The following is a 114,114-nucleotide window of genomic DNA, read 5'->3' on the forward strand; positions in this document are numbered from 1 at the left end:
TCTACTTTGTTAAATGCCTTGCTGAAATCTAAATATATTATGCCCACAGTATTTTGCTGGTCTACTAATTTAGTCACTGTGTTGAAGAATGAAATAAGATTGGTTTGGCATGATCTGTTTTTAACAAACCCGTGCTGACTGCTAGTTATTACTTTACTTGTTTCTAGATGTTGGCAGGTCTGTTTTTTTATTATCTTTTCCAGTATCTTCCCGGGTATTGATGTTAGGCTAACACACACACACACACACACACATACACAAACACATACATACAGTGTAAAATATAAAAATTCAATATCTATATAAACATGCTGTCTGAGTACCATTGATTTTGAGACAGTAATAATAATAATATTCTTAACATCAATAATAATCACATAATAACAATATCATTTTAATAAGTCTTCAATCCTTCTCTTATACTTTTAGGTTTCTAACTTCTGCTACTGCTAATTAGCCATTGATAAAACAAATCCCATGCTGAAAAATATATAAAAATAGGGAGTGGTTTCATGCAGTAGCATGATTCACACAACAGAACAAATGTTTGTCTCCCACAACGCAACAGGACGCTTCGCTGAACAACCAGTGGCAGAAACGGCAGAACTACTATAAGAAAAGGTGTTTACCCATTGAAAATATACAGAAGCTGTAGTAGATGAAGTAATAATGATGTGTTAACACAGACCTGTGATCAAATCCAATAAATAGATGAAAGCAATGCTCCAGTCCTGGAAAGAACAACATCCAGAATCAGAAATAACAGAACAGAGGTTAGCATGGATACATAGATTAACAGAGTTGGAAGGGACCTTGTAGGTCATCTAGTCCAACCCCCCCACCCAAGCAGGAGACCCTACGCCATCCCCAACAAATGGCAGTCCAATCTCATTTTGAAAGTCTCAAGTGATGAAGCTCCCACAACTTTCGAAGACAACTTCTGTTCCATGGGTTGATTGCTCTCCCTGTCAGAAATTTTTTCCTTATTTCCAGGTTGAACCTCTCTCCTTGTTCCATTTCCATCCATTATTCCTTGTCTGGCCTTCAGGTGCCTTGGACAATAGCTTGACCCCTTCCTCTCTGTGGCAGCCCCCTCAAATATTAGAGCACTGCTCTCCTGTCTCCCCTGGTCCTTCTCTTCACTAGACTAGCCAGGCCCAGTTCCTGCAACTGTTCTTCATATGTTAAGCACATCAGTGTCAATTTGTTACATTAAATAAAATATCCACTGACAAGTCAAGGAGAGAACCAACCTAAAACTTGTTCTGTCAGGAAATTTCTCTTGAGTCCTAGGTTGGTTTCCATCTGTTGCTTCTTATCCTGCCTTCAGGAGCTTTGCAGAATAACAGAATACCAGAGTTGGAAGGGAACTCGGAGATCTTCTAGACCAGCCCATCAAGCAGGAGAATCTATCCCATTTCAGACAAATGGTTGTCGATTCTCTTCTTGAAAACCTCCAGTGATGGAGCACCCACAACTTCTGGTGGCAAGCCGTTCCACTGGTTAATTGTTCTCACGGCCAGGAAATGATTCTGTCAGGAGAAAAACAACGCAAAATAGAAAGAAACCTGCATTTTCACGACTCTCGTGGCTGATTTTTTTTAAAAAAAATCTTTCTAACACTCTGCATAATTAAGGCACAGAGACTTTGCAAACTCTTTTATTAATTCTGCCCACATCCATTTTCCTGCTTCCTGGTCCAGGAGCACCCAAAACCATCACGGGAGCTGGAAAGGACAAGAGCATTTCAAGCTTTTCCAGAAGAATTTAATTTCCTTTCAACTCGAACTCCCAACTCCCAAATTAGCTATTCGCTCTTTTCCCTTTAACATGTTTTTCAGGGCCTGCAAACCTATAAAACCACCTTCTTGGCCCACAAGGCAAATTTGGGAAACATTTGCCGTTTTTCACTGCCCGTGTGCTCAGCATGGGCTTTCTGGATTGATGGGTCAGAGAGTAGCTTGCTAAAACTAGTGGGAATTTTGGCGAGGATTTATTTAGACTAACACTTGTAATGTGTGTGTGTGTGTGTGTGTGTGTGTGTGTGTGTTTTAATATTATTAAGATCAATTGTCTACTAGGTTTTATGGCAAGGGAACTCAGGATGGGCTATGACACTCTAAATCTCTAGCTTTATGGAAGATTAAATTCATCTCATCTTCGTCAACAAGACAATAAGAATCCTAGCTTAGAAGATTTGGAGCAAATTATGATGTTTATAATTATCGTTATTTGATTGCTTTGCATGGATCCTGCATTGGAGACAAACTCCTTACAACTCGACTTATTACAACAGTTTGTTTAAAAGTTCAAAGTTAAAACAGCACTGAAAAAAAGTGAATTATGACCGTTTTTCACACTTACGACCGTTGCAGCATCCCTACAGTTATATAATCAAAATTCAGACACTTATTGTGTTTCCCCGAAAATAAGACCGGGCCTTATATTAATTTTTGCTCCAAAAGACACATTAGGACTTATTTTGGTGGAAATACCGTACCAAAATGCGTCCATCTGGCTGACAATCTTAACTGGGGCTTATTTTGGGGGGTAGGGCTTATATTATGAGCATCCTGAAAAAAATCACACTAGGGCTTATTTTCCAGTTGGGTCTTATTTTGGGGAAATATGGTTACAAATGGATCCGTATGGCTGACACTCTTAACTGGGCCTTATTTTCAGGGTAGGGCTTATATTATAAGTGTTATATATATTTGCATACTTGTAATACTGCATTCTGATTGGTCCGCCAATGCTGCCTATTGATTGGTCCATCCTGAATACTTGAATACTGTTATGCGATTGGTCCGCCTGACGGCGGGAAGTTTAAGGAGCCGTCATTGGCTGCGAGCCGCGAGCAGCCGCTATAAAAGAGGCTGCTGCTGCTCCAGTTTTGTTGAAGTTACTGAGAACAAATAAAGAGTTGAATTCACACTGGTCTCGAGTCGGATCTTTTCCCGCGACAGAACAATAAGCATCCTGAAAAATCAGGCTAGGGCTTATTTTCCAGTTGAGTCTTATTTTCAGGCAAACACGGTAGCAACTGACTCGCTTTTATGACGGTCGCAGTGTCCGGGTGGGGGTCATGTGATCCCCTTTTGCGACCTTCTGACAAGCAAAGTCAATGGGGAAGCCAGATTCACTTAATAATCAGGTTACTAACTTATCAACTGATTCATTTAACAACGGCGGCAAGAAAGATTGTAAAACGGGACGAACCTCGCTTAATACATTTCTCACTGAACACCATATATTTTGGGCTCTATTGTAGTTGTAAGTCAAAGGCTACCTGTACAATCACATTTGGCCAAAGTATTCAAATTAGCCTTTTACGGGTAGTCCTCGACTTACAACTGCAATTGAGCCCAAAAGTCCTGCTCCTGAGTTTTGCTCTATTTTATGACCTCTCTTGAATGGATCACTGCAGTTGTTCAGCTAGTAACACAGTTGTTAGGTGAATCTGGCTTCCCCGTCGACTTTGCTTGTCAGAAGTTCTCAAAAGGTGATCACGTGACCTTGGGACACCATGACCGTCATAAATGTGAGTGAGTTGCTGAGCGCCTGAATTTTAATCATGTGGATGTGAGGATATCGCAACAGTCGTAAGCGGGAGAAACAGTCACAAGTCACTTTTTTTCAGGGCTGTCATAACTCCAAACGGTTACTAATCTTTTAACGACCCATAATCCCATGTGGGGCGGAGTCTGGGTGCTGTGGATCACCAGCAGCTGGTGCAGACAGCAGAGGTATTGGACAGTGAGGACAAAAGGGAACCATTCAGGGAGTCTGGCGAGGACTCAGATGAGGGTCCTGCATCTGATGCAGGGATGGGGCCAGGACTATCTGGGAGTGGGGTGCTGCCTTCGGAGCTTTTGGAGTCTGGCAGCAACGAAGCAGAGGACCCCCTGTTCCCAGTGTGCATATGCGCAGAACTGCTAGAAGGAGAGAGCAGCTGAAGCAGAGGGGGGTGACTCGGGAGTAAGACTGGAAAGTGATTGTCCCTCCCATAAGGGATAAAAGTCAGCCCTTGGTGACGTGCTCTTTGCAGGAAGCAAAGAAGTTCATGAGATTCTGAATCCTCAGTGAATCCCTGCGAACTCTGGTTTGTTTTTGCTGGAACTCCTGTCGGTTTATATTTTAAGTAATTGGACTTCTTCTTTCTTGGCAGCCTTCTACAACCCTGAAAGGCGTGACACACTTATCTCAGAGAATTGTGTATAATTAGTTCTGGTTGGGAATGCAAGAGATTCCCAGCGTTGCATTGAAATAGGTTTGATTTTACACTCAGTTTGTGTTTCCTTAATTTGGACAAAGCCTGGGTCAGAACATCGGGCAACTGAATGGAGCAGAGTGATTCCTGGCCGGATGCCCTTCCTGTTGCCAACGTGGAGTTTTGTTCAGCAGATATATTTTCAACGTGCCCAGAGAAATAGCTGCCTCTCCCTAGGATCAAACTCACAGCCTCCTGGTGGTGAGGCGAGAGTTCCCCTTTAGGCCACTGCACCATTCCCAGACGGTTACTAAATGAACTGTTGTAAATCGAGGACTGGCCGCATCTTACATAAAAATCTATTTATCTATCAATTCAATTGAATCAACGTCAGGGTCAATTTGGGGTACAAATTTCAGTACGAATTTCTTACATGGGCAAAACCAAGCCAGACAATCAAATCCTAAAATTTTAAAGTTGATTTTCTTTCTTAAAAGAAGAATTTTGTCTTTCTTTCCCTTAAATGTCCTGCTGTGGTTGGTTTTTTCCCCCAGCTCATTTCAGCATTTCATTCCAGCTCACTTCAGCATCAAACCTCTTCCGAAACTTGCACTTGTCTCCTATGACATTAGCCATTCCTCCAGTTGTATATCATCTGTAAATCAGATAAACATTTCCTAAACTACTTTGTCCAAGTTTTAATAAAAACGCTGACATCTTTTGGATTCAGGACCAAACCTCCTGGCTCTCGTTCGTTCACTCCAATACGGTAGGCAGCCATTGATCAACATCTCCTCCAGTTCCAGTTTCCAAGTAGATTTATATGATAGCTGAGTAATTATATCTAATCAGACTAATTTGGATGTCTGATTGAAGTTGGAAAAACCCTGGATTGTGTGTTTCTGCTTCTTTTCAAGCATGAACTTACACAGAACTGGTCTCTGTTTCTCTGGTATCTGAAGACACCAAGCTACCGAATTCCTTCCTAACTCTGGTCATGGAAGAACCTCCATAAACTTATGGATTCTTCTGCTCTTCATACATTATTAAGTGGTGGCTTTTGTCCTCTTAGACCAGAGGTGTTTGACCTTGGCAACTTCAAGACCTGGGGACTTCAACTCCCAGAATTCCTCAGCCAGCCAACGGGAATTCTGGGAGTTGAAATCCACGCATCTTCAAGTCGCCAAGGTTGGGAAACAGAGTAATTAGGGACCTTGGAGGTCTTCTAGTCCAACCCCCCTGAGGCATACCACAACAAAAAGGTTCGCCATCACTGGTGTAGCGTCTCCCGCTTGGGCGGGGGGTTGGACTAGATGACCTACAAGCTCCCTTCCAACTCTGATTATCTGTTATCTGTAGATAAATAAATACTTTAGCCCCCAGCCCCCCTGATCACGTTCATTGCTCTTCTCTGCACTCTTGCTAGAATCTCAACCTCTTTTTCTATATGCCTTGCAAACGAATGTCAAATTTGTCCCAGTTCTGCAAGGACTTTACTGATGCTTCCTAGTGCCGATTGGGGAATTCTGGGAGTTGAAGTCCATACATCTTCAAGCCGCCCAGCTGGAGAACCATTGCAGCCTCATTTTCCACCAAACCCGGCTTGGCACCAAAACAGCCCAGCTCGCCTTAATTTCCGAGCTTCGATCTGTGCCAGGAAAACCACGATTGTCTTCCCATCAAGAAATTCCAGACCGTCTGCCTGATTAATAGCAGAGATAGATATTTGAACGGTTGAGTCATGTCCAGCCCGTCAAGAAGCATTTCTCGTAAGCTCGCCGCAAGGAAGGCTGGACAGAAACGCGAGGCGTTGCCAAGTCTGAACCTCGAAGTGGGTCAAGAAGAAGAGCTTATTTGGACATCTCGTACCCCTGAGATGACGGGAACGTTTGTTAAAATGGGGGTTCTGAATTCAATTTGGGATTTAACTTCTCCTGCAATTGATTAGGGCTGGATTCTCTTCGCCTATTTCTGCATTTTTGCTGTTTGCAAGAAACCGAGCTCCCTTTAACAACGGATGGAAACTGATCGAGGAGAGAGATTCAACCTGGAAATAAGGAAAAACTTTCTGACAGTGAGAACAATCAACCAATGGAACAGAAGTTGCCCTCGGAAGTTGTGGGAGCTTCATCCCTGGAGGCTTTCAAGAAGAGATTGGACAGAAATGGTGTAGGGTCTCTCGCTTGGGCAGCAGGTGTGTGGACTAGATCAGGGGTCCCCAACCGCCGGTCCACAGACCGGTCCCGGTCCGCGGAACAAGTCTTACCGGGCCGCTGGTTGCTGGGCGCCGCCATCTTTTTTTGGTAAAAAAGTGCTTCCGTGAGCTTTTCCGGTAGAAAGCTCACCGGAAGCACTTTTCGTCAAAAAGATGGCGGCGCCCAGTTGATGCCGGCACTGGTCGCGGCGCCCAGCTGATGCCGGTACCGGGCCGCGGCGTCAAAAAGGTTGGGGATCACTGGACTAGATGACCTACAAGGTCTCTTCCGGCTCTGATTATCTGTTATTTAGATTAAATCCTTCCAGATTTGCTCCACGTTGAACAAACTTTCTAGCGTGAGGAGAATTCGTGAGACATCAGGGTTTTATTTGAATGGTCATATGACTCTTGGGAGGTCTCGGATTGGCTATTTGGAAGCACATGGCTTCCTTCATTTGCCAAGCAGAAGGCAGTCCTGAGTTTGGTCTCAGTTTGGAAGGGGCGTTGGTGGCATCCAACCCCTAAGCATGAGATAGAGGGAAGAAAACGCTTGACACCTTTTAAAAAGAAATATCAAATATTAATATTGAAGAGTAATATTAATAATAGGTAGTGCCTGAATTTGATCATGTCGCTGTGGGGATGCAAACGATGTTAATGGCTTTTTGGAACGCCGTTGTAGTTTTGCATAGCTGCTAAATAAATGGTTAGCCGAGGACTTATATGCCACTCCTTTTAGAGTTACATTTTAAATAATATTTTATACCTTTGATAAAGGATAGATGGATAGATAGAGATAGAGATAGAGATAGAGATAGAGATAGAGATAGAGATAGAGATAGAGATAGAGATAGAGATAGAGATAGATGGATGGATAGATAGATAGATAGATAGATAGATAGATAGATAGATAGATAGATAGATAGATAGATAGATAAAGATGAGAGAAAGATGATATAGATAGATGAGAGAAAGAGAGACACAGGTAGATAGGTAGGTAGGTAGATAAATAGATGATATAGATACTGTAGATGAGAGAGAGAAAGAAAGGAAGGTAGATAGATAGATGAGAGATGAGAGAGAGAGAAATGATATAGATAGATGAGAGAGAGACAGGAGATAGGTAGATGGGTAGGTAGGTAGATGGATGGATGGATGGATAGATAGATAGATAGATAGATAGATAGATAGATAGATAGATAGATAGATAGATAGATAGATAGATAAGATAGAGATGATATACTGTAGATGAGAGAAAGACAGGTAGATAGATGAGAGCTGAGAGAGAGAAATGATATAGATAGATGAGAGAGAGAGAGATAGGAAGGTAAATAGATGGTAGATGAGAGATATTTTTTTTTAGTATTTATTTGATTTGTCAATCGCTTACAAGATACAAGTATAAGAATAAATATAGTTTTGAATACCTGAGATAGATACATATAAGAAATATAAAAAACAATAGGACAGGGACGGTAGGCACGATTGATGCACTTATGCACCAATCATAAGAGATGATATAAATAGATGAGAAAGACTGGTAGGTAGGTAAATAGGTGGATGGATGGATGGAGAGAGAGAGAGAGAGAGAAGTAGATAGATGCATTTTCATACAGCTCCTTTATCTTTCTCTCTCACTCTCTCTGTTTTTGCCTAATTGGTTTCCTGCTTTAGCCAATTAATTGTTTATGATGTTTGCTAATATTTAACAAATAGACCTGAACCTCTGTTTTTTTTCCCCCACCTGAAGGGCATTTATGCTTGTTTTGATCTGAATACAGTGGTACACTTGGAGGAGATCAAACCAACCTGAAAATTAACCAGGATTATTCAGCCCTGGACTAGTCACCCTGTAAAAAGCAGATTCCTGCATTTCAACCAATGACGGAAGGAAGTTGACCCAATTTGTCATCTAGGTTTAGGGGAACATCTAATACATATCGATTTTACAGAAGACAATGTTGAAAAAGCACTATGCAATCTAAAACTATCTCTATCTATTGGACCGGATGGAATATGTGCCTACTTCTTAAAAAAGCTATCCACTGCCATAGCAGAACCTCTAAGCATAATCTTTGAAAAATCTTTCAGGACCAGCTCCTTGCCAAAACTATGGTCACAAGCCACAGTCATCCCCATCTTCAAAAAGGGAGACCCCAGCCTAGTTGAAAATTACAGACCAATCTCCTTATGCTGCGTCACCTGTAAAGTCATGGAATCAATTATTAACCAATCCATTATCCTCCACTTACAGACAAACAACCTACTCTCCAATAAACAATTTGGTTTCAGAAAAAAACTATCCTGTAATCTGCAACTCTTACACTGCAAAAACATATGGACTACACAGCTCGATCAGGGCAAAACAATAGACACAATCTACATAGACTTCTGTAAAGCCTTTGATTCAGTGGTACACGACAAACTACTCCTAAAAATAAAATCCTATGGTATCTCTGGACAACTGCATAACTGGATAGAAGCATTCCTGTCAAACAGACAACAAATGGTCAAAATCGGGAGCGTCCTATCAAATTCTGTACCTATCAATAGTGGTGTCCCCCAAGGCAGTGTTTTAGGACCAACTCTCTTCATACTCTACATAAATGACCTCTGTGATCATATCAAGAGCAACTGCGTTCTCTTCACTGATGATGTAAAGCTATTCAACACCACAGACAATACTGCTACCTTTCAAAAAGACCTTGACTATGTATCAGGATGGTCAAACAAATGGCAACTTCAAATCTCAACAAATAAATGCTCTGTCCTACATATTGGCAAAAAAAAATCAGAAAATAAAATACAAGCTGAATAGTCAAGATCTTGTTGATGATCCAAGCTCTGTAAAGGACCTTGGAATACTCACCTCTAATGATCTAAGTGCTAGAGCCCACTGTAACTACATAGCCAAAAAGGCTTTAAGAGTTGTTAACCTAATCCTACGTAGCTTTTTCTCTGGTAATATCACACTACTAACTAGAGCATACAAAACATTTGCTAGACCAATACTCGAATACAGCTCATCAGTCTGGAACCCACATTATGTATCTGATATTAGCACAGTTGAGAAAGTCCAGAAATATTTCACAAGAAGAGTTCTCCACTCCTCTACTCGTTGCAGAAGACCTTATGCCACCAGACTTGAAATTATAGACCTAGAAAACCTTGAATTACGCCGTCTTCGATCTGATCTAAGTATGGCATATAAAATCATACATTACAATGACTTACCTGTCAATGAATACTTCAGCTTCAACCATAACAACACAAGAGCACACAATAGATACAAATTCAAGGTTAGCCGCACCAAACTTGATTGCAGGAAATACGACTTCAGCAATAGAGTGGTCAATGTCTGGAATACTCTACCTGACTCTGTGGTTTCTTCCCCAAACCCCAAAAACTTTAACCTTAGACTGTCTACTATTGACCTCACCCCTTTCCTAAGAGGCCTGTAGGGGGCGTGCATAAGTGCACCAACATACCTACCGTCCCTGTCCTATTGTTTCTTTTATTTTTCTTATATGTACCCATTTCATGTATTCATAACTATGTATATACTTATACCTATTTTCTTGTAAGCGATTGACAAATCAATCAAATAAATAAATAAATAATAAATAAATAAATAAATAAACAAACAAACAAACAAACATCTAGGTTGGGGGTGTGTGGAAACGGGATGTCGATGTTGAAGCAAGAAAATCACTATTCAAGGTTTATTTTAACCAAGCCTTCCCATTGCCCTTCCACCGTTCGCCCTGGAGAGAAAGTTCTCATCCACGCATTGCTGCTTTCTGTGCCATGTGTTTCCCTGGTGATCTATTCCAGATGTTTAGCTGTGCTCGGCATGAACACAATCTAGCTATTAGCTTCCTCGCCCAAAATCAACATTCCTGGGAGTCCTTCAAAAGTCAGGCGCAGCTCTGTGTCGCAAAAGAAGAAAACCTGTCCTGGAGACACACCTGAACCTGTGTCTGTATTAAAGTGCAATGTCAATGGCGAAGCCTGATTCACTTAACAACCGAGAATCTAACTTAAATCACTGCCATGATTCACACACTCAAAACAGTAGAGATGGTGGTAGACTTTAGAAGAAACCCTCCCATACCATCACCTCTTACAATGCTAAACAACACAGTATCAAGAGTAGACACCTTCCAATTTCTAGGTTCTATTATATGACATGACCTAAAATGGACACCTAAACATCAAAAACGTCATCAAAAAAGCACAACAAAGAATGTTCTTTCTGCGCCAACTCAGGAAGCTCAAACTGCCCAAGGAGCTGCTGATCCAGTTCTACAGAGGAATTACGGAGTCTGTCATCTGCACCTCTATCACTGTCTGGTTTGGCTCTGCAACCCAACAGGACAGACACAGACTCCAGAGAGTAATTAGGACTGCAGAAAAACAATGGCTACCAACCTGCCTTCCATGGAGGACCTGTATCCTGCACGAGTTAAAAAGAGGGCTGTGAAAATATTTACAGACCCCTCACATCCCGGACATAAACTGTTTCAACTCCTTCCCTCAACACGACGCTATAGAGCCCTGCACACCAGAACAACTAGACACAAGGAGAGTTTTTTCTCCTGAACGCCATCACTCTGCTAAACAAATAATTCCCTCAATCCTGTCAATACTTCGCTTTACTACAGTGTTAAGTCAGAGAGCAGACGTATAAAAAGCAGGCCTAAAATAAAACATCGAATGGATGTAGCAAAGGTGTTTTCTGTGGCTCCCCTCCAAAGTCTGGGTCACGAATAATGGCTGGATTGACAGAATGGGCAAACCCACAAAGGCACTGGGCCCAAATATCCCCTCCCCTTATTTTGTATTTTGTGTTATAATTGGACGGAGCTGGTTAAGCAAAACTTGGCCAGTTATGACTAAACAGCAGGACATCTATTTCCCCAGGCCAAGGTTGAATCAGGACTTTTTATTATGATCTGAAGGCTTCCTTCGGAAGACAGGTAGTCCTTGACTTAAGTAACTCTCTCCCCTCCCTTCCCCTTTCTCATCTATTTATGTCCTTCCTCGTGTTTTTTCTTTTTTCCCCCTTCCCCTTCCCTTCCTTTCCTCATGCCTTTCCCTTCCCTTTTGCCTTCCCTTCCCCTCCTTTCCATCTATCTCTCTTCCCTAGCTCTATACAAGTGCTTTTAGAGGGAGGGAGGGGAGAGAAATGCACATACTGATAGATAGATAGATAGATAGATAGATAGATAGATAGATAGATAGATAGATAGATAGATAGATAGATGATAGATAGATAGATAGATAGATAGATAGATAGATAGATAGATAGATAGATAGATAGATATGGAGGGAAGGAGGGAGGGAGAGAGAGAGAGAGAGAGAGATGGGTAAAATAGATGATAGACATATATAGAGATATAGGTAGGTAGGTAAATAGGGATATAATAGATAGATAGATAGATAGATAGATAGATAGATAGATAGATAGATAGATAGATAGATAGATAGATAGATAGATAGATAGATAGATAGATAGATAGATAGATAGATAGATAGATAGATAGATAGATAGATAGATAGATAGATAGATAGATAGATAGATAGATAGATATGGAGGGAAGGAGGGAGGGGAGAGAGAGAGAGAGAGAGATGGGTAAAATAGATGATAGACATATATATAGAGATATAGGTAGGTAGGTAAATAGGGATATAAGATAGATAGATAGATAGATAGATAGATAGATAGATAGATAGATAGATAGATAGATAGATAGATAGAAGATAGATAGATAGATAGATAGATAGATAGATAGATAGATAGATAGATAGATAGATATGGAGGGAAGGAGGGAGGGAGAGAGAGAGAGAGAGAGAGATGGGTAAAATAGATGATAGACATATATAGAGATATAGGTAGGTAGGTAAATAGGGATATAAGATAGATAGATAGATAGATAGATAGATAGATAGATAGATAGATAGATAGATAGATAGATAGATAGACAGGCTGGGATAGATAGATAGATAGATAGATAGATAGATAGATAGATAGATAGATAGATAGATAGATAGATATGGAGGGAAGGAGGGAGGGGAGAGAGAGAGAGAGAGAGATGGGTAAAATAGATGATAGACATATATAGAGATATAGGTAGGTAGGTAAATAGGGATATAAGATAGATAGATAGATAGATAGATAGATAGATAGATAGATAGATAGATAGATAGATAGATAGATAGATAGATAGATAGAGATAGATAGATAGATAGATAGATAGATAGATAGAGATAGATAGATAGATAGATAGATAGATAGATAGATAGATAGATAGATAGATAGATAGATAGATAGATAGATAGATAGATAGATAGATAGATAGGAGGGAGGGAGAGAGAGAGAGAGAGAGAGATGGGTAAAATAGATGATAGACATATATAGAGATATAGGTAGGTAGGTAAATAGGGATATAAGATAGATAGATAGATAGATAGATAGATAGATAGATAGATAGATAGATAGATAGATAGATAGAGATAGATAGATAGATAGATAGATAGATAGATAGATAGATAGATAGATAGATAGATAGATAGATATAGATAGGGAGGGAGAGAGAGAGAGAGAGAGAGATGGGTAAAATAGATGATAGACATATATAGAGATATAGGTAGGTAGGTAAATAGGGATATAAGATAGATAGATAGATAGATAGATAGATAGATAGATAGATAGATAGATAGATAGATAGATAGATAGATAGGCATGGATAGAAATAGATGATATAGATTGACAGATATAGAGATAAGACAGACAGACATAGATATATAGATATAGATACACACACACACACACACACAGAAATGATTTCCTCTTGGATTCCATCCCACAATCAACCCAAGGGCCCCTGGGTTCTTCTCCTTCCAGCCTCTCCTCTGCCTGGTCTTTGCTTCCTGGCACTCACATGGCACATTTTTGATGCTCCCCCCCCCCCTCACATCTGGCTCCCATGCCTTGGGGGAGGGGATGGGGTGGAACGCCACAGGCGCTCTTTGATGATCTAAAAGAGATGCGAGGCAAATGTGTGGGTTGTTTTTTTTTTGCCAAGATCTACTTCTCCAGCTTTCCAATTCCTGCAGGTTCCCCCTCCTCCCGTCTTCCCAATTCATGCTGGGTTGGGAAGCAGGGGGGAAGGGAGAGAACCAGATGCTACAGAAGGCTTTGCTTCTATAAAAGGGGCTTCAGTTTCTTCCAAATTTTGGCAGATAAAAGTTAGATCAAATGCCAGCAAGATCTCAGAGAGCAGCCGTCTTGATGAATGGCCAACGCAGCCATCTCTCTCTCTCCAATTCTGGCTGGTGGATTGGCTAATCCGCGGCTTTGGATTACGGTTCAAGCAACTGACAGCCTCTCCAGATTGGTCTAACAGCAGCTTGGCCCAACCTGGGGCCCTGTCAAAAGGATTTCAGAAGCATAACAAGAGTTGGAAGGGACCTTGGAGGTCATCTAGTCCAACCCCCCAATCAATCAGGAGACCATCTGTGTGAATGTCTGTGTGCGAAGGTAAAGGTTCCCCTCGCACATCCGTGCTAGTCGTCTCCAGATCTAGGGGGCGATGCTCATCTCCGTTGCAAAGCCAAAGAGCCAGCGCTGTCCCACATGGTAATGTGGCTGGCGTGACTAAATGCCGAAGGCGCACGGAACGCCGCTGTTCCTTTCCCACCAAAGGGGTCCCTGTTTTTATACTTGAATTCTTGCGTGCTTTCGAACTGCTACGTTAGCAGAAGCTGGGACAAGTAACGGGAGCTCAGTCCATGATGTGGCGCTAGGGATTCGAACCGCCAAACTTTCTGATCAACAAGTTTAGCATCTTAGCCACAGCCCCCGCATCCCGTGTGTGTGTGTGTGTGTGTGTGTGTGTGTGTGTGTGTGTGTTACAAACTATTCTAAAAATAATGCACACGTATATGGTGGAGTCTGGGCAACTGAATGGAGCTGAGCGTTTCCTGGACGGATGCCTTTCCTGTTGCAAATGCAGAGTTCGCAGCAGATAATTTACTCATTGTGCCCAGAGAGAGAAATATCTGCCGCTACCTAGGATCGAAATCACAGCCTCCTGATTGTAGGGCGATAGCTCAATTTCTAGGCCACCGCACCACTCCTGGAGACCCTATATCTGTGATGGCAAACCTAGGACACGTGTGCCACAGGTGGCACGCAGAGCCATTTGTGCGGGCACGCAAGCCCCAGCCAAACTTACCTGCATTGTGCATGTGCGCGCCTCCCGGCTGATTTTGGGCCCGTTTGAGGCCATTTTCGCCCTCCTGGAGGCTCGAGGGAAGCCTCTGCAGCCTCGGGAGGCCGAAAATTGGGCCTTCCGGAAATACCAGAAGTGCCAAAACGGGTCTGTTTTCAGCCTCCCGAGGTTTCTCTCGAGCCTCCGGGAGGGCAAAAACAGCCTCCCCCAAGTTCCAGAGACCCTCCGGAAGGCTGAAAACGGATTCCTCCGGTATTTCCGGAAGGCCCATTTTTCAGCCTCCCAAGGCTGCAGAGGCTTCCCTCTCACCCGTTTGCACCCGTGAAAACGGGTGCAAACGGGCCAAAAATCAGCTGGGAGGTGCGCACATGCATAGTGCAGGTAAGGGGGTGGGGATGTTGCGCAGGGGGGTCAGGATGCATTGCATTGTGGGTGCCAGCACATGCACGTGTGCTATTGTACACATGCACACTTTCGGCAAAAAGGTTCGCCATCACTGTCCTATATCATTACAGACAAATGTCTGTCTCTTCTTAAAGACCTCCAGTGGTGAACCCACAACTTCTGGAGGCAAGCAGTTCCACCGATGAATCGTTCTAACTGCCAGGAAATTTCTCCTTAGCTTGAAGTTCTTAAGTCGGAGGAGGAGAGCACATCTTCCTCCTTCTGTCCTGGCCGTTTTTTTACAGAGGCATGATTGAGAGCGTTTTAACAAACTGTTTAGTTTGGTGGTAGCAGAGCCCCAGATAGAAAGTCCCTACAGAGAGCGGTGAGGACAGTGGAGAAGATTCTAGGAAGCTCGCTTCCTGTTATTCAAGATACTGCTTAGAAGCGCTATGCGCTTAAGAGCTCAAAGCCTTGTTAGAGACTCCACACCCCGACTTCACTGTTTCTGTGGCTCCCCCTGGGGAGGCTTCAAAGCATTTCTAGCAGGACTACCAGATTCTGTAACAGCTTTGTTCCCTATATCAGTGATCCCCAACCTTTTTTAAGCCGCGGCCCGGTACCGGCATTAGCTGGGCGCCGCCATCTTTTTTTGATGAAAAAGTGCTTCTGGTGACTTCACCGGAAGCACTTTTTCATCAAAAAAAGATGGCGGCGCCTAGCAAGCCAGCGGCCCGGTAGGACTTGTTCCACGGACCGGTACCGGTCCGCGGACCGGTGGTTGGGGACCCCTGCCCTAAAAGCCATCTGCCTAGTAAACTCGCAAGATTCGTTTCTCTTGCCATGTCATGTATGTATACATCCAGACTAGACTGTGTTGCTTCTCTGTGTCATATATGTGGGTATATGCATAACTTTTTTTTTTGTTTATTTACATTTTTGTCATGTTTATGTAGTGTATGACCCTTTGGTGGTGACTCTTTGACGGCTGTATGCAACAAAATTTCATTTTAATGGATGCCGATTTGTATATATTTAAAGCAGGGGTCTCAAACTCGCGGCCCGCGGGCCAATTGCGGCCCACAGGGCGATATCCTGTGGCCCCCACCGTGATATGAAAGTATAATATTAGTGCGGCCCGCAGGGGGAATGGACCTCTGAAGGAAGTCCCGCCCGCCGTTCCTCGTCGTGGCTTCTTCTCCACCCTGAACTTTAACAAGTCCAAGTACAGGTCCAGACTTACTGATGATCATCTACAAGCCATACTGAGGGTCTCAAGGGCCTCCTCTCTCAAGCCAAATGTGGCTCAGATATGTGAGAGGAAACGTTGTCAAGTCTCTGGCAGCAAGGAGTAAGCTGGAGAAGCCATGTTCTGAGGAACTGTTCATGATCTTCATTCAATGTTCCATTCATGTGTTCAGGACAGTTCATGTATTGGAGAAATCATTAACTGTTGATGACATTTGAGGATATTTTTTTAACAACGTTTTTTGTGGAATCCCTTATGTGGCCCAGCCTCACCCAGCCTCTGCCTCCAGCGGCCCCCAGGCAAATTGAGTTTGAGACCCCTGATTTAAAGGGACAATAAAGTTATTCTAAGTCTAGGTTGCTTCTTCCCCTTGGTTAGTTTCCATCCATCGCTTCTTGTCTTGCCTTCGGGTGCTTTGGAGAATAAGTTGATCCCTCTCTTTCTTGGGGCAGCCCCTCAAATATTGGAAAACTCCTAGTCCTCCTTTCCTTTAAATTAGACAACCCCAATTCCAGCAACCGTTCTTCGTATGTTTTAGCCTCCAGTCCGCTAATCCTCTTTGTTGCTCTTCTCTGCACTCTTTCTTAGAGTCTCAACATCTTTTTTTTACACCGTGGCAACCAAAATGGGAGGCAGCATTCCAAGTGTGGCCTTATCAAGGCCTTATAAAGCGATATTAAACCCTTGTGTGATCTTGATATCCTTCCTCCGTTGATGTAGATTTGCGTTGGCTTTTTTTTTTGGCAGCTGCAGTGTGCTGGCTGGCTGGGGGGATTCTGGGAGTTGAAGTCTACACATCTTAAAGTGAGCAAGGCTGAGAAAGATTGCCTTAGGGCCCAGGCAGCCTGTGTCCTTCAGCATCTGGCGCACACACACCCTTTGAGAGCTAATGCAACGAAAGTTCAATCGATCAATCAATCAGAATAGAGCTGGAAGGCAGGAAATCCTATTTTAATGCATGCCGTTTAGTGTACGTTCAAAGAGACCATAAAGTTATTCTCAAGTCTTCTTTTTTAAAAAAATGGCCGTGCTCTTGAAATCCAGTCTTTGCCTGAGGAATTCTGGGAGTTGAAGTCCACACATCTCAAAAGAGTTGCTACGGTTTGAGGAACGCAGGTTCAGGAGAAAAGAAATCCGGGAAAGACGTTTTGGATCGGGCGGCTTGTTAGGAGATTAAAGCAAAGCTCCCCTCTCCCTCCATGTGTGAACGTGTCATTTCCACACTTCATAAAGGCCCCCGAGCCCATGTGCTAGCCAGCGCCAAGCGTCTTCCTTCTCTTGTTATTCCAGCTGGGGAGCATGTCTGAGGGCTGGGAAGGGTGGGTGGGTATCCCAAACCTGGTTGATTCTGTTCCAGAAGGAATCTGCCCCCAGATTAGTTTCCTGACTCCGGCAGCACTGACTCCAAGCCAAGATGCTAACTTGCAGTACAGTCGTACTTTCAATCAGATCTTGGAGGTCTTCTAGTCCAACCCCCTGCTCATGCAGGAGACCCTAGACCATTTCAGACAGGGGGCTGTCCAGACTCTTCTTAAAAACCTCCAGTGTTGGAGCATCCACAACGTCTGGTGGCAAGTGGTTCCACTGGTTAATTGTCCACTGGTTAATTGTTAGGAAGTTTCTCCTTTTAATTTCAGGTTGCTTCTCTCCTTGATGAGTTTCCATCTGTTGCTTCTTGTCCTGCCTTTAGGTGCTTTGGAGAACAAGTTGACCCCTCTTATTTGTGGCAGCCCATCAAATATTGGAATATTGCTTTCATGTCACCCCTAGTCCTTCTTTACTCTAGACTAGTCAAACCCAAATCCTGCAACTGTTCGTGTATTTTAGTCTCCAGGCCTTTCATCGTCTTAGTTGCTCTTCTTTGCACTTTTTCCAAAGCCTCAACATCTTTTTTGTAACGTGGCGACCAAAATTCGATGCAGAATTCCAGGTGTGGCCTTACTCGGGCTTTATAAAGCGGTACTAAGACTTCACATTTTGATTCTATCCCTGTTTATACAAGCAAGGGTTGTATTGGCTTTTGGGGCTGCTGCCACGGTGTTGGCTCATGTTTAAATGCTCCGTCCACTAGGACTCCAAGGTTCCACTCACAGTTAGTGTTTTTGAGTCAGATTTTGCCTAATCTGTAGCTTGGCATTTCATTTACTTTGAAACATGTCGAATCTAAGTATTTGACATGAAAATTGTGTCCCGTACTTGTCATTTGTTTGGTATTCAATGCACAAGCTAAAACTTGGTTGCCTTGTGACTCGCCATATTTTCCAGTCAAAACAAAGGCTCGGCCTTATAGGAAAAAATTGTTGGGTACTTGGTTTTTATTTGTCACACCTCTCCGAACCTATTAACAAGTACTGAGATCAGCAAATTAAAAATTGAGTGAGTGAGGAAGGAAAGAAGGCAGGGATAAAAGAAAGCAAAGAAGGAAAGGGAAAGGAAGCAAAGAAGAGAAAGAGAAAGCAAGGAAGGAGAAAGAGAAAGGGAAAGGAAGACAAAGGAGAAAGGAGAAAGGGAAAGAAAGCAAGGAAGAGAAAAAGAAAGGGCAGGGAGGGAGAAAGAAAAAGGAAGGAAGGAGAAAAAGAAAGGAAGAGAAAGGGAGGGAGGGAGGAAGAGAAAGGGAGAGAGAGAGGGAGAGAGAGAGAGAGAAACCACAGCAACACCCTACTGCTAATCCTCCTCCTGCTCCAATTCCCACAAAAGAAAAATTATACAAGTTGTTTTTGGCAAGAAGTACAAAACTGAACGCATATGAACACGAAAATATGATTCTTCTTTCCAGCCTCCAGCTCCGTCTCATTCATCTGAGATAATAATCAGAGAAATATATAGATAATGTTGAAAAAAAAGGAAAGTGAAAGGGGAATGAGGGCATTCCTCAGCCAGGCCCCCATTAATCTCAGGGCCCGCCTGGGCTGAGGGTAAAATAACAAAGCCCGTATTTATCTCAAAAGAAGACAACTCTGAACTTCAGGCAACCCCTTTCCCCTCCACCAAAGACCAGCCATGCCCAGCCAGCTTCCTTGTCCTGTCAACTTAAGTCGTCAGAAACCAATCTTGGGGGTTGCTCTCCTTCTTCTCCACTTGTAGATGTGTGTCGCCTATGTGGAACATTTACATCATTTATTTTTTATTTATTTATTTGATTTGTCAATCGCTTACAATAGGTATAAGTATAAACATGAGTAAGAATACAGGAAATAGGTACGAATAAATGGGGACAATAGGACAGGGACGGGAGGCACGATGGTGCACTTATGCACCCCCCTTTACAGACCTCTTAGGAATGGGGTGAGGTCAATAGTGGATAGTTTGAGGTTAGAGGAGTGAGGGGGTTAGAGGATGTAACAACGGAGTCAGGCAGTGCATTCCAGGCATTGACCACTCTGTTGCTGAAGTCGTACTTTCTGCAATCGAGTTTGAAGCGGTTTACATTGAGTTTGTATCTGTTGCGTGCTCTTGTATTGTTGTGGTTGAAGCTGAAGTAGTCATTGACTGGTAGGACATTGTAGCAGATAATTTTGTGTACTACGCTTAAGTCCAACCGTAGGCGGCATAGTTCAAGGTTGTCCAAGCCCAAAATCTCAAACCTGGTGATATAGGGTATTCTGTTGCGAGCAGAGGAGCGTAGTACTCTTCTCGTGAAATACTTCTGGACTCACTCGATTGTATTAATGTCTGATATGCAATGTGGATTCCAGACTGATGAGCTGTATTCGAGTATTGGTCTGGCAAAAGTTTTGTATGCTCTAGTTAGCAATTCAATATTTTTGGAGGAGAAGCTTCGTAAGATTAGATTTACAACTCTTAATGCCTTTTTGTCAATGCTGTTACGGTGAGCTCTGGCACTTAGATCATTAGATATGAGTACTCCTAGGTCCTTGACAGAGTGAGGATCATCAATGAGGTCATATCTGCCTAGTTTGTATTTGGTGTACTGATTATTTTTACCAATGTGTAGGACAGAGGATTTGCTGGTCGAGATTGGGAGTTGCCAGATGTTTGACCATTCAGACACACAATCAAGGTCGCGTTGAAGGAAATCGAGTGGTCACCCTCGATTTCCGACCAACAGTGAGCCCCAAATTGAATGGCCCTCTCTCAACAGAATGGGGTGGATACGACATTGTCTACCTCCAGTCTACAACACGGTCCTTTCACCACTTCCAAGAAGGATTCTCCACGCCCATTTGCACTGCTCAGGTGACCATCGAGAAGTAAACTGACATTTCAATTTTATCCGTCGATGTTGTAGGGACTGAGTAAAACGGGAGGGGAGGGGAAAGAAGCACCCGTCAGCCAGGAAGTAAATTAAATTTTTATTCTGCCATACATATTTATATTGATGGGCTCTCGGCCAAGCCCACACTTGGATATACAATGTAGAAAGCAAAAGCAAGGCTTATTGGACCCCGTAAAAGGCAGATCTTCAGGCCAGAAAATCCACTCGTGGTGCAGTCGGGAACTACCTCACCTGAACTTAAAATTTGCCCTGTTGGTCAACCGTTGAAGACGATTCCAATTTTAAAAAGTAGGGGTGGTTTGGTTGGTTTCCTGTGTTTTATTTTTTTTAAAAAGGGGGATTGAAATGGTTCGAAAAAGTCTTCCCAAGAGGACGATGCCATTCAATTCAGGTAACCCCAAATCGTTCGCACTGGGTGCGTTGTCTACGTGCACACAAGAGGGGAGGAGGGTTTACGTGTGCAGAGCCTGGCCTGGGTGTTTGTAAACTGCTTCGCTGTTGGACTGAGGTTGAAATAATGGATAATCATCTTAATGGTAATAACAATAAGAAGAATAAGAATAACCATGCGCCCACAGGCTTGTTTGTTAAGAGTTTGTGGTTCCATGAGGCACTCCGAGAAGGATGTCTGTGCATAGTCGGCTACTTCTTCAAAGTGAGACATGATTTTATTCCTGAAACTGAGGAAGCTCCTTAATCGCAAGGGAGTTAAGACCAGGGCGACATGGAAAGCATCGTTCAGTTTATTCCTGGAAGCAAAAGGAGCCATCCAACGATCCGTCTCTCTGGCACACCACCCTCTGAAGTACGTGGGATGTCCACGGGGTGTTTGGGCAAGTCCCATTCTTTATCCTGGGGCAGGTGTGGGATTGTTAGATTGGAGGGAGGGGAAGAATGAGGTGAAGGTGAAGGTGGAGGAAAATGGAGAAGGAGAAGAAAGAAGGGAGGAATGAGGAGAAGGACAAGGGAGAAGGAAGAAGGGGAGAAGGAAAAGAGGGAGGGAGGGAGGGAGGGGAAGAATGAGGTGAAGGTGGAGGAAAATAGAGAAGGAGAAAGAAGAAGGGAGGAATGAGGAGAAGGACAAGGGAGAAGGAAGAAGGGGAGGAGGAAAAGAGGAAGGGAGGGAAGGAAGGGAAAAAAAAACAAGAAGAGGCCCAGGCCTGGGAATTTTACCCAGGCTTTCTGAGTGACAGATCTTCCTACCGTTGAGGGAGAGAAGGAGGAAAAGGGAGAGGTAGAAGGAATAAGAGAGGAAGGGAGGAATGAGGACAAGGGAGGAGGAAAAGAGGAAGGGAGGGAAGGAAGCAAGAAGGAGAAGAGGAAGAAATGAGAAGGGGGAGGGAGGGAGGGAGGGAGGGAGGGAGGGAGGAAGAAAGGAAGGAAGGAAGGAAGGAAGGAAGGAAGGAAGGAAGGAAGGAAGGAAGGAAGGAAGGAAGGAAGGAAGGAAAGAGGCCCAGGACTGGGAGTTCTACCCAGGCTTCCTGAGTGCCAGGTCTTCCTACCGTTTAATCAGATGCTTCCCAAGAAAAACAACAACACAAACACTCTTGTGTGCCTCTCAACCAGAAAGCTGCGAGGCCTGGCTGAAAGCAATAAGCAGTCGAGAACACAAGAGAGAAGATACGCACAGCCTTGCTGGTAAGCCGGCAAAAACTTGACCTAATTTCTCCTGAAAGGATGGAAATAATAAAACTTGAGGGGGAAGGGGGAAGCAGGGAACCAGTAACGTAAAAGACCAAGAATTGCCAAAGAAATTTGTGAGGATTAAAAATTCGGGGGAGGAAGGGTTTATGATGGAAGGCGGGGGGAAGAAGCAGATTATGACCCACGTGGTCATTGAGGGAGATCTTCGGTACTTCCTTCCAAAACCATAGCAAATTTCTCCCCTACCATCCTCCTACCCCGTAACTGGGGCTCTCCAAATTTAGCAACTTGGAAGAATTCTGGGAGTTGAACTCCACCTGTCTTCCAAGTTGCCATGTTTGAAGATCCTCCCTAGCGCAACGGATCAGGAGGACGCGTGCAAGTTTTATCTCCACTCCGGATAACACAACTTCCTCTCGGCGACCCGCAGCTGGCTGCTACTTATCGGAGCCTTTCCGTGGCCGGCGGAACGTGGGGGTGTCCTTGTTCAGGGCATAGATCCTACGAGAGAACTCCTCAAATTCCCCCAGCACTTGATCGTCGCACTCCACGGCCACTGCGTGATCCACCGGGATGTAGTTGAAGGCTGCAAGTTGGTCTCCCGAACCGAACCCCATGGCCTCCAGACCCATGATCTCTTCCGCCTGCTCCACAGTACAAAGCAGCTCGGCACCCAGCGCACCGCAGAAGATGCTGGGCCGCTCGCGAGCGGCGGTCCCAGGCTGCTCGCTGGAGAACGGGATGCCATTGATGGCCCGTGAAGGTCCCCGGAGAGAAGCTGGAGGGTTCCGGCAACCGCTCGAACTCCTGTTCTCGCCGTTGACGCCGAGCCGCGAATCCTCCCCCGTTCTGCTCCTCTCTTTCGAGAGGTCAATGGAGGTATCTAAGGAGGAGGATAAGGAGACTGCCGTTTTCTCCGCCTCTCCCGCGATGGGTTGGGTGAAAGCTGAGTTGTGACTCGGAAGTTGGGACTTGTGCAGCAGTCTCTCGTTCTCTGAGTTAGCCCGTTTGCGAAGCCCCTTGTCCGGAGATGGGTGGTTGCCAGAAAAGCCAACATCCAAACCCCCAAATGCTGAACTTTGTCTCTTTGGAACGGGGATGGCGCTGGAAACATGGTGACGATCACTGTAAAGGAATAGGAGAAGGAGGGTTAAAATCAGTGGGCCTTCGAGGAAGAGCTGGGCAACTTTCAGAGGGCTACCGAGAACCCCGGAGAAACACAAGACCTCCCTCTCCCAGATCTGCTATTCATATTTATTCTCTGTAAATGAGGGGTATCAAACACGATTTCATTGAGGTTGTACAATCCCGCATCAGGATTGTGTTTGACCTTGGGGGGCTGGGGGGGCATGACCATTGTGGGTGTGGCCAGGTCAATGTCACTCATGTCAGGAGCACCTGTGGTGGCCTGAGCTCTCTGGCACTGAAAACGAGTTCCTGAGCACCGTTTTGGGTTGCAACGGAGTCCCGCAACCCTCTGCTAGTGAAAACGGAGCTCGAGACGGCCTTTGCAGCCCTTGCAAGCTCAGTTTTCGGCTGCAATGGCCTCCTACAACCCCCTACCAGTGCAAACGGAGCTTGGGAGTGCCACACACAGCCCTTCTGAGGTCCATTTTCTCTGGCAGAGGCATTGCGGGCCAGCCCTTCTCTGTTTCCAGGCCAGCCTCCCGGGCCAGATCTAAGCACCCCGCAGGCTGAATCCGGCCTCTGGACTTTGAGTTTGACACCCTTCCGGTAAATAGTTTGGGAGGTTTGCAGATAACCCTACGGCTGAAGTATTTATCTGCACAGGGTGTAGAGAGCTGATTTGAGGCCATGCTGAAACTCAGAAATTCTCCAAGCCCCTGAAGGCAGGACAAGAAGCAACGGATGGAAACTAATCAAGAAGAGAAGCAATTTAGAACTAAGAAGAAATCTCCTGACAGTTAGAAACAATTCATCAGTGGAACAACTTGCCTCCAGAAGTTGTAAATGCTCCATCATTGGAGGCTTTTAAGAAGACCCTAGACAGCCATTTATCTGGAATGGTCTAGGGTCTCCTACCGGAGCAGGAGATTGGACTAGAAGATCTCCAAGGTCCCTTCCAACTCTTGCTTACTTGTTTAATGATTAAGTTATAATGAAACAAGTGACCAAAACAGACAGAGGTTGTTTCCTCCTTAGCCAGGTATTCAACATTAGGGAACACACAACTACTTTACTTGAGTTCCAGATAACTTTAAAGCTTTCAAATCCCACGTGTGTCATATATACTGCAAGTCTACACTTATTGTAGACTATTGTACTTGAAGCCAGAGGGCTCTGCATTCCCCATTTCTGATCAGAGTTGGAACTAAAATGCTAACAGAAGAGAATTACTTGTAGCTCAGAGTTGACCCAAGGCTGACATTGGTTGTCTCTGAGCTTGGCGGTTTTGTTGTAGACATTTCATTACCCAATTAGGTAACATTATCAGTGCTAAAAGGAAGCACCGTTTGCTCTCTGTTTATATTCAATGCCTTGCACTGTCAGTGTTAGTGTTTTGGGAGGTTCCTTGATTAGGCTGTTGTTAGGCTCCCTTTTAACACGGACGATGTTACCTAGCTGGGTAATAAAACATCTGCAAGAAAAACCCCAAGCTCAGGGAACACCAAGGACAACTCAAGTTCTGTTCAGATATAATTTATCCCCTTCCATCACAAAGCCAGGTGTCTTGATTTGCTTTGACTTCAGTTCCAAAGCTCTTAACATTTGGCTTTTTTCTAACCCAGAAAATTAAAATCCTCTAGAAGGTAGGATTTGGCTGTCCAATAAAAACCGGGTTTTCCTGCTCCTTCTCCCACGCTTCAAGTCTTCAACCAGAGTTCTTGAGAATCCAGGGACTGTAAGAGGCGACCTAAGAATACGGGAGCTGCTGAGTTTGCATAAGGACTCCGAGGTCCCTTTAATCCTAATAAGGATTAAACTGCTAATTGGAACACCCACCTCGGGGGAAAAAAAAACCATATCTGTATGTTTTTAATTTATTGCTCACATTCATATCCCGCCACAACCCTAAAAAAGATTCTTGGCAGCGGGACAGAAACTTGATTCATGTTTGAAGTTAAAATGCCACTGAAGCCCCCAGCCTGACTTTTAAGAATCTACACATAATTAGTCACAGGAGATTCAAGGCTTGGTTTATTCGGCACAGTTTCTGGCAGTAAAATTTAGGCTCCAAATTAAAACCGATCCCCACCGTTGTCTTCGCTGCAAGCGATCTGTCGGTCGGTGGGATGAAGAAGGTGGGTTTTATTATTTCTGATCGATACCGGCTGAAGATTTGAGTTGGCCAGATGTGGGATATGGTCTGGCCTTTGAATAGGAGGGATTTAAACAACCTGCCTGGCAATCTTGCGGAATCCCTGAAACTTCTCTCTGTTCTGACATTTCTCTGACATTTCTCACCAAGCAGATTCTTTGTCCTGGCAAAACCCCTCTTATTAAACTAAGGTGGATTTCTTGCATTCGCATTCAGCCAAAGGCCTGGCAAACAGTCTTTCAAGAGCGTAATTAGCAGCACAGACCTTATCTAGCTTGGATAAATATTTTCAAACGTATGAAGAACGGTTGCAGGAATTGGTTATATCTAGTCTAATGAAAAGAAGGCCTAGGGGAGACATGATAGCAGTCTTCCAATATCTCAGGGGCTGCCCCAAAGAAGAGGGAGTCAAGCTAAATCTCCAAAGCCCCTGAAGAGGCAGGACAAGAAGCAATGGGTGGAAACTCATCAAGGAGAGAAGCAACCTGGAACTAAGGAGGAATTTCCTGACAGTTAGAACAATTAATCAGTGGAACAGCTTGCCTCCAGAAGTTGTAAATGCTCCAAGACTGGAGGCTTTTAAGAATGGACTGGACAACCATTTATTTAAAATGGTATAGGGTTTCCCGCTTGAGCAGGAGGTTAACCTTCCAACCCTGTTATTCTATTAATTTTTTAAAAAATCATTATTTTTTGGTCACTTATAATGGCCCACATCAGTATGATTATTATATATTGTATTGTATTTATATTTAATTATATATTTATTACAAAGCTTCTTTCATCAGGATTTTCTTGCATATTTTTCTCTCTCTCTAGCAAATGATCCCCACCAGGAATTATATAGAAACAAAAACAAAAGCAATATAGAGCAAAGTAAAAAAGCACGATTAAAACTAGAGAAGTACAGATAGTCCTTGACTTATAACAGTTCGTTTTTGTGACCATTCAAAGTTACAATGGCACTGAAAAATGTGACTTATGACTGTTTTTCATAGTCATGACCTTTGCAGTATCCCCATAGTCACGTGATCCAAATTCAGATAGGAGTAACAGAGTTGGAAGGGACCTTGGAGGTCTTCTAGTCCAACCCCCAGCTTAGGCAGGAAACCTTATACCATTTTAGACAAATCGTTGTCCAATCTCTTCTTTAAAACTTCCAGTGTTGGAGCATTCACAACTTCTGGAGGCAAGTGGTTCCACTGGTTAATTGTTCTAACTGTCAGGAAATTTATCCTTAGTTCTAGGTTGCTTCTCTTCACCCGTGGCTTCTTGATGCTTGGCAAGCGGCTCGTATTTACGACGGTCACAGTGTCTTGGGGGTCACATGATTCCCTTTGGCAACTTTCTAACCGGCAGAGTCATTGGGGAAGTCAGATTCACTTAATAACTTACTCTCTGCAGTGATTCACTTAACAACGGTGGCAAGGACTCACCAATGTCTTATTTCAACAACAGAGATGTTGGGCTCAATTGTGGCCATTAAGTTGAGGGCGACCTGCACAAACCGGTTCGAGCAGGAAGCAGCAGCTCTTGATCTCGATGAAACTTTTATTATATTATTTTATTATTATATTTTTATTTTATTTTATTATTTTTATTATTTTTTATTATTTTATTATTATTCTATTCTATTCTATCCCTATTCTATTCTATAGATTTCTGTTCTATTCCCAATAAAGTCTTTATTCTATTCCTGAATTCTATTCTATTCTGTTCTATTCTATTCTCTATTCAATTCTATTCTCTATTCTATTCTATTCTATTCTGTTCTATTCTATTCTCTATTCAATTCTATTCTCTATTCAATTCTATTCTCTATTCTATTCTGTTCTATTCTGTTCTATTCTCTATTCTATTCTATTCTCTATTCTATTCTATTCTATTCTGTTCTGTTCTGTTCTATTCTATTCTCTATTCTATTCTATTCTATTCTCTATTCTATTCTATTCTGTTCTATTCTATTCTATTCTCTATTCAATTCAATTCTATTCTATTCTCTATTCTATTCTATTCTATTCTATTCTCTATTCAATTATATTCTCTATTCTATTCTATTCTCTTCTCTAGATTTCTGTTCTATTCCCAATAAAGATTTTATTCTATTCCTGAATTCTATTCTGTTCCATTCTAAAGATTTTTATTCTATTCCCAATAAAGATTTCTATTCTACTCTATTCCTGAATTCTATTCTATTCTATATTGTGTTCTTTTCTGTTCCATTCCATTCCATATTGCTGCCTATTCGCCCATGGTGACTCGAGGTGGCTTACACAATGTAATACCATATTCAAAACATTTTTTTTAAAAAAACAATCAAATAAATTGATAAAGTACAACAGAACAAAATATGGGGGGGAATCACCCAACTCCCACCCACCCCGACGACAGCAGATCACACTAGCCATTTTGATGGGCTCTGGTTTGGTCTGTATGTGGAAGCAAATGTGGTCCTTTAAAGCAGAGAATTAAAAAAAAAAAAAAAGGCCCAGCATATGGGCAACAGCCATGGGGAGGCTAAGGAATTGAGGGAGGGGGAGATGGGGGGGAGGGAAAAATGGGGAGTGGGCAAGTCAGTGTGTGCCAAAGGAGAAGCGGGGATAACACGGACCGGCCTTGTTCTACGGATGGAGTAAAATTACTCCATGGGTTTTCTATTGGCCCAAACCCAGAAGAGCAAACACGGACTACATAGTTATGGTTTCCCTAATCTATGGCTGATCTGGAATGTGATGGTTTTTGAGGGTTCAAAGAAAAACACATTTTCTGTCTTTCGCTAGCCTTAATTAATAATGCAGCCATATGTCTGCCTGCCTCCAAGTGAAAGTTTCATTTTTTTAAAAAAAGACGGCCTCTTTTTCTCCGGATTTCATGCCTTACAGGGAGCTTGAAGCAAAGTCAGGAGTATTTTGACTTGGTTAAAAAAAAATCTCTTTCAACAAAAGCCATTCCTGGATGAGAGCAAAATTAGCCTTAATCATCATAAACGAGTTGGGCCGAAGGTCTATCAACAAGAGCATCTTCGGTAAGAAAGACAGCACAAGGAATCACGCATTTCCCCATATTCTGTGTTTTCTGGAAAAAAAGTTTAATCTTTAGCTACTTTATCTGCCACAGGAAGTCCTCGACTTATGACCACAATTGAGCCCAAAATTTATATTGGAAACGTGAAAACATATGTGAGTTTTGCCTCGTTTTACGACTTTTCTTGCCACGGTTGTTAAGTGAGTCGCTGCAATTGATAAGTCAGGAACCCGGCTGTTAAGTGAATTGGGCTTCCTCACTGACTTTGCTCATCCGAAGGTCGCAAATGGGGATCGCGTGACCTTGGGACACAGCCAACTGTCGTAAGTATGAACCGGCAGCCACCCGTCTGAATTTTGATCATGTGACCATGGGGAAATGCTACAAAGGTTGTGGAAAAAAGGCTCACAAGTCACTTGTTTTTTCAACGCCGCGGTAACTTGGAATGGGTCGCTGGATGAACTGTCGTAAGTGTGGGACTATCTGTGCAAGAGTCGTCCTCGACTTTAGGACCACAAGCGGGACCGGAACTTCCCACAGGCAGTTGTTAAAGTAAGTGGTGCTTCATTTTACAACTTTAAATCCCTGCGGTTTGTTATGCAAGTCATTAAGCGAATCTTGGCCTCCCGCCACTGACTTTGAAGCATCAGAAGCCAGCTGGGAAGGTCTCAAATGGTGATCACATGACCCCAGGACATCGTGACGGTCATAAATAGATGCCGGTTACTGAGCGTCCAAATTTCGATCGTGTGACAGTCATTAAGTCCCTTTTTCCTCCAGATTAGAGGTGGCATTCAGAACCGGTAGCGGACATTTGGAGTAGTTTGGAGAACCAACAAAGACCACTTCTGACTGGCTCCGTCCCCATCTCTTCTCCGCCTCCCATTGAGTCCCAGCTGATTGGCTGGGTCTTCTTTGGTTGCCCTGCACAGGAGAACGGAGCTGGAAAGCAGGTTAGTGGGGTGGGGAGAGAATGGGGATTTTGCAGTATCCTTCCCCTGCCACGCCCACCAAGCCACGCCCACAGAACCAGCAGTAAAAAAAAAAAGAAATCTGAATCTCGCCACTGCTCCAGTTGGGTGGTCGTTAAGTCGAAGGCCAGGTGCGCTGTCGTGCAAAGCAAAACAGAGCTACTCACCATCTAATCATGAGGCCGTGCTCCAGGAAGTTTTTCAGGTTGGGGAGGGTCTGCCTTAAATCTGGAGTCCCCAGCCCATGCTGGTATCTAAGCTATGGAAAGAAAACAGAAGAGATTTAGAAGGTCACGCCAAGGCTTAGGGCAGGGGCTTCAGAGGGGCTGCCAAGGGGAGGATTGAAGAAACCTCGGAGTCCAGGAGAGGATTTTTAGGGACGTTTTAGAAAGGGAAGGGAAACCCCACTGACCCGCCTATGTGAGCGTACTTGGGGGGGGGAGGGCACTCGATGGAAGAGGCTGGGTTGCCATCAGTCAGAAATGGGGTAGGGCCCGGATGGCGAACCTGTGGCACGTGTGCCCGAGGTGGCATGAGGAGCCCCCTCTGTTGGCGCACGCACCGTCGGCAGCTGCTCTACGGGTTTTTGGCTGCTAACATGCGCACTGGCCAGGTGGTGTTCTCAGGTGCCGGAGTGCCGGAAGATGGCCCGAAGAACAGCCAAAATAAAGGCCATTTTTCAGGCTGGTTTGGGGTCATTTTCAGGTTGTTTTGGGGGCATTTTTTGCTGTTTTCAGGCCGTTTGGGGGCTTCCCAGAAACTACCCCAAAACAGCTTGAAAATGGCTCAAAAGAGCCTAAAAATGGCCTGAAAAATGGTCCAGAAAATGGCTCAAAAATGGCCCCAAAACGGCCCAGAAAATGGCTCGAAAAATGGCCCAAAAACAACCCGAAAAACGGCCTGAAATGGCCCCAAAAATGCCCCAAAAAACAGCAAAAATGCCCCCAAAACAACCATGTGTGCATCAGCCAGCTGGTATTTGGGTTTCCGGCACTCCGGCGTGCACACATGCAGGCGCATTCCAGTTTGGGCACTTGGTACCCAAAATGTTCGCCATCACTTAGTGTAGGGTCTCCTGCTTGGGTTGGGCTAGATGACCCCTGAGGTCCCTTCCAACTCTGTTATTCTGTAAGTGGAAAACAGAAGCAAAATGAAAGCCGTTTCATCTGTTTTGGAGACTTGTGTAATAATATCCAGAGACACTCTCGGAGATCCTTATTATAAGCGAGGTGTTCAAAAGAGTAACTGGTGGAACTAGCAGAGGTGGTCAAATTGTTCTAATGGAAGAGAAGAATCCAGGACTAATTTCGTACCCGTCTGGAAACTGCTTCTAGATTTTTTTGTGCCTGAAGCAGACAAAAATGAAACTCTGATTTGGGGATTTACTGATCAAAGGTTGTTTTTTTTAAAGAAGTGATTACTATACATGGAAGATGAGTAAAAAGTTGAGACTGCAAACTTACTATGTTCATTTTACTGCACTGAAGAGTTGGAAGTTAATGTTATTTTCCCCCCTTTATCCTACAGTTCTCTCGCTCCCCTTTTCCTGCTATTTTCAGTGTCACTTATGTGCTCCAATAAGTTCGATAAAATTACAGTTAATTCCAAAGTTTGACTCCTGCAGATAAATCAGGTGTATCACACACAGGAGCAGGAGTGTTCACACTTTGAGAGATGAATTCATGTTCAATTTCTCTTCTACGTTCAACTCTGCCCTTCAGATCCACAAACCAAAGGAACAGTTACACTAGAGCAGGGGTGTCAAACTTGATTTCATTGAGGGCCGCATCAGGATTGTGTTTGACCTGGGGGGGTTACGAGGTGTGGGGGGCATGGCCACTCATGTTGGGGACACAGGTGGTGGCCCGGGAAGAGCTGGGGGGGGATCCTTCCTTCCTTTCCTCCCTCCCATTTCTTCTTTTTCCTTCCTTCTCCTTCCTTCTTTTCCTCTTTCCTTCTTTTTCCTTCCTTGCTCTCTTTCCCATCTTTCCTTCCTTTCCTTCTTTTTCCTTTCCTCTTCATTCTTTCTTCTTCCTTCTCTTCTTTTTCCTTCCTTGCTCTCTTTCCCATCTTCCCTTTTCCTTTTTTCTTTCCTCTTTCCCTTTCTACTTTCCTGTCCCTTCTTGGATGCTCAAATGCCAAAGGGGAAACCTTTTCTCCTTTTTTGGTTTGGCTTTTAATTTATTTTACTAGCCTGCTGCCAGTAAAAACTGAGCCCAGAGCATTGCGGGGTCACGCTGTTTTCAAGGCTAAGCACCCCACAGGCCACATCTGGCTCACAGACCTTGAGTCTGATACCCCTGATGTAGTACAGGGGGTTCCCAACTGCTGGTCTGGGACCAACCCCTGGTCACAGCATGCCACAAACTGGGCCACGCCAAGCAAGCCAAGCCCCATCCATGGGGTGCAGACAGCACATAAAACCTTGCCCAGTCCGGTCCATGGAAAAAAACCTCTCTCCACGGAATCGGTCCCTGGTGCCCAAAAGGTTGAAGGCCACTGATCTAGAACCCTGAAATGCAGTACACTATATATAGATGACACGGTGTCCCAAAAAGGATCACCCACCTCTGCAAGCAGCGAGCGAGAAATTCAGACAAACTCATGCTATATTCCCCGGGGTGAACAACTACGGCGATTTGAAAAACTGGGGCCTTCATGCTGGCTCTGGGAATTCTGGGAGTTGAAGTCCACGGGTCATCCAGTTGCCATAGCTGCCTACCCCTGCAATACAGGTCGTCCTCAACTGACGGCCACAAATAGGAGCCCACAACACTTTTCCGTTGCTAAGCAAGACCGCTGCTGTTAAGCGTAGCTTGGCTCCAGTTTACGACTCTTCTTGTGCCACGGTTGTTATGCGAGCCACTGCCATCGTTAAGTTAGCCACAGGGTTGTTAAGTGAAATCCGGCTTCCCCCGTTGACTTTGCTTGCCAGAAGGTTGCCAAACGGATCCCGTCGTGACCGTCATAAAAATGAACCCCGTTGCCCAAGTATCTGAATTTTTTATCACAGGAACAGCTGCAAGCAGTCATTTGAAAACGACCATAAGTCAACTTTTTTTCAATGCAGCTGTAACTTTGGTCACTAAATGAGTAGTTGTTAAATTAAGGACCAGTACTCTTTCAAGGCTCAGCAAAATTAGACAGAGAGCAAGAATCTAGCAGCACAGTAACTCCATCTCTCCATGCTATGGAACATTTTCTGCAAGGCAGATCACCAAAAAAAAACAACCCTAAATTTATCTTCCCTAGGGAAAATTCTCTTGAATTTCTTAACAGCCGGTCATTCAAACAAACAGCTAAAGGAAAATCTGTTTCAGGAACTCATTTACTAAAAATCACGTAATAATATCCCTTCAAGCTTGGCTGATCTCAAAACAGCCAAGCAGGATTGGGGCTGGTTCATAGATTTTAGGCTGCAGACTAGATCGGGAAGTGAAAACGCAGACCAGAAGAAGGCAAAGTAAACCATTTCTGAGAAAAAAGGAATCTATTGAGCAAGCTAAGACAAACCCAAACAAAACACGATTCTGCACTGTACCTTCACGCCCTTTCAAATTTTACTTTAAAAAAAAGCAAAAACACCCGTCACAGGTGGGCATTACCCATGCGATACACCTCTTCGTGAAAGCTCAGCTTTTCAGATTTTAATTTGGTTAAAAAAAGGAAAGGAAAACAAGCATCGATTCAAAACATAGCACCACTTTATAAGACCTTGGTAAGACCACACTTGGAATATTGTACCCAATTTTGGTCACTAGGTTGTATAAAAAAATGTCGAGACTCTGGAAAAGGTCCAGAGAAGAGCAACAAAGAGGATCAGGGTTGCAGGAATTGAGTACGTCTAGTCTAGTGAAAAGAAGGACTAGGGTTGACATGATAGCAGTCTTCCAGTATCTCAGGGGCCGCCCCAGGTAAGAGGGGGTCAAGCTATCCTCCAAAGCACTTGAAGGCTAAACAAGAAGCAGTGGATGGAAACTAAGCAAGGAGAGAAGCAACCTGGAACTAAGGAGGAATTTCCTGACAGTGAAAACAATTTATCAGTGGAACTGGTTGCCTTCAGAAATTGTGGGGCTCCAACACTACAACTTGGAGGTTTTTAAGAAGATATTGGACAACCATTTGTCTGAAATGGCACTATAGTTTCCTGCCTGAGCAGAGGGATGGACTAGAAGACCTCCAATGTCTTCTATTTGTATTTGTATTTGTATTGTATTCTACTGTATTGTATTGTATTGTATTGTATTGTATTGTATTGTACTCTACTCTACTCTACTCTACTCTACTCTACTCTACTCTACTCTACTCTACTCTATTATCTCCTCTCCTCTCCTATCCTGTGCAATATTCTGACCTTCTAGTAATGGAGAGAAAAATGAAGAGGGAACTAAGACTGACTTTTATTTGCAGACTCATTAAAGTTCTCTAATTCACAACTAATTATTTGATATGTCCTGAGTTAAAAGGGCAACTTAGAAGGTCTGTGAGGCCTTTACATGTTTCAAACTCAAAACACACCAACCTGTGTTTTAAGTCTTTGCAGCTAGACCACTTTATATTACAACCGGAAACCTCCTCAAACTTTATGCTTTTATATTTACGTAAACTTTTCAATACCATTAAGCAATGTTTATCAGATTTCGGCGCAAGAGTGTATTGTCTTTATATGATCTCACTTGAAGGGAACTTGCTCATTAATCTAAGAACTACATCAAGCGGGGGAGTTTTTTTTCTTCCCCAAAACGGTTAAAAGTTCACAAGGCCAAGAAAATCTGGAATTGAAACAAGTTTATGTTTGCATGAACGGTAAAAGGTTTAACGTTACACTGAAAACAAAAAGATCTCGCAGTCCAAACTTCAGATCTGGTATTAAAATATAGATGTCAACGAATTTCAAACTGGAACGAGGCTGGTTTAAGTACTAATCTGATATACGGTCAATTCCTGAACTGAGTGGATGAACCAATAATCCGATATAAGGCAAGAGAATTCTCCCTTCAATAGAACAAATACCTTTCAGGCATTTTGCTAGAATTCAACAGAAGGCAAAACTGAAACAAACCAGGATTAATTTTTCACCCTGACTGCCCTTGTAAAATTCCCTATTGCTCTTCGCGCCTACCTTTTAATTCCGTAGGATTAGCCAGTGTTTTTTATTTCCTAATTGGCATTTTACAGATAGTGCTTGACTTACATCAGTTCACTTAGGGACCGTTCAAAGTTACAGCGCAGCACTGAAAAAAGTGACTTTTTTCAGACTTACGACCCTGTTCTGACCAAGGCTTCCTAAGACCGTGATTAAGCACATGCTCAGTTAAAACAACTCTTGCTTTATTTCAATGCTGGGAATTATGTGCATTCCCAGCCCATAATGAGTCCCAAACAATCCCTTGAGATAAGCACCCACCTTTCTCTCCTTTGAATGGCTGCCAACAACTATAGTGCCAAATGAACTGTAAAAACAACAACCGAAGTACGAAGTCCACACAGAGCTTCAAGGTTTAATCCAATCGGAGTGAATGATGTTGCTTCCTGCAAAGGTTTCTCCACCTTTGCACTTCCTTTATACCCCTTATGGGAGGGGCAATCACCTCCCAGCCTTACTCCCAAGTCGCCCCTTTTGTCCTAGCTGCTCTTGCCTTCTGGAAGCTCTGTGCATACGCGCACTGGGAACAGGCTCCCCTTGTTCCTCTTCCTCACTGCTGCCAGACTCTAAAGGCTCCGGAGTCAGCACCCCACTCCCAGATGGTCCTGGCCCCATCTCTGCATCGGACGCAGGACCCTCGTCTGAGTCCTCCTCAGACTGGTCCCCGTTCTTCCCAACTGTCCGATTCTGCTGCCGTCTGCACAGGCTGCCAGCAAACCACAACAGACCCTTGCAACATCCCCATGATCAAAATCACCTGACTCACATTTACGACGGTTGCAGTGTCCCTGGGGGGGGGTGTCACGTGATCCCCTTTCGCAACCTTCTGACAAGCGAAGTCAACGGGGGAAGCCAGATTCACTTAACGACGGTGTTAAGTGGTTTGCCGAACAACTGCAGCGATTCACTTAACGACTGTGGCAAGAAAGGTCGTAAAACTGGGTGCCTTTGCGGGGGCGAGCCGCTTACCAACGGTAATTTGGGGCTCAATTATGGCTTTGAGGACTACCTGCACTGACAAAATACCCAGGGGATACGTGTGGCTGTCTTGCCTTCCGTAGTTCAACGCTTTCTCCACCTGTCTTTTAGTTTTCCTAATTTTTTTTTCCACGAGAAGACGTAAGGACACCATTTCCTTGGCAGTGATGCTACTTTTACCGTCAATCCTGGGTCTGTTGGGAGAATTTCCCCCTATCCTGGAGAAAACTATCCACCCAACTTTTCTGCCCACATACTTAATGGACATAAAACAGCTGCTAGTTATTCTTTAAATCGGTGTTGACTGCAGACACTCCTGTTGCCAATGTAATACTGGAAATGCAGCTGAGATCTTCCTTGGCTCCCCAAATCAAATCGCAGATGGAGCGAAGGGCAACAGCCAAATGCTCCTCCATCCAACTGTAATACTCATCCCTCCTAATTTCCCACCATTCGACAGTCAGCTTACTTAGTTCTCTTATCGATGTTTAAAATGAAGGGGAAAAAAACCCCACATTATTGAATTCTTTGTCTTATACTTCTGGCTTGCTATCTTGCAAACTTTTTTTTTTTTTTTGCTATGATGTGTTCCTGTTTGTTTTGCTTCTTAGTTAATAGCGCTTTTTAAAAAAAAAAAAAAATCCAGGCTACGTCCTAACGATATTTCTTATTAGCTCGATACCTGTGCTTCGCTACAAAACCATGTGGTCGGGGAAGTAAATAAGGGGAAAAATTTCTTCCTCTGCAAATGAAAAAATTCAGCATCCATCAGTATTCATCTGGCAAGCGTCCTGTCAGTGTGTGAGAGAGTTGAGGGCTGTTTGGAAACTGAAGCAGTATTTGCTGTGTTAGCAAGGAGACAGCAAGGAGCCTGGGCATGGCTTAGCTGAACTGTCCTGTAGTAAAGCTGCTTGGTGTTGTGAAACTGAAACTGAAACTCCTCTCCTCTGCTTGTGTTTTGCATTTGGAAGAGATTTCTTTCCAGGTGGGGAGAGGGAGTAGAACTCCTTAGCATCAGAGCGTGTTAATAATAATAATATAGGAAATACTCTAAATGCTCTGATGGTCATTTCGAAAAATCCTTTCTTAGTGAGCACCTAGAGGCAAGAGGAACATAACGTGCCAAATTTCAAGTTTGTAGGCTTTACGGTTCTGGAGATTTTGTGATGATGCATGAGGGGTCTTTCGCTTTTATATAGATAGATTTCTGACTTTGCAGGATCGAGGGCCAGAAGAAATGAAACGAAAGAGAGATCCTGTCAGTCTAGGCAAGCAACTGTAGACCAGTTCAATATTTTTTTTAAAAAAAAAATATCTGTACTAGGGTGAGGAAAAAAATAGAGATACTGCCATATCAAAGTCAAGTTTGCTTAGCTATTATGACCAGGCACAAGACGTAATTGCAGGATTAATTGGAAAGGGTCCTTAAGAGCACTAAATGCTATTAAAACAACCCAGTGAAGGTTTCTTCCACTTGAATACATCCAGTGAAGGTAGAAATAGCCCTCAACCTGCAGCTATAAGTCATCAGATGGGCTGGTTTTGCCAAAAACCGGAAGCAAATGCCAGTTTTCAATAAAATAATAATATTAATATTAATAATAATAATAATAATAATAATAATAATAATAATAATAATAATAAAAAACATGGTCACCGGACTGTGGGATGCTGCAAATGGCTGTAAATGCGTCACTGAGTTAGTAACACGGATGTTAAGTGAATCTGGCTTGTCTGAAGGTCGCAAAACATGATTGCATGACCCTGCAACCGTCATAAATACGAGTCAGTTGCCATGCCTGACTCAAATTGTGAACACAGGGATACCGCAAACAGCCTTAAGCTGCTTTCTTCAGCGCCCTTGTAACTTCAGACAGTCAATACACGAACTGCTGTAAGTCGAGGACGCTGTACTATCACTTGTGCATATATATATATATTTTGGTCTTTTGCAAATTCCTAATTACAGACCGTTTGGTTTTATTGCAACCGGTTTCCAGTTCTTAGCAGTCTTTTCTTGCACTGCTGTAGGAGTTAGCCTTGCGTCAGAGAAAAAAAACAAAACAAAACCCGTTGCAACTTTGGTTCCAAGTAATAACAGGAATCGCTGTGTGTGATTAGTTATGACTTCTCAGAAAGAAAAAAAGAGAGAGAGAAAGGGGTCCTTTTAAACTCCACAGATGGAAGCCATTACCAACCAGCCGAAACGGAGCACGCTGATATGCCATTACCAACGCCCATAATGACCTGCAGGGATTGTTATCGACCTGCCTAGAATTCCACCTTACGTTCTCCGAGGAAATCAGTTTGTGGTTTCGCGTTGTTCCTCGGCTGCAAATTTCACAGAGATTCCGTCTCCTCCGCTCCAGGGAAATGTTTTTGATTTCCCGACGATTCTGCTCTGTGTATCTCGGTCCTCTCTCTCTCTCTCACACACACACACACCCCAAGAGGAATCTGGGAGTAAGATGGAGGTCGTTGAAGATCCAGCGTGAAGGATTGCCAGTAACTTTCAAAAGTACCGAAGGCAAACTATACATATCCCGGGATAACGTTGCAGGATCCAATCTGAGCCGGTCATTGGGACTGGAGGTTTATTCTTTGGGCTCATGCAGGAGGATCTTCCCTCTCTCCAGAATATATGCACTGGCCTGTTCTACGCATTGTATTTACATGGTTTCTGCTTGTGAATAGCTTTAAGTTATTAAAGGTAAAGGTTCCCCTCACACATTCGTGCCAGTCGTTTCTGGCTCTAGGGGGCGGTGCTCATCTCCGTTACAAAGCCGAAGAAGAGCCAGCGCTGTCCGAAGACGTCTCCGTGGTCATGTGTCCAGCATGACTAAATGACAAAAGGCGCATGGAACGCTGCTACCTTCCCATCAAATTGGTCCCTGTTTTTCCACTTGCATTTTTTACATGCTTTCGAACTGCTAGGTTGGCAGAAGCTGGGATCAGTAATGGGAGCTCATTCCGTTACGCGGCACTAGGGATTCGAACCGCCGAACTGCCGACCTTTCTGATCGACAAGGCTCAGCGTCTTAGCCACAGAGCTACCACGTCCCCTTAAGTTAACTAGGGTGTTGATGTCTGGATATTAAGTCGAGAGTTGTTGGTTCCTTGGCTCCAGCTTCTAGGTATAGGGCATTCAGTAAGTATTCAGGTCACTTTTGTCAAGTTTGTTATGCTGCAGCCCAATTCTACAGTTGTTGAAATTTCATTTTTCTTCTCATTAATCTGCATTCAGTATCACCCCGTCAGGACAAAGGGAGAACCCAAATGTTAGAAATGTCTGTACATTTATTAAAAAGAAAATACACTCTGAATGCACTGTACCTGGTAGGCCGGTGGTAAATCAGCACTCGTACTGACTGACAAGGGCCCCGTTTCCCATTTCTTTAGCTATTTTTGTCCCTGCTCGGCCAACAATCATGGTAGCAATAGCAATAGCACTTAGACTTATATACTGCTTCCCAGTGCTTTTACAGCCCTCTCTAAGCAATTTACAGAGTCAGCATGTTTTCCCCCAACAATCTGGCTCCTCCTTTTACCCACCTCGGAAGGATGGAAGGTTGAGTCAACCTTGAGCCAGTCCGGATCAAACTGCTGACAGTGGGCAGAATTAGCCTGCAATACTGCATTCTAACCACTATGCTACCACAGCTCCTTCTTTCCTTCCTTCTTCCTTCCCTCCTTCCTCCCTCCTTCCCAATCACCCTTAGACTTATATACCATGTCACAGCATTTTACAACCCTCTCTAAGTGGTTTACATTGTCAGCCTCTGGCCCCCAACAATCTGTATCCTCATTTTACCAACTTCGGAAGGATGGAAGGCTGAGTCAACCTTGAGCCTGGTGAGATGCGATCTGCCAAACTGCTAGCAGTCAGCAGAAGTAGCCTGCAGTACTGCACTCTAACCACTACGCCAGGGGGCTCTGCACCGCAGCTCGACAATCATGGTAGCTGTAAAATTGAACCCATGCCCTTGCTCACTGCCATATGAAAACTCCCCATCTACTCGCTCGCGTTCTCATAATCTGGGGCCTGGTTTCCTCCCTACCTGTCCCACATAGTCACAAGGTCAAGCCATACAGGGAATCTGCTAAATCGCACTCAAAAGTTAATTCCTGCTGCCAGCAGAACTATCTAATGATAGTCCATGTTTGTTTATATTTCTGATCCAGGGATACTTTAGTTCAAACCAATAATTGGTTCAAATAAAGATCAACAGGGTTAAAGTGAGCCTGCAGCTTCTTACTTTCGTACGGCCTTTAGCTGCCCAAGTTGGCACCCAATGTGGCCACAATAGGCAAAGAATGACTGAACTTATGAATGGAGAATACTTCTGGTCTAGAAATCCCACAGCTATGTGGTGATAGAAAAGTACAGGTGGTCCTCATTTAACAACCACTTGTTCAGTGCCCATTCAAACTTGTGATGGCGTTCTGTGAGTGGTCCTTATGAGCAATTCTCCAAAGTTCCAAAGGGCCCCCCCGCAGTCACACCATTGTGATCTGGCTGCTCAACAACAAAACCTGGATTTCTACTCATGATCGCAATTTGCGATCTTCCCTGCTGGCTTCCCACAAAGTCACTGGGAAGCAGGCAGGAAGTCAGTCGTGTTCAGGTGAGTTCTTTAACGACCCGCAATAATCAGCTTAACAGGGGGCTACTGTTAACTGCTGTTGCTATATGGCATGGCCACGTGACGTCATGCTTAAAAACCGCATCCCTTAGCCATGGAAATTCCAATAGAGGAGAATATCTGTAGCTCAGGGTTGAGATGAGGTACTCTGTGAGCGGTTGGTTTTCTTGTAGATGTTTTGTTACCCAACTAGGTAACATCATGAGTACTAGAAGGGAAGTGGGGTTTGCAGAGAGGAGGAGGAGGAGGAGGAGGAGGAGGAGGAGGAGGAGGAGGAGGAGGAGGAGGAGGAGGAGGACTGTAGGGTCCTTGGTGCTCTCTCTGAGCATGGTGGTTTTCTTGCAGACATTTTGTTACCCAACTAGGTAACATCATCAGTGCTAGAAGGGAGTCGGGTTTTCAGAGAAGAGGAGGAGGAGGAGGAGGAGGACTATGGGGTCCTTCATCCTCTCTCTGAGCTTGGTGGTTTTCTTGCAGACGTTTCGTTACCCAAGCTAGGTAAAATCCATCAGTGCTCTGATAACGGTGCTCAGCACTGAGGATGTTACCTGGTTTAGGTAATGAAACGTCTGTAACAAAACCACCGAGCTCAGAGAGAGCACCAAGGATCCCTCAATGGACATTCCAATCTCAATTATCATCATTAAACAGGACTTCCTGTAGCAGCATCCTCCCTCTCAACCTCCACTCTTCCAATACAGAAGGGTAATCTGCTTAGAACGGACATACCTGTGCAATATTTTTGTTCAGAAGGAAGACACCATAATCAAACTGTAGTTTCTCTCCTCCTTTTAAGTAGAGTGGAAATCTGAAACAGAAAGGAAGGACAAGGTGAACAAACAATCCATGTTTTTGCTGTCGTCCCCTCCAATAAGGAAACCCACAGGTGCACCGTTTCCAGAAGCCCGAAAAAGAAACGACTTTATATATATGTATATATTTATGCCTGCAGGTATGTGTAGATTTCCTCCTGCACAGTTTGCAGGTAGCAATTAGTCTGGCCAGCAAAACTGTGGCCTACTACAACTGGTAGAATCTTTGTGGGATGTAAATGATCTACAGACATTGTTTACCAACAATGTCAGTAAACAATATACAATGGTACTTGGGCATTCAACAGCTTTGAAACTCCTCAAAATTGGTATCCAATGCATTTTGATGCGAAAATTGTGTCCCAGTACTCATAATTTGTTTGGTACTCAACACACACACTAGAATTTGCCAGCGTTGGCTGCCTTGTGACTCACTGCAGTATTTCTTATGGGATTTTTTTTTTTGTTACTCATCGTTTTTTGGTGTTCACTGTGCCTCCCGGAATCAATTAGCAATAAGTACCAAGGTATCATTGTATTTATAGCTAAGCCAATATCTATCATTTCAAATAAAAGCCATCAACGAGATATGCTTTATACATACATAAATTGTAGGCTGCGTTGTTTCTCTGTGTCGTATATGTGGGTATATGAACAATTTTGTTATTTATTTAGTCATGTTTATGCAATGTATATTGGCGGTGGTGACCCTTTGAGGGCTGTATGCAATGAAGTTTCCTTTTAATGTATGCCGATTAGTGTACATTCAAAGTGACAATAAAGTTAGTCTAAGTCTAGAAGAGTTAAACTATAGAACTGCCCAGCAATTGCCTTGGGGTAAGATGGGCAGCTAATAAATTTTACAAATAAATGAATAAAAGAACAGTAACCAAGTCTGGATTTCAGCTGTACAATACTTCAAACTCTTGATGGGTTGCCTCAAGTTGAGGAACACAAAATCATTCTGTTACATATCCAAGCCAGCCTATACTAGCAAATCTTTAACTGCGGAGTGGAAAGGTAAAAATACATTTTAAATAGACGTAAGTGTAGGAAAACGCCACCATCAATTTAGGGATATAAAACAGTGGTCCCGACCTTCGGGGCTTGGTGACCTGGTTGGGGGTTTAAAAGGGAGCTGCCCATGTATGTGCATGAGTGCCGGCCTGCCACTCTGGCAAATTGAGCTGCCTGTCATATCATCATCTTCTTTTAATGACCCCATAATCCCTTACAGGGTGGAGTTTGGGCAACTGGGATGGAGCTGAGTGTTTCCTGGCCGGATGCCCTTCTTGTCGCCAGTGCAGAATTTTGTTCAGCAGATATATTCTCATGGTGCGCACAGAGAAGAAATATTTACCTCTACCTAGGATCGAACTCACAGCCTCCTGATTGTGGAGATGAGAGCTCCATCTCTAGGCCACTGCACCTATGCCTGCGTGACCTATAATGGAGCAAAATTCACTTAACAACTGTCTCACTTAGCAACAGAAATTTTGGGCTCAGTTGGGGTCGTATGTTGAGGACTACCTGAACAATAAAATGCAGCATCAAGTTCTTGGACGATGATCAACATCTCAGCTAAACTATCCAACTCAGAATCAGAAAAGAAGCTGAAATATTGGACCGAGTTCCTAACATCTTGTCTCCTCTTAAAAATGATGCATTTTTGTCCAAAGAGGTTCTCAGGCTGAAATATTAGAAACAGAACACATGAAAGCTTAGATCACTACAGAACTATGTAGTGAAGTCACTAGAACTAAGCTGCCTCGGTTTGATGCATATGAGAATATTCTCATTTTGTGGATAACAACACCCTGTTGGCAAAAACAGTGATTTATTACACCTCAGTAGACCTTAGCTTAAAAATACAAGAAATTCTGCCCAATTTCTTTTGGCTTTTCTATTAAGCAATCAGCTAAGGATTTTTCCACAATCATTCTTGAGAGCCCTCCTAGTCATAACTGCGGGAGAAAAATAATAACATTTGGAACCAAACAGTTTCTTTTCACCTATTCATCTTTTTTTGATTTTGTAACCCCTCTCCTTAAACAAACACTTCCAAAACGCATTCCCCCTTGGCTTAGTAGCTTATGTTGTTACTCAGTGCATCTCAGTGATGGCGCAGAGGTTAAACTGCAGCATTGCAGGCAAACTCTGCCCACTGCCAGCAGTTTGATCCTAACCAGCTCAAAGTTGACTTATCCTTCTGAGGCAGGTAAAATGAGGAATCAAGATTGTTGGGGGCAAGATGCTGACTTTGTAAACTGCTTAGGAGGCTGTAAAGCACTGTGAAGCAAATCTATTAAGGAAGGAAGGAAGGAAGGAAGGAAGGAAGGAAGGAAGGAAGGAAGGAAGGAAGGAAGGAAGGAAGGAAGGAAGGAAGGAAGGTAGGTAGGTAAAATGAGGACCCAGATTGTTGGGAGCAAGAGGCTGACTCTGTAAACCGCTTAGAGAGGGCTGTAAAAGCACTGCGAAGCAGTATGTAAGTCTAAGTGCAATTGCTGTTGCTATCTTGACTTGTTCACTATGTAGTTTGACTTGTTCGATGTATAATGTGAAGAAAAAATACATAACATGTATTTGTAGACCTGTCAGGTCAGTCAAATATTATCTATTAAAACAAAGCTGAAACAATCTATATTCTATTTTAAAGAAAATCCTCTTCAGATTAAACACAAAAATGCTCTCCCAGGTTATCAAATGTAAACATGTAAAGGTAAACCTATTTACAGGACAGTCCTCTGTAAACAACAGTACATTTAGTAAGCATTGTAAGTTATAACAGCAATCAAAAAAAGTGACTTATCACTGTTTTTCATGTATACGACCGTTTCAATGTCACATGGTCAGGTGATCAAAGTTCAGATACTTAGCAACGGGCTCATATTTATGATGATTGCAGTATCCTAGGATCTTCTGGCAAGCAAAGTCAATGGAACAGCCAGATTAATTAACAACCGTGTTACTAACTTTAACAGCTGCATAGATTCACTTAACAAGCGTGACAAGGAAGGTCGTAAAATGAGGCAAAATTCACCCAACAGCCACCTCACTTAATAGAAACCTTGGGCTCAATTGTGGTCGTAAAATTGAGGACTATACCAGTATTGTGAAATTCTGTGGTTTATAAACTTTATATTCTAAGGCACTAGTTTTATATGTACCCAAAGGCCAATAGTTATGTTTATAGGAGGGTTTCTTCACCTTAGCAACTTTTTAAGGAGTCTGGACTTCAACTCCCAGAATTCCCCAGTCAGCCAAATAAGCTGGCTGGGGAATTCTAGGAGTTGAAGTCCAAACCTCTTTAAAATTGCCTAGGTTGAGAAACGCTGCTGACATCTGCCTTTAATCCAAACTACTGTACTTGTAAAATACCAAATTGTTTTCTAACACCTCCCACCTGTTTCTAATCTCACATTTTAAAAAGTCAACAAGTGGTTTAGAGAGAGCCTGATTTTTCTTCTAATCAAACAGATTGCTTGAGTTTCAACTTGAACCTGGAAAGCCCAAAGGAAACACAAGTCCAAAAAAAAAAGAAAGAAAGAAAGAAAGAAAGAAAGAAAGAAAGAAAGAAAGAAAGAAAGAAAGAAAGAAAGAAAGAAAGAAAGAAAGAAAGAAAGAAAGAAAGAAAGAAAGAAAGAAAGAAAGAAAGAGGCTTGGATGAAGGAGTCTCGAGTAAAAAAAAAAAAAAAAGTCCTCTCAACACAGAATGATGGCTTGAACTTCGATTCACGGAGAAGTCAAAATGTGGAAACGATTCCTTTTTCTGAGCGAGATTCTTCCACTGAAATCATTGGATTTAAGCGTAATGGCCGTGCAATTTTGTGTGTTGCACATTAAGGAAGGAGGGGGGGGGAAATGTTGCAGGCCTTGGATTCTGGCACGCTTTTGAACCCCCTTTTACAACTCTGGTTAATATCGGTGGAAAGAAAAGAGGATTGGAGATTACAGTGGAGCAATCAGCCACATTTCAAGCCATTGCCCTACTGCCCTTCTTCCCATGGGAATCTAATGGAAGGAAAATAACTAATGATTATTCCCTCCCCCTTCTCTTAGCTTGTTTTTTTCAACTTGATTCTTGATTCTCTTCCCTCACACCAGATTTAATCCTATTCTAGTTTCGGAGTTGTTGTGCTGCCAGAAAGGTGTACGGACAGGCGTCCTGAGCCCCTTATATAATTTCTTTTCAAATTTCTGGAAAAAAATAATAATGGTGCAAGCCCACAGCAAATTTCCTCTCCCAAGTCCTGAGTTTCGTAGTTTCCAGTCTTCTAACATGCGTTGGAAAACAAAATAATTGTAGGAGAAGAACAGAGCTTAGGTGGGGGCAGAGTTAAATGTGTCATTGGTTTATAATCCTTACGTTGCCACAATCGTTCCAAGTCTCAGCTCCTCTTGAATTCCACTGACTCTTAACTAAGGCCAATTTAGTGCTGACCATTAGTTGACCAGATTCTTGTGTATAAACTGGAGCAATAAATCTTCCAAACTGAAACTTCATGTATGGCACTGATCCTTTGCGCTTGGCAATAATTTGCTAATTGATGGGGAAAAAATGTTTACAGCCTTCCATATTAGGGCTGCTTCTAAACATTCCCTTCTTTTTGATATATTTTCTTCCAATATGTAGGCAAAAGAGAGGCAAAGACAAGCATTCGTGTCAAATCCTTGTCTAACGCTCAAGGCCTGTGGGGTGCTTAGATCTGGCCGGTGGGGCCACCCTGGGAACCACAAAGGACCGGCCCGCGACGCCTCGGGCCAGCGAAAATGGAGCATGGAGCCCTCCCAAGCTCCATGATTGCTGGCAGAGGGTTGCAGGAGGCTGTCGCAGCTGAAAACGGAGCTCAGGAGCCCATTTTCATTGGCTGAGTGCTCGGGCCACCATGGGTGCCCCCAACACAAGTGACATCAAGCTGGCCACACCCACCCCGGCTCCCCGAGGTCAAATGCAACCCTGATCTGGCCCTCAATGAAATCAAGTTTGACACCCCTGCCTTAAAGGGTTACCTCAGAGGTTCCCCAATCTTTGCAGTCTGGCGGCCAGGCTGGGGAGGAGGGGAGGGGGGAACCGGGCCATGCAACTGGCACCCTGGCATGTATGTGCAGCTCAACTTGCGCAAGCGGCGGGCTGGTGTGCATGCCTGAGCCTGCAGCTCGACTTTTGCAAGTTGAGCTGCGTGCATGTGTACGTGCTGGCCTGCCATTCACACTCATGGAGCTGCCGTTCCAAATAGGTCCAACGGTGGACCGCAACCCCGGGGTTTGGGATGCCTGCTGCAGGATCCAATCTGGGTCGGTCTCCGGGACCAGAGGTTTTTAGCCTTCTGAGCTTTCGGACTCATGCTAGAGCCCATCCTCAGGGAATAGCAATTTTGTCTCTTAACACTCTGCTAGAGAGAAATTCCCTGAGGTTGGGCTCCTGCACAAGTCCGAAAGCTTGGAAGACTAAAAACCTCTGGTCCCGGTGACCGACCCAGATTGGATCCTGCAACTGTGATGACCCAAAGGGGCGTGGTACAAAGACAACACAATCAGATAATCAGTAGGAGTCCCTTTATTAGCTCCAACTTTGCCCCCAATGTCCTGGTTACCTTCTGGGCTGGAGGAAAACTCTCCCAGGAACAGCCTTTGGCTGCAGGGAATCAAGCCCAAAACATGGTCAACAAAAACTGTAACTATAAGTCCAAGCAAGGCAAGATGAGATATTAGTCCAGCAGGGCAAGAGAAGGAATTCCAGACGTGAAGGCACAGCAGTAACTCAACATGGTTGGGAGGATGCCACGAACGCAGATAACCAAAGTCAACACAAGATAAATTCACGTTTGTTCCCAGCAGACACCAGAGCTGAAAAAGCTTCTTGGATGAGAAGCAAAAGGTCTTCAAAAGGAAAAACAAGGAAATTCAGTTGCCTCCTGAAAAAGCACCTTTGGGATACCCATGACCCGGATGACAGAGAATCTCTACAGACAATTTTAACAGTACATCTAGCGAATATTCCTGCTGAAAACATTTTGGGCGAAAAAGCACCTTTGGGCTGAAAACATTTTGGGACACTTGCACGAAGCAGCTTATAGGTTGGGCAACCCGAAGCACTGCTTTTACCATCTATATGAAATGAGACACTGCATTTCGCCAAGGAGGTCTTTGCAATAACCTACCGAATGTGCTACTTGCAGAAACCTGAAGAGGTTTTAATTCTTCTCTTTTTTAAAAAATAAAAGAATAAAACATGTTTTACTGACTCCTGTTTAGCCTTCTGTACCTACTCCCAAAGGGCTTGTATTTCCTGCGGCTTCAACACTTGTTGGAAGTTTCACAAGGCCTCAGAGCTTCGCTTCTGGCCAGTAAGCCAACATGGTTAAGTTGCCGTTGCCTTCAGCGGGGGGTGGGGTGGGGGGGTGGATGCAACTGAGCTGCACGTGCCGAGCTCAGAGGGTCTTTCCTGGAAAGTAAGTACCACCGACAAAACAAGCTACCAAAACTATCAACGAGCTATTGGTCACCTAGAATTGCTTCTGGCTAGATTGGTGGCATAAAAGCTTGATAAATCGGTGAAATGAAAGGGAGAAGATACTCCTGGGTAACATTAAAATGGCTTTGCTATGAGATTTTCTTAGATTTTTAGGTTAAGACTTTTTTGCAACCAAAAGGAAGCCTTTAGATCTAAAGGAAGGCTAAACACTTACAGGCGCTCAAGTCAGATTCTTGAACCTCAGTCAATTGGCCTAATTATCCACGAAGATCGAGAAAGAATGGGTTTAATTCCCAATTTACGAGACTGGAGTTAGCTGACATGTGTCATGCTCAGAAGGTCGCTAAGGTTAGAATGACCTAAACACCAAATCTGGATTTGTTTGCAAAACACTGTTAATTCCTGATCAGTTGGGCTGATACTGTTGAGTCACTTGTTTAGGTTAGTGAACAGTTTTACATACTGGGGTTAAGTGGGTCACAGAGAGGTTAGGTTTGCTCTGATATATAATATCTGAGCAGCTCTGTTGCAGCTTATAATTCTCCTCCCAAGAAAAATTCAGAACTACTGTGAGAATACCGCTTCTGCGGCCAAACACAGCGAGATTTGATAGTCTTAATTAAGGGAAGACTTGGATTCCCACTGAATTTTCTTCTATGAACTTAACCTGAAGCAATTTACACCAAGGAAGAAACTCCTTGCAAAGAACATGAAAGCCCACTTAAGAGTTTGTTTCTTGCATTCTGAGAGTCCCTCAGGTGTGGGGTTGTTGTTTTTTTGCAAACTCCTAAGTGTGCTTTCATGTGTTTTGAACACTGAGGCTTCCATCTAGCCACTCTGTCATAAAGCCCAGATTGATGGAAGGCTGAAGTGATGGTTGTCCTTCTGGAAGTCCCACCTCCAACCATTTGTCTGAAATGCTACAGGGTTTCCTGCCTGAGCAGAGAGTTGGACTAGAAGACCTCCAAGGTCTGTTCTACTCTCTACTCTATTCTGTATTCTATCCTATATTCTCTATTCTATTCTGTATTCTGTTCTCTATTCTACCCTATATTCTGTTCTATTCTATATTCTTTTTAATATTCTATTCTATATTCTCCATTCTATTCTGTATTCTGTTCTGTTCTCTATTCTATCCTATATTCTGTTCTATTCTATATTCTTTTTAATATTCTATCCTATATTCTCTATTCTATTCTGTATTCTGTTCTCTATTCTACCCTATATTCTGTTCTATTCTATATTCTTTTTAATATTCTATCCTATATTCTCTATTCTATTCTGTATTCTGTTCTCTATTCTATCCTCTATTCTGTTCTATTCTATATTCTTTTTAATATTCTATTCTATATTCTCCATTCTATTCTGTATTCTATTCTATTCTATCCTACATTCTATTCTATATTCTTTTTTATATTCTATTCTATATTCTATATTCTATTCTGTATTCTGTTCTCTATTCTATCCTCTATTCTGTTCTATTCTATATTCTTTTTTATATTCTATCCTATATTCTCTATTCTATTCTGTATTCTGTTCTCTATTCTCTATTCTATTCTCTATTCTGTTCTATTCCTATTCCACAAAGGATCTCTGGAGCTCAGTCAGTGACCACTGGGTTCCTGATCACCTCTCTTACTAAAACCCTCCCCCCTCCCAATTACTCAATTTGACCTGGCGACTTGGGACAGTCCTAATTGCGCCCAATTTCTTCTTCCATCTGAGAATGATGGAGGCCACTGTGCTCTTAGGAACCTTCAGTGCAGCAGAAACTTTATTGTGGCTTTCCCCAGATCTGTGCCTTGCCATAATCCTGCCTCTGAGCTCTGCAGGCAGTTTCTTTGACTTCATGGCTGTTGCTTTGCTACAGTATGCACTGTCAGCGGCGACTCCTTCTCTAGATAAAGGTGTGTGCCTCTCCCTCTGAACATTTTTTAAATTAAGTTATAAAGTATTATAAAATATAAAAGTAAACAAAAGTGCAGTGAGGGGGGAGGGGAAAGGAAAAAGAAAAGTGAGAAATGGTAGGGAAAAGAAAAAAAGCATTGATGTCCGACTCTCTCTTTTGCAGTAGAACAGGGACCCCCAAACTTGGCAACTTTAAGATGTGTGGACTTCAAGTCCCAGAATTCTGGAACTTGAAGTCCACAAGTCTTAAAGTTGCCAACTTTGGAGACCTCTGCAGTAGAATAAGGCATTAAGCATCAAATCACAGCTTTTTGCTTTTTCATTCTTGACAAATGTCTCTTTTCTTTTATGTACACTGACAGCATTTGCACCAAGACAAATTCCTTGTGTGTCCAATGACACTTGGCCAATAAAAGAATTCTATTCTATTCTATTCTATTCTATTCTATTCTATTCTATTCTATTCTATTCTATTCTATTCTATTCTATTCCATTCCATTCCATTCCATTCCATTCTATTCTATAATAGTATGAACAAGTCATTTCTATGAAGATCTGCCCATCTAATCTGTAAAACCCAAAGTTAAATTTTCATTCTTTTCCACATCAAGCATGAAGTTCAGAAGCGGTTCTATATGGAAACAATAGAGGTGTGTGTGCGCTTTTCCAAATCGTGTCTGGTCGATTTAATTTACCGCAGGTCGACTGCATTCAAGGTGTAAGAAACATGTCAGCAACGACCAAGAGAAATGGGAGGCTCCGGAGCTAAATTTCACATGTCGCTGCAAAAGGTCCGAAATACTTATGTGATACTTCAGTTTTCTTTTTTAACAAATTTACGGACAGTTCCAGTTCTAAAATTCTGTTCTCGCTTTGTCGTTATAGGGGTACCGAATGTAGATTAATGAGGAAAAAACCATGAATTTCAACAAACGTAGGATCAGGCTGCAGCATAGTAACAAAATGGGCAAAAGTGAAATGGGGTTTTGAATACTTTCTGAAAGCACCGTATGTCATAAAAATGTATTGTCTGCATTTTTGTTGTTAAGAATAATTGCAAAACAGGGATACGCAGGTAGTCCACAACTTACAACTATTCATTTAGGCACTATTCGAAGCTACAACAGTACTAAAACCAGTCCTCACACTTATGACCATCGTAGCATTCCCACTGTCACATGACCAACATTTGGGAGCCTGGCAATCAGCATGTACATATTTAAAATGGATGCAGTGTCCTGGGATCAAGTGATCTCCATTTGCAATCTTCCCAGCTGGCTTCCAACAAGCACAGCCAATGGGGGAAGCCACACTTGCTTAATGGCTGCACGATTCACTTAACAACTGCCTTGCTTAGCAACGGAAACTATCCAAATTGTCAAGGGACTACCTTTAAGCAACAAAAAAAACCCGTATTATCCTTTGATTAAGTCAAGGGAATGCCTTTAAGCAAAACCAACCAACCAACTGCATATTATCCTTTGATTAAGTCAAAGGGCTACCTTTAAGCAACAAAAAAACCCCACCATATTATCATTTGATTAAGTACGTACTGTCCCCTCCTGACCCTTCAAAAGAGTTTTTAAAAAAATACTTACTCTCTTTCTTTCTCGGTCAGTTTGTCATTAATGTTATCTTTGATTGCCGACCGGGAGCCCTTGTGAAGGATTGGATACCTGAGTGGTACTTGCAAGAAGTAGGAAATCATGGAGACCAGGTGAGCCGTATAGCCCAGAGCGACGGCAATGCTCCCATCATCCTTTGCTGTGAAGAAGAACAAACAAGAGCACCCTATTCAGTGCAGCTGAACAATTCGAGCTTTGAGAGCAGGCCCCCACAGTTGCGCCCTCCGGATTTTGGGATTCGTTTTTAATTGAGGGATTTAGATTGTATTTTGGGGACTTCGAGTCAGAGCCGAGTCTGGTCAGACTGCCTGGAGAGATCCTTATAGTTTTCCTGGCAAGATTTCCTGGCAGGGGTTTGCCATTGTTTGCTTCCTAGGGCTGAGAGGAAGCGATTGGCCCAATAAGGCAAATGTATGGGTGGGACTAGAACTCACAGTCTCCTAGTGATTGGCCCAAAGTCACACGGCTGTCTTTCATATTGAAAGTGTGACAGTCTCCCAGTGATCGGCCCAAAGTTACCCAGCCACTTTACATGCCTAACTCAGAACTAGAACTCACAATCTCCCAGTGATCGGCCCAAAGTCACCCAGCCAGCTTACATGCCTAAGTCAGGACTAGAACTCATAGTCTCCTAGTAAGTGGCCCAGTCACCCAGCCAGCTTACATGCCTAAGGCAGGACTAGAACTCACAGTCTCCTAGTAAGTGGCCCAAAGTCACCAAGCCAGCTTACATGCCTAAGTCAGGACTAAACTCAGAGGCTCCTAGTGCCTGGCCCAAAAGTCACCCAGCCACTTACATGCCTAAGGCAGGACTAGAACTCACAGACTGTTTAGTGATCAGCTCAAAGTCACCCAGCCAACTCACATGCCTAAATCAGGACTAGAACTCACAGTCTATTAGCGATCAGCTCACAGTCACCCAGCTGGCTTTCATGTCGAAGGCGGGACTAGAACTCACAATCTCCTAGTGATCAGCCCAAGGTCACCTAGCCTGCTTTCATGCCTAAGTCAGGACTAGAACTCATAGGCTTCTAGTTTTCACCCCAAAGTCACCCAGTTGGCTTTCATGACTAAGTCAGGACTAGAACTCCCAGTTTCCTGATGTTCTAGTCCGATGCATTCATCACTATACCAAACCGGCTTAATTGAGGTACAGATATCAAAACAGAGTTCTTCAATAACAGAAAGAATTTGAGCTGAATAAAAGAATTGCAAATGGCAATTTTCATGCCCTGCACTGCTTTTAATTTCACTCAAAGTTAGTCCTTTTGTGTAGCACCTTTTCCAAAATACCTCTTGTCCAGGTAAACCATCCATGGCCAAAAACAGCAGTCCCCTCCGGGCAACAGCCCCCGCTAGCTCATCATCTCCTTCATTTTCCTTGGAATTCTCCGTTCATTCTCTTCCTTCTTCCACCCTTCCTTTTTTTTTTTCTATACAGAAAACTCAGATTTATGGAAAACAGAAGGATGTTAGTGGAGGAACTAACTTATTGTCTATGCGTCTTGAGTTTTCTGTATAGAAAAAAAATACATTCTACTTGTACATTCTACATTTTACTTGTATAAATTTGTGCCAAAGTTTTTGGCAACAAGAGACAACACACAGGGGACCTTATGAAAAGAGATATTCGATTAAAAAAATAAGATTTTGTGAAAGAGGGGAAGGGGAAGAAAATCTATTTCGTTAGTTCAAAGCCCTTTGACTTTATGGATTAACTTTATCCTCTGTGTTTTCCATCCTTTCCCTCTGCAAAATAAAAAGATGGAAGCAACTCTCTCTCAATGCAATCTTATCTCATTTTCCACCCCAAATTTTTTAACCGTACTGTGGGGCAATTGATGAGTTCGTAAAAATATTAACAGCCTCACAGGCACTATCAAATAGCGGCCTTAAAAAAAAAATATCCAGCTGTTGAGGAATATCAAGATGGCTTCCTTTCCCTCAGCTGTATCATCTCCTTTTGCTCAAGTACAATTCATAAAACATTCTATACTAGCTCGATACCCGTGCTTTGCTACGAAACTATGTGGTTGGGCTTAGTTATTGGGGAGGAAAATAAGGGGGAAAAAATTCTGCCTCTGCCTACCAGCATCCATCAGTATTCATCTGGCTAGCGTCCTGTCAGTGTGTGAGAGTTGAGGGCTGTTTGGAAACTGGAACAATATTTGCTGTGTGAGCAAGGAGACAGCAAGGAGCCTGGGCGTGGCTTAGCTCAACTGTTCTGTACTAAAGCTGCTTGGTGCTGTGAAACTGAAACTGAAACTCTTCTCCTCTGCTCGTGTTTTGCATTTGGAAGAGATTTCTTTTCAGGGGGGGAGGGAGAGTAGAACTCCTTAGCATCCGAGCATGTTAATAATAATAATATCGGAAATATTAATGCTCTGATGGTCATTTTGTAAAGTCCTTTCTTAGTGAGTACCTAGAAGCCAAGAGGAATATACATGCCAAATTTTTAAGTTTGTAGGCTTTATGGTTCTGGAGATTTTGTGATGATGCATGAGTGATATTTCGCTTTTATATAGATATAGATATAGATAATGCTAAGATCATGCAGTTGCTTCGCAGGTTTCTTCTATGTCTGGGCAATACGGCTTAAAAACAGGGAGTAAAATACCTCAAGAATCCGGCTCAACGACCGAATCTACTCACAAGCTTCGCAATTTCCCAGTGCGTGTTTCTCAATATCAGCAACTTGTGTGGACTTTTAATTCCCAGAATTCCCCAGCCAGCAATATATTTTTTTTCTCTCGACAACCACAAAAACAACACAGTTTTAACATAACTGATGGAAGAGGGGGGTGGTCTATTCCATTGGCGTGTTGCAAAAAAATGAGATGACAAAATGAGCAGGTGAAGGCCCAGTTACCTTGAAAGTTTTCAGAATTGGGCAACTTCACTCCGCAAATAAAATAATCCTCTTGATCATTCTGTGGATTGAATAGCAAAAAAAAAGAGGTTGTATCAGAGCCATGTTTGTGACAGCAAGCTAACATACATACCCTACATACAAACATATATACATGTATGTATGACTTCTAGGGAGTAGTGCTCATCTGTTTCCTAGCAGAGGGAACCAGCAGTGTCCAAAGACACTTCTGTGGTCATGTGGCCAGCCAGACTATACCGCAAAGGTGCACGGAATATTGTTACCTTCCCACCGAAGTGGTACCTATTGATCTACTTGCATTTTCATGCTTTCGAACTGCTAGCTGGGCAGGAGCTGGAGCGAGGGACGGGAGCTCGTCCCGTCTTGGCAGTGCTCAGGTCTGAAACCTGGGCTGTGAGCTTCCCAGCTGACAAGCTCAGGGTGTTTAACCACTGAGCCATCTTGCAACCCTTATGTGCTGCCCCTTCCACTTTACATCGTATGTGACCGCCCAGTGCTAGCCGATCTCTTCCTCCAACCTCAATTACTTCAATAAATACAATGGGAGAAACTACAGGCAGCCTTTGGCTTACAGCTACTCATTGAGTGACCGTTCATAGTTCCAGTGCACTCAAAGAAATGACCAATGGCTGTTTTGCACACTTCAGCCTCCCCGTGGGTCACGTGATCAAAATTCAGATGCTTGGCAACTGGCATGTCTTTATGACGGTTGTAGTATCCCAGGGTCACAGGATTCCCCTTTTGATAACTTTCTGAAAAGCGAAGTCAACGGGGGAGTCAGATGTCGCTTCACAACCGCGTGACTATCTTAAAAACCGCAGTGACTCACTTAACAATGGTGGCAGGAAAGGCTGTAATTAGGGGGCAGAACACACTTGACAATGGTCTCGTTTAGCAATGGAAATTGTGGCCTCCAATGTGATTGTAAATTGAGGACTACCTGTACTGGCCTCTCCCATCCCTATCACCCCTTCGAATTTAAGACCCCAGGAACTGAATCTGGAACTATAGGGATGCAAAACCTTACGTTCCAACTCAAGAGCTCTAGACTGCTTGAGCTAAGGTCATTTTTGTTCATCATGGATAGTTAAATGTTTAGGATAACGGAAGTTCAGACTCTCCTCTGGCATAAAAGCTGGACACTTTAACTAAATTCGCGAAATTGGCCTTCTTAGAAAAAAAACCCACCACTCACCGTATCAATAGGATAAATGCAGGAAAGCTCAGAGAGCAATTGCCTGCGCCTGATGGTCAGCTGAGCGTTGGTTTTCAAGAATTGCTCTCTAAGGAAGGAGACAGAAAGCGGTCAATTATGCAGTGATGATTTCCTGAAGGAGCTGTCAACACCCTTATTCTGAGAAATTACTCTTTCTGCCTCACTGAGAGAGGTGCAGTCCTGTTAACTTTCAATATCCGGTGTAGCTGGCTAAATATGGCCTACTTTAAGAAGGATACCATTTCCCGTGTAATGCGCTGACATGGCGATTAGGGGGAGAAAAAGATGGCTTGGGAAGTTTTAACCTAGGATCTGGGTCATTAAAGAAACTCCACAAATGAATTTATCCGGGCGGAAGGGATGCCTAAGAAAGAAGGTCCAATTAGAGGTAGCAAAAGGAGTTAATTTCTGGAAATTGTTCCCACCGTGAGGACTTCTTGAAAAAAAGTATTCTTAAGGTGCAGCGTAGAAGAAAAATTCACGGGAACATGAAAAAGACAACAATCGGTCACTGTTTCTGTCTAAATGCCTTCCTTCACCATTAATGAGGGATTCCAACGTTTTAATTTGTAATGTTGGGTGTCCAATTTACAATTTGTAGTATTAAATAGGTATTTCCTTAAGATCCTGGGCCACATTTCCACTAACAGCACTTGATCAGTAGGTGCTGCAAGCCTTATCTAGCTCCTATGAAAGGAGAATTATCTGCTAACTGTACGTTTTGTTATTGTTATTATTGTTTTCAGTCCCAAAGTTGTGCCAGACTCCCCATGACTCCCAAGGACCATAGTACACCAGCCCCTCAGCCCCGTCCTCCACTATCTCCCTGAGTCCACGCAAACCCACCTCCACTGCAATCAATGACACTATCTATTTACTTCATTTATTTGGCCAAGTGTGATTAGACACACAAGGAATTTGTCTCCGGTACAGAAGCATTCAGTGTGCTTACAAAAGAACAGAATATAATAATAACAAACATGCCTGACATCAGTATTGTGGAAAAGAAAAAAAAAGTCTGGTTCACGGATATTGCGATACCAGGTGACGCACGAACTGAGGAGAAACGGCTAAAAAAATATATTAAAAATCGCAATTTTGCAAATTGAAGTTAAGCGACGATGGAAGAAGAAACCAGCAGTTGTACCAATAGTAAGAGGAGCCCTTGGAGCATGGATACATGGAAATCCTGAACTTATTACTCCTGAATATCCTGACTTTGCACACACACACAAAAAACACCAAAACCATCCAACTCGGAACTACCTATATATTTAGAGGCTACCTTAATAGCTTCTTAGGTTCTTGGTAAGACTTGAACTGTTTTTATTAGTCTCAGATTGTGAATCGAATTGAAGATTAAATCTTAAATAATAATACTAAAATGTACAGCCAATAAAAGGGGGAAGTAAAATAGAAAATAAAAAGTAAAAAATAGTAAACGTAAAAAGTAAAGAAAAAAAATAAAAAGGGATAAATAATAACCAATTTCATTGTATACATGATGTATCAAGACAATAAAAGTTAAACTATAATAATAGTGCAGACAAACCTTATGTACATATATGTTAGACAGGAAAAACCTTGGTTGTCATTGAATTTTATCAGTTGCGGGAATTAAGTGTTCAGCAAAATGGTGGACACCAAAATCTCCCAGCGACTAATAAGTTTATCTAACTAACTTTATCTTTATAACCATCCCATCCTCTGCCCTCTCCTTCTCCTTTTGTCTTCGCCCTCTTTGCCAACAGAGGAATCTTTTCCAAGGACTCCTCTCTCCCCATTTAGTGGCCAAAGTATTTGAGTTTCAGCTTGACTTATCTGTCCTTCCCAAAAACAGTCGGGTTTGGTTTTCCTTTAGGATATACGCTCATTAGTATATGAACAAGCAAAATATACGCAAAATCTATTCCAACCAGTTTTAAGAGTACTTTTACCTCTTGGCAGTGCATTCCTTCCTTAATTCTTGCAGAGGTTCCTTATCTAAGAGGAGCTTTGAATGTTCTTCTTCGAACACTTTTCCTACCAAAATCAATTCGGGAAGAAGAAAATAGCTGAGGTTACTCATCAGTTCTAAAGACTGGCAATTAAGCAACACTGTTTAGTTCGTTAAAACGTTGGTACTATACAAGATCATTCTACGGTATCTTTTAGTGCCAAATCTCTAATCCTGCAACGGACAAGCGTTTCCTGCTATAGCCCTTGCTCTCTAGAATAGAGATGGGGAACCATGGCCCTTTTACCACTTGTGGACTTCAACTCACCCTAACCCTAACTTCATGACTTGTGGACTTCAACGTTGTGGAGTTGAAAGTCCACAAGTCATAAAAGGACCATGGTTCCTCATTCCTGTTCTGGAATATTCTCCCTACAGGCAGAAGTGGGCTGCTTACCGGTTCACCCCAGTTCAGGCAAACCGGTTATCTAATTTTATCATTTTTAATGACTGGTTTGGTGAACCAGCAAATCTGACCCCTGGCTGGCCCTGCCCACTCCTCCCCTCCCAGGAGGCTCCACGGGGTCTGTTTTGGATGCTAGGTAAGTGCAGGGCCTGGGCGGAGGCTCGGAGGGGGGGAATGGGCCTCCTAGAGCAGTGATCCCCAACCTTTTTTATGCACGGACGCATCAGCTGGGCACCGTGCGTGCGGCATCAGCTGGGCGCCGCCTTTGATGAAAAGTCTGGTGGCCTCACGGGTTTTCATTTGATGAAAAAGTGGCTTCCGGTGAGCTTTCTGCCCGGAAAAGCTCAGCCGGAAAGCTAGCACTTTTCATCATCAAATTTCGGAATGGCTTCCGGAGCTCACACGTGCGCGCCTCTTTGATGGCTCCGGTGAGCCGGAAAGCTCACGAAGACTTTTTCATGTGGCGCCAGCAACCAGCGGCCTGGTAGACTGTTCCGCGGACCGCAGTCCCGGACGGTGGTTGGGGACCCCTGTCCTAGAGGCTCCGGAAGGCCGGATCCAGAGGGGCCTCCGGAGTCCAGGGAGGCCGTTTTCGCCCTCCCAAAGCCTCTGGTGCCTGGAAAGGGCGAAAACGCCCCCCCTCCCACCGCCGTGGTGCAGGAGGCCGACTAGGCCACGCCCACCATAGCCACGCCTACCCAGCAACCGGGCAGAGAACCAGTTGCTAAAATTTTTGAAGCCCACCCCTGCCTTCATGTATCAAGAAGACCCCATTTGTCTTTTGCAAGGCTGTGAAGGCTCGCTTGTACAGCAGTCAGGCCTTGGGACCCTCGAGTGTGTTAAGGCATCGGTCCCCAACCTCTTTGGCCGCGTGGATCAACACGCGGCAGGAGCAGGGAGGTTGGGGGGGGGTTGGTTTCCCACGTTCAACCTAATCTCGCAAATGCAAAGTGTTTTGTTGCGTTTTTTCCACACACTTTCCCGCTGCTTTCCGGGTCCTGTTCCCAATGGGCCACAGACCAGTGCTGGTTCTGCGGACTGAGGGTTAGGGACCCCTGTGTTAAGGCCTGTTTCCTGGATGTATTAATATCCATAGTAAAATATTTCTTTTGTACTGTATTCATTGCTTTAGTTTCCGAGGGGTCCTTGGTGCTCTCTGAGCTTGGTTGATTTCTTGCAGAAGTTTTATTAGTCTACCAATAACACTGATGGCATAGGACACGGCGTCTCAATTGCTGAGACGCTGAGCTTGTCAAATCAGTAAAGGTTGGCAGTTCAGTGGTTTGAATCCCTGGAGTGAGCTCCCGTTCCTTGTCCCAGCTTCTGCCAACCGAGCAGTTCAAAAGGGTGTAAAAAATGCAAGTAGAAAAATAGGGACCACTTTGGTGGGAAGGGAACAGCGTTCCATGTGCCTTCGGCATTTAGTCATGCCGGCCACAGGACCACAGAGACGTCTTCGGACAGCGCTGGCTCTTCAGCTTTGTAATGGAGGTGAGCACCGTCCCCTAGAGCCGGAAACGACTAGAATGGATGTGCGAGGGGAACCTTTACCTTTACGTAACAATGATGGTGTTCCCTAGTTGGGTAATAAAATGTCTGCAAGTAAACCACCAAGTTCAGAGAACACCAAGGGCCCCTTCATTTCAACCCTGAGCTACAAATATTCTCCGTTATTGGTGCCTGGTTTCTGGGTAGCATATGATGTACGCTACCCAGAGTTGCTTATTGAGATAGGGGTGCCGATAGAAATCAAACACAGTCAACTTGAGAAGTTGAGAGACAGTATAGCAACATGGTTGAGCAAGGATATGAACCTCAGGATCTTGTATAAAAGCTGCAGAATGAACCAATTACGGGTGGGTTCTCAAGTTACGACCACAACTGAGCCCAACATTTATGTGGTTAAGTGAAACATTCGTTGAAGGAGTTTCGCCCCACTTTAGGACTTTTCTTGCCACCGTTAAGTGAATTGTTGTGTTTGTTAAGTTAGCAACATGTTAGCCCAGCCCAGCGCCTGAATTTTGATCGTGGAGAAAGTGACGTTGCGGTGACTCCAGCAGCAGGAGAACGCAGCTCACCGCTCCCTGCGCTGGCTTCTGCCATGTTCGTGGGCTCCAAAAGGAGCCAAAACCACTCTGGAGCAGTGGTGAAGCAAGGAAGAGGCGCCTGGTGAAGTTTCAGGGGAGAACGCAACTCCCCCGTAGACCCCCAAGGCTCTTACTCTTCAAGCCACGTCATGAAGAAGGGCGGCTAAAATGGCCGCCACACAGCCGGAGACAGCCTCAACCTAAGAAGAGTGCAGGAGTGGAGACAGGGACAGTGTGGAACTGGGTGAGAGGAATTCTTTTATTTAATCATAACCCCAAAACAGAAGACTCAGAAAAGGGCTCAGAACTCTCTTTAACTTGGCAGCGATTGTTAATGTGAGAAAAATACAGGGAAAGAAGTTGGGAAAAACAAGAACTTAATTCTTGGATTTTGATTAATGTGACCCTGAGGATGTTGCAATAGCCATCAGTGTGAAAAACAGTCAAAAGTCCCTTTTTTCAGTGCCTTGTGCTGGTAACTAAATCTGGGCCAATTCAACTGGATCAATTCAGTTGAAGTGAAGCTTTAAGCATTCCTCGGTTGTTTTATTCAATTTAAGCATTTGTTCTTTGGACTACGCGGTCCAATTTCTACTGCTGCTTCTTCAGTCCCACATCTGGCTTTGTTGGTTTTGAAGAAGCCAACAGAGGTTCTTAAAAGCAGATGAGTCATTTCATGAGAAACTGAAGAAATTGAATATGACAATCAGTCAACCAGAGCAGAGTTAATTTGAAGAGTATTAAGTTAGTCTCTTCTGATCACAAAGTAAGATATGGGGAGGTTTTTCTTGTTTCAACTAAACTGGACATTCTAGCGAATATTTTAAGAAGGGCTAGTTGCAGTTGTTGTTCTGTTCTTGAAAATATCATTCAAGGAGAGGTATTATTTGCTCACGTGCTCTGAGATTCCCAGTTCACATTCTGGCGTGAAATCTCAGAAAGTGTTAACATGATTTGGGGCTGATCACCGCATATTAAGGGCGTATATGTTCTTCTTGGCTTTATTCTCAGGATTAGGAATATTTCAAAACGTCCAAAACGGTGAACTTTTCACACATAAAGAGATGGCCAAAAAGCCTTGGAAGGCTAATTCTACATTTGATACATAGCAACCAATGGCTGTGTCATCTGTCAACCCTCTTGAGACAGCTTTGTTTGGCAAAGGAATGGATTCTGAAGCATTTTGCTCACGTTTTAAGAGCTATTTTTATATCATTTTTTCCCCCCGATTTTGTCCCATGCTATTATTCTCTGCTTTGTTGAAAATTGAGTACAAGCATGTCATTACTAGGGTTAATTTTAAGGAAGGGTCTAGTCGTGAACTCAGGATTTTGTTATTTGCTGGCGTTTTACTCATTACAGCTAGTCTTCGACTTATGGCCACAATTGGGGCAAGAATTTCTGTTGCCATACTAAGCAAGGGAGCCGTGCCCAATTTTACCACTGTTTTTTGGGGGGGCCATATTTGAATCATGTGGTTAAGAGAATCCAGCTCCCCTTATTTACTCTGTTTGTCTAAAAGCTGGATGGGGAAAAATCACACATTTTGTTTATTCCTTTTATTTTTACAAATAATCGAAGGCACCAAGCGTATCTAACACACCTTCCGCCTCCTATTTTCCCCACAACAACCACAACACTGTGAGGTGTTGTGAGCTGGACTGGCCCAAAGTAACCCAGCTAGCTTTCATGGCTAAGGCAGCACCAGAACTCAAGAGTTTCCCAATTTCCAGGTGGGTGCCTTAACCACTAGATGGTTTAACCCCTAAACTGGCCAACTGGGATCACTGTGTTAAATGCTCAAATTCTGAGGTCACTGGGGTCATGTTGCAGCACCCCCACAGTCATAAAGGTGAGGACTCGTCACAAGTCACTCCTTCTAGTGCTGTTGTAACTTTGAACGGTCACTAAACAAACAATTGATAAGTCAAATGCTACCTGTACAATTATTTTACTCTAGAAACTGTAATTTGAGCTGTCCTCTTTTCAGACTTCATAAAGCAACAGGAGATATTAGGAGAAGATCTGGGATTAATGCGCTGGGAACTCTGAACCACCATGGCGGTTTGAGGAAGGAAACTTCTGGTCTCTCATGACTTACAGCAGGGGTGTCCAACATTGGCAACTTTAGGACTTGTGGACTTCAACCCCCAGAATTCCCCAGCCAGCCTTGTGGACTTCGACTCCCAGAATTCCCCAGCCAGCCTTGTGGACTTCAATCTCAGAATTCCCCAGCCAGCCTTGTGGACTTCGACTCCCAGAATTCCCCAGCCAGAATTTTGGAAGTTGAAGTCCACAAATCTTTAAGTTGTCAAGGTTGGACACTCCTATCAGCATGATAGATATCTTAGCAAGACACCAAGAACACCACTAACGAGCAGCCAGAGCCTGCCAAATTGTATTTTTTAGGAGCAACCTGCTCTGAAATAACTCATCGTTTTTGGTCATTCAGCTGGGGGAGAGACAAGACGACTGGTATCATTCGCACTCACCTCTTTCAAGTAGTGCACTTTGCTCCTTATGCAGTAAGGCTACTTCCCGGCCTAGAGCTCTTTTCTGCCTCTCTAGCTCATTCTGAAGCACCAGAATCTTCAACTGTAAACACTCACTCTCTTTTTTCTATAAAACAAAACAAAAAAAAGGATTGTTCAGCATATAGGCAGACCCTTCTGGGAGAAAACACTACCTGTGAATACTATATATTTCAGTGGAAAATAAGATTATGGCAGTCTCGGAAGAGGTACCAAATTAAAGAGAGAGTATTTGTAGCTCAGGGTTGAACTGTGGGGTGCTTGGTGGTCTCTGAGCTTGGTTGTTTTCTTGCAGACGTTTCATTACCAACTAGGTAACATCATCAGTGCTAGAATATAGGAGTTACAGAATAACGGAAGGGACCTTGTAGGTCACCTAGTCCAACCGCCTGCTCAAGCAGGAGACCCTATACTATTTCTGACAAGCGGCTGTCCACTCTCTTCTTAAAAGCTCCCAGTGATGAAGCAACCACAATTCCTGAAGGCCAGCTGTTCCGCTGGTGGATTGTTCTAAATGTCAGAAATTTTCTCCTTATTTCCAGGTTGAATCTCTCCTTGATCAGTTTCCATCCACTGTTCGTTGCCTGGCCTTTTGAGTTCTTTGGAAAATAGCTTGACCCCCTCCCTCCTCTTTGTAAGGAGGGGGGATGGATTTGTGAGGAGGAGTGGGAGTGGCAGGGGGGAGGAGGACAACAACCTGGTTGCTTTCGTGCAGGCCTTTCATTAGCTGCCTAGGCAACGTTTTCAGTGCTAGGAGTGGGGTTAGCAGAGAGGAGGTGGAGGAGGAGGACCATGGGGTCCTTGGTGCTGTCTTGAGCTTGGTTGCTTTCTTAAAGGCATTTCATTGCCCACTTAGGCAACGTTTTCAGTGCTAGGAGTGGGGTTAGCAGAGAGGAGGCGGAGGAGGAGGACCCATGGGGTCCTTGGCGCTGTCTTGAGCTTGGTTGCTTTCTTAAAGGAATTTCATTGCCCACCTAGGCAACGTTTTCAGTGCTAGAAGGGAGTGGGGTTTGCTGTCTGTTTATATTCAGGACACCCCTGCGGGATGAAGGCCTCTTCCGCATGTTTCCAACCCTTGTTTTAGGTCTCTTTCATGGACATTTTTTTTTATCAAGGAATCCATTCTACAACTACCTTATTTATCTATCTATCTATCTATCTATCTATCTATCTATCTATCTATCTATCTATCTATCTATCGCTTACAAGATAATAGGTAAAGTATAAACATAGTTATGAAGACATGAAATGGACACATATAAGAAAAAAAAAAAAAAAATCAATAGGACAGGGACGGTAGGCACGTCAGTGTGCTTATGCGCACCCATGCCTTGGTCCACCTGCCCTCAGCTCTTCTTGCTATGTGACCAGACCATTTCCATTCCCATTTTTTAAAACTCTTTGGATGACATTGTGTATATGTTCTGTAATCCATGGGTGGGTCTTCCTATCTTGTCTTAGCGATGCCGAAGAACACGAATCTTTCCATGGCTCTTTGAACCACTCGCAGCTCTTGTGTCATTTGTGAGGTTAGTGTGCATGTTTTGCTGCCGTATGTTAAAGCAGGCAGCACACACTGATTGAAAACTTTTCTCTTCGGGCCTTGGGGGGGGGTTGTTCTTGAAAATTACGCTTAACTTGTCAAATGCCTGCCAACCATTCAAGATATAGCTCAATACCCGTGCTTTGCTATGAAACGATGTGGTTGGGCTTAGTTTTTTTGGGAGGAAAATAAGGGGGAAAATTTTCTGCCTTTGCCTACCAGCATCCATCAGTATTCATCTGGGTAGCATCCTGTCAATGTGCGAGAGAGTTGAGGGCTGTTTGGAAACTGAAGCAGTATTTGCTGCGTGAGCAAGGAGACAGCAAGGAGCCTGGGCGTGGCTTAGCTCAACTGTTCTGTACTAAAGCTGCTTGGTGCTGCTGTGAAACTGAAACGGAAACTCTTCTCCTCTGCTTGTGTTTTGCATTTGGAAGAGATTTCTTCTCAGGTGGGGAGGGAGAGTAGAACTCCTTAGCATCAGAGCATGTTAATAATAATAATAGAGGCAATAGTAATGCTCTGAGAGTCATTTCGAAAAATCCTTTCTTAGTGAGCCCCTAGAAGCCAAGAGGAACCTACGGGCCAAATTTCAAGTGTGTAGGCTTTACGGTTCTGGAGATTTTGTGATGATGCGTGAGGGGTATTTCACTTTATATATATATGGATATACACACACCTACCTACCTTCCCTCCCTCCCACCCTCCATCTCTCTCTCTCTCTTGTTTTCTTAAGGTTTCGCGGGTATTTATATGTATGGTATTCAGCTTTGTTCGGGTATTTTCCCACGTCATTGTAGTTGTGCTTTTAAAGTTGTAGCAACGTTTCGGCAGAATCTCATCTGCCATCATCAGGCTTCTGTATTGTGTTCGTCTGTGATGGCAGATGAGATTCTGATGATGGCAGATGAGATTCTGCCGAAACATTGCTACAACTTTAAAAGCACAACTATAATGACGTGGAAAAATACCCGAACAAAGCTGAATACCATACATACATACATACATACATACATACATACATACAAACATGCATACATACTAAACAGAGAGCAAACCTCACTCCCTTCTAGCACTGATGATGTCCCCTAGTTGGGTAATGAAATGTCTGCAAACAACATAACTGAAAAAGATTCACAGAAATCTCCATTTGACACACAAACCTGACATCTAAAACTCAAGTTATTGCACGCTATACATTTTTCAGCTTGGAAACTCACAGCATCGCACCGGCAATCTTTAATGCAAAATCACCCACGATGACAGGTATGATACTATTTTCATTTTAGAAGACAAAAAAAAACACCAGGGTTTTGCAAAGCACATTTCTCCCCCCTGAAACAAACTACCGTTCTGCCTTTTTAATCGCTTTGCAGAAAGACAGAACGCCAAGCACATTTCCATTACAAGCAGCTCCCAAATTATTATTATTATTTTACTCATCTGTTGAATTGATAGCCCTCCTGGCTCCCAATGACTCTGGGTGGCTATACAATTGTGAGAGAAATAAAAACATAAAACCCGAAAAAGAAATTGTGAGATGGCTTGAAAGCAAACACAGAAACTACCCCTGCTCCCCAAAACCCTCCATCCAGCCGGGGGTGGGGGGGTGGGCAAGTGGAGTTCAACCATCACCCTTGCCCCAAAGCCTGGGAGAATAGCCAGGACTTTTTTAACAGCTTCCAGAACTTCATCCGGTGGGAGCCATGCGGATCCAATTAGCCGAAGAGGCTGCTAAACTCTGCACGTTACAAAATGTTCCCGAAAAGTGGTCACTAAACACACTGTTTTTGGTTTGTTTTTGTTTGCGTGTTTGTTTTATGGGCTTTCAAGGAAAAGAATTGCAGCTACGGGGCCCTTTCCTGATGACAAGGTTTGGATGCTGTCTCTCGAACGAGACATCGATGTCCTAGAAAGATCAGTAAACGCTGGGAAAGGCGTGCAAACAATGGTGTGTAATCTTCTGGCTAGGAAGAGAATGGAACGACGCCAAAATTCTTCATCATTGTCAACCTGCATCATGGAGGACTCCCAGGTTTTCATTTCTTCTCAGGGCTGACAAAAGCAGCTGAAAATCCAATACAAATCTTGACTCCTTGGGTCAAGGGCCTGGCATATGGCCACTGCCATCCCCCTATCTCGTTGTTGCCAACTCATAAAACATCCCTATGCCTGTTTTAGTAGTTGCCATAAAAAGGAAGGAGGAAATCTGGAAGAGCAGTGGAGCCGTTTGAAAGCGGAAATACGTTCCAACTCTTACCTTTAAAAGATTGTAACTAAAATACCAGAGCTTTTGCCCACGAATATATTTAATTGGAGAATGTGATTGATGACACCCAGCCCGTGAACTGTGCTCAATTGGAGAATCTGGCTTATGAGACAGGGGGGGAGGGAGAAACAGGGTCACAGGGGACTATAAATTATGTATGTCAGAGTTGGCAGAGCCAGTATGTTGCCTCTAGTGAATGGAAATGGTGAACTCAATGTGGTCATTAAGTCGAGGACTACCTGTACAGTTAACTAGTTGCTAGCCAGGCTTTAGCAATTCAAATTTCTAAATACAATTGCTAGCTAAATGGAACTAGAAGCAATAGGTGGAAACTGATCAAGGAGAGAAGCAACTTGGAACTAAGGAGGAATTTCCTGACAGTGAGGACAATTAACCAGTAGAACTACTTGCCACCAGAAGTTGTAGGTGCTCCATCACTGGAGGTTTTTAAGAAGATGTTGGATAACCATTTCTCTGAAATGGTGTAGGGTTTCCTGCCTAAGCAGGGGGTTGGACTAGAAGACCTCCAAGGTCCCTTCCAACTCTGTTATTCTATTCCATTCCATTCCATTCTATTCATTCTATAAAAAGCTAGAATGGAACTAGTTTGGTCACCACGATGTAAAAAAGATGTTGAGACTCTGGAAAGAGTGCAGAGAACAGCAACAAAGATGATTAAAGAACTGGAGGCTAAAACATATAAAGAACAGTTGCTGGAATTTGGTAGGTCTAGTTTGATGAAAAGAAGGACTAGGGGAGACATGATAGGAGTCTTCTAATATCTCAGGAGCTGCCACAAAGAAGAGGAGGGGGTCAACTTATTTTCCAAAGCACCTGAAGGCAGGACAAGAAGCAACGGATGGAAACTAATCAAGGAGAGAAGCAACTTGGAACTAGGGAGAAATTTCCTGACAGTGAAAACAATTAATAAGTGAAAAAACTTGCCTCCAGAAGTTGTGGATGCTCCAACACCGGAAGCTTTTAAGAAGAGACTGGACAACCATTTGTCTGAAATGATGTAGGGTTTCCTGCCTAAGCAGGGGGTTGGACTAGATGACCTCCAAGGCCCCTTCCAACTCTGTTATTCTGTTAGAGTGGCTCCTGTTTCAATGCAAGTGGAGCCCTTTGGTTTCAGCTGGTTCCACGGGAGGCCTTCTTCCAAAGCCATGAAGCATTGGTGCTAAGCTTGCCGGTAAAATGTGCATCCCAGGACCCAAAATTTCAGTTGTTCACCCTATTACTCATCCTCAAAACTCTTGGAGCATCACTCAGCCAAGGTGGTTACAAGGTTCCCCACTCTTTCAACTGGCAACTCATGAATCCCAATTTGCAAGTGTTTGCTTTCCCTGGCAACCCTCTCACTCACCACCGAGTCAACCCAGATGCTTTGTAACTGGAGAGCATTAGGAGGCCTATTAATTCATTTCCCCCCCTAGGTTTAATCCAACATATTAAGCTGTTGTACTTTCCAGATAAATATTTCCGTTTAATAATCATAAAAAAGGAGCTTGTGTTACGTGCACGAGGGAGAAAACGCTTGTAATTTCAATGACTGCATACGGACACCAAAAGAGTCCTCTTACATGCGAAGCTGGTCGTTATGGAAGTTTGGAAAACACAGAATAAATTCTATACTTGCATTTCATTCTTCCAAAAATTATCTCCCGTCAAAAAAAAAAGGGGGGGGGGAAGGTCTGAAATTGTATAGGTTTCCTGCCTAAGCAGAGGGTTAGACTAGAAGACCTCCAAGGTCCCTTCCAACTTCCTATTCCTATTCCTACTCTACTCTACTCTACTCTTGCAGCAGAGGCTTCAACAGCTTACATTCTCCATCATCCAGGTCCTGGTTGTCCCAAAGGTGCATTTTTCAAGAGGCAAGTGGACTTTCTTTGTTTTTCCTTGAAGATCTTTCACGTCTCATCCAAGAAGCTTCCCCAGTTCTGACTGAATGTTGGTGAATGAAAAGATTTATATTCCTTGCAGTCATCTGGTCCTTCACACTCCCTGTAAGAGTCGTGGACTCTCACAGAGAGTACTAACGACCAGATGACTGCAAGGAATATAAATCCTTTCATTCTCCAACATTCAGTCAGAACTGGGGAAGCTTCTTGGATGAGAAGTGAAATATCTTCAAGGAAAAACAAAGAAAGTCCACTTGCCTCTTAAAAAATGCACCCTTGGGACAGTTTGTCAGTTTTTACATTTGCAGTGTTCAAATCAGGAAAGTTAAATTACCTCTTACAGGTAGTCCTTGACTTATAACCACAATCGTAAGACCCAAAATTTCTGTTTGCTAGCAAGACAGTTGTTAAGTGAGGTTAAGCTTTCTTCGTCACAGTTGTTCAGTGAATCACTGCGGCTGTTAAGTTAGTAACACAGTTGTTAAGTGAATATGGCGTTTCCCATATGACTTTGCTTGTCAGAAGGTCGCAAAAGGGGGATCCCGTGATCCCTGGACCGTCCAACCGTCATAAATATGAATCAGTGGCCAACCATCTGAATTTTGATCATGTGATCACAGGGATGCTGCAACAGTCATAAGGGTGAAAAATGGTCGTGAGTAACTTCGAACGGTCACTAAATGAACTGTTGTAAGCCGAGGACTACCTGTCCCTGGCGTTTGACCAGCACCCAAATTTAGACCACGTGACCTTGGGGATGCTGTAAGGGGTTGTAAGACTAAAAAGTGACCGTAAGTCACTTTTTTTCAGTGTTATGGTAACTTCATATGATCACTAAATGAATGGCCATTGAGCCGGGGACTACCTGTACCATGGCTCCTTAAAAACATGGCCTGTGATTCCAGAGCCAACTTCTCCTGCTCTCGGCCCAACCTAAGAAGAATCTAAGATAAAGAGTCTAAGATTCAATGATAGGAAGGGTAAAACTTGCATTAAAATAAAGGTCTTCAAACTTGGCAACTTTAAGACTTGTGGACTTCAACTCCCAGGATTCCTGAGCTAACCTGACTGGAGGAGGAATTCTGGGAGTTGAAGTCCACAAAGTCTTGAAGCTGTCAAGTTTGAAGACCCCTGCTCTACAGTATCTATCTTCTATCTCCATCTCTATCCATCTCTATCTCTATCTCTATCTCTATCTCTATCTCTATCTATCTATCTAATCCAAGGGTCTTCAAACTTGGCAAGTTTAAGACGTGAGGACTTCAACTCCCAGGATTCCTGAGCTAACCTGACTGGAGGAAGAATTCCAGGAGTTGAAGTCCACAAAGTCTTGAAGCTGTCAAGTTTGAAGACCCCTGCTCTACAGTATCTATCTTCTATCTCCATCTCCATCCATCCCTATCTCTATCTATCTATCTAATCCAAGGGTCTTCAAACTTGGCAGGTGAGGACTTCAACTCCCAGAATTCCTGAGCTAACATGACTGGAGGAGGAATCCTGGGAGTTGAAGTCCACAAAGTCTTAAAACTGTCAAGTTGGAAGACCCCTGCATTAAACCTTCATCCCCCTTAGCACCTATCCATCTTTCTCTAACAAAACACACCCCTGTGCTCAGGAACTTAATTTACGCCAAGATTGTATTCCTCCTGCGGTGTTTTACAACACCTGTCAGGCACACAGTCCCAGTTTAAAAAATAAAAAAATAAAAGCATACCAGCTCGTTGCTTGTAGACGTAAGCCTCAGTTTCTCTTCAATCTCCCTTCCTATTTTCTGAACGGTTACCTGAGTCTGCTTAATGGCACATTGCGCCCGGTGGAGCCTGCAGAGAAACACACAGGTACAATTCAACGTTACTCGGGTGGCCAAGAACGGGGCGAAGCGCAATTTGAAGCCAAGCTCTACTGAGGATTGCACAAGCTGGGCAGCTGAAGTACTGAGCTATGAGTCCTAAATTGTCCCTGGCTATTTTATGAGTGCTATGAAACGTCAAAAATGCCAATAAATGTTACTGGTCTTCCCATCAGGGAATGGGAAAGAAGAGAATGTCCAGCCCCAAATAGAAACTATCCCAGGGAAGAGATCTCATCGTTTGTTTAAAGAGGCACACTGATCATTATTAAGAGTTTGGTCTAGTGGTTAAGGCACCAGGCTGGAAGCCAGGAAACTGGTGAGTTCTAGGCAGGAAAAATGCTGGGTAACTTGGAGCCAGTGACTCAACTCAGCCAACCTCATAGGGTTGTTGTTATGGGGAAAATAAGAGGAGGAAAGAGTTCTGGGCATGTTTGCCAGCTTTTTTTAAAAAAAAAATTAAAATAATAAAGGCAAGATATAAATCAATGTCTGTCTGTCTGTGTCTATCTATCCACCCAGCACCCATCTACCCATCTACAAATCATTCCATCCCTCCATCCTATCCATCTGCCTATCTGCAAATCATTCCATAGTATAAATTACTGTCTTGAAGACTTCCTTTGGTTTACCTGCAGCCTCCTGCCAATAATGTAAATTTCCTGAACCAAGCCCTCGTGTTTCAGATTTAAAAACGTCTTATCTCTACAGGTAGTCCTCAGCTTATGGCCACCATTGAGCCCAAAATGTATGTTGCTAAGTGAGAAATCTCTTAAGGGAGCTTTGCCCCATTTTACGACATTTCTCGCCACGTTTTGCTAAGCGAATCAAAGCAGTTCTTAAATGAGTAGCACGGCTGTTAAGTGACTCTGGTTCCCCCCCCACTGCCTTTGCCTGTCAGGAGGTGGCAAGAAGGCAGTCGCGTGACTCTGGGATACGGCAACCGTCGTAAAAGTGAGTTAGTTGCCAAGCGCCCGAATGTAAATCACGTGACCATGGAGATGCTGCAACGGTGCTAAGGGTGAAAAATGGTCCTAAGTCACTTTTTTCAGTGCCATTGTAACTTTGGACGGTCACCAAATGAACTGTTGTAAGTCGAGGACTACCTGGGTTGTCCTGCCACAGAATCAAGGGATTCAAATGTTACAGGATTAAGCGTGTCTCCCCTGCAATTTTCCCTCTCACTTCTCCTTTGCTGTTATTGAATCTCCCCTATTGCATTAACCCTGTTGGTTCAAGCATCAGGATTACAGCCAGATCATAACTGTCCACTGTATAAGCATCTTCTCTACCATGTTATATGACCGATGACTCAAGAAACCAAAACAAATGTTGGTTTGTCACAAATTTTTAATGTATAGAGTTGTAAAAATGCAAGTCTAACGTAAAGAAAAAGATGACTTTACTGAAAAAGCAACAAGCTCAGAGACATAAACTAGTCAATCTGATCGATGATAAATCTGTTCAATCTGTTTATTGCGTGAAATATATTGTTTCAGACAACTTCTTTCTAGGTGGGCTTCCCAGTTGTCTCGTTTGCTCCAAATGATCCGCAATCTGCTTACCTCCACATTGTTCTGGGCGCACAAACAAACAAACAAACAAAAAAGCTTGCTATTTCTAAATTTCCTCATGAAACGAGACCAATGCAAATACTTCTCTATCAGTCAGTTCTGGGATGCAAACAAAGACATTCTTAGTTGGGAGATCCTGGGTTCGTTTCATCGAAATTAAAAAACAAGAGTAATAGGTGGAACACTTAAAATAGAAAAAAGGAAATTACCCTTCGATGACCTTGTGTCTAAAAGAAATCCTTCCCGGGTGAGAAGTTTTGGTTAGCACTGCTTTATACTTCTTTAGTAAGCTTGCGCTTGGAATACCGCATTCAGTTTTGGTTGCCAGAATATTAAAAAGATGTTGAGACTTTGGAAAGAGTACAGAGAAGAGCAACAAAGATGACTGGGGAACTAGAGGCTAAAACATATGTTGAATGGTTGCAGGAATTGGGTATGTCTAGTTTAGCGAAAAGAAGGACTAGGGGTGGCATGATAGCAATGTTCCAATATCTCAGAGGTTGCCACAAAAAAAGAGGGAATCAAGCTATTCTCCAAAGCACATGAGGTCAGGATAAGAACCAATGGGTGGAAACTAACCAAGGAGAGAAGCAGCCTGGAACTAAAGAGAAATTTCCTAAATAGTGAGGACAATAAACCAGTGGAACATTTTGCTTTCAAAGGTTAGGGTTGCTCCATCACTGGAGGTTTTTAGAAGAGATCGGACAGCCATTTTGTTTGGAATAGTATAGGGTCTCCTGCTTGAGCAGGGGGTTGGACTAGAAGACCTCCAAGGTCCCTTCCTGCCCTGTTATTCTGATTCAATTATATTGTAAGATGGATCACCATTTTTTAAAAAATCCACCTTTGGTTTCTCTCTAAAAGATGCATATAGAATAAGATTTAACCACACTGCACTGTGGATGGTGGACTGAACCATGTGAAGGAACAAGATGAGAGGATGTGCTTTCTAGGTCAATGATCAAAATAATTGTTGTACGTAGGAGAACCACGGAATGCATTCAACCAGGGTTTACAAATGTTGGCTTGTGGATGAGATCTGTAGGCCAGGTTTCTCCACCCCTGGATACTGATGTGTAAGCAATCCGGTCAAGAAAAAGCGCTCCAATATACAAAATGCTTTATGGCCATGATTAAAAACTTAACACCATTCAATTTACCAGGGCCATGACATCTGGAACCTGACCAATTCCAAAGGATTTAATTCAAGGAAAAGACGACCCAAAAAGCAATCGTCATCTCCTTTTAATGACCCCCAACTGAATGGAACTAGCAGAGTGTTTACTGGCCGGATGCCCTTCCTGTCACCTATGCGGAGTTATATTCAGCCGATATATTCTCATTGTGCCAAGAGAGAGAGAGAGAAATACCTAGGATCGAACTCGCAGCCTCCTGATTGTGAGGCGAGAGCTCCAGGTCTAGGCCAATGCACCACACCACCCAAAAAGCAATATATAATCAATATTTTAGTTTCCCTCAGGCTGACCTCAAATATTTCAGGAAAATAACGTTTAGAAAATGCAATCAGTCCGTAACTGCCTAGACCTCTCTACAATCCACTCCCTTCCACAGGCCACTCTGATTGCAGGCCCAATTCATTTAATTTTCAAAACCACACCGAATCTAATGAGAAGGTTCAGATCACCCCATTTATGTATTTTAATATATTTCTGTTCCGGTTTCTCCTCCTTCTCCCGCATAAAGCCACCCAGGGGACTTAGCCCATTTCAGAACTGAAATCTGTTATCAATCTAAATCAGGTCCAGTTTATTTTCTCTTTGGATGGTACTAACAATTTCACATATAAAGCAGGGAACAGCAATTATTTATTATTATTATTATTATTATTATTATTATTATTATTATTATTATTATTATTATTATTATTGTTGTTGTTGTTGTTATTATTATTATTATTATTTAAAACAAATAGGCTCAGAATAGGGAACACTTTGACACAAAGGCTGGTTTTCCTTTTTCTAGCATTCTCTGGCACGATGATCGCGTGAAGCTGAGTGATGACCCAATCATTCCGGATAGCGCCGTACTGCCAAAAGTCGAGCCCTACCTGCTGAGAACTTAACGGACTTTTCTTTTTCTTGTCCGAAAAAAGAAAAGCTAAAGAGTCCCGTGCGTTTTCGGAAGTGAGATTCTCCCCCACCCGCCTTCCTCCTCCTGGGAGAAGAACGCACTTGCGGGTTCCACTTCTGTTCAAAGGATTCCTCCCCTGGATCTGCTGGAAAGTCAACCGAAGGGAGAAAACAAAAACAACACAAAATACCCAAAGGTGCTTTTTCAAGAGGCCACTAGACCTTCTGGGAGGTCCAGAAGCCTCTTGAAAAAGCACCTTTGGGCCAGTGGGGTGGGATTCTACTGGTTCGGACCGGTTTGGGGGAACCGGATGTTAAATTTGCATTTGGTTCACCGAAGCCGTAGTTGAACCGACCGGCTGGCCCTGCCCACCCTGCCACTCCCAGGAGTCTCTTCCATGCGGCCCATTTTCGCTGCAGGTAAGTGCAGGGTCCGTACGGAGGTTCTGGGAGGGGGGGGGGGGGAAACAGGCCTTCCGGAAAGACCGTTAAGTCCAGAAGCTCTCAGCATACATACAAGCAACCAGTGATAAATCATGGTCATAATCAATATGTGAGCTAACTTCTGAATGTGTAAGAAATGTAACAGCCGCTATCTATGTAGGGACAGACGCACAGAAAACCAGCACAGAGCAGCCAGATACGCCAACTAGAAGTCGGAGGACACAATGAAAACTGCTTCTTTTACAACCCACGGGCTGACCTAGGAATAGTTTCGATTGGGAAACGGTGAGCATCCTATAGTAAAGCAAATCCAAAACTGCTAGAAAAATTCCTGGAAGCCTGGCACTCGGACAAATCAACCATCAAAAGGCACACAGACGTTTACATACCATTCAAAAGAAACAAAAGCCAAAAAAAAAAAGTAAATCTGGCTATCAACAGATACACAGACATGAACAACATCTACGTACCATTCAAAAGAAACAAAAGCCAAAAAAAGGAACCAGAGAAACCAAAACAACTCCTCACCGGTAATCAACACTCAGATGAGGAGAGATTAATACCAAGATTAATACTAGACCAACAATTCACAAAGCAAAAAATACCCCCAGAGTCCAGGAACTAGCTCAGACAAATAACCAAGCATTAAACAACAGACTAAAGAAACTACCAAAAACACTCCCACCAACACTGAGAGGGCAAGCCACCTGTACATAAACAGAGAGCAAATCTCATTTCCTTTTAGCACTGATGTTGTTACCTAGTTGTGTCATGAAATGTCTGCAAGAAAACAACCAAGCTCAGAGGCCCACAAAGATCACCCACCCACCCCCACGTGGAATTTTCCATGGCTAAAATCTATCCCATTTCCAACACATGCATTTGTTTTGCATTGGGCTGGAGTATTCTTCTTTTTTTTTTTCCCCCAGAAGTTTACTTTCAGCATGATTTAAAACACCTTTGTTTCATTAAACAGAAAAAAGCAAACCAGAAGCCAGGGGTCGTTTCACTCCGTTCAAGTTTTTAATTTGTGACATCCTTTTTTCAGAAGCTGTGCCTCGGTTCCCGGGCTTTTTTTTGCAACCCAAAAAGGAAATCTTGCAAAGTCTCGGAAAGCAACAGGCTGTTTACATGGAAAGTCTCTTGCTTCCTCTGGGGATGCAAATTCTATTTTCAAAGACAGGGAATACACTGAACCACATCGGTGGTCCTTTAGAGCAGAGGTCTCCAACCTTGGGCCCTTGAAGCCTGGCGGACTTCGACTCCCAGAATTCCCCAGCCAGCAAAGCTGGCTGGGGAATTCTGGGAGTCGAAGTCGCCAGGCTTCAAGGGCCCAAGGTTGGAGACCCTGCTTTAGAGCCCTTCTTAAGTGGCACTGAATACATGTGGATGCAACACCAAGAGAACAAAAATGAAAAAAAAAGAAAAAAAAAGGATGCCATCCATGTTGGCTTGCTCTTCAATTGCCCGTTTAGTTTGAAGACAGATTCACATAGATACACAGGTACTGACCCCCATTTCCTAACGGAAGGATAAATGCAGGTCAAACCTTACCTATCGATATAGTCCTTGTGAAAAAGGATACAGGGAGTCCTCGACTTAACAACAGTTCATTTAGTGATCATTCGAAGTTACAATGGCACTGGAAAAGTAACTGATGGCTGTTTTTCAGACTTACGACAGCATCCCCACGGTCATACGATCAAAATTCAGATGCTTGGCAACTGGTTCATATTTATGATGGCTGTGTCAACTCAGAATAAAACATTCCTATGCTTGTTTTAGTAGTTGCCATTAAAAAAAAGGGGGAAGAGGAGGAAGGAAATCTGGAAGAGCAGTGCAGCCGTTTGAAAGCGGAAATACATTCCAACTCTTATCTTGAAAAGATTGTAACTAAAACACCAGAGCTTTGCCCACGAATATATTTAATTGGAGAACGTGAATGATGACACCCAGCCCGTGAATGGGCTCAATTGGAGTATCTGGTTGATGAGACACCCACGGGGGGGGGGGAAACAGGGTCACAGGGGACTGTAAATGACGTAGGCCAGAGTTGGCTTCACACAGGGCAGTGCCAGTATGTCACCTCTAATGAATCCTTTGAAGTTTTTTGAAGTTTGGCTCGAGAATCATGATTTAATTAGGGCGATTGCTGGAATCCTGACAGGCTGCAGTGTTCCAGGTCATATGACCTTCTGACAAGCAAAATCAATGGGGAAACCATGTTAATAACAGCTGCAGTGATTCACTTAACAACAGTGGCAAGAAAGGTCATAAAATGGGACAAAATTTACTTAACAAATGTTAGCAATTGAACTTTTGGGCACAACTGTGGCCACAAGGCAAGGACAACCTATAGTTGGGATATGTGTGCATGTGTGTGTGTATACACATACACACACACCACTATAGGTTGTCCTTGCCGTGTGTGTGTGTTTGTGTGTGTGTGTGTGTGTGTATATATATAGACCGTCATATATATGAACCAGTTGTCAAGTATCCGAATGTAAATCCACAAGACCATGGGGATGCTACAACAGTCATAAGTGTGAAAAACGGTCATGTCACTTTTTTTCAGTGCCCTTGTAATGTTGGTCCCTAAATGAACTGTTGTAAGTCGAGGACTACCTGTAATATCAGTAAGATACCACATAAAGCTACGTTCAACACATATCTACCTCAAACTTTCAATTGCCCAGGTTCCCTTTTCCTGGTTAAGTACCTAAATTTCTCCCATGCTCTGATTTCTCTCCAAATGGCAGCCATGAGGTCTTGCCTTGCTTAAGTCCCATCTTCAAATATAAGCCCAGAGACACTAATGCAACACCAAGTTAAAAATAACACAGGCAAATAGATGGATGAATAATAGATGGCACGTATTTTGCAAAAGCTTCTTCCGCAAAGTTGATTGCAGTCTAAATAAGCAACCTTTCAAAGTTGTCCCAGATATGCCGCACAGGATAATTGCCCCCAATTTTGTTCCGCAATCAATTCTGCTTAGGCTGAAATGGTTCTACGATTAACCATACATCAGAAATCATAGTCAGATTCTTCCATTTCCTGACACAACATAATTCTCCTGATAAACAGCAATGCCTTGGAACAGGGCCCGGCTCTGACCCAATTCAACTTAGGAAAAGTTATCGTTGCAAGATTTAATACTAATTGCATGGATTAGGGCATGATGGCTTGTCATGAAGTGCTTTAATTTCGCACAAAGGGGTCCAGGAAGTTCACACAAATTGGCCAAGGGCCGAGAGATTTCCAAAAATTAAGCTTTCAAAATCTAAAGAGGTTGATAGGAACTGCCTGGGAACAAGCCGGGCACATCAATTCAAGTCTTGCAGAGAATAAATATTTTTCTTCAAAATTGGAATGTATTATCAGAGATAGCCCCCAGACATACATCTATGAAAGAAACATTAATTACAATGGACTGACTTATTACCTGTAACTACATTGAATTCAAGATCGATTTCTTGGATTTAAATTCTGAGATTTATCCAGGAAAGAATGCACTTTTGGTTAAGTATTACAGAAAGTTTACACAAATACACCCTTCAGCCCCAAGAGAAAGAAGAAAAAGAGAGAAGGAGGGGAGGGAGAAGGAGAAGGAGAAGGAGAAGGAGAAGAGGAGAGGAGAGGAGAGGAGAGGAGAGGAGAGGAGAGGAGAGGAAAGGAAAGGAAAGGAAAGGAAAGGAAAGGAAAGGAAAGGAAAGGAAAGGAAGGAAAGGAAAGGAAAGGAAAGGAAAGGAAAGGAAAGGAAAGGAAAGGAAAGGAAAGGAAAGGAAAGGAAAAGGAAAGGAAAGCAAGGGAAAGGGGACAATCAAAGAAAGGAGAGAAAAGAAAAAAACCTAACCATTTATTACAGGTAATCCTCAACTTACGACCACAGTGGAGCCCAAAATTTCTGTGGCTGAGACATTTGTTAAGTGAGTTTTCCCCTATTTTACGACCTTTCCACCACAGTTGTTAAGTGAATCACAGCAGTTGTTAAATTACAATAGTAACATGAGGGTAAAATAAATCTGGCTTCCTCATTGACTTTGCTTGTCAGAAGGTCACAAAGGGGGAATCACGTGACCCCCCGGAACACATGGCAACTGTTATAAAGGAGGAGGAAAATGACGACGACAACAATGACTATGGAGTCCTTGGTATACTCTCTGAGCTTAGTTGTTTCCTTGCAGACTCTTCATTACCCAACTAGGGAACATTAGCAGCACTAGAAGGGAGGAGGAGGAGGAGGAGGAGGAGGAACCTGGTATCGGTGTCTCTGAGATTGCTTGTTTTTTGAAGACATTTCACTACTCAGGTAGGAAGAGGAGGAGGAAGGAGAAGAGCAGGAGGAAAACTGTGGGAGTCCTTGGTGCTCTCTGAACTTCTTTCCTTGCAGACATCTCATTACCCAAACGAGGCAACCTCATCAGTGCTAAGGATGTTACCCAGTTTGACAATGAAACGTCTGCAAGGAAACCACCAAGCTCAGAGAGCACCAAGGATCCGCCACTTCAACCCTGAGCTGCAAATATTCTCCTTTTATTGAGTGACAATGGTGTTTTGGAAAGCCAGAGTGAATGGCTATTTTCCAAACCCGAGAAGGGCTCATTCTTTGCCACATGAATAAACCAACTCAGAAATTGAAGCTATACTTTATTTGTTAAATTTATTTACCGCCTATCTCTCCAGGGGGCTACTCTGGGCAGCTCGCAATAATAAAAAGGAAGAAGAATGAAAAGAGCGTAAACAGAAGGAAAACAACAGGACAATAAAATAAACGACGACAGAGGAACGTGGTGAAAATAGGAATACAGTAACCCCACATATGGATGGAGGCATTCAAGCTTAACCAGAGAAACAGATTTAAAAGGCAGGTTGAGAAACTGAAGAGATAAAAATCGTTTCAGCTTTCAATGTCAAGAGTTCGGTATTTCACATATCACCTGAAAATATTGTTCTTATTAAGACCCAGTAGAGGACCAACTCATCTTTCCTCTCTTTCATGCACATTCTTCCCAGATCAACCCACGGTTCAGGAAGATCTCTAACCCAGCTAAAATTCGACACCCACTTGCCAGCTGTTAACATTCCTCATCTAATCCTTTTTTGCAAGATGTCCAGAGGTGACTCCCCTTCCTCAACTTAATAGAAAATTGCACTGTCAGGTCTCGTTAAGGAGAAGAGGAAGGAAAGAGCTTGGTGTTTTGCTCGCGCTTGTCTCTCTCCCCCGTGAGTCAAATACAAAGCTGGTTACTAAATTCAGGCGGGACTGGCTCTTATCCTTGAAGAATTTAGGATTCCTAACCAAACCATCTGTCATGGTTAGCATGGATTTTGAGAAATGCTGGCATGTGTTTATGTATTTTCTTTGGAGACCGGGCTGCAAGTTGACTAGAAACAAGACAGTGGAGAAGCGAGAGAAAGTAATCCTTGGGAAAAAGAAAGGTGCATTTTCAAATATTACTAAAGCCCAAATTTCAACCTTTTTAAAAAAAAAAACCTCACTTAAGTCCAAACTCTACACCCTGGCCAAATAAAAATTCCCACTAGAGCCAACTGTCTGTTCTGATTACAAGAATGTAAACGATTTTGCCATTTAATTTTCCCTCCATAAGAAATCAATATTATATTTTTCTTCCAGTTTTATGACTTCTATCATAAAACACAGCAGACTGGGTTTGCCTATTGCCCTATCCCATTAAACCATGGTTTATTTAACTGCTAATAATGAACCAACTATCGCTGTCTGGGTTCATACACTGCTCTAAACCATCATGCAGCTTGATTTTGATATCCTATTGGGAGAGAATTAAGCTCCAAGGTCAACCAAAGCTATGGTTAACCCGGGCGTGTTTTAATAGACATTAAAGGGATTTGGGGAACAAACTTTGATTAATAGCTGTCAGGCAGGAAAACAGAACCTCCACATTCACTGGTTGAGTAAGTAAAAATCTCCTTGGATAGAAAACCATCGTCTTCAGTCTCCCTGGAGAAATCTAACAGGCAAGCCACGTTAAGTAAAACTTTGCACTGGTTCAAACAAATCTATTATTTTAGTGGTTGTTACATTTTTGATTGAGTAGCTTTTTTTAAAAAAAAGCAATCTTCTAAGACAAATGAAGGCGAATATATGGGGTCCCACAATAATGTTGCAGGATCCAATCTGGGTCTGTCACTGGGACCAGCCTCTGGTTGACCCAGATGGAATCCTGCAGCCTTCTAAAAAGCACAAATGATCTGCAAAATGTTCTACCTGCTTTGGATTACAAATAACAGAAACTCGGGTATTTTGAGAATTTAAGAATTTAGCTTCCAACATTTTTTTTAGAAGTTTATGATTCTGATGCCTGAAGTAAGATTCAGTTCAGCTCTACTCGAACATCTTGCTAGGCAATAGTGACATCTGCTGGACATCTGCTGCTCCCCCAAAGGAGTTTGATTTACCAAATTCCAAGCAAACTTGAGTGAAGTTTTAGAAAGTTTTATTACTATTATTTATCAAACGTATATGCTGCCCATCTTACAATCAAGTAACTCTGGGTACATAAAAACAAAGGTACAAAATATTAAAATGATTATTTTTAAGGAGCTTTGCGAGGTTGGAAAGCACCAACCTTGAAACCCTAAGCATTTTCAGTGGCTCAGCTGTTTACAACTCTTTACAGTAGTTCAGTAAGTGCACTCACGCTTACAGGAAATGCAGTCCTCGACTTATGACAATGATTGGCTTCACTTGTCGGAAGGTCACGTAAGGGAATCACACGACCCTGGGGCCCTGCAACCGTCATAAACGTGAACTGTTTTGCCAACCATCGGAATTTTGATTACAATGACCACAGCAATGGTCGTAAGTGTGAAAAACATCTGCAAGTCCCTTCTTGGGATGTTCAATGGTCACTAAATGAACGGTTGTAAGTCGAGGACTACGTGTACACTTGTCTCTGAAGATTATCCAGAAACATTGGCTCATCTAGAAGAGTGCCCCTCCCAACCTTTTGGGCACCAGGGAGCGGTTCCATGGAGAGAGGTTTTACCACGGACCAGAAGGGCTGTGGTTTGGTGTGCTGCCTGCATCCTGTGGATGGGACTTCACTTGTTTGTGCAGCCCAGTTGCTGAAATGCTGCAGACTGGTGTCGGTCCATGGGCCAGGAGTTGGGGAGACCCAATAATCTAGAACATAATGGTTCAAGCAGCTATGGGTACCTGTTGTGGCATGTTGGGAGGCTAGAAGGAAGAGGAGGCATGGGAGTCAGGGTCAGCAGTGTGGCAACCTGAGAGCTCTGAGGGGGAAGAGGAAATGGAGCTGTCAGACACACACACACACACACACACACACACACACAGATGGAGCCTGGGCCGTCCGTCAGCCCTCAGGTGGAGCATCAACAGCCTCCAGGTCTGGAGGTGGCTGATGTGGAAGAGGAGGAACAGCTGGGTCCAATGCCTGACATGCAGATGTGCAAAAGGCAGAGGAGAGGAGAGCAGTGGAAATCTATGGGCCGGTCCTCGGGACAGAAGAGCCACCGCTGCTAGAGACCAGCTCTGGGGATAAAAGGCAGGGGGCAGAGATGAATAGATGTGGCAGACAACTATTCATCTCCCAGACGGATGGACTTGTTAGCCTGCGGTGAGAGGGAAACTTTTTGCCGGGGCTGCCTAATAAAGGAATCTTGTTGAGTTCGTGTCAGAGGGTTTGTCGTGTTTGGGGAGCTGAGTGAGAACAGCACGAGTTGACCTTTCTCATACAGTACCTCTGCTTGAAACACTGACTGCCGGTCCAACTCCAAGTCCTATTTAAATGTTCACTATAAGGTCGAAGGAAAGCTACACCGAAAGGCGACATGACCACTATTCATCACCGTGCCTGCTTCCCATTGTGAAAAGACACAACGACAATACTTTGCTGTCATGCTCACACAGCAATCAGAAGCTGCTTCTGCACATCCGGGAGGAGACTGTGGAACTATTTCTGTTCGTTGTCTCCCTTTGCATTAATCTTCATTTTTTAAACGTGTAATGCATAATGAAAATGTTATAAAAGAAGAACCGCCACAAGAATATTCATCTCGTAAAGAATGACATTACAACGCCTTCCATTGAGGGCAAAAGAAACAAACTTTCAGCAAGCCAACATTAAAGTGATCTTGAGGTTAAACGAGGTTACTATGCAAGGAGCTTAGGGCTATCACTAATGACCCCCATAGTGTAGGAAAACATTTTTCAGTTCAGCTGCTTCTTAATTGGAAGCCGGGAGTTACCTTAGCAAAGAGAAGACATCGTATGAGTTACGCACACAATTTGGATCCACTTGCAGATTCTTTTGGATTTCTGAGACACCCTTAAAGACAAACAAGACGATGCATTAACATTTTTTTGTTTTGGTAACACTGAAATTAAAGTCTATCTTCCTAATTAAAAATATTCCACTCTCACGTTTTGTCTACACACAGCGTTTACAGCCTAACCTTTACACGTGACATTTGTGTTTACCAACCTTCTCTCTTTATCCCCAAGCTGCTTAGGAGCCTATTCTTATTAATTAGATTTTGTCCCCCCTTATTTTTTTTTATAAATAACTCAAGGCAATGAACATACCTAAGGCTCCTTCCTCCTCAGATTTCCCCCACAACAACAACCTTGTGAGGTGGGTTGGGCGGAGAGAGAGTGTGGCTGACCCAAAGTCACCCAGCTGGCTTTCATGCCTAAAGTAGGACTATAACTCACTGTCTCCTGGTCTCTAAGCCAACACCTTTATTAACCACTAGGCCAAACTGGCTCTCTCTAAGTTTCACCGGAAAGTTAATTTGATTTTTAACAAAACTGAAAAAAATATATTCTGGAAAGCTAACGTGCTATGAGGGTTGATGATTTTAAGAAGCTACAGATTCAGTGGGTGTAAGCTTACCTTCCGTTCGTACAACGCTCCATAATAGCCATCATTCAGCCCAAAAATGATTTCATTCGGGCTACGAGCATGTATCTGTTAAGTAAAACCAGTGTCACAGATTCAGTCAGCTTACTTTAAAGCCATTGTTTTAGTTCTTTTAGCACCCAGAGTGGCATTCTTTGTAGGGGATCATTTGTTTTGTGGCATCCTTCTGTTATTCAGGTTCACCACTGACCCTATAGAGGGGAAAGGAAGAAGCTGAAACTCGATCCCGTGAGTAGATTCATTTTCTGGGCCACAACGAACATTATGAGAGAGCTTAAAAACTAATACAAAAATCACACGTAACCGTCACTTTCAGGGGCCTGGGCCACCTCACAAAATCCAACATCACAATACATTTGTTCAGCCTTCAGTATTTATAGTCTACTGAAGTACGCCAAAGCTAAACATCTGGAGTTCACTGAAGAAGCTTCTTAGATGAGAAGTGAAATGTTTTCAAGGAAAAACAGAAAACAAGAAAGCCTGGTGCCCTTTGGAAAAGCACCTTTTGGGGCCACCATGACCTGGATGATTGAGAACCTCTTATAGAGATTTAACCATCTGGAACTTTTAACTAATTTGGCTAGATAACAAACAAGCGAATTGAATGTACTTCTATCTGCAGATCGTCAACTTTCAAAATGAGTGATTAATGAGACAATCATGTAGCCCACTGGCTCATCCTTTGAGAGTGTGGTCTGATGTGATGAGAATCATCATCATCATCATCATCTTAATGACCCCATAATCCCTTGCAGGGTGGAGTCTGGGCAACTGAATGAAGCCGAGTGTTTTAATGGCCGGATGCCCTTCTTGTCGCCAACGCAGAGTTATATTCAGCAGATATATTCTCAACGTGCCCAGAGAAGAGAAATATTTGCCTCTACCTAGGATCGAACTCACAGCCTCCTGATTGGGACGTGAGAGCTCCATCTCTAGGCCACCGCGCCATTCTGATATGACGAGAATGACCCTTATGTATTAAACTGATTGTATTTCTTTTACCCTAAAGCTGGACAGTCTCATGGTCATCTAAGAAAAGTATATATCATAAATTGAAAATCAATGTAAAGTTCTGTAACAAGTCAATCTGTACTTAAACAAACAGGAAGATCATAGGCAGACAAATCAGTGGGAGTCGGAGTGACATTTGACTTCCTGCTGTCTTCCCCATTGACTTTGTTTGTGGGAAACTGGCAGGGAGCGTTGGAATCACGATCACGTGACTACAGGAATGCTGCAATAGCCACAATCTTGCACACAGAACTGATCTGAACATTGTGGAAATTTTAGTTCCGTGGAGTAATGAGTCCTGGATTCTTTTATGCATTTTTTAAAATTTAAAATTGATGGGTATTAGGCACCTTGACTTTTAAATTAATGAATTTTAGGCACCTTGATTCAAACATTGTTGTGGTATAATGTACAGTTTGGGCTATCTTGATGGTACGCACAGTTAAAGAGTTTTACTAACGTATAGAAGATTTCTATTATCCTGCCAAAATTCTGTCCAGCATCTGCTAACTTTATATCTTGCGCCAAAAGTCCTTTGCAAAAGGCAACAAAACTTTCTTGGGTTTTTTTTTCCTTGAAAAAAATTCACTTCTCATCCAAGACGCTTCTTCAGTTCTTCACATCAGAAGCTTCTTGGTTGAGAAGCGAAATGTTTTCAAGGGAACAAAAAACAACAACCAAGAAAGTTTGGTTGCCTTTTGAAAAGGATCTTTGGGACAACCATGACCTAGATCAGTGATCCCCAACCTTTTTGACGCCGCGGCCCGGTACCAGCATCAGCTGGGCGCCGCCATCTTTTTTTGATGAAAAAGTGCTTCCGGTGAGCTTTCTACCCGGAAAAGCTCACCAGAAGCACTTTTTACCAAAAAGATGGCGGCGCCAGCAACCAGCGGCCCGGTAAGACTTGTTCCGGACCGGACCAGTCCGGGACCGGCGGTTGGGGACCCCTGACCTAGATGATTCAGCATCTCCACAGACACTTATCTCTTGCAACAATTTCTTTGCTATTCCATCAACAGATATTTGCTATAAATATCCTTAAATAGCCAATCCAAGTTGAAACAGTATACTTTTTCTTTTACCTGCTGGCCCAAATATTTGAGTCCATCTAGATTGACTTTCCACTCAATCAGTAGCTGATAGGTATCATTCTTGCCACCCCATATCCTCACCACAAAGCAGGATACAGACGTATCAAGGCGGTCAGGCATTAGACCAAAATCAAGGCTTCGCCATGTTGGATTCTGTTAGGGTGGAAGAAGAGAAAATGAACTGTAAATATTCCAGATTGTTTTCCCACATAGAGATTAGTATAGCGGTAATCCTCGACGTTAAGACCGGAATTGAATCCATGCGTGGTCATTAAGCAGGTCACCATGCCCAATTTTACCAATTTTGCTCCTTTTTTTTGCAGCAGTCATTAAATGGGTCAATTTAATGGTTCTGTTATCATTCGTAAATGCTAGAAATCAGCAAAAAAATGCTGAAAACTGCACTTTCATAACCACGGGATGCTGCAAACAGCTTTTGATGCGAGCCGGTTGCTAAACATCCCTAATGCAAATTATGTCATTATTTTAAAAAAGTTTTTACCTTTTATGATTCTAAGCTGCCCAGAGTTGCCTTGAGGTTAAGATAGGCGGCCTACAAATTTTATAAACAAATAACACAAAAAAAATAACCCGGTGTGTGTGTGTAGGGACTTCAGAACTTCAAAAATGGGCTATTAAGTAACTCTGGGGAGGTCTGTTTGAACTTGGAATGGTGGTTCAGGGACCGGGTGTTAAACAAGGATCATGGCATGCCCCTGTTGGAGTCTGATTCCAAGGGGGAGTCGAACAGCTGACAGGGAGTGGGAGTGTGGCTCCGGTGGCTGTGGAGGAAATTGGGGAAGGGCACAGGCTGGCTGGGCATTCAGAGGAAGACCCAGGCCCACCCCCTCTTCATCCTAGGGCACGCAGGGAGGAGAGGATAAGGAAGCAACGTGGGTTACGGGGGAGAAAAAGGCCCTGATTCCCTTCATTAGCTGCAGCTAGGGAAACAGGATAAAGAGGGTGTTTGCGCACAGCTCCTTGCTGGAAGCAAAGCGTGCATTATCTTTGCTTGTCAAGTCCTATCTGGGTTCTGGCGTCCTCCCAAACTGTATGTGTTTCGTTATCTTTTTGTTCTGCAATTCTTTATCCTGCCCTGTCTCGTTAATTGCTGCAGCTTGTGGTTTGTGTTGGTTTTTATTTATAATTTATAGGTGCTTTGGGTTCTGACTAATATTTCTTCCCTTTAAAAACTCTTCCTGGGAGAGTTTTTTCTCCAGCCGATGATAACTGGACATTGGGGGCCAAGTTGGAGGTATTAAAGGGACTTTACCTGCTTTTGTGACTTTGTTGCTTTTGTGCCACGCCCCTTTGGGTCATCACAGATCACCTGTGTGGTCAAAAAGGCTTCCAAAGATTGAGTTGCTCACTCTGTGCTCAACATTTGTGCAGATGCAGCCAATTGCTTGGTCACATATAGGTAGTCCTCAACTTACAACAGTTCATTTAGTGACCCTTCAAAGTTATGATGGCACTGAAAAAAGGGGACAAAGGACCATTTTTTCACACTTACGACCTTTGCAGCATCCCCATGGTCAGGGGATCAAAAGTCAGCCACTTGGCAACTGGTTCACACTTATGACCATCGCGGCGCCCCAAGGTCCTGTGATCCCCTTTTGTGGACCCCCTCTGCAAGCCAAATCAATGGGGAAGCCAGATTCACTTAACAACCAGGTTACTAACTTATCCACTGCAGCCATTCATTTAACCACTGTGGCAAGAAATGTCGTAAAATGGGGCAGAGCGCACTGAACAAACGTCTCCCTTTACAACAAAAGTTCTGGGCTCGATCGTGGTCGTTAAGTCGAGGACAGCCTGGAATAGGTTTCCAAAGGACCTCGAAGGGCAAGCGATCTGCATTCGCTCCAAAGTTACGACTATTGCAGAATCCGTTCCATTCATGGGAGAGTCAGCTGCTCGGGGTGGATGGGATTAGCTTCATTGGGAACAGACAAGAGAAAGTGCTACTCAGACCCCAAAGCATGCGCCCCCCCCGCACATGTGGCCATGACCCCCCCTCGCGCATGCATACGCGCCTCCCATGCTCCCACGCACATGCGCACGACCCCTGCACCCTGTGCATGACTCCCCTGCAGATGCACACGCAACCCCCGCATGTACGCCATGCAATTGCACATGATCCCGTGTCCACCACGCCCTTCCACGCAGGTACATGCAACCTCCGCACATGCCCTGACCCCCGCACATGTGCGGCAGAGACCCGAAGACCAGCTGGCCAGCGGGAGGCGCGGGTGCGCATACGCGGCTGAGCTGAGCTGGGATGACGGCTCACGTGCCCAGAGAGAGGGCTCTGGGTGCCACCTCTGGCACGTTTGCTATAGGTTCACCATCACGGCTCTAGGTCCTTGGCCATGGTGACTGTTAGGATGCAACAGGCTCATTAATTAAGTCCAAAATGTAGGCATCTCTTCATCTGAATCCAAAGTGTTGCAAGGCCCCTAATGTGGATAGCAATAGCAATAGCCCTTAGCACTTATATACGACTTCACAGTGCTTTTTGGCCCTCTCTAAGCGGTTTACAGAGTCAGCGTGTTGCCCCCAACAATCTGGGCCCTCATTTTACCCACTTCGGAAGGACAGAAGGCTGAGGGAGGGAGGGAGGGAGGGAGGAAGGAAGGAAGGAAGGAAGGAAGGAAGGGCAATAGCACTTAGACTTAAATACCGCTTCACGGTGCTTTTACAACCCTCTTTAAGCGGTTTACAGGGTCAGCGTGTTGCCCCCAAGAATCTAGGTCCTCCTTTTACCCACCTTGGAAGGACGGAAGGCTGAGTCAACCTTTGAGCCTGGTGGGATTTGAACTGCCAAATTATAGGCAGCTGGCTGCAGAAGTAGCTTGCAGTACTGCACTCAACTACTGCGCCACAGAGGCTCCTTATACAGGTAGTATAAGGATACAGGTAGTCCTCAACATACGACCACAATAGGGCTCAAAGTTTTATGTTGCTAAGTGAGAAGTTTGTTAAACGAGCTTTGCCCCATTTTACGACTTTTCTTGCCACCTTTGTTAAGTGAATCCCTGCAGCTGCTAAATTGGTCAAACGGTTGCTGAGTGAATCTGGTTTCTCCACTGACTTCACTTGTCAGGAAGGTCGCCAAAGGCGATCACATGACCTAGGGCACTGCAATCGTCATAAATCTGAGTCGGCTGTCAAGCATCTGAATGTGAATCGCGCACCCATGGGGATGCTGCAACGGCCGTAAGTGTGAAAAGCAGTCGTCGTAAGTCGTTTTTTTCAGTGCCACGGTAACTTCGAACGGTCACTAAGTGAACTGTTGTAAGTTGAGGACTATCAGACCTGGGAATTAGGACGATCACCTGTATTGGAAAGACTTTTTCTAAAGGGACAGGTGTCTACCTTTTGGGAGCTCTGCTTAATTACAAATTGTCATTAAAAGCTTCCCTAACAATTGATGGATCGGCCATGACCTTACCTGAACCAAAATAGACTCTCTTCTGTCATCCATTTCCTAATTAACCTCACAAATTGCACTCAGCATGGAGCTATTCTTCAAAGATGGTCAGGAAATTGATTCAGACCACCGCTGCCCAACTATTATGGGATGCTACTTGAAAGACAATACTGGCTACCTGTGAACTCTCAAGGTCAATAGAGGGTACTTGATTTCTATCCGCTCGATAGACCCCTTTGCCCTTCAGCTCAAGCAAGCATTCAAGATGGCTACGCAAAATGCTAAAGCCACCATTCAAAAGACCGGGGAATCATTACCAATAAGTTCCATATGCTGGTATGAGTACCAATAAAGGAGAATATCTGTAGCTCAGGGTTGAAATGAGGGGTCCTTGGCGCTCTCTGGGCTTGATTGTTTTAGAATAGAATGGAAGGGAAGGGAATGGAGTGGAGTGGAAAGGAATGGAACGGAGTGGAAGGAATGGAACGGAGTGGAAAGGAATGGAACGGAGGGAATGCAGTGGAGTGGAAAGGAATGGAACGGAGGGAATGGAGTGGAGTGGAAAGGAATGGAACGGAGTGGAAGGGAATGGAACGGAGTGGAAAGGAATGGAACGGAGGGAATGGAGTGGAGTGGAAAGGAATGGAACGGAGGAAGGGAATGGAACGGAGTGGAAAGGAATGGAACGGAGGGAATGGAATGGAGTGGAAAGGAATGGAACGGAGTGGAAGGGAATGGAACGGAGTGGAAAGGAATGGAACGGAGGGAATGCAGTGGAGTGGAAAGGAATGGAACGGAGGGAATGGAGTGGAGTGGAAAGGAATGGAACGGAGTGGAAGGGAATGGAACGGAGTGGAAAGGAATGGAACGGAGTGGAAGGGAATGGAGTGGAGTGGAAAGGAATGGAACGGAGTGGAAGGGAATGGAACGGAGTGGAAAGGGAATGGAACGGAGGGAATGGAATGGAGTGGAAAGGAATGGAACGGAGTGGAAGGGAATGGAACGGAGTGGAAAGGAATGGAACGGAGTGGAAGGGAATGGAACGGAGGGAATGGAGGGAGTGGAAAGGAATGGAACGGAGTGGAAGGGAATGGAACGGAGTGGAAAGGAATGGAACGGAGGGAATGGAATGGAGTGGAAAGGAATGGAACGGAGTGGAAGGGAATGGAACGGAGTGGAAAGGAATGGAACGGAGTGGAAGGGAATGGAACGGAGTGGAAAGGAATGGAACGGAGGGAATGGAGTGGAGTGGAAAGGAATGGAACGGAGTGGAAGGGAATGGAACGGAGTGGAAAGGAATGGAACGGAGGGAATGGAGTGGAGGAAAGGAATGGAACGGAGGGAATGGAGTGGAGGAAAGGAATGGAACGGAGTGGAAGGGAATGGAACGGAGTGGAAAGGAATGGAACGGAGGGAATGGAGGGAGTGGAAAGGAATGGAACGGAGTGGAAGGGAATGGAACGGAGTGGAAAGGAATGGAACGGAGTGGAAGGGAATGGAACGGAGGGAATGGAGTGGAGTGGAAAGGAATGGAACGGAGTGGAAGGGAATGGAACGGAGTGGAAAGGAATGGAACGGAGGGAATGGAGGGAGTGGAAAGGAATGGAACGGAGTGGAAAGGAATGGAACGGAGTGGGAAAGGAATGGAACGGAGTGGAAGGGAATGGAACGGAGGGAATGGAGTGGAGTGGAAAGGAATGGAACGGAGTGGAAGGGAATGGAACGGAGTGGAAAGGAATGGAACGGAGGGAATGGAGTGGAGTGGAAAGGAATGGAACGGAGTGGAAGGGAATGGAACGGAGTGGAAAGGAATGGAACGGAGGGAATGGAATGGAGTGGAAAGGAATGGAACGGAGGGAAGGGAATGGAACGGAGTGGAAAGGAATGGAACGGAGTGGAAAGGAATGGAACGGAGGGAATGGAGTGGAGTGGAAAGGAATGGAACGGAGTGGAAGGGAATGGAACGGAGGGAAAGGAATGGAACGGAGGGAATGGAGTGGAGTGGAAAGGAATGGAACAGTGGGAGTGGAAGGGAATGGAACGGAGTGGAAAGGAATGGAACGGAGTGGAAGGGAATGGAACGAGTGAGGAAAGGAATGGAACGGAGGGAATGGAGTGTGGAGTGGAAAGGAATGGAGTGAGGGAATGGAGTGGAGTGGAAAGGAATGGAACGGAGTGGAAGGGAATGGAATGGAGTGGAAAGGAATGGAACGGAGGGAATGGAGTGGAGTGGAAAGGAATGGAACGGAGGGAATGGAGGAGTGGAAAGGAATGGAACGGAGGGAAGGGAATGGAACGGAGTGGAAAGGAATGGAACGGAGGAATGGAGTGGAGTGGAAAGGAATGGAACGGAGGGAAAGGAATGGAACGGAGTGGAAAGGAATGGACGGAGTGGAAGGGAATGGAGTGGAAGGGAATGGAACGAAGGGAATGGAGTGGAGTGGAAGGAATGGAACGGATGGAAGGAATGGAAGGAGTGGAAGGAATGGAACGGAGTGGAAAGGGAATGGAACGGAGTGGAAGGGAATGGAACGGAGTGGAAGGGAATGGACGGGAAGGAACTGGAGTGGAAGGGAATGGAATGGAGTGGAAGGGAATGGAACGAGTGAATGGAAAGAGTGGGAGTGGAAGGGAATGGAACAGGAGTGGAAGGGAATGGGAGTGGAAGGGAATGGAACGGAGGGAAAGGAATGGAACGGAGGGGAAGGGAATGGAACGGAGTGGAAGGGAATGGAGTGGAAGGGAATGGAACGGAGTGGAAAGGAATGGAATGGAGTGGAAAGGAATGGAACGGAGTGGAAGGGAATGGAACGGAGTGGAAGGGAATGGAGTGGAAGGGAATGGAACGGAGTGGAAAGGAATGGAAAGAGAGGGAAGGGAATGGAACGGAGTGGAAGGGAATGGAACAGAGGGGAAGGGAATGGAACGGAGTGGAAGGGAATGGAACAGAGGGGAAGGGAATGGAACGGAGTGGAAGGGAATGGAGTGGAAGGGAATGGAACGGAGTGGAAAGGAATGGAATGGGAGTGGAAAGGAATGGAACGGAGTGGAAGGGAATGGAACGGAGAGGAAAGGAATGGAACGGAGTGGAAGGGAATGGAACGGAGTGGAAAGGAATGGAACGGAGGGAATGGAGTGGAGTGGAAAGGAATGGAACGGAGGGAATGGAGTGGAGTGGAAAGGAATGGAACAGAGTGGAAGGGAATGGAACGGAGTGGAAAGGAATGGAACGGAGGGAATGGAGTGGGAGTGGAAAGGAATGGAACGGAGGGAATGGAGTGGAGTGGAAAGGAATGGAACGGAGTGGAAGGGAATGGAATGGAGGGAATGGAGTGGAGTGGAAAGGAATGGAACGGAGTGGAAAGGAATGGAACGGAGTGGAAAGGAATGGAATGGAGTGGAAGGGAAGGGAAGTGGAGTGGGAAGGGAATGGAATGGAAGTGGAAGGGAATGGAACGGAGTGGAATGGAATGGAGTGGAAGGGAATGGAACAGAGTGGAAGGGAATGGGAGTGGAAGGGAATGGAGGAACGGAGTGGAAAGGAATGGAACGGAGGGGAAGGGAATGGAGTGGAAGGGAATGGAGTGGAAGGGAATGGAACGGAGTGGAAAGGAATGGAATGGAGTGGAAAGGAATGGAACGGAGTGGAAGGGAATGGAACGGAGTGGAAGGGAATGGAGTGGAAGGGAATGGAACGGAGTGGAAAGGAATGGAACAGAGGGGAAGGGAATGGAAGCGGAGTGGAAGGGAATGGAACAGAGGGGAAGGGAATGGAACGGAGTGGAAGGGAATGGAACAGAGGGGAAGGGAATGGAACGGAGTGGAAGGGAATGGAGTGGAAGGGAATGGAACGGAGTGGAAAGGAATGGAATGGAGTGGAAAGGAATGGAACGGAGTGGAAGGGAATGGAAACGAGATGGAAAGGAATGGAACGGAGGGGAAGGGAATGGAACGGGGAAGGGAATGGAACGGAGTGGAAGGGAACGGAGTGGAAGGGAATGGAACGGAGTGGAAAGGAATGGAGTGGAGGAAAGGAATGGAACGGAGTGGAAGGGAATGGAACGGAGGGAAAGGAATGGAACGGAGGGAATGGAGTGGAGTGGAAAGGAATGGAACGGAGGGAAGGGAATGGAGTGGAGTGGAAAGGAATGGAACGGAGTGGAAGGGAATGGAACGGAGTGGAAAGGAATGGAATGGAGTGGAAAGGAATGGAACGGAGTGGAAAGGAATGGAACGGAGGGGAAGGGAATGGAACGGAGGGGAAGGGAATGGAACGGAGTGGAAAGGAATGGACCGGAGTGGAAAAGGAGTGGAAGGGAGTGGAAGGGAGTGGAAGGGAATGGAACGGAGTGAATGGAACGGAGTGGAGTGGAAGGGAATGGAACGGAGTGGAAAGGAATGGAATTCCAACAACCGTTCTTTATGTTTTAGCCTCTAGTCCCTTAATTGTCTTTGTTGCTCTTCTCTGCACTCTAGAGTCTCAATATCTTTTTTACATCGTGGCAAACAAAACTGGATGCAGTATTTCAAGTGTGGCCTTACCAAGGCTTTATAAGATCGTATGATCTTGATGAAACATTTTCTTGCAAACGTTTCATTACCCTAACTAGGTACCATCATCAGTGCTAGTGAGTAGACATCTAGGGAGCCCGAGGAACCAAGAATTTAGCACCCATCCCATCCCCATTTGCTCTGTCCCCTCAGACCTGCAGGGGAGCCCTTCTCATGGTCTTTCAGGCTGCAGCATCAAGGAGGCTGCCTTCTCAGTAACATCCCTCCCAATTACAACCATGGAAATCCTACAAGAATTCTTGGTTCCACCTCTATGCATTTCCTTAACACAAATCAATCTTCTCAGACTCGTAACAGCTACGTTAATCTTGTGGGATACAAGTAGTCCTTGACTTACAACCTGTTGTGGTTAGCCGGCAGCATGTGCAGACGGCTGAGGAGAGCGAGGACTCAGATGAGGGGCCAGGACCATTAGGAAGTGGACTGATGCCTTCAGAGATTGTGGGGGCTGGCAGCAGCGATGAGGAGGTTCCCGAGGAGCCTGTGCCAAGTGCGCGTGCGCGCAGGGCTGCTCGCAGGAAAGTGTTACAACAGCACAGGCGACTTGGGAGTAAGGCTGCAAGGTAATGGCCCCTCCTTCAAGAAGATAAAAGCCAGTTGTGAATCGGATGTTCTTTGCAGAAGGCAAAGACGTTTTGAACTCAGCCTCTGGACATTACAAGTGGTATTTGAAGACTCTTGTATTGCAAATTATTTCTTGTCTGTTATCTTTCGGCAAGTCTCGCATAGCTTGGCAAGACTTGTGCTTATCACAGCTAATTATTTTGCAGAAGCATTAAAAGATTTCTGTTTCCTTTGGATTGTGTTTGATTTGTTGGGAAAGGGCCCGTGGGTCAGAACACAACCACAATGGAGCCCAAAATTCAGGTTGCTAAATGAGGCATTTGCTAAATGAGTTTCATCCCGTTTTTTGACTTTTTTTGCCACGTTTTGTCCATTGTTAAGTTTGCAATACGGTTGTTTAAGCGGATCTGGCTTCCCCACTGGCTTTGCTTGTCAGAAGGTTGCAACAGGGGAACACATAACCCCGGGACACTGCAACCGTCGTAAATATGAGTCGTATGTGGCCAAGCGGCTGAATTTTGATCACGTGACTGCAGGGATGCTGCAATGGTTGTAACTGTGAAAGACGATCCTAAGTCACCTTTTCCCAGTGCTGTTGTACTGGTAACTTCAAACGGCCACTAAACAAACTGTTGTAAGCCGAGGACTACCTGGATTTATCACACCTGGCTACACCAGGTAACGACACCAGTTGTAACGGGAGCATCTACAGTGACAGTCACTGGCTTCAAAATGGCAGGCAGAACTAGGCAGCTAAATCGGCTTTTATTATTTTATTTATTCAAAATACTTATATAACCACCCATCTTGCAAGCAACACTGGGTCTCTCTCAATCCAAAGTTAAAGCAATATACAGACACCCTATCAAAAGTCCAAAGATTAACGTGTTACATTAAAAACAACAAAACCTTTCTTATTTCATGCAAGGAATGCAATGAACATTAAAAAGGGATGGTGCTCACCCTGTCACATCCCAGCATTTTGAAGCCAATTACTGTTACTGCAGAACCTCCAGGCTGCAGCCCCTTAAAGGAGCGCCAGTCTTTCCCTTGTATCATCGTGGCTGCCTTATACTGCATAAACATGCATTCCATACTATGATCCACAAAAATCTATTTCAAAGTTAGCTAGCAGTCTTTGGTTTAAAGCAGTAATAGATACAGCTCAAGTAATTTGCACAGGGAGTGACACAAGGGAAAAAACGGTCCCATTTTGTGTTAATGAACATTTTAGAGCAAGGGTGGGCCCCTATGGGGATTTTACCACCTGTGGGCTTCAATTCCCAGAATTCCTGAGCCAGCACAAATTCTGGGAGTTGAAGTCCACAGGTTGTAAAGTCGCCAGAATTGCCCACTCCTAGTTTAAAGGAAAAAAAGTAAAGGAAAACCTTAGTCAAGATAATAACAGCTCACTTACCAGTGAATTCTTTATGACCTCACTCTTATAAAATTCTATTAAGAAAAAAAAGAAAAAAAAAAGAAATTAAAAGGAAGTCAGAGATCACATCGCACAGATTCCTAAGGATATCGAGCCGGGAGAGCAAAACAGCGATTGATAATTAAACCAAGTGGAAATCCTAGAGATGTCAAGGTATACAAACAATGGTTGTTATAAAGTATTATCCTTAAATGACATGGAAACCAAGCCTGTGGGAACCCATACCTACTGAGCACTTGTTATCGGAAAAATCAGCTTTTTTTGATAGCCTATAAAAATCAAGCTCTGTATCTTCTGAAAAGGGTAAGTTTTTATCAAAGAAATCACAAAGGTTCTTCAGTATCTAATCAGCATAAAGAAGATTGCAGCCAAGAGCACAATATTCGATGGCGGGACGGGGACATCAGCAAAAACAGGCATTAAGTAGCTCTGGGGAGGTCGGTCATAACTTGAAATGGTCGCTAAGGGCCCGGTCATTAAGTAAGAACTACCTGTATCTTTCAGCTACTCAGGCCAATAGGTGATGCAACCAGGGGTGGGATTCAAATTTTTAACCGGTTCTGTGGGCGTGGCTTAGGTGGTGGGCGTGGCTTGGTGTTATGTGACTGGGTGGACATGGCTTGGTGGTCATGTGACTGGCTGGGTGTGGCCAACTCAATATCACTCACATCGAGGCACGCATCTCCTCGTCTGGCCTCTCATGACTGTGGGGATGCTGCAACAGTCATAAGTGTGAAAAATGGTCATAAGTCACTTTTTTTTCAGTGCCATTGTAACTTTGAATGGTCCCTCCACACAAGCAAAGTACCAGCAAAGGAGGAGAAAAAAACTCCAGAGAGGTTCCTGAGACAGGAAGTCTCGTCCTGCCAAAAATGTAATAAGGGTCAACGGAGAGGCAGTTTCTGTAAGCAACACCAGAATGTTTCCTTCCTGCCTTCCTTACAGGATTAGCCCAGGAATTTCTTCTAACAACCGGTTCTCCGAACTGCTTAGAATGTTAACAACCGGTCCTAGCGAATAGGTGTGAACTGGTAGAATCCCACCCCTGGATGCAACCCTTAATCTGAGAGATACTGATGATTATTCAAAGCTTAGTTATTGAGATAAGCATCTTTCGTGGCATCAAATCTGATGCCACGAAAGATGCACACTAGAACGGTGTGGCGTACTTTCATCCAGTTATCAGTAAACAAAGGCACATTAATCAGATCACACAAACCCAAAATGTAAATGTTCAAATTGTTCTCGATTAAATATTAAATACAGGTAGTCCTTGACTTGCAACCACAATTGAGCCCAAAATTTCTGTTGGTATGTGAGACACTTGTTAAGTGAAGTTTGTTCAATCTGGCTCAAGGTTGACTCAACCTTCCGTCCTTCCGAGGTCGGTAAAATGAGGACCCAGATTGTTGGGAGCAGGAGGCTAACTCTGTAAACCGCTTAGAGAGGGCTGTAAAGCACTGTGAAGCAGGATGTAAGTTTGCTATTGCTTAGGAAGGAAGGAAGGAAGGAAGGGGAGGGAGGGAGGGAGGAAGGAGGGGAGGAAGGAAGGAAGGGAGGGAAGAGGCTGACTTGGTAAACTGCTTAGAGGATTGGGAAGCGCTATGTAAGTGCTATAGCTATTGTTCTGTTTTACGACCTTTCTTGCCACCGTTGTTAAGTAAATTGCTACAGTTGTTGAATTAGTGACAGGGTTTTTAAGTGAATCTGCCTCCCCCTTGACTTTGCTTGTCAGAAGTTCGCAAAAGGGGATCACGTGATCCTGGGACTCTGCCATCATCATAAATATGAATCAGTTACCAAACTGCCAAATTTGGATCATGTGACCACAGGGGTGCTGCAACGGTCATAAAATGTGAAAAACTGTCACTTTTTTCAGTGCTGTTGCAACTTTGAACAGCCACCAGACGAACTGTTGTAAGTCAAGGACTAGCTGTATATAAATATTAATTGAAAGTTCACATTAGTTGTTTTTACACTCTTATGAGGACTACGGTAAGAGAGGGATTTTGAGATTTTGCATTTGGCACAAACGTGGTTAATTAGCACTATTGAAATACCGTACCTCATCAGGCAGCCCATGGAATAGCAGCATGTTAACAGATAATACCACTAGAAGGATATTCAGGGATATGTTAATTAAAAAAATTATGGATTGTGCGGAAATGAAAAGCTTCCCATGGAGTTGCAAGAGAAGGAAAAAAGAGAATTCTATACGGTCTGGGAAAACCTATATACTTGGATAGGTAACAGGAATAATAGTTAATATATAATGTAAATATGAATAATGTATATATGTATACAGATATAAATAATGGAAGATGGAAAAAACTGACGCCACAATGTATTGCAAAAATGATTTGTGGTTTTGTTTAAAAAACTGTAAAACTTTAATAATTTTTTTAAAAAAAGGATATTCAGTGATTGGCTTCACACAACCAGATTAAGTAAAAACCATGTAACAAAACTGTTATATATTACCCAGCACACAACAGGAAAAAAAGTACAGGCAGTCCTTACAACAACTCATTTAATGACCGCTCAAATTTACAACGGCATGGAAAAAAAATTGACTTATGACCATTTTCGCATTTACATCCGTTGCAGCCTCCCCATGGTCATGGGATCAAAATTGGGATGCTTGGGGAATTGGTTCCTATGTATGGTGGCTGCAGGGTCCCGAAGTTACGTTGATGCCCCTTTTTCCGCCCTTTCGTAAGAACCCTCATAAAATGCTCTAGATCAGGGGTCTCCAACCTTGGCCAGTTGAAGTCCGTCAGACTTAAAGTGGCCAAGGTTGGAGACCCCTGATCTAGAGAGAATTTCCCCTTAGGCCCAAAAGCCTCCCCCCCCCCTTTTTTTTTGTTCCTCCCCTGTGCTGGAAATAAAGATAATGCAAAGGAAAACCAAGTGATTATTTTTTTTGAACAAACGAAATCTTCTTCCATAGCATCTATTATGTACGAATGAAGGCGAATATACGTGTCCCAAGGATAATGTGGCAAGATCCAATTTGGAAGTGGTGGGAGCTTCATCCCTGGAGGCTTTCAAGAAGAGACTGGACTGCCATCTGTCAGAAATGGCGTAGGGTCTCCTGCTTGGGCAGGGGGTTGGACTAGATGACCTACAAGGTCCCTTCCAACTCTGGTCATCGGCACCAGAAATTTTGTCTTCTGAGCTTTCGGACTCGTGCTGGAGCCTGTCTTGAGGGAACTGGCTAGAGAGAAGTTCCCTGAGGATGGAGGGAACGAGTACGAAAGCTCACAATACAAAACCTCTGGTCCCGGTGACAGACCCACATTAGATCCTGCATTATGTATGTATGTATTTGATTTCTGGAACTGCCCATCACGGTATCTAATCCTTGCCTATTTTTTCAGTCATCAACTATGTAAAATATCACAGGTCATTTGGGAAGGAATATTGTTGTGGTTCGCCGGCAGCCTATGCAGACGGCAGCGGAATCAGGCAGTGGGGAACAATGGGGACCAGTCCGGCAGTCTGGGGAGGACTTGGATGAGGGTCCTGCATCCAACACAGAGATGGGGCCAGGACCACCTGGGAGTGGGGTACTGACTCCGGAGCCTCTGGCAGCAGCGAGGCAGTGGAACAAGGGGAGCCTGTTCCCAGTGCATGTGTGCACAGAGCTGCTAGAAGGCGAGAGCAGCTGAGACAAAAGGGGCAACTTGGGAGTAAGGCTGGGAGGTGATTGTGCCTCCCATAAGGTATAAAGGACAGGCAAAGGTGAAGAAACCTTTGCAGGCAGCAAAGCCATTCGCTCTGTTCGGATTAAACCTTGAAGCTGTGTGGACTTTATACTTAGGTTGGTTTTTTATAGTTCATTTGGCACTTTAGTTGTTGGCAGACATTCAAAGGAAAGGTGGGTGCTTATCTCGAGAGACTGTTTGGGACTCATTACCGCCTGGGAATGAACATAATTCCCAGTGTTGAAATAAAACAAGAATCGTTTTAACTAAGAGTGTGCTTAATTATGGTCTTGGAATCCCTGGTCAGAACAAATATAAGGAACTCTAAAGAGAGTCTTCCTAGACCAGGGGTGTCAAACTCAAGGCCCGTGGACTGGATCTGTCCCACAGGGTGCTTAGATCTGGCCCAGGGGGCTGCCCTGGAAACAGCAAAGGACCGCCCCACGGTGCCTCAGCCAATGAAAACAGAGCTCGGGAGGGACACCCGCGGTCCTCCAGAGCTCCATTTTCGCTGGCAGAGGGTTGCAGGAAGCCGTCGCAGCTGAAAATGGAGCTTGGGAGCCCATTTTTGTTGGCAGAGCGCTTGGGTCACCACAGGCGCCCCCGACATGAGTGACACTGAGCTGGCCACACCTACCCCAGCCCCCCAAGGTCAAACCCAGCCCTGATGTGGCCCTCAGTGAAAACGAGTTTGACACCCCTGCCCTAGACAAACTGAGCAGATGGAGATGGAAATCAGTGACGAGAAACATCTCTTTACCTTTACATATATTTATGTTGTCGCACAAGTGAAGCGTGAAATAGGTGTCCAGGAGGCGATAACCGTTCCTATTGACAATATTCCGGGCTGCAATGTTACGCAAATGCCTGAGACGACGCTGGAAAAGAAAACGTTACAAATATTCAGCAATGTTCGTGTTATTATTAAGCTGTTTAGCAAATGCGGTGTTGTTTAACATGTAACACTGGGTAAGAACAGCTCATGTTTGTTTTGAGATGTTTTTATTCTTTATAAAGTTTTGTTCTCAAAGATCCAGCCTGCTATTGTCCCTCTGTCATGGCCTTTCAAATAAAAATCCTACATGTGTTCCTTACGCACCCAGATGTAAAAAGCAAAATAAATTCTCTCGCTATATGTAGCTTCAGTTAAAAATGTACAGAGAGCCCTCCTATATTCCTTGCAGACAGCTGGTCATTTGCATTCTTTTAGAGACTTATTGAGGCCACTTGGAGATTTGTTTACGTCTCAGGGTCACCTGAGTAGGGCAAGAAGGCTCCACACTCATTTGCACCACTCAGGTGATCCTGAGGACACAGACAAACCTCCAAGTGGCCTCAACGACTTCTCTAAAAAGAATGCAAATGCCACCTCTATAAATATAAATCCTTCCGTCCTTTACCATCCAGTCTGAGCTGAAGAAGCTTTTTGGGTGAGAAGCGAAACGTCTTCAAAGGGAAAAAAAAACAACAGAAAGTCCAGTTGCCTCCCGGAAAAAAAAGCACCTCTGAGGCACTGAAAAACAGTAATATTTAGCAGAAAGCAGCAGTACATAGGAGAGTATTTCACCAATTCCAACCTCCCACAACTTCCTCTGCAAAACACTTACAAATCACACTATGACCAGTGCCAATTAAAATTATCTTTATCCACTTCATTCTGAACAAGAAAATTACATTACAATCTCAATGGCTATTAACTGTTAACATGGTTTAAGCCCATTAACAAGAACTACAAAACTGTTTTCCAGGAAGAAAGCAAGAGATAAAAACCATCTGGGGAGAGACATTCAGTTTCCCTAAACTATTCAAATACTGTTTTAAAACAAAAAACATTTGTTGAGCAGTAAGCTAAAAACTACGGCTTATAAACTAGAATGCTTGGCTTCCCACTTCTCACTGAACAGCCATAACTCTTTTAGCAACTTAGTGTTAGATGAAATTTTAATTCCCCCTGACTACATCTACATTTTACACATAATTTGTTTTACTCAATTTGCAACACAAGCTGCACATAGCAATAATCTATATGGAAAGAAGCGTGAAATTCTTTAATAAGCCATAGGTTTTTTTTAATTAATCAGTCATGTTTTGTAATAAATATGATGGATTAATAGATAAATAAACCTAAGGGTTTACAACTTTCCATTCATTCCTTTATTAAAAGTATTAAATGAGACTACACAAAAAAAACAAATACACATCATTCTCTACATGAAAACTTGAATGTGTCACTATCAAACACTGGCCAGCCAAAGGGAAAACATTCATAGGTAATGATTCTGTCTTGTTTTAATGAATCTTATAAATTTCTGAGCTGTAGTGGCCCCATGGTTAGAATGCAGTATTGCAGGCTTATCTCTGCCCACTGCCAGGAGTTCAATCCTGACAGGCTCAAGGTTGACTTCCAACAGTAAACAATCAGTAAAACGAGGGCCTAGATCAGGGGTGTCCAACCTTGGCAACTTTAAGACTTGTGGACTCCTCACCAGACTCCCAGGAATTCCCATTAAGTCTTAAAGTTGCCAAGGTTGGACACCCCTGGCCTAGATTGTTAGGGGCAAGATGCTGACTCTGTAATCTGCTTAGAGAGATCTGTAAAGACAGAGCTGCACTAAGGAGCAGCATATAAGTCTAAGTGCTATTGCTACGGCTAATATCCTTTCATTAGAAGCTTGAGTCGATAGAGAATCATATTCTCTTTCTCTTCTAGGGCATTTGCTCTTGAAAGGAAGAAAATAAGAGGCTGTTATGAAACTCTTCCCTTACCATTTCCTACTGTTGTTTTTATGCCTATCAAACTTCCTCTTTTCTTATATCAGTTTACTGGGTCAGGGCAGGGCATCAACAGGCTCTTGTAAGAGTGCCAGTCAAACATTGCAGCAAAAATATGTTGTACGCATCTTCCTAAACATTTGCAAAAAATCCATTGGACCACTGTGGCAAGATCTACATTGGGCTGCCCTTGAAGAGCATTTTCAGCTGCTTCAAAACAGGGGCTCCAGGAGGTACGAACATTTCATGATGCCCTGAAAAGCACCATGCTTTGAGAATTGCGCTAGCTAGCAATTGGGTGTGATTCAAAGTTCTAACAATCGAATGAAAGCCCTTCATGGAACACAGGGCCTGGATATCTGCAAGGATTTTATGAAGTAACATCTGCCTTCTGGATAACATTAAATAAGGTGGGTTCCATCAGTGTCCCCTTATTAAGGGACTGTATCTTTAGGGCCCATGGACAGATAGCAATAGCCCTTAGACTTATAGACCGCTTCACAGTCCTCTACAGCCCTCTCTAAGCGGTTTTACAGATTCAATCTATTGCCCCCAACAATCTGGGCCTTAATTTTACCCACCTTGGAAGGATGGATGAGTCAACCTTAGCTGGTCAGGATCGAACTGCTGACAGTCGATGCCTTTTCAATCACTGCTTCCTCCTTTGGCCTAATCTGGATTTTGAGTCATGACAACTGGACTTCTTTTTTGGTTTCAAATGTTTCACTGCTTATCCAAGTAGCTTCTTCAGTCCTGTTGGAGTAGCATTTTCCTGGACCTCTTCTCTCTTAGAAAGTCAGAGCTGGTTGTTCCAAAAGATCTTAGCAGCTGAAATAGATTGGCTTCTCTAGCTATGAAAGTTGCACTATTGGTTGGTTGGCTGTGTGTTCCTAGTCCTATATGTGTGATTTTATAAATTATATGGATTGTTACTTAATGTGTTTGTGTTCTTCTGAAGATACAGAAGTAGGGAATATATGACATTGAGAGTGATTTTGATATAAGTGGTTTATAAGCCCTGGAAACGCTTGAATAAATACATTTATATTCTGGATCTTAAATAAGACGCCTCAAAATGCGAAAACTACCTGAAAACCCTTCGCTAGGCTTCATACATCACCAGATTTTAAGATTCTTTTAATTTTTTATATGGTCTTACACACTTTTAAAGTATGTTTAAATATTTTTGTATTGCTGTTCATTTTTGTAAGCCATTCAGAGTTATGCATTTGAGATATGTAGCCACCTATCTCAAATGCATGACTCTGGGTGGCTGTATTAATCAAAATAAGTACTTTTTTTAAAAATAAAAAATTAAATTGGAAGCTAACATACCGGTATTACAAAGTTAATTTTCACCCTCAAAGATAGTATTTAGTTTCAAGAGTGCTTTCGGGTTCTTACAGTGCCTCAGTAATGTCTGGGACAATGTAAGAATGACGCCTCCAGCTATTAGGGGAAATTTGACCACCTGTTTCAAAAAATAAGGAAGTTAGCACCCACTCCTCTCCTACAAAAATGAAATATCCTCGGAAATATTAAAAAGGCAGAATATTTCCCCTAAAAAGAGAAGTAGAAACTCAGAAGCAGAAACTCACCTCAGAAGCAGAATCTCACCCCCTCTTTTGTTAATGGGTAGGCCATTAAGGCCTGGGCCAGAATATTCTACATAACAAAGCCCTCTACCCATCTCACCATCTGGCCTGGGAAGATTGCATCAGCCAGCACACGGGTGAAGCCATGTGGTCCAGCTAAGACTACCACCCCTGGGAGTCTGACAGCCAATGGGATACATTTTTTACTCAGGAACAGGAAACACTAAGGTGGGGCCCAACAGAGGATATAAAATAATTGCACTCTCAGCATCTTTGCCCCTTGTTTTCTTTTTTTCCTTCACCCAACATCTTGAAGCATGTGATCATCCGTTTCACTTTGGAGCTCCAAGCCATGTGGTTCTGTCCAACATTAAACCATCTTTCCAAACAGCCTCCATGTTTCCAGTGTCTTTTTCCCCACTTGGACCTGAACCCAGAAGGATAATTCTTCCTACACTGCAATGATAGATAATTTCTGAAAGGCTATGGTAGCCCCAGGTAGTTGTGTGAATAAAATATAGATAAATCTCTGTTGTATCTAAAACACAGACGTTAGATGTTAGAATTCAAGCAACATCTCCATGAAGAGCTGTTCTTTACTTCTAAATAAAAATATATCTGCTGACTGAATACCAACAATCAGCAAAGCAACTTCAAAGAGATCAACTGATGCCAGTGTAACTACTCACAATGTTAAGCTTATGTTATTACTCAAATACTACTCAACGGAATGTACTAAGAATATAGGTTGGCTTTGTTCTCCTTAGTAGCCTATTCACAGCCAAACAAGAAAATAACTCCCATGGAGTACTAAGCTCAATAAGAACCTTATGAGTTGAAAAGTTGCTGGTCGTAAATTTTTAAGAGACGGACTTGCACAGAACTTGTGATAAACATTCGCTTCCAACACTCGCTGCTTTAAATTATTTTAACAGTTTGTTTGTGCAAATTGTTCTACAGGGAAGGAAAAATGAAAAACCAAAAATATAACACTTTATAGCCATAAGAAAAAGCCTTCTTCCAGCATGCAAATTAAATTTCCCCAGTTAATGGAAACTTCTGAAACAATACTGCAATTTAATCAATCCTCACATGCTCAACTATTTTTAAGACTTAGGAGATTAATGGAAATTAGCTTCATATCAAATGCCACTGGGCTCCTCCTATCTTAAGGACCATTCTCAGGACACTGGAAAAAACAATTACATCACATTAATGCCAACAAATACAGTGAATGACAATTCCAATAATTATCAGTCAGCATGAAGATGAAATCCATTATATCCAGAGGACACCAAAACTGGGATAAGTTCTAAAGACCACCCAAAGAATTTTCTTTTTTATCCAAGTTCTTACAATTGTCAGGGCATATTATTCAAACAGCTATTCAAGAACAGAAACATAGGTCATGCCTGACAAGCAACTGTTTATAAGCTACTAAAGCTGTTGCAAATGAAGGCAATCTTGAATGTGACTTTCACCTCAAAGAATGACTGAGGTTAAAAACTAGAAGCTACAGCATCCCTGAAAGAGAGATAAATGAAAGAGAGAGAATTAACCTACATTTCCAATTTGTGACTCTGTAGAAATATAGTCATTTGTGCTGTCCCAGCTTACGGATTTGCTTGTAGGCATTTCATCACCTGAGCAGACTACATAATCAGTGCTGGTGAGTGGTGTATTTGCTCTTAGATTATATAAAGTAGCTTACCAGCTTAGCTTAGTGGGAGTGTAGTTTTTCTCCCTGGTAGTTCTTTATCAAAACTATACCCCCACCAACCCTGGCAAGGCAAGCTACTGTGTATGAACAGGCAGCAAACACCACATTCACCAATGCTGAGGATAGCGATAGCACTTAAACTTATATACCACTTTATAGCGCTTTCCAGCCCTGTCTAAGCAGTTTACAGAGTGAGCTTATTTGCCCCCAGTTTACAGAGTGAGCTTATTTGTCCTCCTTTTACCCACCTTGGAAGGATGGAAGGCTGAGTCAACCTTGAGCCTGGTGGGATTTCACCGCCAAATTGCAGGGAGCCAATAGTCAGCATAAGTGGCCTGTAGTATAGCACTCTAACCACTGCGCCACCAGGCTCTGATGTTGTTGCCTAGTCGGGTGATGAAATGCTTGCAAGCAAACCCCCAAGCTTAGAGACCACATGGCTGCCACGGTTCAACCCTGAGCTACATAGATTACCTTCTTTTGGTATCAGTACAAATAAATGTGTAATTATTCAGCTACGCTATGTGAGACTTGTCTCCACTTTACTAAACATTACACACAGAAAAGATAATTTGGGTCTACTCCATAATGGGGGCCTCTTCACGGCAGCTACAACTCAAGTATCACACCTCTGCAAGCCTAATGCGAAATGAATAACTTATGGGCCAAAGTAGAAGCCTATCTAAATTGACACTTTCTTACCCTCTTGTTTATGTAGCTGTATCTGGTAGCCTCAACAAAAGGGGTTATAGCAAATTTATTCAGCTACTTCAACCAGTGTTATCTGCCCTGGGATTTGCTAAGAGAGTAAAATCTATGGACAAGCTTACCCTGTTTTGATTCAGAGTGCCAAGAAGTTACGAAAGAATTGGCTGGGCACGTCAAACGTAATAATCAGCTTCACATTCCACCCAGGAACTTTTATTCTGAAAAAACTGCTAGAAATTAAAGAAATAGACTTTTCCAGGACTTCTTGAAATACTTAGCATGGTCACAAGCTAAGAATGTTTGGGTGCTTGATAGCTTCTTATCCAATCACTAGGTCCTTTTCATTCCCTTTTCTTTTCTTAGAAAAAGTGTAAGTACTTTAGAATATTGCTGGCACTTAAGGGGAACCAACTTGGATCTAGAGCTCAAAACAAACAGCTCCCAATTTCAACCTCTGAGGGAACAGGCCTTGAACAACTTAAGTCTGCTAAAACCCAACTTTTGTTATCAACACTGTTTTTTATTCATTCCTTTCTCTGGAAATTTCTTGTATGTTTTACTTCTCTGCTAATGGCCAGCCTGTAAAAAAACTGCAGCTTCCCATATTGTGCTTCACATTGTTGTGCCTTTCTGGTTAAGCTGATTAAGTGAATTTTGTCCCATTTTACAATCTTTCTTGCCACAGTTGTTAAGTGAATCACCTCAGTTGTTAAGTTAGTAACATGGTTATTAAGTGAATCTGGTTTCCCAATTGACTTTGATGTTCAGAAGGCCGCACAGGACCCCGCGTCATAAATATGAGTCAGTTGCCAAGCGCCTGAGTTTTGATCATGTCATCACAGGGATGTTGCAATGGCCGTAAGTGTGAAAAATGGTCACAAGTCAGTGTTGTAAGTCGAGGATTACCCGTATAACTAAGCAACTCTTGTGATCCGTTGGGTCATCCTTTGGGAGGAAGACAGCTTAGTCTGACATTACCAGACTGAACATTAAATATTGGGCTGACTATATTTTACACCAATGCTGGATGGTCATGTGGTCATCTCAGTATATATATCATAACTAGAAAAATAATTATTGGCAAAAATCAGTAAGTTAATATTTACTTATGTAAACAGATAATCATAATGACCACAGGTGGGCAAAAAACCACTGAGAGTGGGCGAAACTTCCAACTTCCTGCTGGTTTCCCCAGTGACTCTGCTTGTAGAAAGCCGGCAGGGAACGTTATCATGTGACTGTAGGGACACTGCAGTGGCCACTACTTTCAGTTTCAATTCCACAGGAGTACAGGTAGTCCTTGACTTAACAACAGTTTGTTTAGTGACTGTTCGAAGTTACAAAGGCATTGAAAAAAGTGACAGGACCGTTTTTTCACTCTTACAATCATTGCAGCGTCCCCATAATCACATGATCAAAATTCATTTTGAGTTTTGATATTTTACACATTCTTTTAAATTAGCAAATATTAGGGATCTTTATTCAAAAATTGTTATGGTATAATGCACTATTTGAGCTATCTTCAAGATATAAACAGACAAACCCAATGAAATTTTTAGTAGTTATAGATAAGCAATATTAAGCACTTAAATTTAACTGACTGACTAAGCCAACTCATAACACATTCTGGCAGATGAAAAGGTAGGTTTCAGAGCTGGACACTCTGTTTTTTTGACCATGCTCTGACACTGCAATTTCTGGCAGAAAAAAAAAACTGTCCAAGCCAGGTCTTGCATTCTACACTGCCTCTACGGATTTCCCATCTGCATTCAAGCTCAACTCCAGAACAAAGCTGTAAGAAAAAATGCAAAAATACTGCTATTATAAGCAGATGTAAGGCAAATACCAACAGAATTAAAATGAGCTCTCTTGGCCTCTTGTTCTGAGAAAACACCTGAAAGTAATTGTACTAAATCAAGATCCTAATTTTTACTTATCTCAGCTTAATAAATGTCTGGTGATTAAATGGTCAGACATTGGACAGGTTAAAATGTTTAAATGCTTGGAATATTTTTTCATAGTTCTACGAAATGTAGGGCACATAAAAATTATATAGATTACATGCACAAAATTAGCAGCAGAAATCCCTCCCACTTGACACGAGATATAGCACACACAAACAATAGTTTTAGTTGGCTAAGGAAAGTATTAAAAATGATATTCTAGAACGTCAACAGATGTCTAATACAAATACCAACATCTCCTTATCATTTTGAACATTCATCATTTGACAAAAAAGTAGTGGGTGGTATAAGCAGAAGCAGCATGTATTTTAAAGGAGTTTATAAAAAACTTTTGTCTGTGGCTCAGTTAAGGCCATGTCAGTCCTTACTCTTCTGCAAAAAGTTCAGTTCTTAAGGACCCCTCATGTACCTAAAATGATACTAAGGAGGCAGGTTGGTCTAAATCAGGTGGAAAAATATGGTCCCCTTATGACTTGTGCACTTCCAACTCTACAACTGTGGGTTTCAACTCACAACTGACTTGTGAGTTGAAAACCACAAGTCATAAAAGGGCCATAGTTCCCCACCCCTGGTCTAAATAAAGTGTAAGCTTATGCATTTTCTCTGAGTGTTCTCTGAGCTTCGATGTTTTCCTGCAAATTTTGTTACCAGGCTATGGAATATCATCCATACATGAATAATGAAACTTCTGTAGGAAAACAACCAAGCTCAGAGCACACTAGGAATCCAAAAGTGTCAGATGAAGATGATGAAGATGCAGATGAAGTTGCTGGGTAAAATTACTATTGTTGTTTTACAGATGATCTAGGTTCTTTGTGTCGGATAATTACAAATCAATATGAAAAAGATCATCTTTTTCAGGCCAGCAAATGATAGAGATCAATTAAGAGCACTGGCATCAGCATGTTTTAATCCCCTCCCAATAGCCATTCTTTAGGCTGGAATTATAAAAAAAAAAGATTTCATCTAATATAAGACTGTGCACTTTAAGAGAAAGCCGCCTGAATCAATCGCTTGTGTTCTGCTCTAGTGCACCTTTTATACCAATGGAATTTCTATAAGGAAGTCATTTATTTCATAAAGACATAATTAGAGGAAGGACCCTCCCTAAGGTGCTTTATCAGGAAGCAACTGGACTTTATCTTTTCTTTTGAAGACGTTTGGCTTCTCATCCAAGAAGCTTCTTCAGCTCTGACAGGATAGTGGGGAATGGAAGGATTTATCTTCCTTGCAGACAGCTGGTCTTTTGCATCCTTTTAGAGGGTCGTGAATTAGGGGAAGGAATTCCACACATTCATTGGTCCGGTGTTATAGGGCAGCATAATGTCCAAAAAGTAATATTAGAGCCACTTTGATATATATCAGCACAGTAGTTAAGGTGCTGGCCTAAGGAACCAGGAGACCCTGGAAGCCCATTGGATGACTTTGGTCCAGTCACCAGGTGATAGTGAGTTCTAGTTTTGCCTTAGACATGAAAGCCAGCTGGGTAACTTTGTCTAATCACCAGAGATGGAGAGTTCTAGTCCCACTTTAGGCATAAAATCAACTGGGTGCCTTTGGGCCAATCACCAGGTGATAGTGAGTTCTAGTTCTGCCTTAGGTATGAAAGCCAAATGGGTGACTTTGGTCCAATCACCAGAGATGGAGAGTTCTAGTCCCACTTTAGGCATAAAACCAACTGGGTGCCTTTGGGCCAATCACCAGGTGATAGTGAGTTCTAGTTCTGCCTTAGGTATGAAAGCCAAATGGGTGACTTTGGTCCAATCACCAGAGATGGAGAGTTCTAGTCCCACTTTAGGCATAAAACCAACTGGATGCCTCTGGGACAATCACCAGGTGATAGTGAGTTTTAGTTCTGCGTTAGGTATGAAAGCCAAATGGGTGACTTTGGTCCAATCACCAGAGATGGAGAGTTCTAGTCCCACTTTAGGCATAAAACCAACTGGGTGCCTTTGGGCCAATCACCAGGTGATAGTGAGTTCTAGTTCTGCCTTAGGTATGAAAGCCAAATGGGTGACTTTGGTCCAATCACCAGAGATGGAGAGTTCTAGTCCCACTTTAGGCATAAAATCAACTGGGTGCCTTTGGGCCAATCACCAGGTGATAGTGAGTTCTAGTTCTGCCTTAGGTATGAAAGCCAAATGGGTGACTTTGGTCCAATCACCAGAGATGGAGAGTTCTAGTCCCACTTTAGGCATAAAACCAACTGGATGCCTCTGGGACAATAGTGAGTTCTAGTTCTGCGTTAGGTATGAAAGCCAGCTGGGTACCCTTGGGCCACTCGCTCACTCTCATCCTATTCCAGACACCCAGCTGGGACGACTGCTGAAGAGGAGCGGCGCATGCGCGTGGAATCAAGGGAGCGAGCCCCCCCCCTCACGTGCTCGCTCCCGCGGCTGGTTAACCCTTTCCCTCCCACTTTCCCTCCGGGCCCGCAAGCAGACACCGACCTGCTGAGACGGCAACTCCACATGCATGGAGCGGGAGGTCGGACCCGGCGGGGGCAGGACGGCAGCGGTTTGACTCATGCTGACGGCGACCCGGCGGCGGGCCGGAGGGCTCGGGAGCAGGAGAGGCCTTCGCGCGTGCGCATTGAGCCCGCTCCCCCCGCCGCCGCCGGATTCGGAAGAGTTAAGGGTGACGACGAGGCCTCCGAAGGGTCCCGGCGGCCGCCCCCGGGGCTTCTTTGAAAGCCTCCAGCTCGCTTTTTCCGGGACCGGCGAAACGACTCCAGGACCTCCCGCGCCTCTTGGCGAAGCCCTGTTATTTCCAATACGGCTGAGGCGATTAGAAGACGGAGCGACGGAGACACTCCGCCCGCTGATTGGCTCGTCGGGGAGGAAGGCGGGCTTCCTCTTTACGGTAGTGCGGACTCATTGGTTCCTAAGCACATCGGTCTAACCAAACGTCCCGATTTCTGTGGTGCTTCCTACGTGTGCGTGTGTATTTGGAAACACCGCCTCTATGGATAGCAAACTCGTATCCCGCCCCTCATTGGTCGGCGTGCTCCTTACAAGGGGCGGGCCTAAAGTGATACATATAAGACGCCCTTCGCGATTGGACGGAGCTTTATTGGACGGAGTGATGGACAGAAACTAGGTGAAGGGTGGGAAAGCCGAGGACAGGGGTCACGTGGTCGTGTTTTGTCAAGTGAGGAAACCCGTTCGAAAGGAGGGGAGCGCATCTCCATAGCAACAGATGAAGGAGGCCGGGCCCGGCCTGACTAGACTAGAGGGATGCTATATCACCCATCGTGCATTGCGTTGCCTGTTTGCAAAAAAAATGGGATTTAAAAATGTGTGGCTTTTCTGCAGCCACCACAAAGAACTTTTGTTAATGGCATAAATGCACAATGAATAAACATGGGACCTGTTGGCAGTATCTTCTGTTTATTTTTATAGCTGCTTCATCTCATAACTCTTAGTGATTTGCTGCAAGAAAAAAATGTTCACGATACCATGAAATCTAAAAAAAAAAACAGCTTAAATTGGGATAACGATATCACAATCCTCACGGCCTTCCAAAATAATTCAAATAATAATTAGGTAACCCATGCCCCCTTGGGTTATCATTTCAGAGATTTTTATTTGTCAAGCAAGTATTAGATAACAGGTATAAATATAAACATGAATATGAATACATAAAAAGGAACATTAGGACAGGAAGGGTAGGGTAGGCACGTTGGTGCGCTTATACACGCCCTTTACAGACCTCTTAGGAAAGGGGTGAGGTCAACGGTAGACAGTCTAAGGTTAAAGTTTTTGGGGTTTGGGGAAGAAACCAAGGTAGTGTATTCCAGACAATTGACCACACTGTTGCTGAAGTCGTATTTCCTGCAATCAAATTTGGTGCAACTTACCATGAGTTTGTATCTATTGTCTGCCTGTGTATTGTTATGGTTGAAGCTGAAGTAGTCGGACCAAAGGCAGCGTAGTTCTAGGTTGTCTAAGCCTAAACAGTAATGGATCATGCCCAATGTTTCCTAGCCGTACGCAGACAACAATAATGATCTAATACATATCGATTTTACAGTAGACAACGTTGAAAAAGCACTACGCAACCTAAAACCATCTCTATCTATCGGACCGGATGGAATATGTGCCTACTTCTTAAGAAAACTATCCGCTGCCATAGCCAAACCTCTAAGCATAATCTTTGAAAGATCTTTCAGAACCAGCTCCTTGCCCAACCTATGGTTACAAGCCACAGTCATTCCCATCTTCAAAAAGGAGACCCAAGCCTAGTTGAAAATTACAGACCAATCTCCTTATGCTGCGTCACCTGTAAAGTCATGGAATCAATTATTAACCAATCCATCATCCTCCATTTAGAGACAAACAACCTACTCTCCAATAAACAATTTGGTTTCAGAAAAAACTATCCTGTAATCTGCAACTCTTACACTGCAAAAACATATGGACTACTCAACTCGACCAGGGCAAAGCAATAGACGCAATCTACATAGACTTCTGCAAAGCCTTTGATTCAGTGGTACACGACAAACTACTCCTAAAAATAAAATCTTATGGTATCTCTGGACAACTGAATAACTGGATAGAAGCATTCCTGTCAAACAGACAACAAATGGTCAAAATTGGGAACGCCCTATCAAATCCAGTACCAGTCAATAGTGGTGTTCCCCAAGGCAGTGTTCTAGGACCAACTCTCTTCATAATCTACATAAACGACCTTTGTGATCATATCAAGAGCAATTGCGTTCTCTTCGCTGATGATGTAAAGCTGTTCAATACCACAGACAATACTACTACCCTTCAAAAAGATCTAGACTATGTATCTGAATGGTCTAACATATGGCAACTACAAATCTCAACAAATAAATGCTCTGTCTTACATATTGGTAAAAAAATCAGAAAATAAAATACAAGCTGAATAGTCAAGATCTTGTTGATGACCCAAGCTCTGTAAAGGACCTGGGAATACTCACCTCTAATGATCTAAGTGCTAGAGCTCACTGCAACTACATAGCCAAAAGGCATTAAGAGTTGTTAACCTAATCCTACGTTGCTTTTTCTCTGGTAATATCTCACTACTAACCAGAGCATACAAAACATTTGCTAGACCAATACTCGAATACAGTTCATCAGTCTGGAATCCTTATCACGTATGTGATATTAACACAATTGAGAAAGTCCAGAAGTATTTCACAAGAAGAGTTCTCCACTCTTCTACCCGTTATAGAATACCTTACGCCACCAGACTCGAAATTCTAAAACTAGAAAACCTCGAATTACGCCGTCTTCGGTCCGACTTAAGCATGGTATATAAAATCATACATTGCAATGTCCTACCTGTCAATGAATACTTCAGCTTTAACCATAACAACACAAGAGCACACAACAGATACAAACTCAAAGTAAACCGCACCAAACTTGATTGCAGGAAATACGACTTCAGCAATAGAGTGGTCAATGTCTGGAATACTCTACCCGACTCTGTAGTCTCTTCCCAAACCCCAAAAACTTTAACCTTAGACTGTCTACTATTGACCTCACCCCTTTCCTAAGAGGTCTGTAGGCGTGCATAAGCGCACCAACGTGCCTACCGTCCCTGTCCTATTGTTTCTCTTATTCTTTTATTTTTCTTATATGTACCCATTTCATATATTCACAACTATGTATACACTTGTACTTATTATCTTGTAAACAATTGACAAATCAAATAAATAAATAAAATAAATAAATAAAATTTCAAGTCTGGTGGCATAAGGTATTCTGTTGCGAGTAGAGGAGTGGAGGACTCTTCTCATGAAATATCTCTGGACTCCCTCGACTGTATTAATATCCGATATGCAGTGCGGGTTCCAGATTGATGAGCTCAATTTGAGTATTGGTCTAGCAAAGGTTTTGTATGCTCTAGTTAGTAGTGCAATATTACTGAAGAAAAAGCTACGCAGGATTAGGTTGATAACTCTTAATGCCTTTTTGGCTATATAGTTACAGTGGGCTCTGGTATTTAGATTAGAGATGAGTACTCCAAGGTCCTTGACATAGTGGGGTCATCAACAAGATATCCCCTTGTGGGAAGAAATATCCATCTGGTTCAAGTTCCAAACTGGGAGGAAGACATGGAGGCTGATTGGAAAGAAAGTTTAATGATGAACAGAACCACCAAGCACATGGTTCTGGTGCAGCTGACAAAATGGGAGCTGAGAGGGGGTTTTATACCTTCTCTTAAGCTTTGCACTAGAGCCTCCTGTTCCTGTGCAAGAACATGCATTCTATGGCATCCCATGGGGTCATGTAAGGGTCATAGCTGGCTCTGTAGGCAAAGTACAAAATCCTAGGTATGAGCTAAGTTTGGTTGAAGTTTGGACTGCTCTGCGGGTGATGCAATAATTCCTATTGTAGCTTAATGGCTTTGTCCTGGGTTGGATCTTTGTCCTGGGTTGGATGGCTGCTTCTAATCCTACCATTCTGCCTTTGTTTCAAAATATCCTGTCTTGAGTGGATTTCTGCCTGCAGTATTTGCTTTGTCTATGAATAAAGCTATCTTGTTTTCAATAAACTCTTTATCTCTTAAGTGCCGACATCTGCTGTGGGCTATTAAGGAAAGTGGGGTTTGCTTTCTGCCTCTAAAAAATATGTTTCTTCATTTCTCCCTTTAATATTCTTTTTAAAATATTCCTCGAAATATTTCATTCTTCTAGGAGGGAGGGTGGCTTCCCACATTCTTATCAGATTCTTTAATGCCTTCAACAATGACAGAGCATCTAATGTACTGCCTTCCCTGGAAAAGTTGAGATATCTTCAGAAGAGGTGCATTACTAACTTAA

The 114,114-nt window shown here is 43.5% G+C and overlaps 1 protein-coding gene across 3 annotated transcripts; it reads right to left on the reverse strand.

The window, feature by feature from the left end:
• Positions 1 to 20,577: 20,577 nt before the first annotated feature.
• UVRAG (UV radiation resistance associated) lies at positions 20,578 to 110,287 on the reverse strand. Of its 3 annotated transcripts, none has more exons than XM_026689453.2 (15): positions 109,772 to 110,287; positions 99,323 to 99,440; positions 94,835 to 94,869; positions 84,840 to 85,001; positions 82,720 to 82,794; positions 82,073 to 82,152; positions 69,571 to 69,676; positions 62,108 to 62,234; positions 57,064 to 57,148; positions 55,106 to 55,193; positions 53,890 to 53,950; positions 50,994 to 51,159; positions 40,930 to 41,008; positions 29,601 to 29,692; positions 20,578 to 23,283 (listed from the first exon to the last, which is right to left on the reverse strand). In XM_026689453.2, the coding sequence occupies exons 1-15, from the start codon at positions 109,847 to 109,849 to the stop codon at positions 22,596 to 22,598; spliced, it is 2,040 nt and encodes a 679-aa protein (XP_026545238.1). In that variant the 5' UTR covers positions 109,850 to 110,287; the 3' UTR covers positions 20,578 to 22,595. The 3 variants fall into 3 exon arrangements, with proteins under 3 accessions (XP_026545238.1, XP_087822138.1, XP_087822139.1); XM_087966012.1 differs by lacking the exon at positions 109,772 to 110,287 and adding an exon at positions 104,493 to 104,734; XM_087966013.1 differs by lacking the exon at positions 94,835 to 94,869 and having other exon boundaries at positions 109,772 to 110,206.
• Between the last annotated feature and the right edge of the window lie 3,827 nt (positions 110,288 to 114,114).

Source organism: Notechis scutatus, chromosome 5 (assembly GCF_049901735.1).
Source record: "Notechis scutatus isolate UNSWTSFEM ecotype Mainland chromosome 5, rNotScu1.2, whole genome shotgun sequence".
In the NCBI taxonomy this organism is placed as follows: domain Eukaryota; kingdom Metazoa; phylum Chordata; class Lepidosauria; order Squamata; family Elapidae; genus Notechis; species Notechis scutatus.

Excerpts from the sequence above, each read along its gene's own strand:
- UVRAG (XM_026689453.2), bottom strand. The coding sequence starts at position 109,849 with ATGAGTCAAACCGCTGCCGTCCTGCCCCCGCCGGGTCCGACCTCCCGC. Across the intron at positions 69,677-82,072 it reads GATGTCTTCTCTTTGCTAAG|GCTCCACCGGGCGCAATGTG; the intron begins GTAACTCCCGGC and ends GTTTCTCTGCAG. Across the intron at positions 53,951-55,105 it reads GCATTTATCCTATTGATACG|AATGATCAAGAGGATTATTT; the intron begins GTGAGTGGTGGG and ends TTCAATCCACAG.